This window comes from Buteo buteo, chromosome 10 (assembly GCF_964188355.1).
Source record: "Buteo buteo chromosome 10, bButBut1.hap1.1, whole genome shotgun sequence".
NCBI lineage: Eukaryota > Metazoa > Chordata > Aves > Accipitriformes > Accipitridae > Buteo > Buteo buteo.
Genome location: NC_134180.1, coordinates 36,768,780 through 36,912,958, shown reverse-complemented (window position 1 = coordinate 36,912,958; position 144,179 = coordinate 36,768,780). Strand labels below are relative to the sequence as shown.

The 144,179-nt window shown below is 40.5% G+C and overlaps 1 protein-coding gene and 1 long non-coding RNA gene across 6 annotated transcripts; both read right to left on the bottom strand.

Moving 5' to 3' along the window:
• Positions 1–34,914: 34,914 nt before the first annotated feature.
• On the bottom strand, positions 34,915–98,434 carry ELAVL4 (ELAV like RNA binding protein 4). Of its 5 annotated transcripts, XM_075037611.1 has the most exons (9): positions 98,318–98,434; positions 75,981–76,221; positions 52,487–52,590; positions 41,787–41,940; positions 41,173–41,398; positions 39,741–39,779; positions 37,968–37,975; positions 37,439–37,451; positions 34,915–35,337 (listed from the first exon to the last, which is right to left on the bottom strand). In XM_075037611.1, exons 1-9 carry the CDS (start codon positions 98,432–98,434, stop codon positions 34,989–34,991), a joined length of 1,251 nt encoding a protein of 416 aa, XP_074893712.1. In that variant the 3' UTR covers positions 34,915–34,988. The 5 variants fall into 5 exon arrangements, with proteins under 5 accessions (XP_074893712.1, XP_074893710.1, XP_074893711.1 ...); XM_075037609.1 differs by lacking the exons at positions 37,439–37,451; positions 37,968–37,975; XM_075037610.1 differs by lacking the exons at positions 37,439–37,451; positions 37,968–37,975 and having other exon boundaries at positions 34,915–35,316.
• Positions 98,435–133,610: 35,176 nt separating this feature from the next.
• Positions 133,611–138,219, bottom strand: LOC142035504 (uncharacterized). The gene is made up of 3 exons (XR_012651901.1): positions 137,879–138,219; positions 136,162–136,248; positions 133,611–134,076 (listed from the first exon to the last, which is right to left on the bottom strand). It is a non-coding gene; the product is annotated as an uncharacterized LOC142035504 (long non-coding RNA).
• Between the last annotated feature and the right edge of the window lie 5,960 nt (positions 138,220–144,179).

Below are 144,179 nucleotides of genomic sequence, written 5' to 3'. Positions count from 1 at the left end.
TTTACAAGGACTAAAAATGTGCTCCAGAATTCCCAGAAGATTTATGTTGTAACTAGACATTTTATTCTGAAAAAATATCCTGTGTCCTCTTAGAATAAAACTACTACTGGGATTTTTTGGAAAAAATACACCTTTGGCTTGAAATGTTCCAGGTTATTTGGATAATTTGGTCACTTAAAAAAGTAGGAAAGATGTAAAGTTTTTTACTGTCCATCTAAGGTCTTCCTCTACTCCTTTATGCAGTTCAGACTGCACATACTGCTTTTATTTTGACCTGGGTACCAACATGGTGTCATTGAGAGCTACTTTAATGAATATTTAATAGTTATGGATATTTAATTGTTATGCACCAGTTGATGCAATGTGTTGCTTAACCACATTCAGGTGGTAGAAAATACCTGAGGACTCCTGAAATTCTCTCTGCCTACAATATTAACCAATATTTCAATAAATGTAAACTCAAAAAATGGATGCAAGTCATTATACATCTGACCAAGCAATGCTCATTTACCCCAGATGAAGACTTGACTCCAGTATTTAGACTGAATATATATGATGGTATTTATTTTGGTCCAGAAGGCAATCAGAGGTAGGATTTCCAAACACAAATTGTACTGGCGTAATCCATTTAGCTGGGATTTAAGGATTAAAAAAAGAGTAAGAGAATGACTTGGATGCCCATGATGTAAATAAGATTAGATAATGAATCATTTCCTAATGCGTTGGGAAAATAAGATTAGAATGTTGTTGGTCATGTGAACAGTTTTTTACTGATGGCCAAATCCAAGCCTCTGAAAATAATCCTTTGCTTGTCCTCATCTCTTATATTGTATCAGGAATGTGTCCTTAATGATGATAATTATAGACGTGAAGTGTGAATACTGCAGCTTTGTGTTACTCCAGGATATAAGATGACAGACAACTGGTGGTCCACCGTTTACCGCAATTTATGTTGTTCAATTTTTGTCATTAAAGTTACTTTATGAAGGTTGGAAGCAAGCTGAGACCATAGAAAATAACGGAGCTCAGCCACCAGTTTCAATGCAGCCAGAGTTTACTTGGGAGTTTTTGTGTAGTGTCTGTCCACCACATGAGGAGGTGGACTTGAACAATTTGTTATGTTATAACTAATAGTCCTGGAAAACAGCACTCATGTTAGCCATCAGCTAAACCTGGAGAGCAGAAGCAGCAAATGCTTTATTCATTGAGCCTCCATCTTTTATCCTTTTCAGGTTTCAGCTGTCATTAAACCTTTTTTTTCCAAAGTAGTTTTAAATTACCACATTAATTTCAAAATCAAGCTAAGTTCCTTAGTAAGTGAACCATTTTCATCAGTATCTGAAAGAATTCATTATAAAGTTGATTCACTAAGAGCTCTCAACTTACTTTATCGAAAGAACACCACAATTTTCACAATTCGTTACGTTCTTACAGTAGAGGTTCAAACTATTTATTGAGCTGCTGCTATTGGGCATTCATGTAAAACATTATAAAAGTATTGCTGAATTTCTTTTGTAGTAATTTTTCTTCCCAAATATACATATGGGGCCAGTATGCCATGGGAGATGCATATCCAGCTGTTGTAAATCAGTACAGCTCTATTGACCTCCTCCAAGCTACTCTAATTCATAGAGATCTGACCTATTAAAAATCTTTATTTCTGCTTTTGCATGTTTATATCCTAGTCAATCTTCAGTGATGGGAAAGGTTGAGATGAAGGAGTAGATCAATGTGAGACCAATTGTTAAAATTTTAACTGTGTTCATTGGTAGAAATAATGTGTTACTGCAAGGTTTATATAACACATAACACAGTAGCGTCCATTTATGAGACGGGCTCTTATGTACTGCCACAACACAAATAAAATACTTGCTTTTCTCATCTAGCAGTGGCAGGGAATAAAGGTGAAGGAATAACTGTACGAGGGAGAAGGGAAACGGAAAGAGTTTGGACAATTCTTTACCCAAATCCTGAGGCCTGGAGTGATGTGTTTGCATCAGCCCTCTTTTGTTGATTACTTTGTATTACTCTTATTTGTAAGGGAGTTTTGTTGGAGTTTGAATTAACTGTATTTGGCAAAACCAAAAGTATATTCTACTAGGTAAATAGGGGGAAAATCTTAATATAGTCTTGTTGGGTAAATGAAATGAAGCAATTCCCTTCAAGATGGTTGGTGTTTCCTATTGCATTGAGCCTCTTGTTAAAATAAACAGAGTTAGAAAATCGTGCAGTTTTCAGGGAAATCTGATTTTATGTTTGACATGGCAAAGTGACTTCACCAAAATAACAAAATCACTGGACTGCCTGTCTCACCTGTACTCCAATAGAGCTTTACTATCAGAGAGCAGATGGGAGATACCGGTTCCAGAGATAGCCTAGAGGCTCCAGGCTGTAAAGATATTGGTTTAGACCTCTGAATATCCCTTTTCATAGGGTTTTATAGTGAGGAACTATTGCTTGTTCCAGTCTTTATTGGTAGCATGTTCCATATGAATCATTCCTTTGCTTCTGAAAAGCTTAGGGGAAGTTTGTCAGAGAAGAGTTTTGGAGTTTTTCATTCCTGCAGAAATTCCTCTCCTGGACATTTTCATGGAAGAGAGGTTTGGTTCCAACCACTCCAAAAGCAGATCAATTTCTACAAAAGCAATAAAACACCTCAGCAGAAGAATAGCAAGTGCAATTCAAGAGCGGTTTGCCCCTGCCAGGAAAGCCTACGGCAAAAGAAAACTTGGTGAGGAGCAGTGGGTCACAGTGGCACAATATCACACACCCAATGCTGACAGAGCACAAAGAACCAGAGAATAGACTACAGCGTATGGTAAAAGGCTTGATTTGCAAAGAGAAGCCAGGTGTAGAGCTATAAATACCTTGCCAAAAGAGTTTTTAAGAGTTAATGAATCACATAAACTGTATGTTTTCTGTAGGGTACTCATTGCTCATGTTCTCCAGAGCAGTATTGTATGGTGGCAAAGGGGAGGCTTGGAAATCAAGTGCCCATGGAGACAGTAGATGTTCCTTCACCCACCTGGCCCCTGGATCACTGGCATAACTAAGAATATATTTTACCTTCTAGAAGAAGTAACGGTCCTAACTTTTCTAATTGTCTCCAGCAATGCTATACAACAAAAACTCCTAGATGGTAACCAGTTTTTCCTGAAATCAGTGGTGTACAGGAGTCTGAATGTTGAAATCTTTTTTCAGTAGTGTAGTAATGCACTTTCAGATAGGATATCTATATGCAGGCAATGTATCAATGTGTTAATATTCTCTGGAAGAGAAGACTCTGGGGAATTTGTTTAACTACTTGACGCCTCTGGGTGCACCACATATCATTTGGTGCATTGTGTGTTCTGGCAGCAGGATATAAACTTATAAAAACTTTCAGCTGTGAGAGCAACATTTGCTACTTTGCCTCTGTGAATAACTGAACGGAAACGTGCAAAGGATGCTATGAGCAGGGGTGTCAGAGCCTGCTTTTAGAGAAATTATCAAAGAACTTTTGGGTTGTTCAGGCTATAGAGATGAGTTGTTCTGTAACAGCACTTTCTGTGGGGAAGTCACATTGTGCAGCAGATACGTTGCTATTGTTACAATATACATTTGTGATTATCCAGAGTTAGATTAGTATGGCTGATTTTGGGATTCATCAAAATGAGCTTGTACCTTCCATAAAGGTTAACTTTCACTTGTACAAAATGCATTAAAGATGAACAGTCTTCAGTACTGTGCTCTTCAGAATTTTACAGTGAATGAGCTACATGTCATTGATTATTTACGGAGCACTCCACACCATAGTAATTCCAAAGTAATATCAAGATATATGTATCCTGAAGCTTGTTGGAATGGAAAAAATGTTACCAGTGATATTTTGTAAAATAAGTACAGTATAAAGGTCATTGTGGGGAGGTGTAAAATTACAAGATATCTTGGCCATGAAATTCAGTTGAAATAAGTTCAGGAATTATTAATCTGTCCTTAGAGTGAAATGATGCATTGGCAAATCTGCAGTGAACTGAAATTCACTTAGGTTTTTGTTTTAAGTGGAAAACTGAAGGGAAGAGAAACCCCAGCTGCACAAAGATTTTCGATTTTACCATGTTCCCACAGAAGAACTGCAGTTTTGACAGCGCTTCAGCTTCAACTGGCAGCACGTCCCATAAGAGATTTTTTCCTTTCCTTTCTTATACAAAGACAGTGTTTAGTATTGTATCTCTGTGTGTTTGCCTGGAGCAATCTAAGGTACTATGGCTTTTCTAATAGCAATTCACATTTGATTTTCATATTATGGCTGTTCAAGATTTCCAGTAGTGTTTTAGTTTTAATTTGACAGAAATTAATAAGTATAAGGAGAGATATCATACATCAGCACTGTACAGTGGTATTGTCACACTTCCTAATTCATTAGACAATAAGAATAATCTACCACTTCCAATTTAGACTCAGTAAAATAAACACATGTATATTAATGATTTTAAAATATTTCTGTTCAGTCAAGCATGTCTTCTTTATGCAGAATAGCATCAGATCAATAATTAGTTGCCATGCATTTTAATAACAAGAGTTTTTGGTTAAGATTGTTTTTCATAATTTTGCATTTATGTTTGACAAGTTCAGGAACTTGTCTTATTTGAAAGAAGAAATATTAATACAGAAATTACTTCTCATTGTATTAGTGCTTGCCAAATCTAATATGTAAATACCCAGTAGAACTCATGCTTATGTTAATGGAGAGAGGATCATAGAAATCTTGTAGACAGAGTCTATTTGTCCCACTTTGTTCCACACATTAGTATTCTCTATGGTACTTAATTATTCAGTGTTTTAATTTTAAATTAAAAATAAATACTGTACATGAATGATAATTTGAGTGAAATGATAGGAAAACATTGTCACAATGAAAAACAAGATAAGTTCCCTTACGGTGTTCTTCTGGTCAAAAAAAGTATCATGAAGAACTACTCCTTGTATTTCCTGAAGTTAACTCCCTGCCATCATTATGGATCTAAAGAATACGTATCAGTAACTAGTTACAATGTGGAAAAGAAAGCCGGCTGAAACCATTGTATAGCCAAAGGCATAGTGAACTTATTATTTAATACTGGATTTATTACTTCTGTGCACATTTTGTGGAGTATGAGGATTGTCACTTTTAGTTACAAAATTCATGCCTGGCATAAGAAGAAGTTTTTATATATGGATTTTCTTTTGTCTTAATGGCTTTTCTCAAAATAATTCATTAACAACAAGCTTATAGCTGGCAATTCTGCCAAGATTTGGCTGACCTAGAAGGTTGCTGTGACTGTAGTTTTTGAGCATCATGGTGGACTGTAATACCAGTTTGAAAAAAGAGGGAGCTTTTATCTCCTGCATGGAAATGGCTGCAGAAGTGATCCTCCTCTAGAAAATGGCTTTTCCATTTACGTTACACACAGTGGTTGACAACAGAAATAATTTTCTAGGGAAAGCAAAATGCTATGGATATGTGAAAGACCTAAAAACTGACTGACTCCTTTAATTTGATACCAGGATGGAGATGAAGCTTGATCACAGGAATAAGGAGCCAAAAACATCTGCTTTCTAATGCACTTCTGACTTTTTGGCGTGATCGACAGTGGCAACTGATGCTGATGAGGTTGTTGCACCAATACAGCCCTCCTAATTATCCTGCTATCACAATTACAATGGCTGAAATACAACATGTTCTCAGTGACAAACTTACTCATTTTCCATACCTATGGGAGAGAAGTATTGCCTTTTCCATCTCTGTTTTGAACATATATATTTAGGTAGTTGTAGCCTTCTGTGTCACACCAAAAAGCATATTGATTTGGGTCACCTTTTCACTTAGGAACTGTATTTTTTAAAGTATTAATAAATTATTGTTTAATATAAGAAGTATGCTCTAGGTGGGTAGATGAATGCAACCAGGTGTTAAATTGTATTGAAATATCATTAATTACTTGCTACAAGGTTTGAGAACATTTAAAAAGAATCTTGTCATAGAAATAAGGCTAGAACTAGAAGGGTCTTTATGGGTCACTCTCAGGATTTCAAAATATTCAGCTGTAAATTTAGAAGATAAATATAGGTGCTGATTCCTTTTCAGACTTATCACATACTTCTTCTACAAAGCCACACTTGTGTTCAGGTGACAGTACTGTTACCCAAGACACATAGCGTCACACAGGGCTACAAGTAATGATCTAGATGTTAAACCTCTTGCTTCCATCCTCCCTCAGACTGCAAACCTATACTCTTTGTAGAAGCAAACCTTATTTTGCAATTCCTTTAGCTCACTTTCTCCCTCTCAGGTACCTGACTTCACTAGCGGGCTCCACCTGCAGGTGGGTGTTTCGTGACCATGGACCTCCCTCTTTCTCAGCCCAGTCCTGTGACAGTTACTCTGCAAGGCTCTCTGTCTTCCTTCTTGATTATGTGTGAAGATAGTTTTCTTTGCTCTCTTTAAATTAGGAGCCATCTCAGAATTTTGCTTTGAGTGGTTGACATCCTTTGCTTTCCCAGACAGGCTTGGACCTGCTGTAGCTTGGACCTGGACTGAGCTGTAGTTCGGTCACTTTCCACCTCATTCCTCTTTAACACATTTCGCTTCAACCACATCTTAAAACTCACCAGCTTGTTAGCTGCTTTTGTGCTCGTTGCATTTACTTTGGGGAGTTTGGAAGAGGGCCTCAGCTCTAGCAATACACAACCACGTAAAATTACACATTGTTATTGATAATACAGTTCAAGTAAAAGTCTGATTGTTGCATTGTTAATTCACAATGGAAACAAGCAGGAAGTCCAATCCCCTGTTGTTACTGGTGCTCAAATCATATAATTCTGTACATTTATAGTAAGCTCCATCTTACAGGCAGTTGGATTTTTTTTTCCACACTGCTCTTACTGGAAGCCTGTTCTAGAACATCTTTGCTCTTATGAGTAGAAACCTTCTAATTTCTAGCCTAAATTTATCCTATTTATACTTTTTGCTTCTGTGCTAGGAATCACCTGTAGCACAGAATTATTTTTTCTCTCTCTAAGGTGTTTCCCATGTTAAACTGTTCATTGACTGCAGTAGTTTTCCCTCTTCATCCCTCATCTCTCCTGTCTCAGTTGTCCTTCTTTGCACCTGTTTGAGTGTTTGTTCTTGAATCGGAGGAGCAGAATTATTCAGACAATTTCAAAGGAGTACTATGAGTTCCTTGGGCAGTGGTGTAAGTTCTTTGCATTTGGAAATACCTTCCTGGATACATCCTAAAGTTGCATTTGTCTTTTTGACAAGTACATTACACTGACAGCTCACAGTATCTGCAGTCATGGGGGAGCATGGGCTGGTAAATTCAGCAGCTACTCTGAGTAAGCTGGGCAGATGTTGGCTACATGTGAAGGGTAGGGATGTGAATATTTTTTGTAATAAATCAACACTTAACTCTTCACTTTTGAAAAAGTATCTGTCAGTTCTAATTGGTAAATTTTAATAGTTTGTAGGTTATAATTTAATAATGAAGGGCTGGGAATTCTAAATGAAACAGAAGACAAGAATCAAAGCAAAATTCGTGATAGAAAAAAGTTACTGCTAAAAGTCACATTATCCAAGCATTATTTTGTATTTCAAAAATATCCATTTATTATATGTGGCCTTGTGGTTATCTGAATAAAGATTCTTCTTTCTGTGCCAATGAACAAAATGGAAAGGTTTACTTCAAAAGTCGAAGCATGAGATACTGTATTATTTTTTGCCATCTTGTTAATGGAAACAAGATAATTCTCAGTATAGGAGAGCCACATTTCTTCACCTAGAGGACAATTCAATAAAGAAAGGGATAGAAATAAGTTACTTACCTTAGTAACATATTCCTGTTAACTGGGGCAGCAAATCAATATTACAGGACCAGGGATACAGGACATTAATAACCTTTTCTAGATGTTAAGACAGGAATAGTCTTTTCAGTGATACCAAACCCAGGATATAGCTGTGTACTAAGAGAAAGATACTTAAAATTAAGATTGGAGCTTTTTTTAATAAGTTAGTTAATTCCTATTGCACAGAGAAACTATAATCTGAATTACCAAGCAGGGTGGGACTTCAGTTATTTTTAAAATGAATTACAGAAGTATATCATATTGAAGTGAGCTGATCATGTGCATGAGGCTGAAATGGTGAATTCAGTTTTGACCTGGCAGCTGTATCTTGATCCTGTCATTAGATAAATCATTGATCCTGTATGTTTCAATTCTTATATATGAAACCTGGCTATGATGCTTATTGTCCATAAAGTCCTAACAGTTACAATCAGGCCTCATCTGTGTGTAAGAAATTGAATTGCACAGGTATGCCAGTATACTACATGAATACGAATATGAAGATGCTACACCAAAATAGTGTAGTTATACCCAAATGTGACTTTATTCTGACACCAGTACTCATACAGAATCTTGATAGCTGTTCAGCATAGTCTGTAACACCACCGACCACAACAGCCATGCCAGTTTTGCTGTGTAGGCATGATTTTACCTTTTACATAGCACTTTGGAGGTTTAGACCCTGCTTTGTCACAGCATTTAATTGTGGGCTTAAGATATGATAGAGTTCAGTGGTAGATTTGCATTTAAGCACGGGCTTAAGACAATTGCTCTGCCTTCTAGTACAGATACAATAGGGTGGTTTTTTTCATATATAGTCCTGAAGAATGAGTGGCAAATGATAAATCATCCCAGAGCATATCAATTATATCCAATATTAGGAATAGACTGGATTGATATAATGAACAGATATATTAGAAACACATCTGTTTTTCTATGAAACAAGATCTCTGCTGTGGTTGAGAACACTTGAAATTTTTTAGTCTAGCTTTTGTTTTGATATAAATAAGTTGGGAATTCATGGGATTGCTTTGGAGGCTAAACTGTATGGTGCAAACAACAGGGTGGTTCTTTGTGCATTGCATAGGCATTTCTACTCCAAAAACCTGTAAAGCTCCAGAACTCTGCACCTTTCTAGGGATGACTATATTCAGAGAAAGGGCTATGCAAATGTGGAGCCTCGTGGTTTAACTTGAACCTTTGACAAGTGTGTGTTCTAGAGAGTTGGTTTTTTCCCTCTGTCAACAAAACCCCCATTAGACCCCACAATATACTTATAAGCTCAGAGCCCTACAAAGTCAAAATTACTGTGGGGTAGTGGATGGATTGCCATATCCCTTCTGCAGTTTCAATTAAAAGGCCTGATCATCAAATGAACTCACACTTTGGGCTTTGCAGTGGGTCCTGAATTGTCATTCACTTGCTAATTATGCAGTCTGGTGCTGGTGATTAGGGAGGAGGAAATAAAGGCAGAGTTTGACTGCGGATCTGAAAGTGAGCTTTCAAAGGTGCCGATTAGAGAAACCCTCTTTTGACTTGCAAACTTGATATAGAGTCAGAGAAAGATTAAATCCGGATCCAGGAGCTTTGTTTTGACTGAGGGACATTTCCAGCTGCAGCTACACTTTGCATGGTTACATTTTAGCCCAATCAATATGCATAGCGGGTGGGCCATACAGAGCCCATGATATCAACTGCTTACAGGGTTGGAAGTTTGCTTTCCGATCACACGTGCATGTTAGGCTTCAGTAAATCTGCTGTACTGAATCTGTGAAGCAATGCTTTTCAAATATAAGACACTATTGAAGTCAATAATTATAAAGAAATTGTGTTATACTGTATAAAGGATAATAACAAATTTTGGCAATGCTTTAGAATAAATGTTCTTCTGATAATGTTCCATTGCAGGTATTTTTACTGGGAGGAAATTCTGAAATTTCAAACCAGCAAAGTCTTCCAGGAATGGAAACAGAGTGATCAACAGGAAGCCTAAGATCCAAAACCACAGAGGTAAAATGAGAATTGAAGCCAACTTAGAACTTGCAAAAGAAGTTAAAACAAATAGTAGGGTTTTTCAGCCATCAAAATTAGATGACAGCAAGGAAAATAACAGTGAGGCTGGCTTGAGGGAGGATGGGTTTAGGGTTGGCATGGATACTTTCCAAAAATGAGATGATTTTGTGCCTCAGTGTTGAATTTGAACAATGGCTCTGAGCTTGGATGGGAGAAAACTGGCTTTATGGGAGTGAATTTGAAAGGATAGAAATGATGCCTTTTGAGGTAGAAGTAAAATTTAAGGAGTGCTGTTTCAGGGGATCTGTATCACAGTAGTCTGAAGGAATTAGCATTTGAAACTGCATTTCTACTTGAAAGATATTTAGGACTATGTTAAAGTTGGAGTGGTATGAGAAATTTCAGATATGATGCCTGTATTTAAGATAGGAAAAAATCTGTGATCTAGTTAAATGTAGGCATATTACTGTGACATCAGTAGTATGCAAGGCATTAGCGTGCTTTTGGAAAGAAGAGTAATAGAGAGCATAGCAAATGGAAGAAGTAGGATAACACACAGAATAGGTTTACCGAAAGCAGATTTACTAGATTAACTTGATAATCTTTGTTTAGATTATCCTGATCTTTTTAGAGAAAGGAAATGGCAATAGATGTGATGTACTAAGAGAAGCATCTGACACAGAGCTACATGGAGAATTGTCTGACTGGAAAAGATGAAGATTAGACCCAGAATTGTAAAATAAGTAGAAACTGGCTAAAGGAGATAATAACAGATGATGCTGAAAGAGGAAATACCAGGTTAGAGGGAGCTAAAAGTGGAGTTTCTGAAGGCACAGTCTGGGGACCAATATCACTTAATATTTTCATTAATCAACTAGGCACAGAAAGAATAAGAACCTGCTAGAGAAATGTGCTGATGGCTGAAAGTGGGAGGGATTGTCAATAGCAAGGAGGCTCAGAGCATATAGAAAAACAGAATATCCTCAGGGACTGGGGAGATATAAATGGGATTACATTCAACAGTTCAAGTAGCAAGGTCAGGTAGCTGGGAACTAATGACAATTTCTAATATAACGTAAGGCTTGTCAGTTGGACTGATACAGAAGAATTGGGCATATATTTGGCACTATATCAAAAGAAGCATTTCCAGTTGAGACAGGAAAAAATTAATGCCCTTTAAAAGGCTTTAGTAAGACTTTTTCAGGAATGTGGTGACCAATTGTAGCCACTGTGTTTGAAAGAAAGAAATTCAACCTAGAGCAGGAGCAGAGAAAGGTGAATAGTTTGATGGGAAAGAGGGATTGTGCCTTAGCATGCTAAAGGCTGCAAAGAATCATCCATAAACATGACAGAAATGAAGAGGATCTTTTTAAGCTTTGATAGTATTGTTACATAAACAAATAACTGTAAACTAGTCATCAGCAAGTCACCCTGTATTTTAGAAGAGGGTTTCTAATGAAAGATACGAGTTTCTGGAAAAGCCTTCCACAGCAGCAGTGATTAGAACCCCTGTGACTTATTCTGTGATGGAGACAGGTACACGTCTGAGGGATTTGGCAGCATGTCTGCATGCTGTAGCAGCAGACTGGGCTCCGCGACCAGTGGACCCTGTCCCATCATCCTCTTCTCATTCATTCTGGTCCCACATCCATATAAATCCATTTCAGCTTTTAACCCTGAAGTCCCCTCCAGTGAGCCCCCAGCACCACTGATGGAGAGCAGGGTTATGACAATTCTGCAGCTTTGGCAGACATGGGCGGCAAGGAGCTTCTCCAGCCTTAGGAAATTGTGGGGGGAGAAAGGTTTTGCCTATATCCACCCTTTGCCACTGAGAAATGGGGGGGGGAAGCAGTCAACTTTACTGCATAAAGATCTGAAATAGAGCTGCTCATAAATAAGAGGTGGATTATTCTTTTGCCTAGTCAGACCATCATTATTTTAATCCAAAATGTCCAGCTGAAAATAACAGCTTCTCATTGACAAAATGAATGCTGTCCCCTCCCCCAGCCATTAGGGTTTCTGCATTTCTGCTAATATCTTTTCCATTTTCCATATTTAATTTGTCTAGCAGAATGAAATAAAAACATGCTGACATTTTCAAGGAAATCAGATACTTGCCACGAAAGTTTTGATGGAAAATTTTCAGAGAGCCCTGAGGCTCAGGAGCTGGTTGCATCGGGGTGTGGCCAGCTAAATCTGCTGTCTGAATCAGTGGGGGCAATGCCTGAGCATCTCTTAGACCCTCCGGACTTTCAGGTGATTACTTCTAAGAGGAAAACATCTTTTATAGCAAGCCACGTGCTCTGGGTGGCACTGACTTTGCTCTCGCAGCAGTTCTGGCTGACCTTGATGCGAGTGGTGCAGAATGCTGAGACGCGGCTGCCTCCACCCTCCCCTTCCTCCCCCTCGCACTGCGGAGGCACATGAAAACTGACCACAGCGTAGCTCTAAATGTTTTATTTTTAACTTTTGCCAGACAACACGTGTATCTAAGGCCAAACAAAAAGAGCCAGAGAATGGGGTATAAGTGCTTGTCAATGTCAGACCCAATCATTGTCAAATAGGGGCTGGATTCTGCAGCTATGCTGCATGCAGAGCTCCCGTTTCCTTCAGTGGTGCTCTGGAGCCACAGCGATGAATGCCTAGAGAGATGGATAAAGGCAGACAGACATAGATACAGACTGACAGAACCAGCCCCCAGATGGAGGTTGCTTGAATTTACCAGAAATTAAGATGCTGTACTGCTTAAGAAAGAGTTCCATGATCTCATTAAGTCTCTTTTATGTCTCCCTTTTTATTTTATCCTCCACCCTCTTACAAAAAACTACTTTGTGTTTTTTGCAGATTGAATTAGAGGAAAATTGTCTATGGACTAAATAAAATGTTTGCATTCTTTTGTACTAGCAAAGTCCTTCACTGAAGACTTGTGTTTTTTAAAGCAGAAGAAAATGCAATAGGACATAATAATGTCATATAATCAGGATGTCTTAATATTTTCCTTTTAAATAAAAATGCCATTTATCACTATCAAATGAAGTGTTAATGGAATCAACTCACACACAAACTCATGTATGTGTATATATATATATGAAAATAAATATAATACATACATTAAAAAAATCCTTACTGCAGAGAATGATCAAGCACCTTGTCAGCAATCCATATCATATTCGTTAATTTGATTCCTGCCAAAAAATCACTTAAGTGAGACCTTCTGATTTCCTTCTTTAACGCTTGAGGCTCCTTTCATCTAAGCAGTGTTTATTAACCTATTTCTGAAAATCAGCATAAGCTCAAGCCATATTTAATCTGTTCTTTTCATGTGCTTTGGGTTTTTTTTTAATGTGTTTTGTTTTGTTTTTAATTCCAGTGTAAGAATTAGAAATTGAGCATTGGTCAATATTAAAAAAACCCCACTGGTTCAGATAGTGACAACTGAAATGATAAAAACTAAGGTTTATTATGTTCATTTGTATTCTTTAGGGGAGACTGATTCTGTTTTAAGTCCAGGACTAATGGTAATGACAGCAAGAAAAGTATATTCACCTGAAGAACAATACTGTGTCCTGATGACTGAAGTTTGGGATACATCTTCAAAACTCTGCACTCTACCCTCATTCTTACCAGTGTCCCCTTCTGCTATCTTGAATAGCAAATCTCTTGCCCGCCTGACTCTGGGTCCCCATCAGATAGGTGGGTGCAGACTCATTGAACTCCTTAGTTAATTTGAAATCTGCAGATTAAAAGCGTTCTATGACTAGATATTCTTGTTGATACTTCCACACCAAAAATTCGCTTAAAACCCCAGTAACCAATAAACTCTGTAGCTCCCGGAAACCAGATCCAGTTTGGAGATGAACAATCAGCATAATTTCTACAGAGCTGGCAGATACACCTATAGCTGCATGGAAGAAATCCTAGTCCCATTCATATGAATGGGGTTTTGCCACTGAGGTGAATGTGTTCAAGGATTTCACTCATACTTTTCAATATCCAAGCTAGAATAAGGCAGACTGGAACAAGACAAACTTGCCATTGTGTTCAGTGTAAAAGCAAGGCAGCTCAGGACTGCCTACCTGAACTGATTTGTGCCTTCAGTCGCAGTGTGGAGATACCCTCATTCACCAAATGCTCTACCTTTGACAATATTAGAGCTGGATTTTATCAGCTCCAAGGAGTTTCCCCTAACAGGTTACGTGGTGACAGGTTTTGTCCTTCTCCCAGCTCTGCAGCCAAGGATAAAACAATTGCCAAAACTAAGGTATGTCATAGAATTTAATGTGGCTGTGGCTACAGATTTATAGAGGAAGGAGCCGTCCTGGCTGGACACCCCCAAAATTCCTACCAGGAAGGATGAAACATTTTCCAAGCTGCTGTAAGAAGATGATTGTGGTAGTCAGATAGTCCTTGTAAAAATGATCATAATCTGAGAGCTGAAGCAGAACTATACCAAAGGGGAGCCAGTAAGAAAAAGTTATTTTGCTTTTTTACCCTTTTTATTTAGAGAAGAGGGTGGCCTCCAGTCAGGAGATGACATTGCGTCCATTAGAGGAAGTCTTTCTCCTTCCCCATCAGGCAGGCAGGGAAAGCAATGGGATAACTTGTTGAAATTTAGAGACTGAATCAACCTCAATTTCTCTGAGAACCCCATATAAATAAGGTTTGCTCAAGGCACTCAGTTCAAACACATTCCTGAAAGATGTTATACCTCACAAGTATCACTTGCATTTGTATACATTGGGAAATAGAGTGGGTAATAAATCTTCTTACTATTTATTGCTCTGCCAATATGTATCTTGGCAATATTAAAATATATGCATGCATGCTTATGAATTTTATTTCTTTTCAAAGGAGCCAGCTCCTTCTACTAACAACCACAGCTATAACTTGGTAGACTCCTCTTTACCTGGCATGCCTATAGAAATCTCTAGAGAATTAGAATTCTCATTAAGTGCACTGGAAAGCAGAATTTAATCAAATGTATGCCAAAGCTCGCTGTTAAAAATATGCAACTATAAATTGCATTTTTGTAGAAGTTGTTGCAGTCCTACAGTGACCACTGAAGTCTTTTTTATTTATTGTACCATGAATACAGAAGAGATAAAATTAAATCCTCCATAATCAATGGCTCCAATTTACATGTGTTACTTGTCAAAGTGACTTTCTCTGGTCCCCACAAAATGTTACATAATGTGACATCTCACAAGTCTTCAGGAACATCCTAAGATGAATCTGAAAGATAAATATTGCAGTTGTGAGTCTTTCTGTCATGACTCAAATAATTTTAAAATTGCAGAGATGTATTCCTCTAACAATGTTAAAATTGTTCTAATGCAGGATAAAATGGTAGTTTTAGTCTCTGTAATTTTTATAGCAGCTTGTAATTTCCATGCACTCGTTACAATTCTCAGATCAGGAAAGATTGCAGGAGAAAACGTTTTCACTGGAAAATCTGCTCCGCTGCTCATCTTCGCTGTGAAGAATACACTCAATATTTAGAATCAAGGAAGGCTTTTATGAGTTGTTTGATGCTCTAAGTGTCAAAGATAGACCATTTCATTTGGATTAGCGTCATTTTTGGGATCTGTTAAAGCGGTAAGTATGAGCCTGTTTCTCCCCAAAACATACTTTTATGAACACTGGTGCACTCATTTGTATCTATTCTGTTTGGGGCCACTCACTAGCAGGCTGGGAGATGTTTGAGAAATATGAAATGTCAGAGTGAAAAAATTGTGTCCTTTGGTTCTGCTTTGAATTGGTTTTAAGTCCCCAAATTAGAAGAGCTGTGATTACCACAGAAGGGGTTTTAGAAGAAGGACTTGAACAGTAAAAACCCTCAGACTGCACGTACCTTAAGTGTACTGAGGTCTGATGGAGTGCCATTGACGTGTGTGACTATCATTAAACACACTGCACTGGAACTTTGGGCTCATTTGGTGATACATACCACAGGGATCCTTTCAGGCTGTCTTTGGGTTAGGGTGCTGTTGTGACTGTAGCTGTGATGACATGACAGAGGGGAAGAGCAGCTATTTTTCTAGGTAAACTGATAAAGGAGGAGAAATGAGACCATCCTTTGGGCTCATGCACAGATTGGAATAGGTGGAGGACAAGGCAGTGTACAGAGGGGACCACTGTGACACTGTTGCAACAAATCATGTTGAGTTTGCATCATGAAAAAGTGTCTACAAATGTTAATGCCATGTCAGGCTGCATACCTACAGGCGATATTTCAAACCCATGTTTTTCCTTTGATTGAACTGCTGAGGATATGTTATACAGAGGTACAAGGCAGCCCAGGGGACCCCCTGCATGGGTGTTTTGGCACTTATGAAGGATAGTGCACAACCGTACTGCTCCAGGGAGAATTCAGGGAAGAGTTTGGGCACCTCAGGAAGGAAGAGTCCCCCTGGAGACCTGCAAACATACAGGGAACCATTTTGACTTTATATCCAAGGGGTCAAACAGGGAAATCACCTGCTTGTCATGGATCTGGGCCGGTAGCACTGTGCCTCTCTCTGTACCTTTGGGAATAGCCTGGGTTTCCTAGATGGTGAAGGGGCAGTTATGCTTCACGTCAGTGGTTGGTAGAGAATTGCCTACATCCCTCTCCCATCTCATATGTCCTCATAACAGCCGGGAAATTAGCCCTGCACTTAGAGAGGACAAGGAAGTTGTCCACAAAGCAAAGAGAGCAGACTCCACAGGATAGAATAAGGGACCAGAATGGCACATCCTGTCCTGCATCCTTCTCAAATGGAGGAGAGATGCAGTACCACTGCCTATACCTGCCTGGAGGGAACTGGGACTGGGGAGTCAGGATGTTTTTCACGTTGGTAAGAGGATGAATAATTAACACTAATTACTTACGTTTGACATCACTGAGAAATGTTTGTTTAGTAGTTGCGAAGCAGATTTTGAGAGTTTTTTTGGAGAGGGGTTTTTTTTTCCCCCTCTTATAGTTAGTGAACATCCTGTGTGCTAAACCTTGTTCTGGTGCCTGAGTGAGGCTGGTGGGAGATGGGGTTAAGACCAGACTCTCTGTGCAGTCTTTGGCCCTTTCTTATTTCCTGGCTGCCAGGACTGGCTCTGAGACATGAGACACAGGGCCCTAAATCACAAGCCTAGAGAGGAACAAATCTGGCCTAAAGCTGCCTGTGCCGTTATACCCTTGACCCTGTTTGAAGTAGAGCCCAAATAAACACCTTTATTTTTCAAAGGGAAATTGCTGGAGCACCAGTGCTGTAGTACCCCAGAGGCCAGCTGGACTGAGTGCTCAGTGCTGAACCCAGCCTTTCTGTATGAGATCACGTCTTTTTAACTCATTCTCCCCATTCTTCATGTCTGAAACGCTATAATTAAAAATTAAGACAAGTGGAGAACACAGACTTTTGAGCTAGAAGCTGAAAGATAAGCCTCCCTCCCCTCTTAAAATTGACGTATATATTTTGTTCTCATAAAGAGCTGTTGGATACAGCATCACCTCAATTATAATGAAACAGCAAAGAAATTCCACATGGGGAAAGGTTTTCTGAGGGTATATTCTCAGTTACTGCTGAAGATTAAAAATAACCTTCTCAAGCAATAAATTGGTTGAGACAGTAACAGGACCAAAATCATAGTGAAATCTAGTAATGAAATATTAATGCTACTATGTTAAGCTGGGAAAATCATAAAAATTCATTTTGCAGAGCTGCGTAGATCATATTACTGGTATCCTGAGCTAGCTAGATTTTAATGTGCAGTGCTTTCTACTTGTGTCCTGTTCTATATACAATTCTATTAGCAGAAAAGATGACCAAACTCTTAAGGCATGTAACTGCTTCAGGAAAGTAAAGAAACCCTGTTGGAGTACATGGCAGTAGCTCTCTAGAATTAGAAGGCATGTTGCGAGTGACACAAAGAGAGCTGTCAAGTACCTGGCGCTTTGCTTTACTGCTCCGCTAAATGGCCATTGTAGAGCTGCGGCAGACATATGGGGAAATTTTATTTCTAGGGCAACATTATTTTGCGTGAAACCAAAATTAGATAAAAACTAGGTGTAAAGGTATGTTTGAATTTCAGCTAGTGCTTGATCTTTGTATGCCAAAAGGACCTCCCTTGGATACTCAGTCTAGCTGCAGGCTTCCTGTCAGGTCCTGGAACCTGCAGCTTTCAGAAGTCAGGCCAATTTAAATTGTGTAGATTTTGCTGCTTTACATAACCTATTCGAATTCAGTAGATTTAAAAACCTGCAAGGTAAATAGGTACATTCTGCATATGCCTGTCCTGCTGGCTTAGGCAGTAGCTTTAACGTCACACAATTAAACAAAATGGCAAGAGGAAGCCTAGCAAGGTCTAGCCATGTGGCATTAACCGTGCACAGTGCTTTCCAGAGCAGAAAGGGTGGCTGATTCGCTGTCCAACCAAGGTAACTCCATTTTATCAGTGTCCCTCATCCTCCAGCTTGTGTCACCTACAGTCCCTTTCTGACACACCACAGAACAGCTCATGCATTATTAGCAGCAGCAGCCATAGCTCAGCTGGAGGTGGCTGCATTAAGCTCGTAGATGTAACAAGGACTGTATACGTTATATTTCATACAGCAGGTTGGAAGGAGGGTTATGATCCTTGCAGTCCGACTGGCTTCCTGTGCCCAAGAAAAAATCACTCCCAGAGACACACTCGGGCACACTGAGGCACTGAACAGAAGAGCATAGGTAGCTCCCCTTGGAAAGAGGTGGGCACCTCCAGGAGTGAAAAAGCAGTCACAGGACCGCAGCAAGAGCAGCTGGAGCAGCAGACCTTGCCCCAGAGTCCACCTGCTGTAGCTGTTGGAGAGACAGAGGCACGGCGCCTCCAGAAAGTCAACGTTGGAAGCAAGGTGCTGAGCCTGAGATGGGGTCTTCAAAGGGGCAACAAAACCCACAGGGACTGACCTCGTACCCAGGAGAAACATGAAGGCCTATAAGCAAGCTGTTCTAAGGGGAAGGTATGTAAAAGCCAAAGATTTGTTCCAACAGCCTGCAGAAATCCTGCTCCTTGCCCCAGGCCAGGGTCTTTCCTGATGCCCGGCAGCCCCTGAGTTTCGAGGCTGAATTAACTGCAGGACATCACTACTGTGCATTTCTTTTTCTCTAGAGCCTGAATACTGTGGGGGTTTGCTCCCCTTGAAGTCTCAGAGGAAGGCTCAGTCAAATCAAATACCGAGCTGCTTTGCTGCCTGTGTGCCAAGGATAAGAAAGCTAAAAAAAAAAAATAAAAAAAAATCACAGCAGCTTCCTGGACTAGCCTGCCTATAAGTATCACCTCGCAGCTGGGTCCTTCGGTGCACAGACCTCGCTGGCCTGAATTTTGCCTGGCCCTTTGCTGTGTACGTGAGTCTTGCAGACCTGCTGAGGGGACACTCCAGGGTGACTTTGCAGAGCGCTGGGTGCCTGTGCCCGGGGGCAGCGCCTAGGCAGGCCGATCCCGTAGGATAAATACCGAAACAGAGCAGAGAGCATAATCTGTTTTAATGGATCCTTCTGCTGCTGCTGAATAACTCCCTAGTTCAGATTACTTTTGCTGCAGGCACGATTAGTCAGCAATTGACAGGGCAGGGGGTCTCGGTGGGGAGTCTGTAGCTAGCTAAGAATATGAGCCAAACAAACATTATTTTCAGGCTTATTGGGAGAAAAACCTGCAGAGAGCAGAAAGTTTGTCCCTCGCTGTTTTCCTGGGTAGGGGTGCAGCCTTGAAGGCGATGAGACAAACACTTGAGGATGGCTGATAGCACTGGAGTGCAGAATAAACAAGGAAATGATACTGGATCCCAAGGCATAGAAAAAAAAGAGACCTGCTAAAGAGAGCTCAAGATCAGAGAGAAGAAAAGCTTCCTGACACCATGGGAAGTCACTAAAACAAGTGTTTGAAATGATGCAGAAATGGTTCTCACCTCCTTCCACCTCAAAGAACCAGGCATGTTCACAAAAAGCTTCTTTGGTGTTTGCCTTTGAATAATGAAACAAAATATAATGGTCAGTAAAGTTAAGCCATTAAGAGTAAATCAGTTCTGTTTCCATCAGAAAGCAGCCTGGATTACCCTGTAACACTGAAGCCATCTGTAGTTCCCACATTGATTTTCTTCTCTGCGGCACCGAACATACAAAATCAGCAGGCGCCTTTGAGTGCTCTCTCAGCCACATGGAGAAAATAGATAAAAGCCCTCTGGGCCTCCTGTATGTCTATGTGCAACCTCACCTGTGTGACACCTGCCTGTGCCCAGCACAGAAATAAGCACAAGCAAGCTGGGCAGCCTGCTGAATCGGCATATTTGCTGTGGAGGAGAAAATACTGCCAGGAAGCAGTGACCTGCCGCTTTTCTGCAATGCACCGGTGTGCAGCATCCCAACAGGAGTAGCTTTGTTTTGTGCCAAGCACCTCTGAGACAGAGGAGACTGTGCCCAATTTGGCGGAAATAAAAAGCAACCTCCTCTTTTTATTATTTGCTGGTTTTGTGGAATCGCTGCTTCCCCTGACCCTCCACAAAATGCTGTTTTCGCTTTTCAGGTGGCTACAATTTTGGCCTTTTAAGAGAAAATGCCTGTTTAAGTGCCTCTGAAGGCAGGGCAGCTTCTTCACTGTGCCCGATGTTTCAGTGCACTTGACCCTGCCTTGACCAGGCAATGGCACAGCACTGGTTCCCCCCGAGGCAGTCTGTGGCACTTTTGGCGGCTGGAAAACCTACTGGCTCCATTTTCTCAGTCAAGCCAAGTGGCTGAGCAGCACATGGCAGTTGCTGTGTCCCTCCTTTAATTAGACACTCTAAGAAGTGAGAACAGCATCAAATAAGGTGAGGTCCCACTATTAATAACTAGCAAGTGACTGTATATTTAGATACTTAAAAAAAATCCAAATAAAAACCTGTGAGCTTAAGATCAGAGACAAAAAGAGCCTTTTATCTTTCTGAGCTCATCTGAACTCTCAAGTCAGGGAATGAGCCCACTTCACAAGACCTCAGCGCCACGCCAAAGCTGTCTCTAGCCTTTGCGTTCATCATTGCTGCAACTGGTCACAGCACAAGCAGCGGAGACCTGGACGGTCAGGATCTGCCCGCCCCACAGTGCACTGATGTCCCCTAGAAGAGCCAGCGCTTTTGTCAGGCATGCAGGACGTGGCACTGACTCTGTGTGAACCCACCTCGCCTACAAAGCAGCCTGCGGAAGAGCAGGTGCCCCCTTTTTTCCCAGAGCGTTTGCCATGTTGGTTGGTGTGGGCAGAAAGGCAGCGCTGCCGCCGCCGCTGAGCCCCTGGGACCGCCCGAGAGCTGCAGCCCTGCTGTCCTGCAGAAAGCCACAAATGTCAGCGGAAGATGATGAAGTATGAATTCAAAGGTTAGTCTATTTTTTCCCCTAAGCTCTAAAGGAGGGAATCACTACCTTCTGAGATGGATGGTATCATTAATCAGACACTGGGAGTTCAGTCCCTTGTACGGTGCCAAATCATCTGGACTTTTATCTTCCCAGCCCTGCACAGAAGACAAATCCAGGCCTGCTACTGCTTGGGAAGGGGGGGTTGGGTGGGGAAGAAGTTATTAGGGGGAAATTTTTGAAGCATAAACAAAATTTCAGCGAAAGGTTGTTCTTGCCATGACACGATTATAAATGAGATGATCAGCCACAAAGAACATTATTTTTTGTGGCTTTAGCAAAATGATGCTTCTGTTCTAATGGTAGAAGTAAAAAATTTAAAGGGAGAAGAGAAGGGTTCCTTTAAAAATTCCAGGTATTTTAATTAATGCCAATAGCATTAAAATATTATGGTTTGAGATGTTTATGAAAAGTCTCTTTTATTCATTAAATTTCCCAGACCCAACATAATTAGAATTCTTAACATTCGTGATCTCTCAGCATTGGCTTCCAAAATTAATGGTCTGAGTAATTTCTTACAGCAGATGAACTGAGTTTCAAAATAAATGTATTGCAGTAGTAAACATCAGCTTTCTGTAAAGGCAGGATGCAGCATTCAAAGACAACTTTCGAGAAGGAAAACACCCTCCATTTTCTCTCTTCTGGATTTCCATATTCAAAGGACATAATGAAGGATTGTAAATTCCTGTAGTCAAAATTTAGGGAATCTCTGAACAGAAGCCGCCTGCACCAGTTGTGCATGCAAATCATGCTGCAGTTTGTGTGTCACACGTTCTTTCTGCCACACTGGGTATAGGAGAGGCTGGCGCTCAGGGTGAATTAGGAGGACGGGGTAGCAAAGGATGCTGTTTTCTGCAGGTCCCTGCTTCATTTGCTGTGGGAGTTGAGGGCTGTGACGAATGCAGCAGGGCACGGGATGCTGTCCTGGTTCAGCCGTCTGAATGGTGCCCTGCAGATCCGGGTTCTGCCAAAAGCGTGCTCTGTGGGCCTGGGAAGGTCGTTTAACCCAGACGTTTTGCACGGAGTTGCTAAATGTATGCTGTTCATTTTGGCATCTGATTTCCAGATTGCGGAGCACTTCCAGCTGCAACTCCTGCCGCTGGGCTGTGAACCCAGGAAGAGCCACGCCGAGCTAGGAGCTGTAAAACCTGCGTTTCCGACCGGGCACGGCGGGATCTCACAGCTCGTTCTGGCACAGTCCTGATCGTGAGACTCAGGATCCTGGATCCCATTCCCAGTCCTGGAAAGCCACCAGCTCTGGTGGGTGCAAATCATTCTGCCCGTTCCCCTGCATCTCATCCTTGTTTGAGTTCTGTCTTTTCTTATCCTGTCTTTTTACCCGGCTAGTCCCAGTCCCCCCTATTTGGGTTCATTTTCTGAGGTTCAGTCCCCTTCTCTGTTCAGCACCAGGTCTCCCACACCTGCACTGCTCCTGTCCCACCGCCTTTGCCCAGCCCATCAGACTTGTCTAAATGTCCCTTCCTCTCCTTAAGGCTGCATTTCCTCCACGAACCTGGCCCAAGACTCATTTCTTCTGTGCCAGCATGGTTGAATTTGTTTCCCTCGTGGTCTTGATGCCAGAATACGGTGATCTTTGCACCCACAGTGTAGTGATGAGGAGCTGTGACCATAGGCGGCATCTCACGCCGCTTCTCCAGCCAGGCATTAACACATACCCAGTAACTTGTGGTGGCGAGTGCTCCAAAGGGAATTAGCTGCTCTGTGCTGATGGGTCGGTGGGATGGGGCTACCCTGTTCTGGACAAGCCGAAGGGCAAGAGGACCCCAGCAGGACAAGATCCTCAGAGCTTTTAGGATTCCGACTAAAAAAAGTCTTTGCTGAGGAAGTTGGATTGGATTTTTGTTAAATGCTTTCACTTGGCCACACTTGCATAGATTTTCATGGCAGTAATGAAAAGGCACATCCTTAACACAAAGGTCACAAGTCGACTCCCCTATCCAAACCATGAGGAGCCGTGGTGCATCTTAAAGAAGAGGATGTCAGTTCTTTTTCTCTTTTACCATTACAAAACAGCGCATTGTTTCCTGGCCTTGCCCTTGGGAATAGCTATATTGTTTTGGCTGAAGCTTTCAAAAAAAATTCAGCCTGAGGCAGATGCCCAGGATGGAAAATGACAAGTTACTGGTCAAAATATGACAGTTATAAGCAGCTGAAAGTAGAGTCTTGTAATTGGAAATGTCAGACGGTCTTGACAGTAGGCAGTGCTACCAGCCCACCAACCTCAGGAAGTTTGCTCAGGATTTTTTGTGTAGGTAGAGGCAGCGCGCGCACCTCCTAGTAGCCTCTGTAATTTTATACACGGCACAAAAAGGAGTAGCAAAGTTTTCTGGGTGTTAAAACATGGCATGAACTGCACTTCTGCTTCTGGCAGCTTTATCATCTATTTGGACACAAGCTGGAGAATCGCCATGCCGGCTTAGCACAACCCTGCGGCTGCCTCCCGCCTCTGAGACCAGGGGAAAGGCTCTGGAAACAGAGCAAGGACTGAACGCCCATCCACACGTGAGCTTCCCTCTAGCTATCGCTTTCTGAGTGGAGTTGGATTCCCCAGCACTTGAATTGCTAAACCGAAGACTTCTGGGGCAATTTTGCGGGGAGGGACAGCAGGTCTATGCCCCCCAGCCCCTGTGAGCGCTGCTCAAGCCCTCAGCATCCATCGTGTGGAGGTGTGGTGGGTGCATTGGAAGCGCTTTGTATTTCTGTTCATTTCTTGGTCTGAGATGTGTGCAGCGACTGGGTTTGATTCTTACAGCTGTTTGACTGTAGCCAGCCATTTGACTTTAGCCGAGGAAAACTTCGGAAGGCTCCAGCCACCGCTTGCACTTGAACCAGCCTGTCACTATCTGCCTTTCAGACGCCTTCCTGGGAGAGAAATTCACCTTTCTCTGGTGCAGGGGCAACCATCCAGCCCTGTAGTCAGTCACTGCAGTTTCATTAAGTTTTATATTTAACTTTCCCTCAGCACCTGGGACCAGAAGGAGTGTGTTAGTGTCTCGGCGCTGGAACACTACATTGAATTACCTTGTTGGTTTATCTGGTCATAATAGCAAGAGAGATCCCAGTGCTATAGTTGACTCTGTCAGCATTTCCATTATAAACCTCTTATTCTCAAGAGGTTTTAACTTAGCTGTAAAAATCTGTTCCATTGCACAAACTTAGTTTATAACATGGCATAGAACAATATTTTTATCTTTTCATGTTGAAAATACACACACAGTCAGTTCATACTGAAATATATATGTGTGTAGCCAAAGATGTACTGGTTTTGGGCAGTGAACAACCTGTTCAGCACCTTCTCTTCTTTTTAATTTAGCCAACATGATACTATTACTCTGGCTATTTTAATAGATAAGATACCATGGTTTGACAATCTCTTCCATTACTGGCACATGAACTCCTCTAATATATGTTAATATGATCATTCACAAGTGCAGCAGTCACACTGTGGAGAAAATGTAAGAGGTTTGGCACAAAGGCTGCTTGCCCTCCTTTTTCTTTTATTCTAAACACTTGTTCAAGGACACTTTGCTCACACTCTGAAAAAACAAAGCAAAAGCTTTGACCAGCTGCCTGGCAGGACGGATTTGGCAAATGTGTCATCATGGTTCTCTCTATTGTGATCTGCTGGGCAAGAAGGCACCAGCAACTGAGGAACAGTCTCCTCCAGGGACCCTTCTCCTGCCTGAACTGGCCTTCCCTCCCCACCGCATCATCGGTCTGCTGGGCATTGTGGGCACTGGGGACAAAGGCGGTGGAGAAGGCATGCTCGGGCTCTCCAGCTCTCACCAGGGTTTCATCTGACTTTTTTTTTGTTTCTTTAACCAAATGTTTCTTGATTTCCTAGCAGAAAGCAGCTGGGTTGGTGTCCTTCAGAGGAGCAGTGGCTGTTATTGTCACCTAAAGATCCCACCAAAGGATAACCTCCTTGGATGGGAGGGTTTGAACTCAATGACAAAAAGCACTATTCCCATGGGGCGCACATGGCCAGAGAGCAATGCTGCTGCAGAGGGTCCCTGCAGGGCACAGTGAATTGTTTCTGAGGATTTTCTTTTCTCCAGACACAGGCTGACACAGGAAGGAAGCTCCTTCTCCCAAAGACTCCAGCCCTCCTCAGAAGAGGTGAAGCTTGCAGGACACTGGGTAGGATGAGCCATGCAGAGAGCCTCCACAGTGGGAGTCAAATAAAACATACACCCTAGAAATTTCTCTTTTTTTTTTCCCTGGACAAATTGCTCTTTATGTGTTAAGGAAAAGCATTTTTTTCCCAGCATCTCCGACTTTTGAAAACTCATGGCAAGGTAGTTCATGCCCCAGAGACCCAGAAGTGCTCCCATTTTCCTGGTGTGGCTGCACTGGTGCTACAGTGACTCTGAGAATGCAGTTTTCTTAGATAAGACTGCCTGGATGCTTTTGCTTTCCATCCCCACCCATATCACATGCTCTTTATTTCTTCCTGCTCTTTTCTTGGTGATGTTGCTGAATTTCAGACATGCTTTGCTCAACCTGGGATCCACCTTCAGCTGCTGCTCAGTGTGGCCAGGCATCATGGGGCCTCTGGCTGGGTTTGTTGGAGGTGGCTTCCAAGTGGATTCAGGATTTTCTTACTCACAGCATTCCTACCTCTTCTTCTAAGATCTGCTTCCCTTCTGACACTTACCTTTGGACTCCCTTCTCATACATATACTTCCACCCCTTTGACAAGGCTCATTTTTTGGGATGGAGATTCTGTTTCTTATAAAAATGCTGCCAAAGATAAGGGCCATACAGGTCTGTGGACCAGCTGATAGAAATTCATCTAAATCCCACGCTGACGGTTTCCCGTTGATAGCCAAGGCTACGCAGGCACGACTGCAAGCCCATGATTCAGCAACTTTAACTGATTAATCAAGTCACTTGATTTTTTATGCATGCAAGTGTGCCCAAGGCAGCTGTGTTAAGTCGGCTTCTAGTCAGAGTGTTAGCAGTGCTGAGGATGTCAAAGGGTTTTGTGATATTGATATAAATATATATGCGTAGTTTTCTGATTAGGTTGTGGTTTTAAATAGTCTTTAGCGGCATTCATTCAGTTGATAGACTCCTTGTTGCAAATTTACATGCACGTTGTACCTCTGATGCTGCGTTTCTTAATTACAGATACACTTTATCTGAGTTAAACATGTAACAGGCCCTTAGCATAAATTATACTTGGTGTGTGTGTACTGAGAGTACTTCCCAGGTGTGCGAGGGGATAAATATATGTTAAAAAAACGCATGCATCTTAGAAAAGGTTTAGGAAATCTTTTCATTTTCTAAAAAAACCCCGTTAAAAGCTGTAAGAACACCAAACCAGAGCAATTTTTGGCTGTGGCAGAGGAATGCTGTATCTTGTATTTCCTACATAGCCTTATGGTTTTGTGGATGCGCAGGTAGAATTCCAGATGCTGATGGACTTGGTAGCATCACAAGTGTGTGCTTTCAGACAGCACGTTTATAGCTCTTTTATTGATAAAATGAAGTAGTAACCAGAGAAAATGTCAGCATGTTTTCCTTGCACCCTATTTAAAAAAAAAAAGAGAAGGGCATCTGTGTTTCAGGGACCACTGGTATGGCTTCAGTCATCCTAATACTGCAGAAGACAACTTTTTTGAGGTATACAGCTGGTGAGAGTGTGAGGAGCAGGTCCTGGGCTCATTTACAGCCCGCGGCTGCCAGCGAGCGCTCGGCAGTCTCAGCTGTCCTGGGGGTTAATGCTAAGCACGGAAAAGGCAGGGGCTGCAACTGTACAAAGAGCCTTTCTTTCAGTCTGCTCCAAGCCTTCTCATACGTAACCACACATTTTACTGGCATGTATTAGGGCAAGAGACTTCACTGCCTTTCTTGGCTATAAAGATTCATGGCCATCTTCTCGGTATAGGAGATCAGGAGACATGACTTAGTATCATGTGGTTCTACTAGGTGTAAAATTAAAAGCACATTTCAAATCAGTATGTTAGGAGAAAATGATGCAAAATTAGAAAATGAACACTTGGCTTCAGAGGAGTCAAAGGGGTACAGGTATTTGTCAGTTTTTTTCATGGCAGCAGTAGTTGTTGATGTTTATTTTTCCTCACTTCAGTAGAACAGTGTTTGTTAATAATTCTAATAATAAAACATCCACAACAATTGCCAGATTTGCCAATTTTTTTCAAAATTGTGGCTAAACTGAATGTTAAAAAAAAAAAGGAATTTGTGTTTTTTGGTTTGGTTTTTTTTTTCCCCCCAAACATAGAAGACCCGGTGTAATGTGACAGAGAGCCCGTTAGGAGCACCTCTATGAGTGACTTCGTTCTGGCCTGGAGAAGTGCTCAAATACACTTTACACAGTTTGCATTGTGAGCTGCAACAATTATTGCAAATACACCAATATTAAAAACAAAATGAAAACCCAACCCTGCTAGAATTGACTCACAGATGGACAAATTTGTTATTGTTTTCATGATCTTTTGCAATGTGTTTGCAGGTTTCCACAGCCTTGTTTAAATTCAAGCAAGGACCTTTTTGCACCAACTTTGCAGGATTTCATTTGTGAGTTGTACATTTAATTCTCCACAGCAGATGGTGATGTGTGGGTGTACTGCTGTATATTTGCAACAGATTCCTTATCCTACAAAATTAATTAAGTATCTATCTATTTCATGTGCTGATTTAAAATCAGAATTGTATTGTTCATAAAAAGCTAATTCTTGCATATCATTTTGTTGGGACCTGTGCAATTCCAACAAAATGTAAGGGAAGAAAAGTCTAAGTGCTACTTTAAAGCAAATGGCTCGTGGCAGCTCTAGTCAGTTCTGATGCGCAAACTGAAGAGCTAATGATCTCGTGTGTTTAAAAGTCACCAAATTAAAATTCAGCATTTTGGGCCTCAGCGTCAGGTTCCCCAGATATTGCTATGAAAAAGGTTGCTGGGGCAGTTTAGCTGTGCTGAGTGATACACAGCACAGACAAGGCCTCCGAATTAAGCCCCTTTTCTTTTGGTGGGGTTTTTTCCTTATCAGGGATTTATTTTTAAATGATTGCTCTTTCAGTGGCATTGCTTATGCTCGTTTGCAAAGTTTAGGGGATATTTTTTTTTTGTTTGTTTCCTCCTAGTTTGATAAAGTGTTGTGTCTTTATGAAAGCTGTCACTGGTGGCTTGTACCAGTGCCTCGGCCATGCAGCCATCCCAGGCTGTACATCTAGGTTTTGGAGGAGAAGAAAGAGAAAATGCAAGGCTGAGTGGAGAACTTCAGCGGAGGTCAGGCACTTCCAGACTCACCAGCCCCACATCGCCGACTGCTCCGTCAGGCTCGTGTGGCACAAAACCCGGGGCTTCATCTACAGCGGGGTCCACATTGGTGTCCTTGGGCAGGGGGGAATGACACAGAGCCTTAATGGTTGTGGTGTTAAGCAGGTGGTCAGGATGGATAAAATAAGGCCAAAGGCGGTTATTTGCCTGCTCCTCCTGCCCGAGTGATGGCTACTGGGCCACTGTGAGAGAGGGGTTAATGAGAAACGAGATTTAGGGAACTTGGTTCTTTAAGTAAAGTGCTGATGCAGTGGGGTGCTGTGCACCACGTGGGCCAGCTAAGACAACAGCCAGGACGGAGGGTCCCCGGTGTGCTTCCCCTGTGCCACTGGGTGTATTAACAAAGAACTAAATAAAACCTGCTCCTCTTGCCCTTCGGCTGCTGGAGCAAGGGTGGGCAGGCGGGATCACCCCATGGCACCCCGGGCTGGCCAGGAGCTGTTGGCGTAGCTGCTATGGTGAGGACGTCGCACTACACAAGTGGGGCTGGGGCTGCCACCTGTGGTGGGAGCGCACGGTGGCACAGGGGACCTCGAGGCTGGTGGCTGAAGTGTTTGGGGACAAGACGCTCGTTTTGCTGACAAAGCCCTCACATCCACTCCAAAGCAATCTGCAGTGTTGGGGGCTTCTAGACTTGGTGGCATAGCAACTTACCACATTGGTTTGCTTTGTATCTGCTGGGGGGGAAAATGTGAACCAGCCCTGCGTTGTTTTTGCCTGTGAGTAAGTAGCAGTAGTTAGGTCACGATTGCTGGCAGCTCCAGACCCCGCTGATTTGAGAAAAGACTGGAGGTTTCTTGTGAAATGGATAGGGTAGAGGTTTTAGGATTTTATTTTTTGCTACTGCACAAGAAATAATTTGCAGCCCTGTAATGTTTAAAACCTCCATGAAATTAAGCATGAAATATTTTAAGTCCTTTAAAATATGCTGGACTGGTTTTTAAAAATATCAGTGATACCTTAGGGGTGCGGTAGACAAAATTTCAAGCCTTGACTGAAAAGCAGCTGTTTAATTTTGTGTGTGTGTATCCACGTCCCCATCTTCCCAGTTATTTCTACTGAAAGAGTATTTTGAAAATACTAATGTGATAGAAAAAACAAGAAAGTAATTTCTTGTCTTCAACTGTGGGCAAGTCAAAGTAGTTTGCCTTTGTATGACCCATCCTCTTGGTCACTTTTCTTCCTACAGCCCTTTCTGATGCTCGCCTCTAGGAGATTTACAGGGAACAGGCTTTTTGAAACACTGCTTTTGGGTTTATGGGAATAGAAACAATTTAAGCTCAGTGACTCTTTTCGTAGACGAAGTTCCCATCCTCCTGACCACGTTGGTACCTTACCGTGCTTGATCCCATTTGAATTTCTTGAGCGCACCGCAGTGGCACACAGCGTTTCTGGGGAAGGGCTCAGAAGTACCTGTCGTGCCAGCGTACCCAGTGTACGCGTTCTCCCGGTTGTAGGAGTTACCACCCCGCTACACGTGGGATGAAAGCCATTTCCTTAGCACGCAGCCAGGGGCTGCACTGCAGCGGTGGTGGGGAGCAGCACCCCCAGGGTGTGTGTACGTGTGCCTGTGTGCAGTTGTCGCTTTTTGTTTCCTTCCTGCAGAAGCTCCTGTTTTGTCTCCAAGTGATATGCCCCCTTATGAGTTACTGAAGCTCAGCTGGAGCGGCTCCATCGCATCTTCTGGGTTTAAGAAGTCAGTTATTTTTAGAAGAGAGCTACTGGATTAGTCCGAGATGTCAGAGCTTTCGTAAAGTTGTGCTGGATTTGATCTCCTTTCATTTTGCTCTGTATGCACAATGAATTACTTCTGTGCAGCGAGCTCAGTCTGTAAGATCTCCAGGGCAGGGAGCTAATCTACTCTGTCATCACACCCTGACCTGGCTTTACCTCATCTAGCTGCGGTCATGTAAGTGAGAGGCGTTCAGTTAACAGCCTTGCCCAGCTCCTGCTACTGATGATGGAGAAAGGGGTTCCCCAGGACACCTTCTGGATGTGCCTCTCCCCACCAATTACCCCGAGGCTGATGTAAGTACCCAGGTAGCAGCCTCTGCTAGGTGCTGTGCATCCAGCCCCCCTGCCCAACCACCCCCATGGAAACCATTGATGGCACCAGAATATTTGTCTGCAGTTGGGTTGCTACAAATTCAGTGTCACCAGGTAAGCTGACTTCCCACCATAAAAATGTCACGAGTGGCTCACTGCTATCTTGAATATGCCAGCCATCATTTTCAACACACACTCCCCTCTCCATTCATTCAAAGCCCATTACTGTGCCCAAGGTAGTCTGAAGTGGAATATAAAGTGAATGCACTTGAAACACCCTCCCCCAGGTGATTTTCCATTTATGCAGCAGGCTTGCTAATTGCAGAAAGAGTGATTACCCTTTCAGGAAAGAAATATAAAACTTGATTACTTTGAATGAGTGTTAGTGAAATTTGGTTCTGATCCCAGCTGGGCAGAAATTGTGTTTCAGTAAGACTTGCTAAAAATGCTCACATAGGATCTGTGTAGTGAACCAAGGGCCCGTCTGTGACCATTTTTATCCAGCGTACATTTGTGATACTCTCAAAAGGGGCACTGAACTTCTATTTGGATCCTTAAAATGGGCAGAGTCCTTCCTCTTATGTTACATGTGCACGTGAGCTTTCATACAGCTCAGGTAAGCTCACTAACGCAAACTGTACAGAATGGAGAAATAGGTACCTTACGTGACTGAGATGTAGAAGGATCAGTAGCCAACCTTTAAGTGGATCTTGGGAAATAAGCTGGACCAAAACTGCCCTCTCTGAAGCCAACAGCAAAATGCCAGTATGTACAGTGACCTTTGTCTAGACTGTACAGTGATTTTCAGCTCACTGCTTTTCTGAGAGTGTAAGGTACACAGAAGAAAGGAGAGGAAAAAAAATTAGGCGACGAACCTAACAAATGCTGTAATGTAGATAGTATTATTTTATAACACTTTCTTAAATGGAAAGTGCAGGTTTTTTTTAAAATGGGCTGGTGCATGTTACACGATGTTGTGAAGTGTATGTAATATATACATGTATATATCAAAACCGTGTGTATATACATATATATAGATGGAAGAATGATGGTTTCCAGAGCCAAGTCTTTAAACAGAACAAATTAATAACTTCTGCATTTTACTATGGCATGGTCAGGTTGGTTTAAGGATGAATTGAGCAAGCTGTAAATTTAAGAACAAACTCATTCTGTGGCCTGCAATTAATTATTATAACCAACATGGTAACTTAATCTCACAAAAACACGAGTTTATTAATAGGTGAAGGAGCTGAAGAACCACACAGTCCATCCAGCCCTCTGATATAGTTTTCCTAATCTGTTACGAAATGCAACGCTGCAGTTTTACAAGGTACATATTCTCAATTAGTGAATGTTACAGAACATAAACATGAAGTGAATATTTGTATTAATGGGATTCAAACAAGTCAACTGAAAGAAGTATCAACTCTAGTTATAACACATGGTGAAAAGAATTAAATTTGGAGTGTGATCATATATACTGTTGTACAGATAATATGTACAGTGTTTCATATTGCATGACATTCATAGCATATTCATAGAAAAGTCAAACTAAATGATGGCTTAAAAACTGTATTAATGCTGAAATTTGCTCGCTACTTTTGTTAAGTGTGGATACCGAGTTAATATTTTCATTGTGTAAAAATACTGTATATAGTAGAAATCCTTCAGTATCTTCCACATTCAAATAAATAAAGTTACAGTTACAGTTTGGTATTTGGTGTTCAACATCTTAAATTAAATGGCTGATTTCTTTCTAACCTTCAGAAGGAAAAACAAATCATGAATATGCTCATCTGGTTTGACTAGTACATTTCTCTCTTGAAGACCTTGCTTCTGAAATCAGACTCTAACATCTACCTCATTTGAGGTGCAGCTGGGATTACTAAAACATCTGAACACGGTTAAAAAGGTGGAAAGTCCATAGCCATTCTACACACTTTCATTTATTGTCTGGACAATTAAAGTACAAATAATTCAAACACAACAAGGTTATGAAAAAAACATTTACAATACTTTCCCTCAGAAATGATCTAAACTAGCAAGGTTAACATGAAGTCATTCATTATAACTAAAGTATACAACTGCCTGGTCCTAAGAAAGATTTTTTTAAATTATTATTATTATTCAGATAGTAAAACACATCGTAGAGAAAAGATTCTGACATGCCTTCCCCACTAATGCTTAGCAAATGCATCAAAACTTTCCCAGCAAACTGCGCTCATTCATAGCAGATGATGTATAAAGGTTTCCCTGAACATTGAATGAGTGTTCCTTTAAACTAAAATCTAACATTGTTAAAGTAAAAAACTGATAAAATTATGATGCAGCCTTTGCTTTAGTTATTTGTCTACTACAAAAGTTTGCCTCTTCAGTGTGAAAAAACAATACTTAGTCTACATGCAGTTAGTGGGTATAGCATGGAAAAAATGCACAAAATAAGCACAAGTTATAAATAACCATAACGTTTTATTACCATTAAGACTAAACTTGTATTGAAAAGATTTTATATAACAAGACAAGAAAAGCAATAGCAAATTTAACTATCAACTAGATTATGCATAGCGAGTAACTGTTTCTAGTACTCAGGGAAGAGCATGACCCTTTTTTGTTTTAAATATATAACCATACAAAGCACAAACATACTAAAATGATCAGTGCACTGGACATGGGAGAGCACCCCCTCAGTCATTTTGTTCCCTTAGCTCTGTTTTCCCCAATCTGAATTACATTAAAATAAAGACCCAGTTGTTTTCTTTTCTACTGTGCAGTAAGAAAAAATATTCACAACAAACATGACAATATATCAAACAATATTTCTACACAAGTTACCTTGATACCTCTGTCACTTAAGTATCATAAGAAAACATTTTAAGACATATACAAACAAAACTAGCAAAGTGTTACAACTTATAATAAATTAACCAAAAGAAAAAATAACTTTATATATATATATATTTATATTATATATACACATACACACACAACAAAATGACACAATAATATGCTTCTTCCCATAGTTTAAGTAAACAAATAAGTAGACTAGCCAAACTAGCTATATTTGATTTTGGCCATATGCATCACATCGGCAATTAAATAAATAAGTGTTTCAAGCAACATAAACAGTGTTCCAAATGTGCCAACACAGCCCAATTATATTAGCTTGGGCTATAAAGTGAATTTGAAAATTCTTAACAAATTTAAAGCAAATGTATTTTTTCTAAACACATTACATTTAACTATGATACTAAGATATGTAAATAATTTTGTAGCACCTACTGCTCAAACCAAGGAAGTTTTTGATCAAAAAATTAATTTTTTTTAACTTTTGTTCTGCTGATATCCCATACTGATGACTTAAAGAAAAACCGTCTTGCAACTCATCTCCTTGCTTTTGGGTTTTGACTGTGGGTAACTGCGTGCCTGGGAAGAACACTCTCCCGTACTGTATTTAATATTTTTATTACATGCTATGAAAAGATACGAAGATCATCTGTTTGTAGCCCATCCTTCAAAAAACAATCTACTAATCCAGTTTAAAACACACATCTTGATCTCTAAAAAGTTACCAGTGCAGTATGAACATGACAAAGTTGTCAATTTCCCCTAAATTAGCCAGTCAAAATATTTTTTCTCAAATCCAGATTCTCTTGTAAAAATTCTTTATATTTTATAAAAATAGATTTTTCTTGAAACCCATTTTCAGCAAAGAGACCACCTCTTTGGCAACATTGTTAATGTTATTTAAATTGTTATGTCATCAGGTATCCCCCTTTACCCCATTCCCTAACAGAAGACTGTTTAGTTCACATGATACAAAAGAAAAAAGGAAAAATAAAAAAAGTTGCAAAATTATGTTCTTCTTTTTGCAATTTTTATTGTTCCTCTTTAATTTATGTGGGGGGTTTACCAATCTGATTCAATCAATGTTTTGAAAAAAGAAAAGAAAAACAAAAATTTTTTCTTGCTTTTAATCCCATTAGTTCGTAAAAATTGTTTTTGTTTTATTATTTTTTCAAATGAGTGAATGGTCATCTTAAAAAGACCCACCTTCAAGGAAGGTAGTAAAACTAGCTGGCCGGGTAAAAATCCCTGCACATTGTTATCTATGTATATTATATTCAACAACGACAGCTATGAAAGAACATTCAATGCATCAAAGGTTTTTTTTTTTTTTCTAAGCATTATAAAATCCTTTCCTGTTCCTCACAGGATATCCAATGTTTTAATACTTAGGCAACACTGGCTTATAAAGTCCATGGTTGAATATAAGCCTTGAAGAGTTTTTTTTTTTTTGTTTTGTTCGTATATATATTTATATATATATATTTTAGTAAGTAAGGATATGAAATTCAGGATTTGTGGGTTTTATTGGTTTTAAAGGAAACTTGCAATACTCTGTCTCCTAAACGGTATCCATTAAGGCTGGCAATCGCCATGGCAGCTTCGTCGTAGTTGGTCATGGTGACAAAGCCAAATCCCTTGCACTTGTTGGTGTTGAAATCACGGATCACCTTGACATTATTGACTGCTCCAAAGGGACCAAACAACTGCCACAGCACGCTCTCATCTGAGTCGGGAGACAAGTTGTAGACGAAGATGCACCATCCAGTCCCGGTGTGACCAGGGATATTCATTCCAACAAGGCTCGTCATACCATCAATTGTGATCGGAGAAAACCTACCAAGTAAAAAGAGGGGTCTATTCTAAATATATCTCTTGGCACAAGGTACACGGAACCAAGACTTTAAAATAAATAAGCCAATGTTAATGAAGGTTCTTGATCCTATCCCTGGAAGATGCCTACACAGCCACCCTTGGTCTCTAACTCCTACTTAAGCGGAAGGGAGCTGTTGTAAATCAACAGACCAAATCTGGGCATAAACGCATCTCCCTTCAAGAATAAGCCCTACTTAGATGCATACAAAGATCTAATAAAAGAAATGCTTAAGGACAATCTAAGTCAAGAAGGGCCTGTACATGCTGCTATAAACACAAGTTCATTTAAAAAGGCCTGTAGGAATTTGCCACTTATTCCCATCACTAAAAAATAACATAGTTTCAGGGCAATGGAGATCTAATGCTTTACCTCTTACTCGTTTCAGGGGAGGGGTGGAGAAAAAAAAAAATCAAACTTCAAGACTTATTTTAAAGATTAGTATGAAATGGCACTGTCAGGATTCAGCTGTAACAGTAGCCTCTTTAGCCAGAAATACTATTAGAGACGTCTTCAAGTGGTAGATTTTAATTCTCCTCCTAACATAGTCCTTAATTGACATACACTGGGAAAAAATCCAGTTAATAAAGAAGTCCTAAAGCTGGCCACATATTAAAGACGACTTATGCAGCTATCGTAGGGTAAGTAAGAGAGTGCATAAATGTAATCAATGAGCATGTCAACTAATACCTTCATACTGTGAGACTTCATGTCCATAACAGGATCTTAGGTCTTCGAATAGCCAATGCAGAGAGACAAGCTCCTAGAAATGTAATATAGCACCCTAACTTTCCCCCCGCCCTTGTCTTTTGGGACCTGTTTTCTTTAACTTGAACATCTGAACTGGGAAGCCAAGGCCAGGTAGTACGCTGATGAACACAACCATCACAGAATAACACAGGCTGGGCCGGACCTATGCAGGTCATCTGAACAACCTCCTGCTCAACGCGAGGCTAACTTCTTGCATTGGATCTGCTGCTCATGGCCTCGCAGAGGGAAGTTTTGAAGTCTCCAAGGACGGGAACTCCACTCCTGCAGCTCCTGCTCCAGGGCTCCACCATCCTCACTGCGAATGATTTTCCCTTATACTCAGTTGAATTTCCCCTGCTGCAGCCCGTTACTGTTGACTCTTGTCCTTTTGCAGTTGACCTCTGAGAAGAGCTCGGCTTCATCTTCTTTTTAATGCCCCTTGTAGGTAGCTGAAGACAGCAGTCAGGGGCTAAACTCTGCATTTGCTTTTCCTGAATTTTACCACGTTCCTCCAGCTTGTCAAGGTCTCCCCAGTGGCAGCCGTGGCCGACAGCACAGTGACTGCCCCTGCTCCCTCACCAGTTTAGTGTCACCCGTTAATGCAAGGAGGGTGCATCGCAGCCCATGACTCAGGATATTAATGAAGATGTTAAGCAGTATCAGCCCTCAGGATCAACATAATTTTCCTTTCATGAGTTTGAAAAAAAAAAAATGACATGCTTTCTGAAGCTACACTTTGGGATATGTTTTAAAATAACAACTGCACAGAGGAAACGTCTTAATAAAAATCCAGTTTCACATGTACCTTCAATATGATGAGTATTAATACCAGAACTGAATAATAATTCCTCAAGATTTTCTGAGTGATGACTGAGGGAGTGGAGGGGGGAGGGTTCTGAGTTGCTGAGTAAGCTCTTGTGCTCTCCAAAACTTCTCCTTTTACACTTGTAATATTTCCACACACATTTAGCAATCTGCACATTTTGCAGTGTATATTAAATAACCATAAGAGAAACTACACACTTGGTGGCTGCTCACCATGCTGGGGACTCCTGATGGCACTTTATATGTATATTCGAGACACTTGGAATATTCATCTTAAGCTGAGGAACATCACTGGGGTGTAGCTATGCTATAAATGAGCAGTTCACAAATGCTCACAGCATTAGATGTTCAGACATACATACAGGTTCGCAGACAGTTTATTAAAAATAGATGGCAATTTTCCAACTGAACTTCACTTTTGCAAATCCTACTCTCAACATCTTTTAGTTTCTCTCCCGCATACTGAAACTAGTAACATTATCGTAATAGTTCAGCATGGCTCTAACCCACGGTATTTCCCCAGCTGCTGAAAACAAAGACAGCTGGACAAGGCCAATTTATACTGCTCCTTCCACTGTATGTGGAATTGTAAATAAGAAGGCCAGGACTGAGAGCTTGTATAAGCCAACAGCTTCAACCTCTTTTGAAATTTGGAAGATGGGACTTTAAGCCCATTGCTGACAAGTGTCAACTGTGCAAGTAACATACGTAAGCCAGCAAACGCTCCTTTTCTACAACGTTTAAATTTAACATGAAGTACAACACTAATGGATACACTACTCTAAGTGATGTTATTGTAAAATCTGTACAATGCAAAGCTGTGCATGTCACACAGTAGGTTATAACGTTTTGCATTTTTGAGGAATGCTGCACTGATGTAAAGGGTTAAAGTTCCATACAGTTCACTGGAGAGTGGCTTTTCCCTGGAAACCTTTGGGAGCTATGCAGCTTTCAACTGTTTATGTACCATGAGCAGAGGAGCTGCTGTAAATCCAAGAAAACATGCCCGAAACTAGTGCAAGTGTATTGACACAAATACAAGATAACCTATTGCATAAGTAGCTTTGCTACTAGCTAGTGATCTGAAATTCGCGTCAGTAAAACCTTTGTTCCACATCAGCAGATCTCATTTTCCACCAGTACCACATACTTAAAACAGGGAAAGAAAGAACCGACCCCCAAACCCAGGAATGCTACACTACAGATGTTTCAGAAGCAGCCTCAGAAATTTTTATCAATATGGTATTTTTTTGTGGCCCTATGCTTGTAAATACAGGGTTTGCTAGTGCAAGCACAAGTTTAAGATTCGCTGGGAGGAGTTAAGAACTAAGTTCAGATGCCTACAAAACAACTTAAACACTGCTGTGATTTGAGACTAACGTTGCAGACTCTGAATATTAAGAAAGCAGATGCATAACCTATAAAGGCAGGTAACTCAGTCTCTCTCTCTCTGCAGGTAATATGAAATCAGAATTCAAACCCTCACTAGTTCAGACTAAGCCCTGTTTGTCCTGCACCACATGCCAGTGCAACTCCAGGGAAGAAGCAGCAGCAAAAACCCAGGGAAAACTCCCTGAACAAACCCGTCCTTCTGACACCGACTTGTACCTGACAGATACTCGAGGCTGAGAGTTTTGCCATGTTTTTGGCAATGTATCAAGAAACAAATGAGAGGGGAGAATGCAGGAGAAGCTGTGTGTGATAAAATCAGGTGGTAAGTTCTGACTCATCATATCACCATCACCGCTAAGGATATTGCGGATGTAACAAATGTACTAATGAACACCAGAAGTAGCGCTTCTGGGATGATACACTGCCTCTGTTTCAACTATTGTTTTTGCAAGTAGTCTTACCATTTGTGATTTGTGTGACAGCTACTGTGGCAGTATGTTACTGTCATCTACTAGCCAGTGTAAAGATATACTTACCGTACCATTTTACAGGATGAGCTTTAAAAAAAAGCTCAAATAATTCTCAAGTGTGGCGAGTAGACCATTTCAGAAGATTAAGAAGTATTTTCTCATCTTAATTGTGGGGGATTGCTGGACATCTTACGGTAACATCAGGAATAAGACTACACCTTTGTTTTGCTGTAAGGTTTGCTTGCATTGATGTGTGCCATTAGAAGAAACACTAACAACACGTCAACTCATTTTAGCTATCAGATCAAACATTGAACATCCTCATGAAACAGCATAAATGTTTATAAATCAGCCAAGCTTTATCACACATGCGTGCACATACATACAAACACACAGAGCTATTTTAAACAAACAAAAAAGAAATCTCAAGCACCAAGAAAATTTCAAAGTATTAAACCTGTAACAAAAGAAACTTAGGGCTGATTAAGGTGCACACAGCTATATTTTCAAGTCAAACTTGTGAAGCCAGATGTAGAAGGAATGAGGTCTTAACTGAGATTTAGATAACAGCAGCAGCGTAATTTTTGTTTTGAACTGTTAATTTTCCATTATCAGATCGGATATTAGTTAAAAACTTAAGTTAAGAGTTCTGATTCTGGAAAAAGCACCATTTAGGACAACTGCAGTTTGAATGCTTGTAGCTGTTGCACCTAAACCATTTAAGAAGCCCACCTGTAAATAAAAAAAGGTTGAAAAAAACCCACAGAATTTGTGTGTGTGGCCTTTAAAGTAACAAAACCAACTGAAGTCCAAACTTAAAAAGAATTTGACATGCTGGTGGAAGAAAAGAAGGAATTAAAAAAAAATAAAGTTAGTGAATTAAAAAAAATAAATTGTAGCACCAATCTGTGCCAACACGGACATCTGGCAATCTGTGGAATTCTAATTACCTCTTTACGCCATAGGCCATATTAAGCAAATTGTCCAGCCTGAAAAGAGAAGGAGGGTCTTTGGGTTAATGTCTCACAGATGGCAAGATCGCTCAATGGAACTATTATTAATAGCGTTCCATTTTCAAAGAAGAAACGTTCAACAAGTTTCCCACACATCTAAGGAGCCTAACAACTCCCAGCCTGCTTTGTTAAGTCTGAGGTTGTGCTTAAATTTCCACCACAGCATTTAAAGCCATTTTTAACTTGTCTACAGTCTTAGAGAAAACCTTAATTTCCAGGGTTTGGTTTTAAAAAATCCACTCTGTTTTGTCTTTTTTAGACAATATTACTATGAGATTTTTGCAAATAATTCCACTGTTCACCTTATATTTACAGTTAACTTGGGAAGAAAATGTTACAGTCCAAAATTGCTGGAACTGGAAAAATTCTTGATTCTAACTGCTTTAATATAACACATCCTCCCCTCTATATTACACATATTTAGTATTAATCCTCCATGATATGTCAATCTAAATGACCACCAAATTTTGCAGAATATAATCATCTGCTTTCCATGGGAGCACAACAAAGTCCTTCTATCCATGGAAGGATTCAGTGATAACCTCAATGGACACAGCTGCATGCTAAAGACAAACAAGTGTAAATTTAGTGTAGCCAATGACTGACTTTTTTTATGATCTTTAATTCATTAGCACTTTTCATCACTGAAAAACTAAAATTGCTTTCGAATAATTTTCTAAAGCCAGTAGGCAACTCAGTTACATATGTCCAAGTTTTCTTTTTTGAAGGCAGACTTTTTATTTGAATGCTAGGTTGCCTGAAAATTACTATTAAATAAAAAAGTAATGAGAACATCATGTATTGCTAACTCTGGCTTATGGATCAGATGGAAACAGTATATTCAGAATGCAAAGCATAAAATATCCCTGAAAATAGCTGAAGTATCACACCAAAGACTAATACAAGGTCTCTTTATACTAAGAGCAGATATCTCAGGCTAATAAATTTAATGATACTGCTGCTGACTGGAACAGACTCAGCTTTTTTCCTGCTACCAATCCACTGTCATTAACATCAAAGTCTAAGCTGCATCAGAACTGTAATAATATAGCAGAAAATAAAAGCATTACCAAAAAAATGAGAAAGAACAGGATAGTCACTGCTCATCTGATTATCAGTGTAACTCTATTCTGTCTTCCCTTTTTCTATGAGCCTTCATGAGATCTGATTGTACAGTACTTCAGCTGTTTTAGTAAATACAACATGACTACTGCTGTCAGCAGATTTTCCTCCTCATTCTCCAGGAAAGAATACTTAATTTTACAAAGAAAATCAGGTCAGCCTACGCAACTAAAGCATATTTTCCTGCGCAGCACCTGCCCCACATTGTCATCACTGGTGGAACTTCAGTTCTTTTCCAGGTAATTACCTGAATCTCTGAGCCTGGTGGTGAAGTGGTCCAGGGTAGCGTCTGTTGGGAGACTGATACAGCTGTGAAAGGAGTGCCTGGCTTGTTTTCTGGCTGGGGTTATTGGCAAACTTCACAGTAATTGGTTCTGTAGCACCACTGGGCTTCTGGCCATTTAGTCCCTTTATGGCTTCTTCTGCCTCTATTCTCTTATCAAAACGGATAAATCCCACACCTCGAGAAACCCCTGGGAAGCAAAGACATGTGAACAGATGAATATTTGTAGGAACAGCCTCATCTGCGTAATGAACATAAACTGAATGTTGGTTTTGACTTCACAGAATACATGGCTTGCAAATTAAGGAAATCCTATAAAGAAAAATGCTCTTCCCCATCTGTATTCTCCAAAATCAGCCCCTACTGTATTTAATATAATGATTTTAAGTAAACAACATTCTGCATTTTGAGATCCCTCATTAAAAAGCCAGCAGTTATGCCTCCAAACAGGCACACTTATAAAGAACCAGCATTTTACACTAAAGGTCGTATTGTCTTAAACCCAACTGCCAGCAAGCGTTTACAATTTTGCCATTTCCAGAAAAATATGCATATATCGAGAAAAGTTTTCTTTTAACCTGTGACTTGATCAACCAGAATCCGTGAGGTGATGATGCGCCCATATTGTGAGAATAACTGCTCTAATTCTTTCTGGGTCATTGTTTTCGGAAGGCCGCTGACATACAAGTTCGCATCTCTGATTGATGCTGAACTTGGACGGGCATACGACACCTATGGATTGAAGAAAAGGAAAGGCAGATTAGTAAACTAGAGTCACCCTCTGCATTTTAAATGGACAGATTATCTTCTCTTCTTTCACAAGCAGTAACCCTCAAGTTCAGATGCTACCTGTTCTGCAAAACCAACAAAGCCAGGAAAGGCTGGCAGAACAAAGGAAGAGCTAGAGAGACCTTAAAAACAGACGCAAGGGTTCTTTAAGTGCAGTCATAAAGTAACTATTGTTCAGAGGTAGATTAATGTGCAGCTTCCTACGCATGGCTTTGTAAATTTACCCCTATGGGTTGTGGGTGTAGGGATGATTTACTGTATCTAACATGTAATAACCTTAGCACATACATAGCACTCTGAAGTTCCAGCATGTTTTTCTTCGCCCCCCCCTCCAAGTGTCTGAAACAGATCAGGTTATTTGCAGAGCGATCTTTTGTGCTATCTCTTTGTGTTTTCATCCTGAGCTGGCAAGATCTGTTCTGGATGAACACTAAAGTACTGGTGAAATTAGACTAAATGAACATCTGCTCAGGGAACTGTACACTGACACTCATTGTCATATCTGCAATTTATCACAAGAAGTTCCCTTGCACTGTAAGCCCAGAACCAGACCATAAAATATTATGGCCAAGCAAACAAGAAAATCTAGCTGAGGCTCTGCATGTATGCTGGTGGAAAATTACTAAATCAAGACTCTCTTAACTGCTCTTCTACCTATGAATCAGATTTATAATTATAATATGTGCATAAAAAGCCTTATGCACTTTAAAAATAATATATACATTTAGAATACACACATTTAACATAATAAAAGTACTTCCTGGATAAAGCCTAATGGCAAGTATTCAGCACGGATCATGAAGAATTACTTCGCAGCACATCTGAAATAGCATTGGATCCAAACCTGAATATTTTGCACTTCATCTTGATTTATTTAAATATAAACAGATCAGTACCTTCCTGCATTATGTCTTAAAATGTGTTTTGGAAGGAAATGGGGTGTGTGTGTGTGTGTCCCATCACAAATACAATGCATTCAGCAACTATCTTCCCCTTTTCCTGAGCCTTAGCCCAAACATAAATGATGTCAAATGGATGTCTTGATGTGTTTTATGTGTCAAAGAGTTGTCTTTATGTGCTCCACACCTAAAAATAGATGTTGACTCAACACAGAAAATGATGTTAATGACTAATATTTGCTTCCATAATCTTCTCTGCATAATAGCAGACAAACTCTAAAGATTCTAGATTTTAAGTCTTTTGGCAACTTCTTTATAACTTACATGTTTGTACATAACCTTTTAAATCTAACATTTACAGAGAAGGCTAGAGAGAGGAGGTGGAAAAATTTAGGGAAAGAAATGTGAAAAAGAGGTTAGATAGAACATTTGCATCAAGCTCAGGCACAGCACAAAGGCACAAGCAGACGTAACAAGCAGAGAAACCTTCAGCACTGATCTCGGCACCTGAAAGGGAGAAGGATCTTGGGGTGGAAACTATTTTGTGCCTCAGCGACTCAGGACCTCACAGCCCACGAGCTCCCGATGGGGTGCAGCACTGCAGCCACCGGATCGCTGGTCCCAAACCCCCCTCTGATGCTCCAGGACCAGAACACGCACAGCACCCACTCGGCTTTTATGTAACTAAGATGAAGCCAAGTGCTTGGGGAAACCACGGACAACTACGCTGTGCTGTCACCTACAGATACCGTGCTGAAAATCACTGGTTTTGACCGTGCTTGGTTTGGTGGTCTCGTGTCAGTGGCTTCTCATTTATACCCTGTGCCAGGGCATTCGGAAAAGCAGACACTCTCTCCACGCTCTGCAAATGCCTTACCTTGAGAGGGTACTGTAAGGGTTCAGACACCTACAGTTTAACCTACTTTAGGAATAACAGTTTAAAAAACACCTCAGAGCCTCTCTGGAGTGGGGGTAGGGACCTTACCTATTCCTCAAAACTGAGAGCTGCAAAATTAATAAAGTTCCTGGGAAAACAGCCAGGGGTTTCCTTTGGGTTTTCTCACTCTGGCACATTCATTAACCAAATGCCACATTACAGGAAAGTTGAAAAGTATTGGGATATGCAAAAACCACTACTTCCCAGAGCACTGAGTGCCTGACATTTTTTATATCTATATACTTCAACATACAGAAAATTCTCTGCTAGTGGGCCACGCAGACACACAGTGGAAGGAGAGACTGCACACGCTCACAAATCCACCTACTCACAGCACATGTAAAAACCTATTGCTGCTCAGGTCTAATTTTTATTTCCTCCTGCCATCAAACATTCAGGTTGCAGGGGAGCCTGGGCCAAAGAAAGAAGCTGCCAAAAGCAACTCAGCCGTCTTTAATATCAAGGAGAAAAGGTTGCGAGCTGAATGGACTCAAGGCTAGTAATGTCAATTATTTATCTGCTTTTGAATCTTTTTCATCTTCCCTCTCAGGTCAGCCAATGACAAATTGATCGGTTAGACTGTGCCATCCTGCTTGCAAGCTATTATTCAGTTAGTACTGAGGACGGGATGTCTTCCTGTGTATTAGCTATCAAAGGAAGAAATCGCCCACCCTTACCCTCCAGCTCCTTGTGCTGTGAAAGTTAAAATGGGAGCCAAAACCAGCTCCCATTTTATCACTGAAAACCGCAAAGCACTGGGTGAGGATGCTGCATTAATTCTTTATATTCACACTTAAGAATGATTTTTTTTTTTTTCCCTCACAGCAGTGTTAGCACCCTGTAATGAAACAGGGTGTTGAAAAAGAGAAGAATATTGAAATCCTAGCCACCACAAAAAATTCAAATAAATGAGCTGGAAAATGCCAAACTACTGTTTGACCCAGGCATTTCTCAGCATTAAAAAGTCTGTCCACTTGTATGACAGTTGGAGGTCGAATGAGGGTGTTATATTTCACTGCATAAGATCATTTAGGAGTTCTTTGGTCAAATTTGCAAGGAAGATAAAATATTGTACAATTCATTTTATGGCTTGCTGGCCTCCGATGTTAGTTTCTATAAATATATATATATATACTGTGAAAAACATTTGCTAGGATATTTCTCATCTGACATTAAGCATTAGCCTGTGTAAGGGCTTCTATTCAGTATAAACAGCCACCTCAAGAGTCTGCACTACTGTCTCCAAACACCACTGCAGAGTCATAAGGTCCAGCATTTCATATCTTCCATGGTAATGCACATTTTTGTTCAGGAGCACAGAAAGTATCTCCAAGTTAATTATCTTCCCTATTGATTTCCTACCCATTTTCCCACTTAGAAAACTTTCTGATACATTTCTAACCTCAAGACTCTTCAGAACATAAATTGAATTGGTCTGGTCTTTCCAAGCCAGAGCCCACAGCAAAGGCACCCAGAGGCATGAACGCATCCCATTTGTCTTACAGAGGCGAGGCGCTGGACATCTAACAGCAACCATTTAAACACTGACACTTAACCACTTCATTGCTGCTCATTGTAAGAGATGCCTTCAGCTCATATGCTAATCCTGGACTTCTCAAACAGTAAGTCCATTTCTAGAAGCCTCCTCCCCAAATTCAACTCCTGTCTGCTCTGAAGAATGGCATCATCCTTTCCGGAAACGACGTGCTCTGCCAGCAGAGCCACCCTGCCCCAGCCAAAACACCTGCTGACAAGCAACCTAGCAGCTCACCTCTTTCAAAACCAAAACTTCTCCAAGGACGTGTGTGTCCTACTCTGCATCTAGCATTACTCACCTGGGGAACGTGAGACTAGTCAGGAGCCTTTGATCGGAGAGTGCTGCATGGCAGCACAGGCACCCAGAGGCCACCAAACCACCCACCGATGGTACCGGCCATCCCTGGGACATCTCTCCAGCCACAAGCAGGTAAGGTGCAGTCAGTGTTAAGCCACTCCCCAGGCAGCTTTCAAAAAAGTTTGTGTAACATTCAAAAATACTAAACTTCTTGCTGACCTTAATTCTGAAAGACTTCGCTTTGTCTCTCTGCGTGACACTCTCCAAGATCTAAGATTTCTCGCATGACTTTTGGGGTGAGTCACTTTGGTTTTTTTCTGCCTGAGGCCCAAACGTGTAAAATGGGGACAACCCTTCCTTCACTTGCTGCCTTTTATTCCACTGGTACACACTGGAAGTGCTTTAACACAACCAAAGAGCTTCACACGTGTAAGCAAGTACTATCTTATTTGTTTCACACACATGTAGAAGTAAAATCTGCTTAACACCAGAGGATGGGCTACGGCCAGAAGAGATGTTTCCCCACGGCCACTTCCAGGCCCTCGTCCATGCCCTAATTTTGTGCAAAAACACAGATTTGAGAAACCCTCCTGTGAAAGCTACGTGCTTTGGCAGAACAAGTACACGCAGAAGCCCTCTGGTCCAAAGGCTGAAGACCAAGAATCCGGAATATTTTCACATCTGCCACTTGCACCGCTTTGTCCTTTCTCTTCTCCAAACCGTTGGCTGGGGGATGGAGGGAACTGACAATGCACTTTACTGTTGAGCAATTTAATGCCATTTTACTAGGATTAATTATGATTGCAGGTAAGATACAATGGTCTATCCCATCATTTCAGGAAAGACATCCATATATAATAACCTAGAAGCTCTCAGGCTGTACCAAGAGCAAGGCTAAGAGAAATAATTGCTCCAGCTGCGTGGAATGAAAAGGACTCATTGGCAAAACTGAAGCAGTTAAAAGAGAAATCTCGATTAAGAAGATGCACAAAACTACCAGGTAAAGACTCTCTGGTGGTTGCTGAAAGCAGCAGAGCCGAATCTGAACCTTCAAACGCAGCACTGAAAGGTCCTTTGAGCTGCAGCATCACTACAGGCACAAAGGATAGAGGAGGATTTATTAACAAGCACTACAAAGTCCAGAAGGTTACACAGACAGAGGGTCCTGAAGAGCAAAAACAAAAAGTAAACTTAGTTGAGGCTTTCCAGGTCTGTGGCATCTTTAAAGTTTCCTGTCCAAGGCTTTGTCCCAAGGTGCAGCAGTCACAGCAGATGACCCCTCTTACAACTAACTCTGAGCTACCACAAAACAGAATAAGCAATTACCTTATTTTAAAAGGAACTGTAGAACAACTACATCCCAAACCTGCAGCTTCCAAATGCCTGTAATCTGAATTTTCAGGGAAGGAAAGGAGCGCATGCTTTTACACCTCTACAAAGCTCTGCTGAAGCTTGGGTGGAAACACAGCTGAGCACATCTGAAGGCAGCTGATGAGCAGGCAGAGCACACAGGGTGCAGGGTAACTTAAAAATGCAAACTTCTCTTTGACACAGTCCAACATGCTCGGCTCCTACCAGTATCTTCCACCCCTTCAGTCCCTCCATCTCCTCTCCCTCACAGAACACCTAAGCCCTCTCTGCGCCTTCCCCGCTGTTATTTCATTTTCCCAGCTACCTCACAAATCAGAGTACAGCAAATCTCTCCATACACCCTCCCCTTACCACGTGGCCTCGCAAAACATCCCATTTCTTCACTGGGAGAAGCAGCTGCAGGAGGTGGCTGGCCGGCTCCATGGCAGGTAGCCCCTGCAGAGGCTATGGGAGAATACAGGTGGAAAACAGAAGGGTTTCGGCAGAATGTTGCACCAAGGGCACCCAATGCCAGAGCTCTGATACCATAACTAGCAAGCTAGCACTTTTGGGGGTTAAACCCCACCATGCCCCCCAAGCAGTTTGGGATGGGGTATGGAAGATGCCACGCTCTTCCCCATCGCTTGCTGCCGCAGCCTTCCTCCTCCCCTGCCTTGTGCTTCCCACGCCTCCTTCACCGCCGAGCAGGACTGGAAGGCAATCTTTTTGACAAACGACTTCGTAGGACAGAGAAGTCTGAGGTTGCTATTATTTGGTTCCCCTACAGTGACAGGATGGTTTGTAGTTTTGCAGACAATTACAAGAATTAACATGGACAGATTTAAAGCCTGAGTTTTGTAGAAATATCTGGCATTTTGAAAAATGCCAGAGAAACCAAGATAAATAGCAAGATCTTTGAGCAGTAATGTTACTACTTTATTTCCAGAAAATACAGGACTACTTTCTCCCACAGCCCTATTCACTGTATTTTAAACTAAGACCATCCAGTCCTATTGATCAAAACAAGAGAGTAATGCAGAAATAAACATTTTGAACTAAAACCAGAAGTGTTAAAATGGCAGTAGCTATATTCCATGTTATTTACTCATTTAGCTGAAAATTAAAATAATTAGAGAAACCCTCTGATCACAGAGGAATGATCCTATCTGTTTGGTATTTTATCATCTGATAGATTTGATGGATTTAAAAACTGGAAGGGATCAAGGGCTCAGAGAACCCAGATTCCTTCTCCCCTCACTGGAGACTTCTCCCTTTGCTCCAGCAGCATCACAGCATGCTACCCGCTCCTGCAAGGGAAGAAAGAAACAAACCTATTTCGCAGGCAACAGTGAAAAGGAAGGAGAGGGGGACACAAGACTGTACTTCAGGGGGTCACTAGCTCTTTTTAGATTTCAAACCTCCTTTCAGAAGAGAAACCACTGTTTCTCCCTTGTCCCAGCATCCCCCAACATGAAGCCAGGTCACCTGAATCCCCATGTAAATTGTAAAATGCTTCCCTCGCATCCTTTCAGACATTGTCCTTTTTTCCGGGCAAAGCAGCACAGTTTAAACAATCCCATGCATCACACATCTTACTTTCCTTCTGATACTTGATGCAACTGAATTGCCAGGCAATCTTCAACAGCAGCAGTGACCTTTTATGTGCATTTATGGATGGGCAAATTTAATTTCTAAAAATAGATTCAATTTCTGAAATATATATTTATTTCAACACACGCTCTATCTTCCCTCATTCTAAGCTGTTTTGTAGAATTATGTCAAGCTTTAGCTGTAAAAATAAAGTGAAGCCCTTTTCCCTCACAAGATGCTGCTGCTGCTACGAAATGGCGTAAATAAAATATGCACTATGATCAGCTGAGGAGGAACATAACGTGTATAACCTATTACCACCAAATGCATAACACTTCCTTCAATGCTTTCCCCAAACAGATATTCTGTAAATAGTCACCTCTCGACTTTGACTTGAAAGGGCATCACTGACTTAAATAAAATGCACATAAATATTTTAGCTGCTACAGTGAAAAGGGATTATTTATTGTAACAATGAAATAATAAAAAGAACATTTCTTCAGTTATTTTAGTTCGCACATCTGAGAGCAGACTGTGCCTAGCTGTTTTGCTGATCCTGCTATAAAACCAGTTCCTCCTGTGACTGCATGGCTGTTTTGCAAGGCATCAGGAGAGGGAGAACATTAAGCTGCCACAAAAATGTTACAGAAGTGAAAAGGACATGATCTGGGGACGCGTGCAGAAAATATGTATTTTTTTAGAACAGGAATTAAGCCTTACAGGGTCAAAAAATGAGTACAAATATGACCCCCCAGAGCCAGCTCACGTTCAGTCTCTGTGCAAGGGACAGCAGAGCCCACAACTGTTTGAGCAAGGAGATGGGACACAACCAGCAGGACCAAGGTGACCTTGGCAGGCAGAAGTAATTTGCCCCTGTAAAAGGGCTTTCACAGATTATTCATTTCAACTTTCCATCAAAACAGCTTCCAAACAAAAGGCAGCCACAGAAATGCTACCTGCAGGGCTGCAGCTACCCAGCATACATGGGCAGAGGCCAAGGTTCAGCCTATCCATCAATAGGACACTACAGATTCATTCTGGGGCATAAAACCCAATCACACTCATTAAGAAAAAAGAATAAAGCAATGCTTAGTACTTTTCCTGCTCAATGTTATTCTAGTATTTAATTAAATATTTTTTAGCCTACAGAACTACATGCCACCAAATCCCTTTCTATATGTTCTTTTGAGACAGGCTTTTTTAAGGCACCAAAAGTGCATTTTTAATAATTGTAAAGGGCAACTAGCTAGACTAAAGTAACCAGCTCTGATAATTAAATATAGTAATTCTATGAATCAAAATACTTCAACCTTATAATCAGTCACAGTGAGATGCTGGAGAGGGGCGTGTGGGGGCAACAGGCAAGCCAGGAGACTTCAGCAGCCCTTTGGAAACCAGGGACGTCTCCAGCAACGTGGGCACTGCCAGGAGCAGTAAAAACCACGATTCATCACACCATGCGAACATTGGGAAACCTCCATCCCCATCACACAGTACCAGGGAAGCAGACCTAATTTATTAAGATTTCTAAGAGCAAAACATAATTAAAAATACAAAAAACCAAGGGGGTAAGGTGAGGTAATCACACACGATTCTGCAATTAAAAACTGGGTTGGAAACTCCTGATTAGATATCCATATGTCCAAAGCTTGGCTATTTGAATAGAAGGCTCCTCTGGGTTGGTTTTAGACAACCGCATGAACATCTACTTGAACACAATTTTATTTAAAAAAGCCTACACATCTTCCCAATCACTGAAATGACGCAGCTCCTGTGCATGTAGATTAAGTCAATCTCTTTGCTTATTATTAAATTTTAACAGCTTTCCAGAGGCCAACAAAATGTCATATATTCTATAAAAGTCTACTAGCTATTAATAAGCATGAAAAACCCAAACCTAATAAATGACTTGTATTTGTAAAATCTATACCGAATTGAAAAAAATTAAAGAGAAAACATTCTGCAAAAATGTTTTAGCATTGGAAGCTCCTGGATAACAAAAGTCTTACTATACACGGTGAAAGGGAAGGCATGTTGAAAAACGTAAAATAATAATTGGGGTGGGTTGGAGTTTTTGGAGGCCTTTTTGTAGCTTATATATTTCCTGTAACCTTGGAATATTATGACTGCAATAGCATTGCTCTGGCTCACAGAAGTCAAGAAGAGGCAAAGCAACTTAGGTACTTTGGACAAGAAGTGTAGCACCTCTGCTAATGCTGAATAATGTTCAAAATACAAAAGCATGGCATTAAAAACTGATCTAGATTTCTCAAGTTCAACTGAGTTTTTAATACAGTACTTAGAAGATAAGTTAGTACTTTCAAAATATAATATTTTTTCCTGATAATGTGCCTTTAAAAGCAATTTGGAGAGCAACTGACTGCTCAACTTTTCACTGTAAGCAGAAACTGCTGAGTCCAGGCGTGTATTTCCACCTGCAGCAGTAGATAAGACGGTAGACTTTGCTGCTTTGCCTTACATATTCCTCTAAGTTTGTCTATTTAACTCTACAAAACCATGCTGTGAGCATTTTGATACATAGCCTACATATGTATCTATGGGATGGAACCCGTTTGGTCTAAGGGAGATTTGGAAGTAGCCTTCTGTATGTAATCCATGCAGCCACTCCACCGCTTTCATAACCCTCAGCTCAGGACTTCAGCTCTTCGCTAATCAAACAGACCAGGAAAAACCTTGCTTGAAACAATCCTTAGAGATGCACAGGAACCCAACAAATATTTTTGCATTAGGGAATACCACTTTGTCCAAATCAAAACCTTCAGTGAGAAACAGCAAGTACAACTGAAGTACTGACCATATAGTATCTTTTTTCCAGGATACAAAATCACTGACATTAGTACCAATATTTTCAAAAGTAAAAATTCTGTTTTTCTATTAACATTTTTTACTTTAAAATACAAATTAAGTACAGAAGAAAAATTAAGAAAATGGTACAAATCAAAAGCCAGCCTTCAAATATGATCAAAGCAGTTTCAGATAATTTGAATCAGATCTGCTGTTTGTTCCCCTTCAATTTTTTGATTCACATTCCTTAAGCTCTACTTGTCAGAATTCGGGATGTGGAAATCTTCCATAAGCTGTTTCAAAAAAGCTTCATCAGCCATGCAGCAAAAAACGTGACAGTATAGAAACTTGCTTTTCTTGTGAGACCACTAAAGAAGGTCGTTGAATAACTAATGGTCTATTACAACAATGAAATGAGAGACTTCAGTGGGATCTCTAATCCCTCCTGCTTTTAAAAGAATAAATCAAACTAAGGATGTGGAAATCGAGATAAAATGTGGTTTGGGTTTTTTTGATGTTGTGGGGGTTTTTGTTTGTTTATTTGGTTGGGTTATTTTTTTTGGGGTGGTGGTGGTGGTGTTTGGTGTTTTTTTGTTGTTTTTGTTGTTGTTGTTTTTTCCTTTGTGTTTTTTTTTTTTTTTTTTTAAGAATGACATTCTAACTTGAGAAAACCATACTTTCAACACCTGATAATAACATGAGTGTCACTAAGAGAGCTCCATGTCAAGGTATTTCCCATTAAAATACAAGATAACATGTAACTTATGAATACACTGCTGCATTTTTCTCTTCTGTTTGTGGATAACAGTGTCACTACGGCTGTTTTATTCTACATTTGAGCCTCACAGCAATGCTTTAAGGAGCTTTCCTGTTACTTTCCCTGCTTTAACAACAGCAGCAATTTCAGAGAAGAGAGATTTCATCTTCCACATGTCCTCCCATTGTTCCAAGGAGGAACTTGTTAGCCAAGTGCCCCTAACAACGGAGATTAAAATAGTGATGAAATTGCCAGAAACCGTTTCAACAACTTTCTCCACTTCCTGAATTGAGCAAAAGGTGTTTTATGTGTCTTACCTTTATGGTTTTGGTCTGGAGTCTGAGTCCATTTAAAGTGTTAATGGCTTTCTCTGCATCCTTTGGATCAATATAGTTAACGAATCCGTACCCTAAACTCTGCCCTGTTGAAACACAAGAAACAAAGAAAAAAAAAAGGACTCAGTATTTTTTTTTGAGCACAGGAACAACTTCCAAGAGCAAGAACACAGTTTTCTTACACTGTTCATTTCATCCCTGCTTTCCCCTATGGTCTCTATGCTGTTCTTCACCATTTCATTATCTCCTTAATACAGTGGAAGCCAACATAAAAATTTTCAATTGCTGCTTTGAAGATCCTACTTTAGAAAAAAACATGAAGCAACCCCCCCACCCTGCCTTCCCCAGGTGTTTACTGAAAAGCAATTACGAGGCATGACAGCAGCAGAATTGTGTAATAGTTTTGTGCTGAGTTCCTAATAAATGTAACTGGCTGACCTGCCACTGCAGTATGAGGCCACCTCTTAAAAATGAAAGAAAACACACAGAGATAATTTTGCTACTGTTTATAAACAAGTTTGTAAGTGTTTAAAATGCAAAAATCAGGAAACTTTGTTTGAACACTAACCTTGAAGCAGCTGAGAAATAGACAACCACCTTTACATCTTGTTTTATTGCTCAGTGAGCAGCCAGTAAATAGGAAGAGAAAGGACAGATCAAATTGCAGTAGGATAAGAGACCACATTAAAGCTTTCCTCCATGTATTAGAGATGACAGCAAAACCAAAACAGTACAACTGCTGCTGCGCATGGGATGGCAGGAGCCCACTTTAGCAGCCAAAATAATTTTAACAGCTTCTGTTTTACTATTGCGATCTGTGTTTGCGTTTGCAGTAGGAAGAGGAGACCTGGCTAATAACTGGGATAAGTAACATGGGAGATGGAGAGGCCACGCTGTTCGCACTACAGGTCCCCACGCATGCAGCGCAGGGACGGAGCCGTGGGTCTGCGATGGGCTGCGAGAGCCCGTACCGGAGAGGCACCTTTTCCCGATTCCCAAGTAGCAGTTTTGCAGCATCAATTCTATTAATGCAACGCGACAGACAGCTGCTTCCAGACCCCTTCCTTCTCGAGCCTCCTACTGAAGTTATTTTGCACATTTGGAAAACACATCAATTATGTTGTTCTAAGGCACATGCGCTTGGAAACATACACAGATAATCAAATTTCAAGAATGAGCCAGCCCAAGTGGTCCTGTATTTCAGGTCCTGTATTTCCACGCTCCTTCTGAGACACCCCATCAGTGTATCTGGAGAACAGCACGCCAAAGGATGACCTGCCTCTGGGCACGGACATGCAGGGGATCCAAGTGCTCCCGCTCACGGGCAGCGAGAAAGGAAACATGTGAAAATCCCTCCCGAGGAGAAGGACGGCACTTCTGGAAGAAGACTTCTATCTGCCGGAGCAGCAAACAGCGACCCAGCTCCTGTTCACCAGGAGAAAGCGGAGGTTGGGAAAGCAGCTGCACACCAAGTGCCTTGATGTACCCTGGAGGCACGGATCCTGCCTCCCAAGCACAAAGCTTTGTTTCTTTGTCTCCTGGACTACAAAAAAGCATCTGTGTGTTTCTCAAAGTCAGACGCCACCAAAAATACAGCATTTGCTCTAACACAAATACAGGGAGCGCTTCTGTCTTACAAAATCAGATCAAAGCACTAAAAGCTGCTAACTATGTGATGGAAGACCTTAAAAATCCATGGAAAAACCGCAGTTCACGCCTAAAATGCCCACAAGCAGGCATAAGAATAAGAAATGGCTGTTTTAACCTACAGTAGATCCAGGGAGCAATTCCATCCAATCAATCTAACTTCAGAAAAAAAATAATGTATAAAAACATATCCAGTCTTCCTGGAGAGCTGAATTAGTCTCAACAAAAATACTCTTACCCAAGTTACACAACATTAACCAAGAATGAGCTGAAGTCTGACTGAGCACAAAGCCTGGAGCAGAAATACTGTAAAGATACTTGCCATGCCATGCCTTCCTCTTCTTGTCTAAATGAGACATTTTATACAGTCCCGATCCCTGTGCCTCTAAACATATCATATCCTTAATATATTTAATCCTAAAAAGTTCGAGGCAGAAAAAAGCTATTCTCTAGGAAATGAATCTCTTTTTACAGAGGAAGGGAGACACAAGGATCAGGGCTTGGATAAGCCTTGTTTGTGTCCCTACTTTTCCCGTTAACCATCTATCAACCTTCAGAGGTACACAGATAACAGGAGTAGCTGACGCAAGGCCCTGGGATTTATGTCTTATCTGTCTGTCTGAACATGGGTTTCCATGTCCAGCCACTGGTCTTGTCAAGGCACATGGACTGACCAACCTCTACGATATATACCGTAATTTTTAATAACCTCTCACAGGAACGTTCTCACTTCTGTAAATACTTCTGCAAGGAAGAGACCAAGGAGAACAAACACGCAGACAACAGAAGCTGTAAGTGAAGGGAAATAATGGCAATATAAGAAAAGAATGGTATGAAAATTTCATAGACCATTCACTCCTTTCCTTGGAGTTCTCCAATAACATTATTCAAGTTATTTAGATATCATCATCTCTGACTCCCACTACCAACTGGAAACATAAACAAGTATTTTCTCCAAAGTGAAGGGTAAGGATTACCAACACGAACAAACCTGTCCGCAGGCATGCCTGCAGAACCTGGCTTAAAGAAAACAATTACACTGTCATACAATTTTGCTTAGAATAATACGTACACAGAAACATAATTTCTTTTTAGTATGTACTCCTGAACATCATGAAATATATAAAACTTGTAATAGCATTTAAGGCCTGTTACTCATAAGCTATTAGTTATGATTTCAGATCAAATACATTAATTGCTATATCGGCTGTATTATATTCTCACAAAAAAGGGTGGGTCTACTCAGCATTCCAGGTACTGAATTTCTGCTAATTCAAGAAAAAGCCCCTCTTATCTTAAAAAACCTCAAACGCCACACCCTTTGCACCCACTGAAATCTTGGTACAGTTGTTTCAATCAGTAAATTCACATTGCTGCTTTCTGCCATACACCCCACTTTGTACCAGTGAAGCTGCAGGGAGAAAATCTTTCAGTTAAGAACTTGCCACTTCAGGGGTATATTTGGTTCGGTTTATTTTGTATTTTCAAGCATCTTCCCTAAACACCATCATTTAATGAAGACAGACACCATCCCCCTGGCCCCCTGCCCCAAATATCTCAAAAAACTGAAAGAAAATAAACCCAGAAAAAAATAATTTGTGAAAAGCTTTACAACTGCTGGCAGACATCATAAAGTTTTAGTGTGCTAAACATTTATAGCTAAGAATCCAAAAAAGTTATATATCCAGCTAAAAATATTATTTTCAAATTACTCTCAAGAGCAATAAACCTTATGTCAGACAAAACACAGACTCTAGATATGAAAGAACTAAAAATTGTTACTGGTAGAAAAAGAAGAGAAGGATTTGTAACAGAATATGGTGAAGCAGTATATGAACTCTAGTTTTTTTTTTCCATCATGTACTCTTATTGCATGTACTCGAAAAGGGTAACATTTCTTTGGACGCAATCTGGCAGCACGAAGCAAGCAGCTGGACCTCTCAGCAGGATCCCACACAGACACTGAAGTTCATTCCCATGCTACACTTCCCAGGAACAGCACCGTAAATAGTAAATATTTTCTGTGATTTGGAATCCAATAGTTCATCGCATGCTGCGATTCAGTAGGGCAGGCAAGAGATATTTCTAGATGATCCTAAACAAACACCTTGTTATATTGCTATTACCATTACTCTTTCTGAATGTTTTATCTAGCTTGCAGAAAACGCATAGAGGACCTCCTGTGATCTGGTAAAGAATAGGTCTAAAAGTGAGCAATAACAGGGTTAAAAGTTATCAAGGACTTGACAGTCTTAAAAAAAACCCCAAAACCAGCCAAAACCCACATGCAAAGCCAGCCCAAGCTGGTAATGTACATATTTCATATTTTAGAAGGCTCCATTTCACAGAGCTGAAAATCACCAAGATTAAAACAAACCATGAGAAGGAATATGGAAAAAAATCAGTATACCCTGTTTATAACATTTATCCATACACCCCAAAACCTGCAATTATAAAATAGTGCCAGAGAACTGTACCTGCCTTTACTTCCTTTGTAAGCCAGTCTGCTTTGGCCAATCCCATATTTAAATTAAGAGATAAAGGGAAAACAGATAGAAACCAAAGTAAGTTAGAAAACAAAAATCATAGGAAACAGGAAAAAATCTCTGGCTAATAAAGGTCAGAATAACAAAAGCTTTTTTTTTTTTTAGATTACAGAAAAAAAATCCCCTAACACTCATGCTGACTCATTAGCAGATAGCAATAGTAACAGTACAGAGAGAACAGATGTGTTATGTACACCTGAAGAAGTTATATGAAGTACTAACTAGCAACCCAGGTGGATGTTAAACAGGAGCTCCTAAAATTACACATTTAAATGGAATTATCTGGATTACTTGCACAGAAAAGACTCCAAAAAAGGGGCAAATGGCGCTCTTGTGATTTTCAGCAATTTTTACAGCACTGAACAAATTCCAGGAGCCTGGAGGAAAGACAATTTTGCACTGAAATTCAAAAAAGGAGGACTGGATGACCCAAGCAGTTACGGGTCCATCAGTCTAATGCTGAGCAAGGCAAAATTACAGAATATTCGATACTGGACTCTAATAATAAAGAATTAGAGAGTGGTAATAAAATCAATGTCAATCAAATTAGGTCTATGGAAAATAGATTCTGTCAAACTAAACTGACATCCTTCTTGATGAGCTTACAAGTTTGACTTACAAATTTTAAGAATGTCGATTTAATAGCATTGATATACTTGGTCTTCTATAAAGCACTTGATTTGGTACTGCTTATTAATTGACTAAAACAAAATTAACATGCCACACATTAAATGGATTAAAAAAAATAATCAGCCAACAGATCTCTAACTGGGAATTGTGAATAGGAAATCACCAGAAAGATGTTTTCCTACAGGTCTCTCTCAGGAAACAGATCTTGGCCCTACACTGTTGATTTCCATCGATGAGTGGAAAAAGCCAAACTCCTTGCTCCTGAAGATCAACTGCAGAAAGACAGTATGAGAGGATAAGAACAAAGAGGACAGAGCGAAGGTGCAAAGCAATTTAAGCTCCTCAATAAACTACAAATACGTACATTTAAATAGCACAAACCCAAGACTACATCAGACAAACCAAGTTAACTTTGGCATAGTATCCAAATGGGAAATGAAGGACTCTGATACAGCGTGACAGATAACCAACCACATCTCAGGTCTGCAATACTGCCAACAGGGTTAAAACAATTCTTCTTGGCACAAAAGCCACACACTCAAAACGCGAAAGAAAAAAAAAAAAATCGCTCCTTCTGATCTGGCTGTGTGCTTCGCTGCCGAAGTGCCATGCCCAGTCCTGGTGTACGTGCTCCAAGGAAGATACCAGTGCCTTGGCAATGGTGCTGTGAGAACAGACTATAGCATAGAAAAACTCTTTCAGTTGAAAGATGGGGGTCAATCTGTCTACCTGATCAAAAAATGTTAAGTTGAACCTTAACAGTACTACATTAGTACTCATCTGAAGTACAGATTGATTTTTATTCTTTTTTAATAATGTCTATCCAGCCGATAAAACATGGAGTTATGTATTTCCAGTCCCACTGCTTGACAGTTGAAGTAAGAGAAACCAGACTAGAAACAAAAGCAAAAGCTGTTTTCCTGGGGAAGGCTTGTTCTGTTTTTGACATTGAAGGCAACTGATTATTTTAACTACCTACCAAGCATTTTGTCAGCTCTTCTACCACTGCGAATTCTGAAAGTTCAGATTTTTTCCCTGAAAGCTATGCTCTAGCTCAAGCAGGAATTAAACCAGGGAAGGTTTTGGCAAGATGCGTTAAGTGCTCAATAACCTCTTCTACTCTGAAGCTCTACAAATAGGCTGTTCCTGCTGCTTGTTCTCCATACAGCTCCTACTGCAATCATTCCCACAAGGAAAGTAGAAGGAAACTACTTTCTCTGACAAGTTTGAAGCCTTCCTATTGCTGGAGACTATTCTAAAAGCAATGTAGAGAAGACTACAACTTTGAATTGCTCACTTGTGACCAGATAAGTTAAAAAAGTTTTAAAAACACTCTTCTTTCTTGAAAATAAATTACTCTGGAACGCAAAGCCACGTTAAAGGACTATGGCCCCCACTATAAACAGTCACTCATGAAAACAAGCATGTACTGGGACAGCAACAATGCACACTGCCTTAAATCATGGTTTTGTTGTCCCCTGCCCAAATGTAAAACCTAATTAAAGCTGTCTGCCTGACAGCCATAACACGAACACCGCTGAGCGCGGATGCTTTTCTCTGACACAATCCCTTCCTTCAGAAGTAGGCCACGTCTGACAGCTCATCTTGTATTAGCCAAGCAGAAGCCGTCAGACGGTAACAGCCTTCAGTCACTCCAGGTTTGGGACCAAAAGATGAAATAATGCTCGCCATGAATTCTCCCGGCTCCAGTTTTTTGCCTGTTCTAACCTCAGTGAACATTTAGGGAAGAAACTGGTGCCAGGGTAATCTCTCTGTCGAAGTGGCTGAGGTCAACTTGCTGCCCACCTGCGGCTCTTCCAAGCAGACCTGCACATGCTCTTCAACCTTCCCCGATGATTCTCAAACTGGGGATATTCCTAATAAATGCCACCTATGGATGGCTGGCAAGGAAAGCAGCAAGAGAGAGATGGGCAAGAGAAAGACTCGTCATGCTTTCCATCTTCTAAATAACAGTAACAGAAGAGACTTATTGACGTTCAAGGCAAGCCCTGCTCCAGCTGGTAGTCCCATTTCAGAGCACAATCCTGTGAGCCTCCAAACCATTTCAGAAGTGTTGTAAAGATACTCCTGGAAGGACAAAGAATGACTGCAACTTGTATGAAAAGCTGTATGAAGTAGGGGCTTTCAGAGGTTACATAAATACCCTTGAGAAGATACATTCAAAATGTACAAAGAGGGTCAAGTGAATTGCGTGCTTCATTTTTTTTTTATTTTATGACAGTTACCAACAAATAGAGCTGTTTACCTAAAAAAGGAAGTAAGCTATGGAGAGAAGATTCAGATCAAGGGAAAATGAGATCTGATCATGAGACCAGTTCAAACCCTGCTCCTTGTCTGAAGCTTTTTTGTATCAGTAACATCAGTCTCATTCATCCTCCATCCCTTTACGGAGGAGAAGCATCTACTGTCACCCCAGTGATGCACACTGCAGTCGCAGGAGAAGCAAACCAGGAGAGAATCAGCTTCTGCACACAGCGCTCCTACGACCAAACAATTAAGCTAAGGCTGTCACTGTGACAATTAACTGTAATGCAACTTTGAAGGTAACTTGTTCAGTGCTTAGCGCAGCTCTTTATCACAGCATCCATTTAGTCTATAGCTTATTTAGAATACAGGCTCCTTATATTTGTTCAGACTAGGATTTAATACATGTTGTCCATGAACAGCAAGAAAGCATCATCCTCCTATTACAATATAACTATTACTTTTGCAAGAATTTAGGGGAAAAACATGTAGTCCTCAAAGCAAAAATGAGAGAAGGATGAGTAGTAAATAGCTTGGTTTTTGCCTTTTGCAGGAAGGTGACTGGGTACAAGTTTTGTTTGGGAATCTTCTATCAAATTACTGTATTTCAGGTGCCCTTGTTAGCTCTTTTAAGAAGATCCCCCTTCTAGACTGGGAAAAGTCAGCTGTATTTAAATGCAATCCAGTCTAGAGCCCCAGATAGGCTTTGCTGCTACAGTACACCTACAATTAGGAAGCACAACTTATCCTTGGTTAAAAACAGCCATCAGCAAAATTTGAGTGTCAATAGATCCTTCTTAAGATGCTACTGGAGAGGAAAACCAGGTTCCAGACTTGCACTGCGATATCCTTATAACAGATACCCTCCTAAAAAACATGTTTGTAGCTTCATAACTAATAAATAAGCAAATCTAAACCCAAACCTCAGGGAAAATCCCTGTGTGTTCCACAGGCGGACACCTAGCTCTTGCTGGAGCACCTGTAAAGGCATACATGCTGACACAAACCTGCTCAGATAAGACAAGATTCCTCAAGCAAACTCTTCCCCTAAGGCATCAGAGCCCTAATCCCCAAGTAGCAAAGGCTGGGCCCTCCCCATAGGAAACCTGCAGGGAGAAAATTCCTATCACTGCCTTAATTTCTCGCAATGCCAGAGAGACTCGGATAAAAGCTCATTTGTGCAGGAGGCAGGCCTTTTTGGGGGGCTTGGGGGGAGTCACAAGTTGCACAATGAGCTCCCATGAGAGCTCTACACACATAGGATTTAATAAACTTCAGTCTAAGGGGAAGGGGCTTCTTTGCACCAGGCCTTCTCCAACAGAGACGCTGCTATGTGATTAAAAAAAAATTGCCCAAAGGAAGCCCTGGCAAACAGTGTGCTACATCCCACGTAAAACTCTCCCTCGGGGAGAGGGTAAGAGAGGGAAAATGAACCAGACATACAGACACCACTCACTCAATTTTAATATCTGAATGGGAAATGCCAGATACCATGACAACAAGCCTAGAAAAATAAAAGGGGAATAAAAAAAAAGTGTTGCCCAAAATGTGAAACAAAACGTAAAAATGTAGCTAAAGCAATGAGATTATTAGTGCTAGTGAGGTAACTGGGACCCCTGGACCTCCACATCTCTGACTGGAATAGAACCACCAGGACCTGAACACGGTCACCTCAAAGCAAGACCCCCCAAAACCAACTGCAAGCTCCCCACAATGGAAAGCAACATCATTCAACCAGCACCTTGCTGAGTTAGAAAGCTTGACTTCACCAGGCAGTGTCAGAGGAGATGACACAAGTTTTGCCTTCCTCTGTAGTTTTGACAAATCCCTTAATGCAAGACATTATAATTTAGTGTCTTGATTTTCAGAGATGCTGAAGCACTAGCAGTTCTCATGTAAATTAAATACCAATTGACAGTAGCTGCTATCCCTCAAAATTAGACACAATAGTGATTCTCACTCTGGAATACCCCCATCACATCCACCCAGAAAACAGAACAAGATGGAGCATGCTTTGAGAGAGCCTGCTGCTACCCAGCACTACTAGATCCTTCTGAAAATCCTACTCCCACAGAAATCTGAAGAGGACTTTCAAACACATACAATTACTCCATTTTAAACTCGACCATACCAGCTACATAAAACATGCTTACTCTTGCAAATAGTGCCTTACAGTCTCTTAACAGCTTCTAGCATTTCAGATGTTCTGCATCTCACCTGAAACAAGACTTTGCTCTTACCTGCATACTACACAGAGTTTTAACAAAGTCAGCTGTGTAATTACTGTAGTTCAGGAAGTGGGCTAATCTGCATGCAAAGCTTAAGTGGCAGTTTGAGACAGATGCTGCTGACTTGGCTGGAGTCTTCTGCGCTTCCCGTTACTGTAGCATGGAAGCATTTTATCTCTGTAACGCACCTTTCCTCACAAACACCACTGAGAAAAGCACTTTTATTCCTATTTTGGAGAAAAGAAACTGAAAGGCATCAAGATTTCCAGGGTGAACTTGGACAGAGTAACAGAGTCGCTAGAACAGGGATCTAAATCTTTGTCTCCCCCACCCTAAAACATTAACCTTATCATTCGACCACTGAGTTGTGCTGGGCTGGAGATATCTTGTAAACACCACGCACATTTCATGCTGCAGAATATATTATCCTCCTTTTTTGTTTTCCTGCTTTTATCAAGTTTCTTTAAATGTAAAACTGGATTTCAAGCATTAGTGCGTTCATACTACTGCAAGCAACTGATTAAGTACATTTGCAGAAGCTACTGCTCCTGACATATGTAAGACAATTGAGTTCCATTTCTGAACAAATATTTGGATTCCCCCCAGCCCCCTCCAGTTGACATCTCTTGCTTCCCTTCTTTTCATCTTCTCCTCCCCCTTCCTTCAAGGAGCACACAGCCTCTGAATTAGCAGCTGTTCTGAGAAGAGCAAGGCTGCACTCCTCCCCGCTTTGTCCCAGAACAGAACAGGGACTGTACTATAAAAATCCAGTGTTCTGGGGACAGGCATGAATGGACAAGAAACAGCCATGACTTGTCTATCCTGAACAGTAAATTCAATGCTGAAGAAGAGACGAAATAAACACAAGAATGCAGACATTAGAAACAAACAGGCTGAGTTAAAACAATACTTAGTAAGAAAAAGTGAAAACAAATAAACCCAGAAAAAAATGAAAGACATACCAGCACATAAAAAATGGTAAGTAGCAGCATGGAAAGAAAACTGCAAGAGGAATTAAAGAAGTCACTGCAATACATAAAGCACACAATATGTCGTAGGAAGCCTTTCACATCCCAAATAGGTGATGTCACATCATGGAGAGGGGATACAGCATTGCTGGACCAGCAGTACATAAAGAATGGTAAAGACTGCACTCAGCTATAACAGGAAAGTTATGTACTGGAGCTACGCAAAGCAACAAACTGAAGGGAAATTTTCAGCAACGACCAGGTTTTTAATCAAGAATGACTTAAGGCTTGACAGCGACTTAAGATGCAAGATTAGAAGGGTCCGGTGTTAAAACATTAAAATATGGTAGCCTTTGGTTAAATTGTGACTAAAAGGAGATGCAAAAGCCTACAGATACTTCAAGTGTGTAAAGACTATGACTGGAAATGAAATATTAAGTGTGCTACTTAACACTGTTACCCATAAGAGAAGACGAAATTAAGAAGAGGGTAAAAAAATTACATGGTCTGAAACCAAGGAGAAAAGGCACTCCAACAATGGGAACCAGTAAGTCATGGAAGAGGTACATGCCTCATTATAGCAGACTTATCTTCCCTTTCTGCATCCCATCCCAAACACTGGTATTTCTGAAATTTAGATGAAAGTGGAAGGCAACTAAAAAAATTAATACTGAACAACGGAGCAGAAATTGAAAGCAAACCAAAACAAACGGAGTGATTTTTCACTGGTCAGGCTTCAGAGGGACAGTAAGTTCAGATCACAGAGCACAGCACCAAACCTTTGCACAAAAGCACGATGCCAGGCACCCAGAGTCAAAGCTTATGAGAAAACCCACTATTCTAAGAGATGATGACAGTGAGTGGTGGAGTGATGGGGAAAAGAAAGGTAGAAGGACAGAACCACAATAGAGCCTGTGCACTGACCAAGACTCCCACCTTCGTGATGGGTCAAAGAACTGCACAGGCAGAGTGAAAAGTCAGCTGTGGCTTAATATAAGTAACATGCAACTTGGTTTACAGGACAGATATTTTTGTTAAGAGGCCAAGAACATGCTCTCTCACTCAGAAGAACTATGCAAGCAGAGGAATCAGGAAAGACAAGGCACAGCTAAGATATGAAAACCCAGTACATCATCAAGCCTGGAAGCATTTTATGTAGAAACAGTGGCAGTAACACTTCCAGTCTAAAGGAAACGGCAGAGGCACATAAAACTGGAGAAAAACAAGAGTTTGTTTTGCAAAACAAGAATATTAAGTAGGACATAACAATATACTGCAGCAGCAATATCTGAAACCTGGTTGACTGCAAATTCGAAAAGCCCTGGTAATTTTGTCATTAAATGATTTAATTCAGCAACATTTAAGGTTCTGTACCTCAGCCTCTATCAGACAACAAAAAACAAAAGCCACCACAACACTAAGAAATTTCACAGTAATTCTGAACGATGACTCGGAATACCTATTCTGTCTCAAACAGCCTACTAATTAAACTCCCTTTGAGCTCTACTAACCAGTTTTTCCAGTGCAAAGAGGAAAGTAATTTATTACAGACCGGAATACAAAATTTAATATTAACAACACAACCTGTGTCTGCAGCATTTTTAATCTGATCAGCGAAAACATAAATAAAAGCTGCAACCTGACAGCTAAGAAGGTTAATCTGTAATAGTTAGATTTCCGTAGATTACTTTACACAGCATCTGGAAAGATGCTGAGAAAAGTAGAGCCACTTTATCATATTCCAAAATGTGCTACCTATAAAAATTTTGCTATCCATCAATACTTAGACTGCAGTGAGCCTACTTAAATTTGCTTCAGCTTTAACAGCAAACTTTCAAGAACTTTAAAACAAGAGCAGGAATTTAAGTATGTTTCAAATGTTTATAAAATTCCTTTTAGGTACTTGCAGGTAATAGAGGTAATGAAAAGGAAAACTGCTTAAAGTAGAAAATATTATGACTTTGTTGTTGTGCACGTACTTAGTTCTATCCCTTAAATGTTTTGCTAATTTTGTTGAGAAGAGTATCAGCATGAATATGCTCCTCGAATTTCCTCCAGACTGAAAAGCAAATCTTTTCCTTTTAAAGGTGGTAAATTTCACCTGTATCAGCCAGCACCTTCTCCTATGACACTATCCACATGTATGGCACTGGATGTATGGTGTGGATGTCATGACTAGAAGCCATTCTTGCTGGCTGACCACCACTGAAAACAGGGCAGGTTTTATGATGCACAACTCTTGTAGAAAAGGCTTTTCACAATATTAAACATGTAGGTGGTAAACAGAGAGGGAAAACATACATATTTCTCCTTTTGTTTCCAGTTTGGCAAAGTACCTAAACATACCTAAGCTGGAGCAAGTAAGTACCACAATGCTACCAACAGACAAAATCAAGGCAGCAAAGTAGCTATTACAGTGTAGTGGAAAGCATATGGGGAAAAAAAATGTTATCAGTCAAGCTCCCAAGCTGTTCATGTTTGGGGTTGGGTTTTTTTGGTTTAAGACAAAGTGGCTTCCAGAGCAGGAAAGTATTTTAAAAAAAGTAGAGAAATAGGAGAAAGAGATGCATTGGTAAATAGAAATGACACAGATACAGCACATAGAAGAACAGAGGAGTCTAAAAAAGGAACTGCTGGAGAATACTTCTTCCTTGTTACATGTCCTATCTTCTCATGCCCTACCTACCATCCTCACAACAGGGAAAGTCAAAACACCCTCCACATCTAACCAACAGCATCCTAAGGAAGAGGAAGGCAGTCTCATTTTGTGGGTCCTAGAACGCTGTAGCAAGAGGAAGCCTGTTGATATCTAATTTAAGGTGCTTTAAAATCTGCGTGAGCACAAACAATTGTCTGTGTAGGGCAGCAGGCACATTAGACCTTCTACCACAGAAACAGCAGCCCCTCTAGTACAGCAACAATTAATCATACTGGCAATGCTGCCATTTGTTTGCTTGCAGGTGAGTATGACGCAGCTTTTTGTCCATCTGCTTTTGCAACACCCCTTAAAAACCATCTAACTGAAAAGAAAAAAACCCCAGTCTGGGCTCTTGTGAATAAAAGTAATAAAAACATTCAGTGTCCCCCCCAAGCTGATATATTCCACTGATTAAACAGATGCTGTGAGAGTCATAAGAACAGCAGTACTGGGTCAGAGCAGAGGTCTGCCTAGCCCAATATCCTGTCTCCAGCAGCACCTGCAAGTCAGTAACTTGCACTGAAATTCCTAGCAGGGACAAGTAGGAACATCCGCAAAATCACTGACAGATCATGCTCAGGAAGAATGGAAAACAGCAGTTATGTCCAACAAACCCCAGCAGTGAGTCAGCCAAAGCAGAGACAGTGAGGAAAGTCAAAGAAATGGACTTGGACTTCAGCGACATGATGCTTTCTTCCCCTCTTTCTCTACTCTTTTTAGAATCAAAATCTCACAAGGATGACAGGGACCGTGGCATTGTGGCATCAGAGAAATGGGAAACATGGCATCTGGGCAAAACCTGTCTAAACAGGCATGCAGAGATGCACAAGGGCCTGAACAAGACCCAGGCTGTACCACAAATGGTTTAAGAAGTCAGAGGCTGCAGTACCCTATCAATGACCGCTGCAGGAACCAAGCATAGGACATGAAGTAGGATGCTTTTGAAATCCAAAGATGTATGCTTGTCTGTTGGCAAAGGCTGAGCATCAGAGCAACTGCCAATAGCTGACACATTACTGAGAAGGTTGGTTACCAGTGCTGACTATAAGCACGCAACTGCCAGTGAGCTGCATACAAAGGTTGTTGGGACTCCCAGTTGAGGCAGCAAGGGAAACTATCCATTAAACAGGAGAAAAGAATAGATGGTGCGCAGCATTAAGGATGTGCAGGTGTAGGAAACAGTGGTAAATCCCTCTCTCCATCTCTTCTTGGATGTAACAACATAACATAACCAGAAATTAATGCCTCTTAACCGTAAGTAAAATTAAGATGATACCCTAAGTCTCAAAGTATTGGGATCGAACCTTTGAAGTTTTCTGGAAGCAAAGGAGAAGGAAAGGAATTAAGGCCAGGCAAGACCTCCATGCAGTAGATATCCCCAAAGGAACTTTGCCCTCTACAGATGGCAATCTCACTTGACAAACAGATAGAAAACAGGTTGGCTTGATCATGTAAATGGGTCCTTGCTAAAGTCAGTCAGAATAACCTCAAAAGCAAAGAAGTTATGAAGGATGGGGTCCAAGTGGATGGAGTCTCAAGAGGTACTTTGTTACATCAGTATAGGGACTGCACATAAACTGAGCTAGCAGAAAACAGAGGAAAAAAAATAGGAGTGCCAAGGACATCCACTCCCACAGGCAGCAGATCCCAATACTGATCTGAAGGTCTCAGGTTGACTATTCCCAGAAGTCAAGGTAAAGGTGATCTTGCAGGGCTCTTCTGGCATTACAGAAAAACACCTGCATGCTGGGAAGTCAAGTGATGATGAATCAGCTCTGCAACAGAGAAGAGGCAAGAACATCCTGGCTCACCAAGTCTGAGAAACAGGTACTGCAGGCAGGTCAAATAATCCTCGTCACAAGTTTACTAAACGCCATCTTAAAGCCAAGAAGCAGCTCCTAATACAGCATTGGTAAAAAACAAATCTTGTGAAAAGAGAGATCAGAAGGTTGACCACTTTCAAAACTATTTAGACTGGTTTTACACAAGTCACTTTTGCTCTTGGACAAGTTGTCTAGCAAGAGCCCTGGGGAGACAGGCAGAGTTGACAGCCGCAGCGCAGCCATGCTGCTCGTTGGCATGGCTGAAGGGCAGAAGGTCTTGAGTAGCAGGGAATGGATGAATGCTGGCAAAGTCAGCTTCAGAGCCCTGACAGACATCTTGTTGTGCTGTCTACTGCTGCCCCAAAAGACCCTGCCTCATCTGGAAGGTAGTGCACCATTAGTGGACACTGCTGCCAATCTCCCAGAGCTTTCCTGGAACTCTCTCATTCCTTTCCTCCCTTCCTCCTTGTCCTCCTTGGGCTAAAAGGAAAGAAAAAGGGTTACAGCCAGAAGAAGCTGTGCACGAGTGCTGATGCATGGGGTGTGTGCTTCTAGAGGGAAGAACAGAACGAGGGAAGAAGGACAGACAACTGGAGGCTAAGGGTGGACTGTCATCAAATAGAGGGCTCCACCAACACAGCTGCATCACCTGGCTGTTCCCTGGCAGACAGTTATCTTCAATGCAGATGATAGGAAGGATGGAAAAAAGCCTCAGACTAGAAGGTCAGCAGACACACTGAAAAGCCTCATAAATAACCTTATAACTGGAAGTCATGATTTGGTAGACATGGGTGTGCTTGTGCTGTTGCAGAAAGCCATACCACTTATCCTTCCTCACTAGACTTGATGGGAAGGTGGTGTTATTTACTCAAACCAAGCAGTTAACACTGTGAAGAATAAACTAAATATGCATTAAAGGCATTTAATACACTTCAGAACAAGCTCAGGATTGAAACTGCAGAAGTTAATTAGAAAGCTCTTTCACAGCACAAGGGTCATGCCTACTTGCCCCAACACTCATTTCAATTGCTTTTTTCCAATAATCAAGAAATCAAAATTCTTTTGTTCGCTGGCGCAGAGTATGCACCAGACGACTGCAGAGAGACGATAAAGAAAATGACGGATGCAAATTTGACCGTTTTCCTCAGCATTTAGAACAGACATCAAACCATACCAAACACATTTTAGAAATCCAGCACTAAAAGACACTCACTACTGTTCCTGTGTTCCCTCCCCCACAGTACTAATGAATTTAGTTCAAATACTTAATGCAAATGCTCATTTAGATAATCAATATTTGGGGATTGTCTTAAATCTGCAGCCCTTAGAATAGGATATGCAACACTGAAATTAGGTTTCTCTCTGCTCAAGAACAGAATACACTTCAGGAAATAAGCTAAAAGAATAAAATAACTAGGCTACCAAATTAAGATCAACTTATCAAAGGTCTTTAATGACATTGAGCTATATATTTAGTCTTTTAAAAAAATAATTCTAGATTTTGTTTAGAAACCTCTGAAACATGTTTGTTTTTTCATGTTTTCTAGTATTTTATTCTCTGCATGCAATTGGAGGTACCAGACAAAGTTTATAACCAAAAATTGAAGCATGCTCTGTATTCCATCTGATTCACAAAAAGAATCCTTCCCCCCCCCCCCCCCCCCCAACTCCAAAACCACGTTATTTTAGACTTCTGCTTTTCTGGGCACTTGACTTTCAGCTCTAGTTGTACTACTCTATCTTACCACTCTTTCCTCACTGCATTTTGACCATGCACTCAACACAAAGAAATAACTCCCATCATACAAATGTCCTGTACCTACTAAAATACAGTAAGGCCAATCTACAAGTCACTTCCTAAAAAAACTAATGTTCATTTGGTATTATTTTTCCGACAAAAGCACTCTAGCAGAGTACTCTGCTGCATAAATATTTTTCTTATTTCAGCAAATATTAAGTCTTTTGCTTTCAAGGAAGTCAAATGTAGAAAACCGCACTGCTTCTTACAGAGATTCCCTATATAGCCAATTTGAAGGGCACTACTGAATATGGCCTTCAAATGCAATCAAACCAAATGCCAGAATTATGTTCACTTTGTAAATGGTGAACACTACAGTACATAAGTTTGGTTTTGTTTTTTTTCTGTTCTGAAGGATTGTGTTAATTCTCATCTACTACTGGAGCAAAGCAACTGCTGCTAACGCTCAGTCTAGTCTAACAAGATCTGTACCAAATAAATGATCAGAGATCAGTGACTAGTTACCATTGCTTTACAGAGAATTACTAAAAACCCCTTCCAAGTCAACAAGGGAATAAACTACCTCTACAAGGTATTTTTCTCCTAAACCCTGTTATTAGGTGGGCTTATGCCATGAGGCATGAGTGTTTACATACTTTCTAAAGAGTTTAGAAGTCTTATCTAACATAATCCCTACATTCTATAATCCTATCTGTTTAATGTATTTTAAGTGGGGAAAACCGCTGGAACTAGTAATATCTCAAAATGGAAGGCACTTGCAAAGCACAATCAGTGAATTGGACATCAAATGTAGAACAAGTTTATGCTCAGATTAGACTTTCAGTCATTTAGGATCAGGTAACTTAATGCTGGGTTTCACAGTAAGCTATATTTATCTGCATATGGGTCATTTTTTTCTTCCAATAGGAAACACTTTTGGTATGCCAGTTGATAAAAATTCCTAGAGAAAACATATACAAAACACTGGTAGCCTTTGTTATGTGAAATCTGCAGTGAATACATGTTTTATCTGCAGGTTCTAAACATAAATAGATGTGAACCATTTCCTTTGAATGAAAATAAATATTTTTCTAACATCTAGCACAATTTTACTAACATCTCTGCAATTTCCAGCCTGAGTCTTTCAAACATAGACTTAATCACGCAATGGTTACCTATTGTCATGAACTGTATTACCAAAAGGCCTTTTCCCTCTAAATTTAACCATTAATCCTGTTTTTGCTTTGTGTCTTTCCATTATGATGAGCTTTCAGAGTCCCCCTTCGATCCCAAGATAGACACCATGACCTCTCGCTCATCTACTCTATCAGGTATCAAAACCTCCCGTTAATATATATAAAGCTTAGCTGTTGCCTGCTGCAAACACTGGGCCAATACTAGAAGATGCCTGTTTTCCTTACTAAACTTAAGTAGTGTTTTCCTGCTACTGCGCACTTGCCATCAGATTGAAGAGCTTCCCGCCTGGAGAGCCATACTGTTGGGGAACGTGATCATACCTGGCTTCCTCCCCTCCTGCCTCCTAGGGTCACCATCACAGCGTGCAACTTATGGCTTCTGCTCCTGAGGATACAGACCTTCTCCATCCACTACTTTCAAAACAGTTACCGATTCCAGATGCTGAAATTAAGGCTGCTTAATTAGGCCCCAAATTTCAGGAAAGTCCAAGCATGCAATCTCTGAACAGCACGTTCCAGACAGAAACACCAGTTCAGCACCATCATTCACTGAACACGCTTGGTTAAATAAAATCTGGGTCTTTGCTTTTTACAGCAGCACCTTTTTGGTATGTGCTGGTAAGCTGCTCGTTATAAAGGGAAACAGGAAAAAATAACTTTTATAGAGGGCAGACGACACCAACTTAATGTAGCATGGACATACTTCTGGACCAGAAGGGGTTCATGATGGCTTGCTGAGAGCACAGGTAGAGCATCCTCTCCAGGTTAGGAATTCACTGGTTTCTACAGAGAAATGAGCATTGAATGCCAGTTACGTGGAAGATATTTTCCTGTACTCTCTCATAATGCTGCATTATTTCTGACTGCCGTTTTGTAAGCTTTGGTTCTTGGATCATATGGTTGAACATCCAAAGAGTGAGGAAATGGACAATCTGTAACTTCTAGAGAGGACTATAGGTAAAACAGTATTTCTTTCTCTCCTAACATGTGACAACACACAGATGCTACTGCTTTGAGTCAATAGCTTGCCTGTCCTGGATTTTCACTGGGATCATCAATATTTATATTACACTTACAATGCCACAATTATTTCTGAACTGCAGTTTTAATCTAAGTCTGCACCAGTCCTATAAATACCTGAAATGAAAACAAAAGATGTAAATCTCTGTGCGTAATCTTAAAGGAATTGCAAATTCAAAAGGAACAATTTAAGAACAGAGTTGCATTTTGGGCAGAGGAGCAATGAAGTTCCTGATTATGCATGCAAAGAACATCAAATTGTACCACACAGCAGGAATATGCAAACTCTGTCATAAGTTAAGTGATGCACAGAAATCCTGTATCAATAAACAGCCTGCTTTACAGTGCGCCTGGATCATTGTAAGATACAAAAGATTATTTGAGATCCAAAGATTTTAGATACCGATCATTCAACAACTCACAGATGTAAGTTTCTGTGTAGATTACAAAGAAACAAAAATGTAATTCTTAAGAGCTCAGCTAAGGCCACCAAATCAATTAAAAAAATTAATAACAAACATTCCCTTCTCCAACACACAAACTACGTCAACAAGGACAACTCACTTGGCCAGCAGCAATTACAGTGTCTCTGACGGACACTACGCTGACTGGATCTTTTGTTTTCAAACATGGGACAAAACAAGTTCAGCATTTCTTCTCTCAAAATTTTCTGATCAATTCAAGCCCTCTCCTTCCCCAAGTCAGCAAGATATTTATCACTAGCTTGCTTTGGACAAAATAAGAAATAAAGAGCATCTGCAACACTATATAGCTTAGCATCACTTGTAAGCGCTGAGCCTCATATCCATCTGAAGCCGTAGTCTTCCTCCGTGAAGTCACGTCCCTTCATCTAACGCTGCTCTAAAATGTTTATGCCATTTAGTTTTTTTTTTTAAACTCAAGTTCCTTCTCATTTTTTGAGAGCAGCTGATTAAACCTGAACAACTGGGTTGTTGGACGAAATATGCTGTAGCTATGAAATGGTACAGCAGGGACCAGTTTCACTGTTAATTTAAAATGCTAGAATTAATTAGGTAGTGTAAATGAAGAATTTAATAAGCACACTTTACAACCACAAGTTCTGCTTTTATTAAACACCCCTGCCAAATGAAGGCAACCATCTTCAGTCTGTTTTTCCTTGTCTCATTCCCTTAAAATCTCTGCAGTGAAAAAAAAACCATTTTTCTATTGCAACCCCTCCCCCATAATTAAAATGTATGCCTGACTTCCATCTCCTCTTTCAAGTCATTAGCATCTTTTAAAAATGCTACTGTATATCCTGCCTGTTCTGAGAAGCTACCAAACAAAACCGAAGTTTACAATTTTGGTTTTGAATACCAAATTAAAGGCTGTCTTAGAAGCTGTCATTCCTATTCAACTCAGTACGGTGTACTACCAAATTAGCATATTTTTTTAGTAAAGGAATATGCTTGTTTAAACATGTGTCTTTCCAAAGCGAGGGGTAACATCACGAATCAATTTTCTTAAAAAACGCTACTACTGTTCTAAGACTGCAAAAAGACTTGGAGCAGATGATTATTCCTGACATATATTGTTTAATCCATTTTAAAATTAATAAAAGAGTTCAGTCCATAAATTCTCTCAAAGGGATCCTGTATGTATAACAGACTTTGTTTAGCTTTGAACTCATTGAAAAAAGTATTTTGGGATCCTAAACATTACTGCACAAAATCTGTGCAATTTCTTAATAGGACAGGGGAAATCAAATCTTTTACAGGAACCAATTCAATCCTATCTAGCTTCAGAAATACATTCGAGATTTTCTAATATGGTTTTGCTGGAGTAACTATTTAATGATGATTTGGTTTATGACCTTTTCTGTTTTTCTTGAGGCAACCTCCCTCTGCAGCTAACTTTTTATTCTGGCTTTCCTTGATTTACCCGGTATTTTACCTTAGCCAGAAGGAGACAAACTTCTTATCTATGAAGACAACCTATATTTTTAATGGAAAGAGCTCCAACATTTGTTTAGAGGCATACCACAACAGCACACGCTTAGCTGAGATTTATTAAAACCACAAAACTTTGAACAGAAACAATGAAAAAATCCAAAAGCAGACAAAACCTAAATTATTTCACGCCTTCACCAGTTCAGCAAGAGTAGCTTAAGAACTTACTATTTCTTCTGCAATATGGCTTTCACTGTCAAAAAATCTACACTGATTTTTAGTAAGAAAAAAGCAGAGAACCCCTGAAAAGCCAATCATTCCTGTAACAGCCTACTGGCATACTTCCACCCCTGCTCTCCCAAAACCCATAAAAACCCAGAAGCCTAATGAAGAACACACTTACATGACGATCCGGAAAGATGAGCTGTGTATGACCTCAGTGCATTTCCATTTTGTTACTCTCAATGTTCTAAGAACCTTTAAAAACATGGACTGCTTCTGGCAGAGGGCTGCATTCAATTTACTAACTCTGAATTCAACGTGAGGAATGAACACACATCCTAAAATTTAGTAATATCGCACAATGCCTGAAAACCTTGACAAATTAAGTTGTTTTCAAAAAATGGCACAGAGACTTTGGGGGACAATTTTTTTTTTGCAAATTTTGTTCTTTTGTACTTTTATCACTTCTTAAAACAACATTTAGGCTCCTCATTTAGGGGTGATGTTCTCAAAGGATCTGTGTAAGTTTCTTGTTTTGGTTTTTTTTGGGTTTTTTTGTTTTTTTTAAATGGTTCCTTTAAATTATTTTACTGATCAAAGATTTATGCACTTTGTACGGAAAGAAAAAGCATAGGCAAAAAACGACCCAAGAATGTGTCAGAAGATCATATAGCAAATTTCTCACATCTTCAAATACAGAGACAAAAGCTTGGAGATGGAATGAAACAAAACGAATACTGTTCCTAGCTGATGAAGTAATGGCTCCCCATCCAAAGATGGCCAATTCTCTATGAAAACAACACTGAATATCTGAAGTCTTGAAATTACATTGCAAGGAAATCGCCATGAATTTGAACGATATGGGAAGCAAAAAACTCGTGAAATACAGGACCTGCCATGATCAAAATTCAAGCTAGGCATACTAGACTCCTGCAGATGGGGCTTAGGTATTCACATCTGTCTGAAATAACTGAAATAACCTGCAATTTAGTTTCTCAGATTTTTTTCAGACTAAAAGAAAAACAACAGTCTGGAGCTAAACTGGTCTGGTGGCAGATAAAGGGTGGTGTGTCACACTGGGATACTGTGCCAGCTATGCTTATAAAAGAGGAGGACTTCAGTTATTTGCATTGAATTTGGGGGGAGGGAGGTTATAAGCGATTTGTTTTTCTTTAAGTAGAAAAAAAGTAAAGAATAAATAAAAGTCAATTCCACTTTTCAATCTTCTTCCTTTTAATACCCCTGAAGCTGTGGCCCAATCAGAAGATATATTAAAATAGATACATCATGGTCAACGTGCTAAAGAAAGCTCTGCTGGACTACACTTCTGAGGACTTGAGCTGCCCTGCAGCTACTGCTATTTGTTATGTGCCTTGTGTTCAACCAGAACATTGCTAGATGTCAGGAAGTAAATAAAAAAGAAGCATTGCATGTTTAAAGCACTAAGCAGATCATCCTAATGCTGCCAATACAACAGCTGCCAGGCTGTTATGGAAGTAGGTATGAAAATTTGTGTCTTAATTGCTCATCTTTACATGGTGCCTCTTTCCACAGAGCACGCACCCAAGTTGTCAGGAGTGCATGTGAGAGGAGACGGCTCCTCTTCTGGAACCCTTTCCTTCCCAAGGCGGCTGCTCTCCGTGCTAAACATAACAGCGCTGGTGATGCACTGAACAGCAGTGAAATTTCAGCTGTTCCCCACCTACGGTGCGAGTAGACACACAACCTATAAAAGTAACCTATAAAGCAAGCTATAAAAGCTGATTGTTCATCCCATCATCATCTTGTGCATCAGTGAATTCCTGGCTGCGGCAGCAAGGATATGGAGTAGGCTAAGTGCATCTGCACCCGTCCACACCTCCTCTAGCGATAGCGCAGACATCTCTCTTCTTTGAGGTACTATCTCTAATGGGAGGCTTTTCGTATTCTGAAGGCACCTACCAACGGGTGTCGCTTCATGCGGAAAAGAATCATGGCAGATTAAAATGTTTTCAGGGAAGAGTTTGTTAACCAATATCCACAAATGTCCGAATAAAATCCGGAGCAGTGACTCCCAGCTACAGACCACTGCTGTTCCAGAACACTGTGGCAAATAATGCTGTGATGGGCATGCAGAACCACCTTGACTTTACAGTGCTGTTAATAAGCAAAAACCTTACGAAGGTATGGTGAGGTTCAAAAAAATAGTCAGAATTGGCAACAGTCAGTTGGCTACAAGCCATTTAGACTACCCTCCTACTACTTAAGTCAATGACAAATAAAACTCAGAATGATCAGGAAAGTAATGACATCATCTGAGCTCTGCTGCAAGAAGCTGCACAGTGTGTAACACATATGCAGACCAGCAATGTTCATACTTCCCCTCTGATCTCTAATGGAGACTGAAAGACGAAGGGCTTCGTGCAGTTGTTCTAGATGCAGTGTGCATCACTGAAAACTTACAAGGTTTACCATCTGAAGAAGTTTACCAGGATATCTGCAGTATTCCCTGTGCCAAGTACTTGCAATATAAGCACAGAGGTTTTGCTGACCCCAAATGTAAACTGACCCTGATGCACATAAAGTCAACAATATGAAGCGCTTACCTGTAATTTTGTCTCTCACGAGCTTGCAGGATTCGATTTCACCAATGCTCCCAAAGAGACTCCTGAACTCCTCCTGGGTCATGTTCTGGGGTAAATAGTTGACTATGAGGTTGGTTTTGCTGTCATCTGTAGCAGCCCCTGTCTGCATGGGGGAAGGGCAGTTTCTACTGTTGCTGGAGGGTCCATTGGTTGTATTGGAAGTAGGGCCATTCGACACCTGAGGCTCCATGGTGCTAATTATCTATCAAAATAAGAAGAGAAGGAAAAAAGACACCCTTAAGTTTCATACATACAATAGCTATTTTTAAAGATACTTACAAACGAATAAGTAGGTAGCATTCATGGCCAATTTAGATACTTCAACAAAAAACCCCGGCTTGATTCCTCTGTTATTGTTGCAAAGTAGGTCACGCTACTCTTCGGCTCTGAGCATATACTAAGATGCAGTTAAAAAACCTTTTTTTGTTAATGCGAAGCTGATTTCTGCTTTCATCACGCAGCCATTTTCACAAATGTAAATTTAAACCACATAAATTTAATTATAATTTAAGGTAATAATCATAATTAAAATTATAGTTCCATTAAATCAGATGCAGTAAGTGTATGGCTCTATATGAAAAGGTAAAATATTTTACCTATTTAATAACTGTATCACAGAGTGCAATGACAACAACATTAACCAGGCACAGTCGATCTGCAACGTGTTGTCATTTGGATTGCCTTCAATTAATAAACTCAGTGTCCCAAGACATACCATTTACTGGTTCCAGTGATGACCTATATTCTCCAGTTGTATTTTTCACTAACAAACTGACACCTCTTTAAATAATAAAGCCCTGGATTTGCAATCTTCAGAGATACAAAGGTCTTCAGATATTTACTGGAGTCAAAAAGGTTTAATCAGAGAAAGGCTTATCAGGCACAGGTGCAGGCTGGAATTTTAACAAGCACATCTATCTTGAAACATGAAACTCCAATTTTCACAGCAGAGACTCACATAGACCTTTCCAAAAAATGACAAATAAGAATCCAGCTTAGCAAAGTGCACGCAGGACAGTAGCCCCATTGTCGCCAGTGCCACCGGTCATGTGAGTAAAGCTGCCTGCATGTTTATCTGCAGGCTGAGGACTGAAGAATGCACGTTTTCATCTGAAAACTGCACAGGCAGACAAAGGAAGCAGAAAAACCTGGGCACTTCAAGCTTTTTTTTATATAGGTATTTGCCTCTGATATGGCTTCCAGCCTGTCTTCACTGTCACCAGTGCTGACAAGGGAAGGACATCATCTTAGTCTCAAATCCGGGTAAGATATAGCAATGCAAATGGTGGCTTCTGCTGTCTACTGTGACATTTGCGATGTGCAGCTTCACTGGTATCTCCTCTCAAAGAGCATCATCCCTCCGACGGGCTCAGCCTCCCTCCATCAAAGACTGAGAGTCAACGATGCAAACTGCTGCCCCAGGCACCGGACTGCGCTGCCCAGGGACAGGGACAAACGCGGGGAGAACTGAGGGCTAAGACACCACGCGCTCTGAACCTTGTGTTCATCCGATCCTGTAATTACTGTAATTACTCAAGACTTAATTTGCTTTCTTTTTTAAATCCAGGGAGGTATGCGTTGTGACAAATTAGGCCTGTAATTCAGGAGGATGGGGGAGACACACCAAAAAAGGGGGGGGTCTATTCTAAAATTAACTGCATGAGGGCGGTTCAGACTCTAAATAGGTTATATTCCGGTCAATGCTATTTTTATTTATTTTTTAATTGAACTGCTTCAGCGTTAGGTTAATGCCTCATTTAGGAAATAACCCTCTTTTTTATCAATGGAAATAAGTTTTGAATTACCATTATTTTTTATTATCAAGCCCAGGAATAGCTACTCGGTTTAACAATTTTTAAATAAAAAGCAGCCTTGCCACATTGTGCTTAACAGAAAGGCCTTAACCCACACAGCAGAATCATTTTGAAAATAAACTCCACAAAAATAGTAACTTCTTGAAAGAAATCGGCACATCCAAACCAGAATCCCCCTGCCAATTTTACCAGCCACGTGGCACCAAGCGCTGCTGACATCCTCTGCCAAGCTGTGCCAGCCCCATACACTCCTCCTTCAAGACTTTCCCTTTTACCCGGTATCAGCCATGCTTCTGTTTTTCGATCTGATTTCATACATGTATTTACTCGCACATACTCCTAAATGCTTCAGATGCTGCTAAATCTGTTCAGCTCGGGATTCCAGCTGGAAGATCATCCTTTGGTCTCTGCACCTCCATGACCCCCACAGCAGACACAGACACCAACTCTAAGCTTTGCTAACAGCCCGCTGCGGGGTCAGGGTTTTGCACCCCAAGGCTAACACGCTTCAGCTGAGCACAGTGTGCTCCTATATGCTCTTATCTGCATCAACTTGATTAAAATTGGGGGGGGAAAATTCCAGTTCTGACAATAAGATATAGTCAGAAGACGAGTGAAGCAGCTGACATGGTTAACTGCAGCTTTCCGCGTGCATTTAAATCATCTGACCACATCCTTTCCAACATAAAAAAATCCACAAGGTAAACTGCAATTTTAGGGACTGATCCTGCCCTTCTGAAGCAGACAGGAATCCCACACCACTGGTTTCAGTTACAGCAGAAGCAGGACTTCAGCACAATGCTCTGAGGAAGGTGCATCATCTATTATTACCAACGGACACAAAAGCTATCTATAGTTCCCCATGATGAACAATAACCCTGGATCTTTTAAAATCTGTGAAAGAAAACAAAATTCAAAACTGGCTCGTGTCCTACTTACGCATTTTGCAAACTCTTTTTAGTTACATTTTCAGCATGCTTACCTTCCACACCAAGCAAACAAACAGAATTAAACTCAGATATTTAACACATTCAGAACATTAAGATTAAGCTGCTCTGTAAAAATCTGGTTTTGAACAAGTAGTTTTCCTCATTAATACTTCATCAAAATCTCTTGGCATAAACTAATGTTGCACCAGGTGCCAGGTTTTCTTCCTAGTTGCTCTCACTCAACACCAACGAGGTTTTCCTGATTTTTCAATAGTAGAAAGGAAAATCAAGGCACGCACTTGCCCTTCAAATTATTGCAAAGTTGTAGGTTACTGAAAATCTATTTGCTATATATATATAAAAGAAGTGAGATAATGGATAGAGAGAAATGCTGAAGTATTATTAAAACCAATTCTGATAAAATAGTTCAGATAAAATTATGCAGTTAAAAAATTACAAGTCTCCATTGACAGAGTGATTTCTGTGCAAAAGGAGTTATGTACCAGAGCTTGCATTCAAAGTTCTCATGGGCACAAAGGAATAATACTTATTTTAGATGTACTGACTCACATCCCTAGTAAAGACTTAAATTATTAATGGTAACGAAAAGGTAAGTCCTAGCTCTCCTTTCCAAACATTCTGCGCTCTCCCATACACGTCTAAAGCTCAAATCCACTGTTAAGAGTTCAGTGTGCATGCACTGGGACATTAACTGTCGATGACTGTTTTTAACATTAAAGTAGTTGTTGATCCCACATCAGTCAGCACATTACATAAGAGTAACATTATTTATTCAAAGAATACATTTCAACATGCTATTTGCTGTTTTTTTCTATCCACAACACTAAGATTTAGATTTTTTTAATTCAATACCGGTATCACAACATGAACATTTTTGAAATAGATACTCTAGTGTCCTGGGCACACAGTTAACTTTCATTATGTTTTAATTACTGGTAATAACTTCTTTTCTTAACACAAGAAAGTGTTGGGCTGTAACCGAATTCTACAAAAATACTAAATAACTGAATTCTACAAAAATACTAAAGGAGGCTCTAAGTCTAAGTCGTCAAGGGCTTATTTGGATAAGGGCAAAAAAAATGTGGAAAATCCAGCAGTGACTTAACCCCAACATTATTTTTTTTAAAACAAGATATACTCTTATCCCTTGAAGACTAGTATTAAACCCCTGTACATGTCACTTAAAATTAGCAACATCTCTATCTTTTTGTAGACCTTCTCTGAACTAATTTAGGCAGCTACTACTAGTCTTGAAATATGACAGTGCAAACGTCATGTGTGATGACATTCACACGCTACTGGTATAAAAAGGCACTTTCTTTTGGGTGGTTGTTTTTGGCAACAACTTGCCAGACTCCCAATACTGCAACACCATGTTCTATATACAGGATAACAGTATCTTTGAAGAAGAATGAGCTGCAGTAACTGTTGATAGACATTGATAATTTAGCTACCAATAATTTGAATATTCTATCTTTAGAACATTGAAAAAATACTATCTGTGACAGAATTTAAAGACTGCAATTTTGTAAGTTGAAGGCAACCCATATATCAAATTCTGGATGTATTTCATCAGACTGCTACTTTTAAAAATGTCTTCTCGGTGTACTACTTTTCTCAGTATGGTAATGTATCAGCAAAGTACGAGGTATTTTAGTTTGACAGCTTTCACAAAGAAATGCTTTGCTGCTTGGGAAGACAGCATAAGCTTTGCCAGTGTTTTGCAAAACACTGCTTACCAAAAGGCTTGGTATAACCCCTCCTACAAAGTATCAGCGACAAATAACCATTATAGCAATTCCTACATTACAAATAATGTTTCAGAAATACTTCACTCCTATCTTCATGGTTTGTTTTTTGTTTGTAGTTTGTTTTTTTTTTTTACAATTAAATTAATTTCAATTTATTCCTGCTGAAATATTAGCTGCAACAATAATGCAAAGAATACCTGTATGTATAAACACAACTATTACAATGCTTAAACAAGCTAGAGTAACTGACATTAATCTTCAGTTATTACAGTAAATGTGACATCCATCTACCATTACAAAGCACAGTTAATGAATCATTTAGAAAACTACCCACAGAGTGATTAAGACAGCGTTATCTCCCTATTGCATACATAAGCAATAGCCAATGGCTCGATAAATGTAAATATACATGCTTCATATTTACCAAATTTGTTCTCAGCAGTCTAAAAGAAGGTCTGCATGTTGAACTGAAAGACTGTCACATACGTATGCTGAAAGGAGCTCATATTCAGCAAATAATTAGCACCCATTCTTGCTATCTGAATTATGTATACTCTACTGCCCATATTTCACAATAAACAGAAATTAATTTATGTATGAAAAACAGTAACAATTAAGAATCTTAAGAATAAGTGTTATTTATAGGCTCTAAAGAGAAGTGTTTTTAAACATAACACAAGCAATCATTTCCTAAAATCAAAATCTGAAAAAAAATCGCAGAATTCATGCAGACATATCCACTTTGAGGACTCAGAAGTCAAAAAAGTTATCTATGAATAATGAACTGTTCACAGCACCTAAACACCAGGAAAAGTGATCATGGTAAATTACACCTCATGAAGAATTCATGAGGTCTAATTTTATATTATTTCTAAGTGTTCATTAATGAACAAACTCAGAACATTCTCCCATAAAAAAGAATTTAGATAGATAAAGTAAGAGCTTTGCATTATTTAAAAAAAGCTCTTTAATTAGCATTGCAACTTGTTTGCTTTTACAAGTGGAAACAAATGGTGCCATGGCAGAGGTCCCATAGCCATCTCCTGAACAACGATGACAAAAGGAGAAACAAACAAAACCTCTCAAAGAAAATAAATGTAGATTCACAAAGGTTTTCCTTCTATAATGAGAAACAGGCTTTAACTCCCAGCATATCTGCTCTTTTGAATGGAAGCCAGCACAGCACAAGCCTCCGTCCCACAAGAACTTTTTCCCTGCAGGTGACAAAAACCCAATTTACAGGAGCTGCCTGCCTGACTCATCCACTGCCCTCCCATCTCTTGATCTGCATGGGAATAGCCACGCCAAAGCCAGAAGGTCGGTCCATAGGTATGGAGTGGAACATACAAATACATCCGAGGCCAGGTCCCTCGGCCCCGGACCGGCGGCTGCATGCCCCCACCCCGCTTCTACCTGCGGCCACTGCTACTCGCTTCAGGGGGATGAAGTGCATCCCTACGTTGTTGCAGAATGAGGCACTGGATCATGAAGCCTTCAGGACGGATCATGTCTTCTTCCCATAGGAGTGTTAAAAAAAAAATACTGATTTTAAGTATTCATTGGTTCAAAACCACAACTCCAGCCAGAGCTAGAAGCAGGTGCACCCGAACCTCACATACACATTACGTGGGCTTCTTTCTAATGTGACCTTAGGAGAGGCAAACGATGCTCTGTGCGCAGCTCCAGTACAGATTTTCTTCTCTAACACAACTGTCAAATTTCACTGTCAATTACATTTTATTAAAGCTTATGTACTGCACAACTAGACTTTGCTATTATTTACCTAATAAATACATCATGAACATGAAATAAAGGAGGAAAATGAAGCTTTTGAGTAAGTCTGCCTGGAGGCAAATCCAATATCCCAGAAACAAATCATTATCTAACCCTCCATATTTTGACATGCTCCCCACTCATATGCACTTTTACATGCTCCACCTTTGCTTTCCTTCAAGTAGAAGTCATATTTAATATTTTAAATATAGATAGAGCTGAAAGTCCCAGCTCAGAAAACTAGCTGTCTCTGGCTTTCATGGCAGGGATACAGCCTTTCTTACAAAATCTTGGTTTCAGAGTGCACTGCACTCAGGTTGAAATGGTGTTCAAACATTTTCAGTAAGTTTGCATAACTGTACAAAGCACACAAGTGATCCAAATGGAGAGGACAACAAATGCATTCATTTTAAGAGGCAAGCTTCAGTTCAAATAGAGAAAATAAATTTCTTTAACAGCTAAATTTATCCTGATCTAGTCCATTACATACTTCTGTGTGAACAGGCTAAAACAAAATATTCTGTCCCCAATCTGCAGTGAAATGAATGCAAAGTTCATTGGCAATATTACTTGTTATCACAGCAGTGCCTGAAGGATATAACTGACACCAGCACAAAGTTGTGCTAGATGCTGTGCAAATGGGTGGTTAAGGGCAGGGATTGCCGCTGCACCAACACAGTGACAAAAAAATAGAAAGGCAAAACCTGTTATTTTTATTCCAAGTTTTGCAGAAGGGAAAAAAAATCAAACCAGAGGAAAGCATCTAGGCAAACTGCTGAAGTTACCCAGGAAGCTGTGACAGCTCCATAACACACCACCATATCCTCAAACCTGGCCCAGTGGTAAGGTCACCACTCCTAACAATTTTTTCAAAAAGCCAAACAGCATAATGATGCACCAAACAGTGGAGTGTTTTTTTTTCTTTTGAGATTTTCAGATAAGTATATCTTCTGTTTCCATGAAATGTAGACTCTACAGTTTTGCATTTGATTTCAAGGACAAAAGGGAATGAGTGAGGAAAATAAAGGAGACACCTAAATAAGTCACAATCATTTCAACATCAATAACTACTAAGGTATCAGTAGAGGAAACCACTCAGAACTACATATCCAATAACCACACACAAGATAGGAACAAATGCATCATATCACACACTTCATATGGTCTCTTACTCTTCCTGGAGGTACTCTGGGGATAAGAAATTGAAGGAGGAGAACTACAATTAGCATACATAGAGCTCAGCACTCCCCAAAGCCCAGAGGAAACACACAGGACTGGGAAGGAGATACATGGACAAACACTCCATGCACAGCAATTTCTGGAAAGCACGATAGAAGTGCTGCACTGCACATTTGTAAGGACAAAACATTCTTCCAGAAGCAGAATATAGTTATAGCTCTGTCACATGTATTGCCTCAACTCACAGTATTTGAGGTTCTTCATGAACTTCTACTGGGCTTAATTTTCAATTGCTGTTTCCAGCTTCTTCACCTCTTGCGAAGACTACAGAGAAACTATGCAAGTTTGAAACCTCAGAGGTGTTTGGCTCTATTCTTCTGTGTTCTCCAAACATCTTATGAAAGTCTACAGCAAACGTGCTCAACAGCACTAATGAAACATTAAGTGAGGAAAAGTAGTATAACAGGTGATGGTCACAGAAGTTTCCTACTATCCCTGTATCAGGGTCATCCTTTTTACTAAGACAAACTGACTTCTAGAAAGCCAGCCAGCTATCCCCTTCTTTATTTAGACTGGTTTCACCAGAATTTGCTTGTAATAATTTCTGCCATTAAACATAATTTACATATGAAGATACGGGAGAACACAGCCTTGATTTCACAGCATTCAAACACCGCCCTGGAACACAGCTTTGGAGAAAGCCACCTTCGAAAACACCCAGAGAGGAAAATGGATGCATCCCCACTCTATTACATGGGTTACACAATTAGCTCAGGTTAGAACCCCTTACAACCCCTTGCGTCCCACATGCCACGGTGGTGGGGAGGTGTCCCACTTCTGGGCCAGGACACGGCCAAATGGCTCCTGCCCACCCGCATCCCCAGGGGTCACCGGCTGCCTCTGCTCAAAGGTCTGTACTGTTTTTAAACCAGAACAAAGGCTACGCGGTCGGGCTCTGCTGTCTGAACCAACATCTATTTCCTCTTCAATCGCCCTTCTACTTCTCCCAAATTCGTACCAGGCAGTTCTGTACCTAAAGTTTTACAAGGGCTTTATTTTATTTCATCATTCTGGGTTGCTCCTTATTCCCTCCTGGCTTTTCATCTGGATCTACTACTTGTTCTTTCAAGCTGCATATGAAGGCTAAAGGAGTCTGAAAAAAACAAACAAACAATCTCATCAATAAGATGAGTTCTTTCTTTGATTGATGCTCCAAGCCAAAATGTGATGAAAACATCCTCTTCCTCCATGGATTGGATTTTATTAGGCAGATACCACAAAGGCAAGAGGTCTCCCAGTGACTGCCTTGTCCCTCTTGAAAAAGGGACAGTGACTAACAAAAACCGTATCTAAAATCTGTGCTACCAGGGTGATAAAAAGAAACATCACTGAAAACATTTAAGTATATGAGGCCAACCTTGAAAGATTGGAGAGGGTTTCTGAAAAGCCTGGATACTAGGTAATAATAATAATAATAATGATACTACAAGAGCATGGTAGAGATCAACATCCAAGACAGATCTTCAGGCTAAAGGACGTACAGCCTAAAAATACACTGAAATGAAAGCAAAGGAAATTGTGAAAGTCTTCTTATATTTTTGGTTACTTTCTGAATTTTATTTTTAGCTCAGAGTTTTGTTTCCTAATCACTACCTACTTGTTTAGTTTACTGACTGTATTACTGAGTTATATATTACTAATCGGTAACTGGATTATATTACTGACTTGGGAGTATGTATGTTGCACTGTGTACTGACACACAGATTCCCACAGGTATGTATATGTTCATGTAAGAAGCAGACAGCTGCAACTCTTCAGCTGCTGTAGACTTGTCACAATTCCACTTTATGTTTTTCCCTTCAAGAAAATAATCTAGAATCATTTGCAACCTGAAAGTTGAGACAGTGAAAGCTGTATCACAAGCCATACTGAAACCTAAAAACGTCTACTTACCAGAAGGCAAAGCAAAGCAAGGACAGAGGAAGCTCTCTGTGAAGCCTAGGAACATCCAGCCCCCCACCACTGTTATTTCTACTGAAGTTCTAGAAACAAAAGCTACAATTTTCAGAAGCCCTTAAGCAATTTAAGATTCATTAACGTTCACTGCAATAGGATTTCAGCTCCTAAGCTATAAATTCTTCTTCTGAAAATGCCGCCCATATATTTTTCATGCAGACAGGCTTATATTAGGCAGGAATAGATAGCTTAGCAAAACGCACACCACAACCAAGATGTTTTAAGGCTCTGTCCTCAACAGGACCTTAATGAAGACACACTGGTAAACGCAATTAGGAAACACTAATCAACATGTGTACATCTCGACTGCTGGCAACATCATCTCTATGGATACTGCTGCTTGCAGGTCTAAGAGATAGACCCCAAAATAGGACTTAGCAGAACACCACAGTTTCCATCTCCATCAGCAGAAATGTTACCTTACTGCAAAGCAACAGCATATTTCTCTTAAAACTGAACTGGATTGGTAATAAAAAAGAAATTTACATCTTTTCTACAATTCACCTGTAAGTCTACAGCCCTGTACCACATTAATATTACTTATGGAAATAATCTTTTCATGAAATATAGACATTCCTGCTTCTGTACCATACCCATGGTAGACACAGGTACAATGAATTACTCCAAATTAACGTGGCCATCACCATCTTAAAGGTCATGAACAGATAATAAAGTTGAAGACTTGAGAAATTTCTGGTGGAAAAATGATCAGAAATGACCTAGTACGCAGAGGCAGCTGTTTACTCCAATGGTCTCACAAAAGAAGTATCTACACAATGGCTTAAATGAGAGTAAGTTTTAACGTACTCTATGGGATAAGGATCTCAGTAATACTTCACTTAAATTCAAACAATCTCATACATAAAAGCATCTATGCTAAGCTCAAAGACCCACTACCATAGAATAATAATATATTATTCATCAATAAAGGACAAAATATCAAGCACATATGCATGTATCTGTCATAGATCAGGCTAACAAATCCTAATGGTTTATCCTGGACATAAACTCTATTAATCTCTGTGCTAAGGAAGGGAAAGATGCCACAGGCCAAATCAAACACCCTCCTTATTCCAATTACTAAGATGCCTCCTAAAATTTTCAAATGAAATAATACTCTAATTCACCAAATTCTTATTCAAATAAACATACCCTTGAACACCAAGAAATAATAATAAAAAAATCTTTCAAATCACCTCTTAAAAAAAACCCCAACAAACTACAAACCAATGAGCAGACCTCATGGATAACATACTCCTGATTAAAACACAATTCTGCTAACGCACCCCACAGGAGCCCTGCCAGCACCAGCCCCTGCTCAGATACAGGCACCTGCGGACAGGGTGGGACCCCGGCCACCCCAGCTGTCCTGACTCAAAACCCATACAGTACATCTTGCTTAGATGTCAATAGGCAACTGGAAAAGTGACAGCATTATTAGAGATTACTAGGCAGAAATCTCCTAACAGTCTAAACACATAAGAACAGCTCCCTTGAATATTAAAGAAGTCAAAATAACCAAGTTACTGTCCTTTCTACTGGCTACCTTTCCCTTACAATACTCAACAGTCATAGGCAGACGCTTTCAACTCAGAGCTGGATCCACTCCATCTGTGTGTTTCACCTCAAAGAAGGGTAACTTGGTGACAGAAGTGACATTGTGTCACTACTAAAACTAATATATCACCTAAGCACCCCTGACCACGGAGGCATTCAGCCTAGGTGTCCTGGTCCAGCCTGGTGTTGAAGCGCTGGAGGAGAACATGGCTCCTGCAGCAGCCGCAATGCCTATGTATGGCTGCAAAGCTTCTCGATAATCACAAAGAACATCACACAAATAACGTTCATTTTTGCATATAGCAAAGACTAACGATGGAAATTAAACTCAACAATTTCTACCCCAGTGAGCATCTACATTTGTGAACATTCCTTTCAGTAGTTGGGTAATGACAAGCACAGACAATAAAAAAGGGATTCTAAAAATATACTACTCTTTCCCTGGATTAGTGTGTCTACAGTTAAATATAAACTGTGCTCTATAAATTATCAAACACAATGTCAAATTCTGCAGTGCACTCCGGAATGTCTCACAGAGCACACGAAATACAGAATGATAATTTTGTCCTGGCCCAGTTAGTCTAAAGAACAATATGCTACTGTGCTAGATCATGGAGTTAGTTCCCATCAACGGTCACTCTAAAAATGGCCACAGCTACCACCGTGGTTGCGCATTGAATTTTTCAGGACCCTCTGCATCAAGCAAAGAGATTAATTCCCTGAACAGCTGCTCTCACAGGAAGGGAATCAAAAGCAACATTGCCACAGTATAGCTGGCACACGCATATTAGGAAGAATTTCCAGCATTCACGCTTTCTGCTAAAAATCAACTTCCCCCTACTCATCTACTGCCAGTAACTTCATTTGGAACAAAGATATACAGGGAACAGTATTAGAACTATTTTTATTTAAGGAGCATTTGTTTACATGCATTATTACTTCTACAGTGTCATGACTGTGCCTTATGCTCTACAGAAATAACAGGATGAGTCTTTGCCCATAAGTTCTTTTGCACATAGTAAAGCAAGAAGTCACTGACTACCGTTCAAAGATCAAGGATGACCAGTGGAAGAAAACAAAGTAGAGCAATTAAGTCACATTTACAAACTCTTCAAACAAGTAAAAAAGCCAAATACCCCCAAATATCTCTGATCCCAAATGCAGAACGTGTTAACACTTCACCACAGTGTAGTGACTTAAACCACGGGTTATTTCATGCTGTTGAGTCATGAATTTTATATTATCTAACATCAAACTGCTTATGGCTATGGGAGTCTACATGTCAGCTTAGGACTGAGAAAAGGCACAGCCTCCTCCACAGATTAGCATTCAAATCAGCAAAAAGGTTCGGTAGTATTTTGCCTGTGCGGTTTTCTACGACCCTCTCAAACCAGAACTACATGAAACAGGTTGACTTCCACACACCTTAAGCACATCATAGACATCAAGAGTTTAAATTAATCCACATATTAAACAAAAAAAATCTCCAATGCGAAACCTTCTGAGGAAGTTTAGTCTAGCAATAATAATTCTCAAAGTCACAAATATCAGTTTTGCTTTTCAGAGCAGTAGAGAAACATGGCCTTCTGGCAGCTGTCCTGATCTGCAGCAGGAGAGACAAGGGGACAGAATCAGTTCCTGGAATTCCACATCCTCGCTGGGCAATGGGACATAACGCTACAAGAGGAGTCAGATCTACCTTAAATTGTAAATTATGAGTATTGCTGTCTTTGCTAGTTTTCCAGTACGCAATAATGAGAGATTCATAAGGGGAGGAAAAGTAAGAAGGACAAGCTTCCTTCATCCCTCATGTCCCTACAAAAGCTTTTCAAGAACACTTAACCTGGGAGTAAACACTTCACAGTGCTCAGAAAAAAACAATCGGCTACTCCAAACGAGCACACATGCAATTACAGGCCAACACGGAGGGCCCAGGCGCAGTGCAGTTACCTGCTCCAGCAGCAATCTTTTGGTCTCGACATGGAGGGTCAGATAGGACGTTCTCGCCAAACGTCCCTCAGGAAGGAAAAACCAGAGGGAGCTGTTTGGTTTTCCTTCCACAGCTCGGTGAACGCACCCGGGTACGCAGGGAGGCGGCTGGATCTGAAGGACTTACACCACTGGAAAGGCTCCAGTGGCATTGCTGCCCTCTGCCAACACCGAAAATCACTTACGTGGACAGAGATGCATTACACATGGAACCTTCCTGAAGCACTGCGAATGACAGAACCACCTCCCATAGCCATTTGCGTCTGTTTTGAAACAAACATACATTATCTGATCACCTTTACCTCCAAGAGCTCCGAATGCTCAAAAGCCAAATACGCAACCACCCCATCCTGAAAAACACTGGCGCACAGCTCCAGACTAGGAAAAATACCAACCATTATGTTTAAGAGCTTTTATAGCAACAAAAAAGTTTAATATTAAATGAATAAAATCATTTTTTTTTTAAGAATTCAAGGACATATAATTTCCCATCACAACAGCATCGCTGACGCAATTGCGTGTGCCTTAGCAACAAAGGCGTACTACAGTATTTTATATACATCGTGACTCTAAATATTGTCAAAGCCAGGCTTGTGTTTTACTGTGCAACTAAACTATTTCCAGAGAGGATGCACAAAGGTTTAGCTATCTTGGTTTTTTTAATTATTTTTTTCCTCAATATTCTGTCTTTTTGTCCCATTTAATTAACGATTCCTAACTGGTTTGCAGCATTTCCTGGCTTTTACGTATTTTCTTCATGGAGGTGAAAGTCCTCACATAAGACACAGTCAAGGGCAGAACAATAGGTAAGGCAAACTCTCAGCTTCCTCCCTACTTTTTGGGGCCCTAAAGAAGCAATAACGCATTAGGAGCTCCAAAACAGTTAGGGAAAACAGATTATAGTGACAGAAGATACAGATCAACCTAACACCGGTTCTATTCAGCCAATTCTTAATTAATTTATGCAAGCAATGTAAATGCTACAAATAAGACAATGTTAGGTGGTTGCAAAAATTAATTGCATTCTTATAATCTCATCTGAAAGTATTTCATTTCTAACACTGATGTTCCAATGCTATTGCAAACTCTGTCTGAATACTTAAATAAGTAAACAACAAACAAAAGGTCTCTTCTTCAGTGCCACAAGCTATCATCCAAAACTGGTTATAATTAAAGGTGTGAACAACAGAGTAACAAACCTGCAAAGTCAAGGTTCTGAGAAATTAATGGGCATCACACCACTGCACCAGTTCAAATTTATCACTCATTATCTCCCCGACTAGCACAGTGCTGTTTCACATATTAGTGCCTCCTTCTCTTCCCTCCAAGCCTTTCCTGCCTTTTCTAGATGGCTAATTTTAGACAATTACTGCCTCTGACACATTGAGACCTTTTCTCCCTCCTTTCTTCTTCTTGCTGTAAAGCTAGTGACCTACAAAAGCCCCCTGCGCCTAAAATATTCCAGTATTTTAGAAAGTAAAGATTGATCATTTGAAGGGAAAAAGCAAGGAAGCAAACAGTCTTTGAATATCCATTTCTCCAACATCTTCACTTTACATTATCTCAAATGGTTAAACGTACTCAAATGCAAAGGCTAAGGCAAGGTACAACTCCCCACTAAAGAGTATTTTTATTAGGATTAAATCTATTGTACTTGTTGAATTGAAACACTACCTTTCTCTTTCCAAAATTCTTTAGAAAATGAAAAAATGTGCCTTGCTTTTAAAGTTACTTGCAAGTCCTACGCTGCTGGTAACTGGACATTTACACAAACAATTGGAAAGCATTACATTACGCAAATGCCCTTTCCCTTCTCATATAAATCCCAGCGTTTTCCTTAATGTCCATTCAAATTAGAAGGGAAGATACACATGCATGCACACACACATAAAAACACATCCATACCCATCTCTTCCTCCACCCTACTCCGAAAGAAAAAGAGAAAGAGGAAGAGAGGGAGAGGAGTGCACTGGGGGAGGGGTGACTTTCCATCACAGATTGGCAAATTTTGCAAAATCTGGCCTATCCTTTACAGAGGTACCATGCTTTTTAACATCGCCTCGCTTGCAAAAAGACTGTTTGCGCCCACTTCTCCCCAAAAACCCCAATGACATTGAAAAAAATACTGCATTGCAGTATTTGCCAGTGCATCGGAGTGTATCCAGTTAGCTGTCCCACAGACAAACAAATGTACATTTTAATGTGTCCAGGCATGTAAATGAGTTGTCTAGTGGACACAGATTGCCAAAACAGACAAGTGGATTTGTCAAGTTATCTGCATCTCTCTCCCTCTCGCTATAATATTCTCTGCCACTGCCCATTTCTTGCCTGGGGTGTTTGCTGAAATTATTTTGAAAGTGCAAGTTCCCAAAGAAGAAAACCAATTCCCCTGCCAGAATGTGGGACGCAATACTTTATTTCTTTTGAAAAACCTTGGGGTGTGGAGTGGCTCTAGGTTATGTACCAACAGTATGACAATTACACACAGAAAATAACCTGCATTTAATTAGTACACTCTCAGCATACCAAGTAGGAAGGTTGAGAAAAAAAATTCACTGTAACCTAGAAGATATTATTTCAAAAAAATTAATACATTAAATATATGTAAGATTAATGCAACTGGATTTTCTTTCAACAGAGTCACAATATTTAACAGGACCAAATAAAGATGATGAAGACTATTCCAAACCCATTCAAATGGGATTTTTAAGTATACCCCTTCTAGCTCACTGTAACCATCCTTTGTCACAACAGCTCCGGCTCACTTTGAGAGCGCTCAAAAACGCAAAATTAATAAAGAGGAAGAACGCAAAGGAGGCAACCAAGCCAGTCAACAGTGGAGAGGCATGCCTGTATCTAACACGGGAACTTGATTAGTAGAGTACATGGGGATAAGATTTTAAACTGATGGCTGGTATTCACACTGTATCAATATCCAACCATAAAATTTCCTCCATTCTGACTAGTAGTTCACCAAGACAACAATTTTTTTTTTTTTTAAAATGTCACGTCTAAAGACGAATACATTTTCTCTACCTTTTTGTCTTAACAGAAAGAGGTTTTATGTTTTAATCTTTCGTTAGTATTTGTAGCAATCTTAATTCAATCTCACTAACTTAATAGCTATTTTTCTATAGGAGGATTTACAATGCTATCTTTTACATGCAAAAAGAAAATGTCACTATGTACATGCAGGCTGTATTCATTAATATAATCTTAAAACAAAGAAATGAGGAAGATCTGGGCAGGAACACGTGCGCCTTAAAACAAGGATTACATTATTTTTAAATCTTTGTAGAAACACCAAATTGAACAGAAAATGAAAATGTAGCTACTAGCTGATGACTCTTAAAACAAACAATGCAGCTGTGTATAATAAAAGGCACCCTTATTTATTGTCATGACTAAGTTAACAGATTTAGAACACAGTATCTCTGTTTTGGACAGAAGAAAAATTATTTTACTCTCACGTACAACTACAATGCATGTCAGAATACATCTCTGTGCACATGCACAGACTGTAAAATACAGAATTTTACACACGCACACACACCCTCAAGATTCCCCCTCCACCCCCCACATTGTAAAGCAGTGCAGTTTTCAGAGGGCCATTCAATTACTTCTTCATAGAAAGGATTGCAGCAGAAGCAATACTTAAAACAAAGCAAATTAAAAGGGGGGATTTAATTTCTTTTTATTCATATTAAAACTAAGCACCACCGTTCCTGCTTGGATTTGCATTCAAAGTAACCCTGCACCAGAGAAAGGAAGAAAGTAAAAATATCTGAATATCTGAAGAGAGAAAGGCAGGCATGTTCTATATTCCTGCTTTGCTTCTCTTGTGCCTCCTGATGTGTGATAGATGAGCATTTTCTGGGCAACCACATTTTTATATCTTTTACGCTACCGTCTATCACTTACTAGTCTACTATGCTTTTTTAACACTTCTAGCACCAATAGCTGTTTTCCATTATTGTTCGCCACTACAGTAAGATACCCTCACAATTAGCTAAATATTCAGCCACTGTTTAAAAAGTAAAGTTGCCACAAGAAGCCTGACATTGCAAGTGGATATTGCTCCAGCAGACACAGAATAGACTGTGGCTAAAGGTGGGGCCGGAGACGAAGAGAAGAATAATCTCATTATTTTTGTAAATTCCACTCAGCGCATAAACCCTAGGATATGATGAACTCCCCTGAACTGATTATTCTGCCATATAACCATCTGATTTTGTAAAAATACCAATATCACTTAACACAAAATCACTGCTTAGGGTAAATTCATTCTACCTACTGTTCTCATAGGGACATTTGCTGGAAAATTCTAAGAAATGATTTGCAGAAGCTATCAGCTGTGGGAGTTCACTATTATACCTCTGTCAACTTCATTCAATATAATTTACATTTTTTTTTTAAATACTGCCTCACAGGATTCCTTGCAATTTTTTGCACGTACAATTTCACAGCAGGGAGGGGGAAAGAAAAAAAAAAAGAAGGAAAGATAACCCTCTTTTGCAGAGGAGAAAGAACAGATGCTTAAAACCAGATTTCTAGAAATCACTGTAAGCCTGAGCCAGAAATGTAATTAACACCTATTTATAAAGAATAATTAAAGTTGTGACTGCCACAAAGAACAGCAGAGATAATCGAGGTAGCCCCTGCTTTTTTTTTTTTAGGTTTTTTTTTTTTTTTTTACACTGTTTGCAGTATTCCCACATGATTGCCACCTGCTCCCCCACTCAGCTTCCCCTATGCTCGTTTCCCCGGCAACCTTTCATTGGCTTTTCCTCCCAGCTATCGCTTTCAGTTCGGCTGCTCAGTCTAATCTTATTTGTTTTACACCCATCAAAACAAGCAGCTAGACAAAGACAATCCTGTAAGAATGGGAAAAGACCGTCGCTTTGTTTCCCCGGTTATAATAAATATCCGCGGCAAAAGTCTGCAAAACGTTAAATGAAGGGAGAAGGGGAGGGGGGCACCCCCACCCCCGCACCCCCCAGCATCCCGTGGGGCTGGCAGGAGGGACGGGTATTGTGCGGGTTCGGTCCCAGCCCCCACCCCGGGTCGCCCCGCTCGGCGCAGCCCAAAGTCCCCGGCAGTTGTATTTGATCATGCCATTTTGCACAATCTGTAAGGAAAGCACAAAAGAGGGGACGAGACGAGCGCGTCCGGGCTCCTCTGCCAGGAGAACATCCTCTAAAAATAGAAATACTATTTTTCACATAAATGGCTTTGACTTCTCCCGGCATTTAAAAAAGCACAAAACAACACGGCTCCCCCCCAGCCCCCACCCCGACACAAAAAAACACACCCTTCCTTCCTTCTTCCTTCCATCCACCCATCCATCCATCCATCCTCTACAGCACCGGCTCCATAGGAAACGCAATACCTGAATTTTAGAGGCGATTATTAGGTTTGTATTTAAGGCTGGTGGAACACAAGCGGAGATTAAAAGGCATCATCGGCTGCCTGATCCGCCAGGCACATGCGGTACAATGACACCGTGACTGTCAGCAGAGACCATCCTCGCTCGACTGAAATGCAACGTTCAATGGAAACGCCGTGAAGTGCCATCACAGTTAGATACGTTAAATAGATATAGAGAGAGAGATATATATACACACACGCGCGCACAGGCAGACATATCCTGCAAAAAAATAAACAAGGCTCTCTAATTTTATTTTATGACTCACGATCCACCACCCCGAACAAAAGAAATTCGCGAGGCACACGAGAAGCGAGACAAAACCCCACAAGCAGGCTCTCCCCGTTCACTTACCATTTTCAAGCCATTCCACTCCATCTGTGATCACAAAGATGGACCCTTACAGCCCCTCACAGAGTCAAAAGCAAAAAGAGCGTTATGTAAAAGCTGACATTCCTTCTTACAGCGCTGCTGCCCAACGATGCAACAAAATCGACATATACTAGGCGCTGCAACACATACAAGCCTCCTCCTCTTTTTATGAGGTCATGACAGGAAACTCTTTGAAATACAATATGCAGCATTTACTGAAGCTCATATAAATCACCCTCTTTTAAAATTACCATACCTATTGCGCAGTCCACCAAAAGAAAATTACCAATCTCGAGGCTTTTTTTTTTTCCCCCCTCCAACCCCCCCATCCCTCCCCCCCCCCCCCCCCCCAGGATTTTGCTCTGCATTTGTATCTCCAAAATGTCAATGTGGAAATTAACTCCCCCACCACCACTTAAAAAAAAAAAAAAGCCTCTTCTTCCTTTTGCATTTCAGTTAGCCACATACCAGCCTCGCATTAGAAATGAGCTTTTTCCTTTATTCTGAGAGAAATCGCAATTACCTTAAAATGACAAAGTACATCCTTTATTAAAGGATACGCACACATTAAATATGAAAGAGAGAGAGCGAGAGAGAGGGGGAGAGAGAAGGGGGGGAAGGGAGAGATCATGTACAAACAAATCAGTAGCAGAAAACTAAATTCATGTGAAAACACAGACTGAGAACGATGCAGATTCGGGGAAAATCTGTATGTTAGCTTCTAGATCTACCTCTACATAAACCCGCTACGATCCGATTTTAAATCTACTAATACCTACCATAACCATTCTTAATGGCAAATATTGGGTCTTGAGAGGCTTCAACTCTTCTACAGATTTGCTACGGTTTCAGGGAATTGTTTTTTATTATTATTTTGCAAGAGATCCACCAAGCACAGTGCTAGACGTTTGTGCAGCGAGAATCAGAGCTTAAGAGTCGCGATCGCGGGGCGGCTCTGCCTTCCCTCTCTCTGCCTCTGTTTTAAGGCTCAGGTACCGCGGTCCCCGTGCGGCAGCCCCCGGCGGCGGCGGCGGGCGGAGCGGCGCGGAGCCCTGCTGGAACTGCCTGCCGGCGGCTCGCCTCTACAGCCATTTATGGGACCATCTGTCAGCGGCGGGCGGGCGCTGATTGGCCGCCGCCGCGCGGGGAGGCGTTGCGACATCAGGTGCTATTGAAATTAGCCGCTGCCAGATTGACAATGTTAATGATTCGGTGACCTCTACAACAACAGAGACCAGATTTCTGAACTGCTGCTTGTGTCTAGTAATTAAGGCCCGGTTGAAGAAACAACACGCATCCCCGTATTTTTTAGCTTTTTTTTTTTCTTTTTTTTTTTTACCTCTTCCCACCCCACCGGCGCAGGAGCCCTCGGCCACGGCGATGTCATACCTCGGCCATGCTTCAGTGCCTACATCTTCTTACCTCCTGCACGCCCGGCTCCCAGGTCCGGCGTATTTTAACCACCTTATCTTTTTCGACAGTTGCTTTCCGGAGAAATGCATATTTAATGATCTGCCTCTAGGCTTAAAGGCACAACAAAAGCACTTTGGCATGCATTTAAAGCTGCGTTTATTTTCAGGTACTATTGATTTTAATCATCAACCCATCTCTCCTTCCTTCAGCCCTGTCGGGTTTTCTAAAATACATATTTTCAGAAGGGGATTTGATATTGCTGCCACTTGACGCTGTTTAAGGCACAGCAGACACCGATTTATCAGAGCACTCCCCCTGAACGACAGTAGTATTTCAGAATTATTTCACCACCTCGCTTCATTATTCCTCAGCTCCGCAGGAAATAAAACGGTGGCGAACTTTGGGCATTTAAAAGACATTCCCCTCCTCTCTCCCCCCCCAGCCTTAGAGAGGAACATGCTTAACTTAACAATGCACATTCATTAATCCTCCGCTTGCTGCCACTGACAAACTAACAAAACTTCACTTCCAAACAGCAACATTTTACCCTCTCCTGACCACAGCGAGTTTACTAAAAAAATTCTCACAAGTTAGGAAGCATTCGTTTCTTTCTCTTACTCGGGCTTGTTTTCCTAAAGCACGTTTTGGCCAAAGTAACAAGGCATGGCATCCTGTAATTGCCACTAACCTTGAATTTACATTCACCTCAAGCAAAGCAACCGAGGACTACTCTATTAACATACAGAGGAATCATTTAATTTTACCATTCACACATTCATTTCAACGGCCAAGTATGTTTTAAAAATTCAGTATCGTTGCAAGCGTTTTTAAACATAAGAGCTAAAAACGAAGAAGGCTAGGATGGGCCATGTTATAAGCTCACCTAGCTCTTTCCTGGAGAAAGAAAACCTGGCTACAAACCACCAAAACCATTTTTAAAAATACCTAATCAGATAATCGTTGTTCTAGAAGTTTTATTTTTTTTTTAAAGTATAAATATGTCCTCTGAACTGCTAAGCTCTGAACCGACGTTCTGTACGTTTTTAATTTCTTTAAGCCTTAGACAGACTCACACACAGACTAAAACACACCAACAAAACATATGAAATATAGTAAGCTTATAAAATCTAGCTACAAACAGACCAAGCAAGGAGAGAGGAGAAAAAAAAAAATCACCTTTAAAAGACATCATACAATGTATTTGTGGAATGAGCACCGAATTCAATTAAAATATGAACAATGTAGAAGGCTGCAGAGGGTTTCTCTCACCATGCATCTCTTTGAGCACATTTGTAGCTTGGTAAAAACTAGTAAAGATTAAACTAGCTTGTAAGACAGATTTCCTAACTCAAATATTTAAGTGACCTATTAGACTGAACACACAGGCATCAAAATGCTACAGAGCTAGTATATTACCATACATTCTTGTGCAAATATACATCGAATATTAAAGTTAGATTTGTAATGCAAATTTTTACTTAAGGTCTCTTCAGGGGTTAATAACACCGAAGAAGGCATCCAGAAATTATTTTTAAGTCTTTTCAACTTCAGTCTACTTGGTTACTACAAATTCGTTATGCATATCAAAAGATTCAGCCATTTTTTCTGAAACAATAATTGCACACTGCTCCTCTGAAAAATTAGCTATCTTATCCGCCTATAAATCCAGGTACTCTGCACACTGACCACTTTCTCAAAAAGCACCCCACACACGCAGTCTTTCCGAGGAACACTAAAACAAATGCTTAAATGTCCTCAGAGGCCTCTCTGTAAAGACAAAGGCAGAATCCTATTGTTGGAAAAGTCAACCTTATTCTCATGTTTCCAATAGTACCATTTATCTTTCAGGGTAAGGGACTGACCACCGCATCACAGTTGTGACATTTGTAAAGCATCAGATTCTCAATACAGTCTCTCCAGCATCAGCCAGCAAGCCCCTGAGCAAAGCATATTTTTAATGCAATCTTCCCCCACAAAAAGAAACTTGTCTTAAACAGCTAATCCAATATCAAAATGAAATCACAGGGTTGTTTCCCAGCCCCCCCCTCCCTCTCCTTACCATAAATGAGCAGTTTCTTGACTCATTAATGACAGTTTCCCTTAAAAGAAGTGATCTCATATCACTGAGCCCCTCTCCACCACGCATACATCCCAAAGGTTGCGGGTATCTTAGCATCAGTAGCCGCTAGCAAGCTCTCTCATACAGAGCCCAGATGGACTATACCAGAAGCCAATTCAGCGTTAATAACTACCTACTCTGTGCAGTTTAGAAGCCTTACGTGGCATAATGTCCTAGGCAACAGCAGCCGATTGAAACCGCAAATAAAAGACAACCCAATTCTCCAAAAGCATCAAAAGGAAAAAATAATAAATTGAAGAATGATTTTTTAAAAAAATCTTACTTTCATAAGATTAAACTGAATCATTCACAAACATATGAAAAAGGAGAAAAAACAGATGCTGCCCAGAAAAAGTGACAAAATATTACCTCATTATTTAACAAAGCAGCATTAAGCGTCCTGCTGATTTCAAACATCTTGCCACAGATTTTGGTTAAGAGAAACAGAAAGAATCCTTTGCAAGCCCTCTGTCTGCAAAGGGTTCTTCAATTTTCTTGCGCACAACAGAATAGTCAATATGTTATTTCCCTAGAGTTCGCACATTAAAACATCTAGTCAGTGAGCTGAATTTTCCCCTTATCACACTGTAGACTCCTGTTATATGTACTGCTCTCTTTGCAAGATTAGCCTGCCCCAAACATGGCTGTTGTTTAAACTATTCTTTAAAGTAACAGTTCACTCCATAACCACCAGGTGGGCAGTGTACACAGATTCAAGTAACCATCTTAAAAGATTTTTCTTGGAATAGCTGCTGGTTGTGATATACAGCATAAATCCCCCCTACACTTATCAACCAGAAGGAAAAAAAAATTTTTTTTTGCACTGTTTTACGCCCTTTCCTCCCCAGAAGCACACCCAAGCACAAAACCCCTAAAATCACTTAACTTTTACCATTGATTTTTTTTTTAAAGGGACCTTAAAATTGATGCAGGAGCACTTCATTCAGCAAAAATGAACTAAATGATAAAATCCAGTCAGTTCTGAAAACAAAGTGTAATTAAAAGGGAAAGCACACCCATAGAAATGGTCTGTACTGCAGAAGAAACAAAATTAGCTTTAAGTTCAGCACAACAGCGTTCTTTCATGGAAACACAAAATTCAGCATGTAAATAATTCACACGTGGGTAGAATCTGTTGGACCTATACCTTCAAGCAAATTTGAAAACAACTTGATAAGATACTGCTATGACGTATTTTGGCTTAAATTCATTTATGAAACCACTGTTGCACACATCAGAGCACACGGCTGAAATACATAGAAAGGATCCAGTTTTCAACATCACCCAAGTCTCCCAAGTTAAAGTGTCCCATTCCTACACATCTGCAAGCTATTTAAGTTTTGGGTTTTTTTGTGCTTTATTTAAGGTCAAATACCTCAAGGAGTTACATCCATTACTATAAAAAAATACGAATTCTCTCAACACTCTACAGCAACACCCAGATGCCTGAATGAGATTGGGATCCTTGTGTCAGGTGCTGTACAAACACATTTGAAAAGTAATTTCATACCAAAGTATTTACAAACAACATTTACAAGACCGAGGCACAAAACAGAGATGTGAGAAAGAACAATAAACAAAGAGCATCACAAAATGTCTTTACCAGCTGGGATGAATTGCTGGAGAATTAAGGCATCTCTGGCAACAACCTGTGCTAAGGCAGAACTCAAGAGGTTATTTACTGAGGTTAAAGAATAAATGCATTATATGGACAAAGGCTTCTTCAGGTTTATCACCTACAAAGTACCATCACCTAATTCTTTCGCCTATAGCAATCCTTGCTGAGTAAGTATATGCAGAGTAGTGATTTTCTTTGTTGGCCTTTAACTAATATTAAAGTGATGCAGTAATGACTTAACCTTCTTGAATATGTATTGAGTTTCAAGTCACCCCTTTTTACATGAGGAGAAAGGTTATTTGCATCGATTTCTGTTTGCATGAAATAAGCTTATTTTCTCATTCACCATATGCCTTGAACACTAATTAAAAGTGTCACTTTCTTCTAATGTAGAAACGTAATCATTTAGTAAATAAGCATTCTTGGCTTTTTGGTCTTTGTGATAATCTATTTAAGGACTTTTTATTTCCAGGTAACTTTAGTACTTTGATTACCATACACTCCCCTGATTTAAAGAGAAGTGTTTTATAAATATACTTCCCCCCCCCCCCCGCCCTCAATAAAAAGAAAAAAAAAATAAAACTAGAAGTGCATCTTTAAGGACCCACACTCCTCTTACCCTGAGGCAAATCCATCCAATCAATATGAAACCATTCACATGCCACCATCTGCCAAGCTGTAGAGCAATGTGGCTGGAACAGACCTCTTATAAAGCAGCAGTGGTCTCATTTTCAGTCTATTAGGGAAGCACCAGAGCTCTCATGTGCAAGGACACAAAACTCCAACTCAGATCCTCTCACACTAGTTTCTCTGTGCACTGCTGCAGAATTCCTGTGATTTTTGCTGCTCGAGTTTTCACCACAATCATCAAAACAAGAGGGATGAGAAAGGGATCAGTAACAGCCCTATTTCATGCAGTACAAAATAAAGAACTCTAATTCTATCCTAATATGATTATAGCAAACCATTTAAATGCTGCTGCCTGCAAACTACAACCAGGCACTTTCTATCACCTCATTTTCCACTCTTCCAGAGGACTAAACATTTACACCTAGAACCGAGTAATTCTTTTTCAAGACATTCCTATCATAAAGTTAATATTTAATTCTGATCAAAGAGTATTTTGTTGTTTGACAGATGGGAGGGTGCAGGTGGATGTGGAACAATAGAGATGCATGTGAGAGTAAGAGATGGATTTGAACTACAAAATGATTTAAGAGAAGACAATGGGCTGGGAAAGGACATTACACAATGCAAGCACTAGGGTTTGCCCTATGCAGTAATTCAACAACCTCTGCGGAAACAGTCTCCAGTTCAAGATATCACATCAACACTATCTTTAACAACACTGAGCTCACACATAGCCTTTTCATCAGCAGATCTCCTAGTAATTTAAAATATCCTCCACCACCTATACCACTGGTAAATTCACTGCATGACTAACTAAAAAAGAGCAACAGAAGAAAAAGGGAACACGAAGCAGTGCAAATCCCTTACGAATGTACACAGAGAAGAAATGAACTATTTCAAAACCATCCATGAAATGACAAGAAAATGCGAAAAGCTAAACATGCAATTCAGTGATGCCGGAAGTCACAAACCCAGGTGGAAAAGCTAGGGCCAAATTGTTCATGGCACCTAACCCAAAGTCAGACTTCAGGAAAGAGAACAGAAACAACAAAAAAACCCCATCAGTCCAATTAAGCAGACTGCCCTTCTCTGTACATGTGTGCAGGAGATGGGATGGACGGGGGGTAGAGGGAAAAAAACATGGCTAAACAGGTTATTTACCTATACAGTAAGGTTTTTTTTTTCCCACTGTTATCTGAACAGCTCACAATCAAATGCATACATAAACAACAACATAGTTTGTTTAGCCACTGAATAGTTTAAAAAACAACCAGCAAAACAAAACTACAAACTGCCCTGTGGAAATCAAGCAGCATTGCATGACACTGAGAATGTTCTTCAGGCAATTAAGGTTAGTGAATTCATGTATGTGAGGAAGAGTCAAATTCTTAAGGTTTCACTACAAAATATGTAACAGTCATAATAATCAAACACTACCCACAAAAAAGAAAAGGCTGAAATACCATAAAATTCGAGGAAATAGTAGGTGAAAAAGATGACTGATGTGGTTTGGAGCTTTTATTAGTTTCTTTTATTTGATGATCCTCTCAGGAACACAGGAACCTGTCCCTGCCTCCTCTTCTGCCCCTGCTGTGGACTACACCGACAAGCTGTATAAGCTCTGCTGCTGATGCAATGTACTATCTGGTGCACTGAGATTCCTCCTGATACTGGGGAGATTAAATATGCCACGGATCTACCTGGAAAAATTACCATCTTTTTGATCTGTGCCCTGAAGGGGGGAGGGGGGGAAATAATAATAATAAAAAATAATCAAACAATAGTTAGAGATGTAGCTCCTTAGAGAGGCCTGGAATGAAGAGACACTAGATGCAAAACCAGACAAAACCCCCTCCTATATACTTACAACCCTAAATGAGGAATTTAGATACATGAAGCTCAGGCAAGTAGTCACAGTTCCCACAGAAATCACACTTCAGCTGCTTTTGCACAAATATGCTATTTAATGTTGCTTGCCCACTTTCTTTTTCATGCCTTATGAGATGTGTAATTTGGATGCTGCATAGCTGCTCTAAGTATCACACACCAATTTTCTGAAGACGTGTATTTGCAAATCCCACTGTGGATACTTATGTTTGAACGCTGGGAGACTGGAACAAAACTCTCCAGGGCACACCAGAGCACAGAGGTAACGAACAGATGTAAATAGCTCTGATGGCGAGAGAAGTCTTAGTGATAGGAACCACATCCTCATTTTCAAAACTGAAAGCTGGGCATCCACAAAGACTTAGTCATGGTTTCCTGTCAATGTCAGGGTACAGGCCAACCGGGGAGGTGGGCCAGCATCTCTGGTACAATGCAAGAAGGGTTTGGAGAAGATGATTCAGCACCTTCCCAGCACATTCGAAGGCCAGTGATGTCCTTGGCACCTTGGCTCCACGCTCCTCACTAACACTTTGCAAAATACAGCATCCACTGGGTCACACACTACATCTTGCCTGCCCAATTTTCAATACATTTTAAAGAACCCACAGTCAGTGCTGCAAGACTGAAAAGCAAAAGGCAGCATATATGCTCAGTGAACATGTTAATACAGCAATAAGGGATACCAGCAATTCTTTTCCCTCTTCCCAGTTCTTTTACTTTTGGCTCAGGAATATACATTTCAGTGCTTTCAGTCCCCTGATTTTGTTTTCTTCTTTTTAAATTTAGAGATTAAAACTTGTATTCAACATCAGACATCCTAAATTCTACAGCTTGCTTTCCTATCACTACAAGCAGGATTCAACCCTACCTACAGAGAGTTAAAACATTTCTACATTGCTGTCAATTTTGTATAATACAGTTAGCAAAGTTTCAACTGAGCACAAATGAAGACATTTTCAAAGATTTATGACTGCATTTTTAAAATGTATTTACTTGTAAATAATGAAAGGACCTAGACACTGAAGAAGTCTAGACTTACCAGGGAGATTTACATGAGTTCAGCCATTTTTAATGTGCCTATGTATGAGCACAAAAAAACCTCATAAAAAAAATGTGAACAGGGTCTTTCAACCAGCATTGCCTAATTTTAGAAGAGTTGATGGATTTGCTTTAAACCAATCTGTAATAGTGTGCTATACGCCTTGCACTCAGGCCAAATAATATCAATAATGAGAACAAAGATAAAAACCTGAAAGGGGGATTAATGTGCTGATGTTTCCAAGCTTTGAGACAGCCATCAGAAAAAGATCTGGGGAAGAGTGTGAGGTGGCTGGATCAGAAAAGAGGTACAGCAGGAATCAAAGGAGACCGACAAGCAGCATGCAGAAGGGTTATGTCTCCTGCAACTTGCAATTACACAGGAAGGATGCAGAACCAGGGAAGATACAAAAGAGAATAAAGACAATAAAAAGTGTCAAGAGCTATTAATTGTCCCAACTACTTCTTGTTAGAACAGCTGGCACTTACATAGAGTATTTTAGTAACAGTAGGCAGAATGTAAATAAGTATTACAATTTCATACATAAAAAAAAAATCTCACAATTACATCTGGGTCAGCCCCATCATGCAACCTATCCCCAAACCCAGGGTGCTTAAAAGGAGAAAAGAAAGTTTAAAATAGCTTAACTAAATAAAGCTTGTCTCGTGCTCCAAGGCTTACGTTTGTATTTACAAGTCTCAGGACTTGTGAGAAGCTTCCTGTGTACATCTATTCTATTCTACTCCTTGAGAAATAAGGGTTAAATAAGCTGCCCTAGTAAGGTACTCCAAAACTCCAGGATAAACAGCTCCCTCATGCACATGGCTCATACAACTCTTTAGTGTGTAATTTAGATTACAGAAATGACAATTTTATAACAATAAGAAGAACAAAGAAGGTAAAATACAGAGAGGGTAAAAGGTAGAAAAAACAAGAGCAGACACAGTATTTAAGAAAGGACCAACGCTAACTCTGAACCCTCCATACTGACACATAAGCAGGAAGGAACTAAAGAAAGGTAGCAAAAAAAAATCATCTGTGGCTCCTCTTCTTGCTCTCTACAGTTCATGGAGCTAGTGTTTTGGGATCTGAATGACACTGGTCAGGACACCCTAAGGTTTTTCTACCCAATTCTCACAGATATCCATGTGCATTCATGGTTTTCTTTAAACTCCTCTTTGCAAAATGTCAGACATATCCTACCAGACGATTTTTAGCTTCCTTTAAAGTAGGGCAGATGAAGAACAATGGGTATTTTTAGCACTTTTTAAAAAAAGAAACCCATTCAAAATATGTTAGTAGCTATAAATTGTTTGAAGGCTAAACTTCCTAATACATAACTTTGGTTACCATTACTAAGCAATACATATTTGGTGCTTGGGTTTCAAGAGAACTGTACAGCTGAGGGGGAGAAGCTGGCAGGTTAGCCCCCAAGAGCAAGTTTACTTCTGCTCTGAACTGCCTCTTCCACAGCTACAGGCAATATGTTTTCTTCACTACTTCAGACTGGCTTTTAACTCAATAGGCAGGAGTTGCCTAACTGCCTAACTCAGTAGGCAAGAGAGGTGAAGCAGTAGCCAGGCTGCTTTTGTTTTTTTCCAGTCTGTGGACAAGAACTCTACATGACAGGATGAGCTCTACCAGTCCTTGGGTGGCATGGATGACTCCACCTAATGTTACGTATCTGCAGGGGAGCTAGTCTCTCCAAATCCCCTTGTAGAGGCAGTTATGGGAAATGGTCACTTCCAAGGCACAATTCATCTGTCCTGCTCTAGAATCTCTTTCAGAGCAAGATAAATCACACCCTTGACTTTGCTGGCTATGCGTTAAGCAGATCTCCAGTGACCACCAAGGGAGCCTAGCTCAGGTAGAAAGTCCATCTTTGGTCAGACCAATCCCACCATGGGTTGACCAGGTGACCAAGGTAGATGGTCTCCAGTTGATGCTCACCTAGATGCAAATTTACCTGAACTTCAGCCACACAGGGGGCTCTTACCACCACAGTGCAATCTTTGGCGTAACTCAACATAGCCGTTCTTAAGTACAAGTACTAATTCAAGGAAGGCAAGCTTCAATCCAGGGAAACAGGTCACAGACCAAGACACAATGTCAACACTAAATGCACCTGTAACTGCTACACAAAGCAAATCTTGCAAGACTACATTGGTTTGTACATGGGAAAAGCCTAAGACCTCTGGAAGCACGTAAGCCATGTATGCATCTTACCAAAAGAAAAAACCCACCAAGGTTTATTTCATGAACCCTAGGCTAGATGCTCCTTTTAATAACAGAAGCTTTGATTCTGGACCGTAACTCCAAACAGCAGAAGCCTCAAGAAAAAAAAGGGTTCCAGTACATCCAGTTTATGACTGTTGGGAAAAGCAACAATCACATCAAAACAGCTACTCTGAAAACCTATCCAGCTACAGGCCATCACCCTGCAGTTTAAGAGTATTTCACTCCATTGCTTGAACACATTTATATTCTTCCAGGCAGTTTTCCTGATGTTTTATAAGGATTCCCCAATGCAACAACAAACGATCTTTCTTTTAATAGTATCACTGGATGTGTTGTAACCTGCATCTAGGGACACCCTGCTCTGCTCAGATAAAACTTAATTGTTCTTCTGACATGGAACAATGAAGGAACTTTAAACTCACCTAATAAATGAAACAGGCCTTTATTTTTAACATTTTCCATAGCCCCAATGCCTACAGGAGCATATATCAAGTAAAAAAAATTCACTTCAAGAAGTGTTTCAAGAGAGCAAGGATAACCAACATACCCCTAGTGAGCAAAGAACATATTTACTTTTTAAAATGGTGTCAAATAAGAGATTAAATTTTATTCTGCTGTGGTAGAGGTCCTACTTCTGTGGGTAAAGGAAAACCACAGATTGTGGAACATTTTACAAAGAAAACTTCAACTGCTGGCAACAATTGGCAAAATCCCTACAGCATGTCTGCACTGTCTCTTTCCCCAGATTATTTCCTTCAGTCTCTATTGCCTGGATAATATTCTACTTTCCATCAAAATATTAGATAGTATAGGTGCACACCACAAAATGATGTTGTTTGGTAGTAGAAATTTCAGCTCATGACCTTTTAAGGTTAACAGCACTATTTAAATTTAAGAGACAATGAAACTATTAACCAATTACTCCCACTGACCTTACTAGTAACTGGAAGATGGTCAACACTGAGAATGAGGCCAATTATTTAGGTGCTATCATCTGTTCAGGAAGCCACCCTCTTCAGCTGGTTCAGAAACTATCCCAGGCTGGTGGATGATGACACAGCTTTATCTATTCCTGCCTTTGTCACTTCTCAGCTGCCATATGCTAGAGCACGAAGACTTCGATGCTTAGGAACTCCTACTAGCACATAACACTCCTCAGCAACCCAGATTACTTTACACACACCAAACATTTTCTTTTGCTCTTTCCACTGGCATCAGTCAGGACTTAGTAAGTTCAAGACTCCAGCCTTCATCATCAAGAGCCTCCATACACATGGCCTGTGCCCACACCACCACAGACAATGAAAACTTCCATGATAAAGACTGCAGCTCTGCACATGTTGCCAACAGATGCAAAATTTCCTCAAGTAATGAATTCCCTGAATATCATCAGTTGCTGTTCCATGTGGAAAGCAGGGCCAACCTTTCCTTCTGTATCATAAGATCATAACAGTAATTTATTAAAAAAATCTGTCAAAACTAGACACTATTGCACATGTTTCATAAGCTTTTAAGTAATGAATGAAGGAAAAAAAACATCTCACAGATACAGTCACATCAACTACGCAAACCAAAATAAGACCAGATACTAAAAATGAATGTTGGGAAAAACAACCTGTAAGTGTACACAGTAATATCTTGCGCCAAATGCTTCCACAAGACCCTGATAGAAATAATTTTAAAAACACTGCAATCAAGCTTAATGAAGGCTTTACTTCATTCAGCTATTTAGGAAACCAGAAAAATCTTCACTATTTCTACAGAAGAGACTGCTTGTAAGGTTCAGATTAAGACAGACAGGCCAGATGCTCTGGTGTACCCAATCTGCTCATCAGCACTTCCCTATCCTGTCCACAAGCTCAGGCTAACCATTCTGTTAAAGCATGACCGCCGAGCATCAGAGCTGACGGGTTAACAGAAAGGAGAAAAAAAAGCACGTCAGCCGATGACAGTCCCATACTACAAGAGGATCCCAAATGCATTGTTCAACACTACATAAGCAACATAACCTGGCAACATTTCAAACAGGTTTCCAGTAGAATGATCTGCAGAGAGCAGCGTGAGATTCCGGGAGGCAAGCGAGGAGGAAGACCTGGGGCCACGCCACTGCCAGGTGTGCTCCTGGGTCTTCAGTGCCCTGACCAGTCCCACCTGCAGCCTCCACCACCAGTCCTGGTCCAGGTGCTCCATTTAAGCTCAGGGCTGGGGCACAGAGGGGAAAGAACCCAGCCTTTCACTTCATAAGGAGACCACATTACCCTTGAGAAAGTGAATGGAAAAACAGACAATAGACTGCATACCTCCAGCTGTAATCTCCAATAATACATCTCTTGAGTATAGGGTTGGGATTTCTGACAGTCATAAACATTTGTAGGGTAAGACTGGTTAGATGCACTGACATGCACAAAAAGTGCGTGTCTGTACTACATGCAGCATTCTAGTACTACAGAGGATTTCTTTTAACTATGTGGTTCCATAAAGGGTAGTTAGTTCTGGGTGTTAATAACCCTGATTCAGAACTCTGTTCAGCAATGTACTCTCATTAGCTAGACCATCTGTGTAAAGGGAACAACCTACGCTGTCACAGCACATGAAGCCTGGGGCTGACCTTAATATCTTCCCCCACATAACAGCAGAGGACAAGACAGAAGAGAAGTCTGGCATCAGTTTCTTTCCTCTCTGCTGCCAGAGGAAGATATCTGGGCTGGAAAGCAAGTTTCTCACTCCTCCAGTCACATTGCCAGCTGCGGGAAATGTGGAGTGGCAACTTCTCTTCCTCCCAAGGTCCCACTGGTGAAGTGGGAAATTTGGCTGTCCTGTTAGTGTTAAGATACCACAGAACTCTGATTTACTGAGAAGAGAGGCTTCACAAATCATGTGAAAGAATAAAACCTCCTGACATTATTCACAGCCAGTGTAAATTACTTGATGGACTAGAAAGTACCCAGCATGACATGGAACTACATTGCAAGTATACAGTATTTGTTGCTTTTGATCTTCTTGCTCCCTCCTCTGTATCACACATCTACTAAGACACACTACTACACACTGCCTGGTGGACACTTCTGCAGGTTCGTCCTACCTACACATAGGTCCGACTCAGGACTCTGAGATCCCTTAGCTGACTACCGCAGGAGCAACCTACACAGCAGATTTATGCAGGTCAGAGGGACTACAAGACAGTAAGGATACATCCCAGCACGGAGTGAAACACGCAGTCATGTCCAAGACATCCTTCTGGAAGTTCAAGTTTAGTCCTCTCTATTTCTAGGCACACCATTCTTCCAGAATCTGCTTTTCTGGCCAACAAATACCATGCTCCCTCCTGAGAATGGAAAAAAAGCAAAACAAACCACCCAAACCAATCTGCTCAATGTGCTACTAACTTCAGTAAATGCCATTTTTCCTTCTCTACCAATCTCTTCTCATCTTTGATCCCCTGATCACTTCCATCTACTGTATTTATTAATTTCATCTGGCTGCCGCCATGTCAAAGTACAGATGCAGAGAACAGTCCTGGTGCTGCCACAAGCTCTTTGCTTACATGAGAGCCTGAGAAGAGCTCCAGTGAGCCAAGTATAAACCACAGCATGGAGCACTGAGCAAGAGGAAACTCACAAGGAGCAGGATTTGAATGACTCTTCCAAGACATAAAGCTGAAGTTTTCCTTAAAGCAGTTAAATTCAGCACTGAGTACATTAACAGAAAGGCTAGTATTGCAAACACCAACAGACAACAGGCATCTCAATTCAACCAAAAAGTAAATTGCCTGGATTATGCGATGCTACCTAGGATGTCAGTAAGTGTATATAAAGTGCTTTATCTCTTCTCATCATAGCATGAGAGAAATAATCTCCCACATATGAAGGCTGCTAGCAGGAACCTTGTCCCACAGAAACAATGCTTCTCTAAGGCTTCAGTGTTCAGTTTTGCTGCTGTGCAATTCCCTTCTATGGGATCAGCTCAAATTAAGGCTTTTCTTGAATGTTTGATTTTGCAAAGCTTGTAGTAGTTTAGCATCTTTGAAACTTCCACCTTTCCATCATCCATTCAAGACTTGCCAGTGGGTTAGAAAGCTATTAAGCAGGGAATACATGACCAACAGACAAGTAGGATAGGATAAGGACTTTTCTTAGAAAACTAGGAACAAAACCAAACAAAAGCTATTCAAAAACACAGCTACTTGAATGAGGAGCAACGATTAAAAACTGTTGGCAAGTGACAGGCCTGGAAACAGGAGTCTGAGCATCAGACCAACTTTATATCAAAACTTCTGTAAATGAAGCTTGCTAATCTAAGGTCTAGAAACAGTAATAACCTCTCTAGCGAAGCCATGGGTGCTTAACACAGCTCTACAGCACAACCTGAACTGGAGCAACCAAACCCTGTTTGCACATCCCCCGTAAGCAGCGTAGCAGCCACTCTTCTGCAAACCCACAGGCAACTGCACACAGCCAGCCACCGGGTAACTCATCATATCCCTTGGCAAGCTGAAGCAGGTTAGCTGGGTATTACTACTTCCATAAATTGGCATGCGTGAGAAGGTGAAGTAAATCTTCTGTAACCTACAGTTAGGTCTACAGCAGAGGGTGGGCTTTCAGATCTTGTATCTGGTAGGAGAACTCCTCCAGAAAGATGAGGTTTTGAAATTTTAGTGGGCAATGCACACAGGAGATGGGCAAGTCTTCTTTGTCCCAAGGGTGCCAGGCCTTCTCTTTTGACCTAGAAAGCTCCTCCAATAAAGCATTTCTATTAAACAATAACCATATTTATATACCTTAGAGAATTTGGGGTTCTGCATAAGCAATGAGCAACAGCTTAGTCAAAGGTGGCCTCACACAGGTTACTGCAACTAAAGAAATTGGCAAAGATGTCAAGATTCATGAATTGGGGTGTAAAAACACTTGCTAAAAGAAATTTGGAATTATGCATTCATAAGAGAAAGTAAACATATACAGTGAACATGCTTGTTGGGGAGGTCAGGAAATCCACTGTTTATGTATTACCCATAAGAAAGCATTCAGATATTGATTTTATAGCAAGCCCGTGTGCCTAACTGAAAAAGACCTAAAAAACAAGGGCAGACAAACTTAACAACAAGAAGATGCAAAGACTCTACCTATACATTGCATGGAAGTATGGAGGACAATGGTTCAAATAAAGTCAACTGTGTTGGAAATAGTGCATGAAATCCCAGAAGTGACAAAACTACTAGTCAGTGAAGAAAATGAAAGGAGCCAAGTGGAAGAAATCAATCAAGAAGAAAAAGTAAGCTTTTTTTTTTATAAAGGCAGGCAAGGGGCCAGATAACATAGATGGACACACATGCAAAAAAACCCACAGAAAAGCATAGCTTTATCTAGAAGCACAGCAAGTGATAAATTTGATAATAAACTAGGAAGCAGGGACAGATTTACTCCAAACCAAGCAATGACAGCAAGCAGTGAGGGGTGCAAATAATTTTTCTTGCACAGGGAAAAAAACCTTCTAATGCAAATGGATGAGCTGATTAACAAAGCTTGCAGAGACTGTTGTGAAAGACGGGTGAATGGAGAGAACCCGAGGGAGACACTAAGAGCATGTAAACCAAATCAGGGAGCAGCTGACTGCATTCAGAAGGAAGAGGCTATAGGAGCACTTAGAAACATGAAGACAAGAATATGACCTAGGCTGTATGAAGCACCAGTAAACATACTGAAGTGGATGGCAATAGGAGGCATCTGTTCAATGTATTCTTAAACTGGAGAAGTATCAGCAGTTTTACAAATAATACCATTTATTATTATTACTTTTTCTAATTGGGGGGAAGCACTAGAACACTTATTTTTACTGAAGTCATCCAAAACCCACACAGAAACTACACTTGTTTTTCAGTACTAAAACCCAACTGTTGAAAGGTGGGAAAACCCCTTAGTTTATGGAAATCCCAAACCTAAACTCCCATGCATTAACTTTAAATCATTACGGAACAAAGGCTGCATATTTTCTCTATTGTGAGGATACAGAAGTATGTTACTTTTTTAAAAATAGTTTACTATGTCAATGAAATTGCAGATGCTTCTGTGCACTTCAGGGACTTCAAACACTGCATCAATTATCTGAATAAGTAATGAAAAGACATTGTGAATAAAATGGTTCACCAAGCCTGGTTTACAAGTCAATTGCTTTTTGAATACAGTAATATGCTGTAATATTTGACATATTTCTTTTCATGAGAGGTTAAGAGTTTTCTGTGCCTCTATGCTGTACTTGCTGCAAACAGTTTGGGGATAAAAACAAACTGATAAAATATAAAAGGGTGCAAGAAGTATAACACACATTTAGGTCCTCCACTATAACCCTCTTTCCACACCAAAAAAAACCCCACTGACACCAGAACTCTCAAGTCCAACCAAAAGGGAAACATGAAAATTGCACCAACAGCTCAGGCTAGTGATAAGCAATTTAATGCTTTAAAATTCAATCTTTGACAAACTGGACTAGGTCACGGTAGAACATGAAATGTCTGTTTGTTGAGCCATCATTTCCAAAGAGTCTCTCTTACTGGCACCTGGAAACAGAGCAAGCATAAGGCTGATTATCATTTCCATAACCCCCAAGGAAAACTATCATGCAAGATGTTTGAGTAAGAGCAATGCAGTTCGAAGGCAGCATTCATAAACAGAACAAAGACTAAACAAAAGGCTAAACAAGTACATCATAATTAACAACTACAACCAAACTTTTAATTAAGATATGTAAGAAAAATCAAGGAGAGCTAATTAAAAAACACCAGCTTATATACTTTCGTAGAAAATCTGAATTGGTACTGTGAAGTAAACAGACTAATTGGAAGTGACCACAATTATTTTGTCACTGTTACTGAGTTTAGTCATGATTTTTCAGCTTGCTCTTTAATCCTACATCTTGTTTGCACTCCTTTGTTGTTTGAATGCAGGATTCTTCCAGCCAAATTCTTCAAAAACTGAGCAAAAGTGAAGAAAATACCACAGAGATTTAACTTGTACAACAGGCATATTTTGTCATTAGTTTTGAGACACACTTTTCTGCCTAGGACAGTATTATTCTCACAGGGCCAGAATTATAATTATTATACACTCCCCCCATTCCTCCTGAACAAATACACAGTTACTACAAATGGATCCTGATACACTGCTACATCAATAATGCCGTACTCCGCATGTTTTTCTTTTATCCAGCCAGCTAGACCAGTATAAAAATATGATATGATTTTACAGATTTTACTGTTAGGTATGAACTTCCCTTAAGGCCAAAAAGCAGTTACAGATAATGGGACTCTAACTGGCAATATTAAGGTTTTACTTCTTTCCTCTTATATACTACCCTTCCATGAAAATACATCCCTTCTCATTACTTTTGCCATTCTTCAAAACTGTTACCAGGCTGATTTGAACAGTAACAGTTAGTTAATACTGATAAGAAACAAGCAAAGAAAAATGCTGACACTACCTATAATTATTTAGGAACCTATTTGCCACACATCTATTTCTAGAAAATTAATAAAAAGTTGCTGACCCCCAGCTGTAATAATCCCAGGTATACCTGAGCAAAATAAAAATAGGTAAAAAAGGAATTCCCACCCACAACCCCAGAATGCAAACTGCAAAATGATTTGCAGTTAACAACTTTTGCCTCTCCCCAACACAGTGTTGGCATGAAACCCAATGCCCTATTGAGATACACATTCACTATTTCTGCTTAACAAAAATCTTCGCAGGAACCATCTTTCAGAATGTTATTTCTGTAGCTATGTGGAACCAAAATTCTCATTTTTAAAATACACTCTTACATTTAATAGAAATTGACAGGCTTTTAAAAAAATTCTGTTCTGGTATATCACTACACATTAGCCCAATGTAACCCTTAAACTACCCAGGAAGAGTTCACTGCCTGCAGCAATGTTTTTCCCATGCTCATTTTTAAAGTTAGAGGCTGCAGGGCCACCACTGGATTGCTGTCCTGCCTGTAGCTTTCAGACTATTATGGCTGTAGGGTGTCACCTTTTTTCCTCCGCAAAACTAGGGTATCCTGAAACTGTAAAGCAGTCTTAACTAAACTAATGCCATAGCACACATTCAGACTAATTCGTTTTAAACTGCTAAATTTGACACATTTCTTTCTTTGTACCAAGACAAAAATATTTAATAAGTCCTTCCTGTATAGGGCTAAAAAAGTTAACTGTGTTTCAAAACCCCTTTAAAATGTAAATAAAACATACATGCCTGTGCCATGTATCTCACTGGCAATGCTGAACTGGAATGGTGCAGGAATCTCCATTTCTGCAGACCATTCCCAGGCTTCTTTACTGCCAAAGCTAGACAAGCACTTTCTCCCTAGTCTACATTCTTCTGTTCAATAGGTGGAGTAAAGTAAAAGGCTTATTTCTGTGCAAAGGCTTTTTCCTCTGCATAGCAATAAGTCTCACATTGTAATTGATTTTTTTTTTAAATGTCATTAAATTATTTTGGTATGATTTATCTTTCCTTACTTTTTCCTAAAACATCTCAGAATATTAACAACGAAATAAATGTAGTAATACTCTAACATCTTCAAACATTACCTAATTTAAAAATCTAATTTACTTTTCATCATTTAGTCTTCCTTACTATTTTGTATGTCACTCAGTGTGGATAGTAAAATTAGACTATCAATTTCATTTCTGCTTTGAATATGTTGCAGGTTCTGCTTCTCAACCACTAGAACAGGGTTCTTGTTTAAGGTTTCCAGTATCGTTCCGGAGCTTTTAAATTAAAAAAACGGGAACCGCTTTAATTTTATTAAAAAAATTCTCAACTGCTCTCCCTGGCCCTTTTTACAAGAAAAGGCCAAGTGTTGGCACAAAAGTAAGCCTCCAATGTACCTGTTAAATAGTATTATGTGGCCTTCTACTAATACAAAGAGACAATAGAAGCCTTAAATGGTGCTGAGGGTGCCATTGTGTACAATGACCTTCCAACGAAGTCAGTGGGAGACCTGCTTAAGAACCGATAAACAAATTGAACAAGTAATGTAATATGAATTATCCTACTCCTGCTTTGGTGAAATTTAAAAGATGCTTTATCACCATAGGCAGTCCTACTTCCAAGTCTCCACAGCCGGTATGAGTCTACGCCTCTTATTCAAGATGCACCGTCACACTTAAAAAGCACTCAGAGAAAATATTTAGAGAAATATATTAACGCACGTCTTCACTGATAACACTTACTTTAGCAATGCCATTTTTTTATATTATATGGAGTAGCAAGCAAACAAAAGTTTCAACTATATCAAAGTTACCCTTTTAATATCTTGGAATGTTTACTATACGGGAAAAAAATGCTACCGGCACAAACCCAGTGCTAACTTCCATAGTAAGTATTACGCAATTAAAACTACACTGTCATGGGTAAAAATTTTAATTAAAAACACCTAATTGTGCTAATCACAGTAAACTAGATTAAGCCTGAAACTCACTCTTAAATTCACCACCACGTACACACGTACCGAAATAAAGAGAAACCACTTGCACAGAGCCATTACACCGCTGAATTTAACCTTTTCTTTCTGGTTCTTACACATGTGATGCAATCAACCCTCTAAACCGACTCAGTCATTAAAGGTCGTTAGCTGCAAAGGCAGCGTCACGCCGCACAGCTGCAACCCCCCCCCGGCTGCTGCCCGCACCCCCCGGCTGCGAAGCCCCCAGCACCCCCTTGCAAAACCGAAGCAGCCAAGGGAAGCCACCGACCTCGGGGCGCAAGAGAAGCCCCGCGAATAGCTTTTCCTTCCAAAACCCGCTAGTTTAGGCAACGCCGTGCAAAACTACCGCTTTTTTTTAAAGGAACATTTCTTCAGAAGCGGATGAAAGGCGCCCGGGGCGGTGCGGGGCAGGGGGCCCGGCCGCCCCCAAGCCCAGCCGGGCAGCACCACCCGGGGACCCCCCCCCCCCGGCGGGGGGCGGCCCGAAGCGTGTCCTCGGTCCCGGCAGACACGACCCGCCGCCCCCCCCCCCCCCCAGAACGGCCCCGCTCGACGCCCCGACGGAGGATTTACCCTCCGCGGCGGGTCCGCCGTCCGAACGGGGGATGAGCAGGGGGGCTCCGCCACCCCGCGGCCGCCCTTCGCTCCGCGCCCCGGGAGCCCATACAGAAGGGGGGGGGGGGGGGGCAAAAGGCACCTGCGCCCCCTCCCCGCCGCCATCCCGGAAAATCACGTTTCCCCCCTCGTTTCCGCAGCTGCCGGTGCAGCGGGGACCTCGCTCCCGTGTGCCCCCCGGTAACACTTTGCGGGCCGGGGGGGGTATGTGTGTGGAGGGGGTGGGGGTGGGGGTGGGTGTTTCCTCACCGCGCCTTGAACGCGCATCTTCTGCCGCGGGTTCGAAGCGCGAGACGCGCGCCGCCGGGCACCGCGCGCGACGGCAGCACGTGGCGGCGGCGGGCACGGGGTCTCCCGCGCAGCCAAGGCGGGGCGCAAACGCTACGGAGCGGCGTGAGGCGGCGCCGCCGCCGCCATCTTGGTAGAGGCAGCGCCCGGTTAGAGGGGAAGGGGGGGGGGGTAGGGTGATCGGGGAAGGGCTTTTTAAGTCACACGGGCGCGTTGTGAAATCGGCGGCAGCTGTGGGAGTTCGTGGGGCAGCTGGAGTGGGGGAGAGGGTACTCGTGTGGGGGTCGGTGAGCCCCACGGTACGGTGACACCCCCCCCCCCCCTCACCCGTGGGTGGGTGCGTGAAGGTAAAGCGCCGGAGCCAGGGTAACGTACCCAGCGGGTCTGCACAGCTCTGCTCCTTCCCAGGGCCGCGACGCATCCAGGTGCCTCACGATTTGGATACGAAAATAAATAAAGTGCAGCAGGCAGATGGGATTTGTTCCGATCTCTTGCTTGGAGGTGCTTCCCCTGTTTTTGACCAGGTCCGTGACCCTCACCGATCAAAATGTACGAAGAGGAATTTTGAGTAGGTTAAAAAGCCTCTTTTTCAATCAATGCTCAAGGAAAGGATAAGATGATGTGACACAAATGTATGATCGTGTGCCACAAATAGAACATTGTGGGAAGCTTTCCCTTAAACATAAGCTTTGTCCTATATTTTTTCAAACAGTTTATTTCCTTGCTGTGTAGGTCATTCTTAACATTAGGCTAAATTTAGCTGAAGATAGACCAGCAGCAAAGGCAGACTGTCTCAGAAAGCTGAATTAGACCCACAGTCTCAACTGCATGGCCTGGTCAGGAGGCTGGATGCAAAACTATTTACATTTTTATTGACTTCTTTTTTTTTTCCAGGGAGCTTGGTTAAAGGTAACAAAATCTCAGCCACTTAAATAAAATACCTTGTGTCTAGAAAATTAAAAGTTCATAGGGTCGTTTGCCTGGTATACTCTCCTGCTGCAAGCTATGTATACAACTTGTATTAATTTCAAGGGTATTTCTACCACAAAGTGAGGAAAGACTATAGCCCTAACATCTCAGGCCTTTTGAAGATCTGTACCTGAAACTTCAAAACAGTGGTCTAATCTCCGCTTCCAGTAGGGATGGCAGAATTTGTACTTGTTTATGCACTTTGATTTTCAGTTCTTTGTGTATAAATTTAGATGTGTGTGGAGTATCCTCAGCCAGATTTCTCCCTATATGCTATACATACAAAATGACAGAAAGACAGACATGATTCTGTGTTAGCTTGACAATGAATTACATTTGCTAGCAAATACTGGATCAGAGCCATCTGTTCAAGAAATTAGCATAGCAGCAATTTGTTTGTTTGGCTTCATCTGTCTATTAGTTTGGTCAAAATCCTCTTATTTTAGAGACGCACTATCACATAAAGAAAGGACCTGTGATATACTCTGTGCAGGCATCCCCCAAAATACATAAATTATTCTAAAAAATAGAGATATGAAATGCGATTGTCAGAAATCCAGACAAAGCTAAGATTTTTTTTTTTCCTGGAAACAAGTTTGACTTTCTCAGTGCACTGTATCTTATACTAAAAATCATCTACCCCTAGACAGTCTACTGATATCAACACACCTCTCTGAACCAAAGTAGTGTTGCTGTACTTGTAGGTGCGCTGTATCTTTTCTTTCTGTGTATTTTGACAGAATTATGGAAATCCTTCCTGACTTACAGCCTCTACAGCTTTCTTTTGAACAGGTGTTGGTATTCTTAAAAATTGAAAAGTCTAGTTCCAAACAACAGCCAAGAAAAGGGCATCAATCCATTAAATGATAAGGTATCACCCCATTAGACAACAGCTTTTCTAAAAGTGGTTCACTCTGAAGCTCTGTATACCTAAAGAAAATGACATTTCTTGCACAGCTTTTTTATTTGCTGTATGCTGAGTCTGCACTATTCAGTATTTCAGTTATTTGCCTAGATTTTTTAGGTCTCTGGAAAAAAAAATTTAAAAGTTCTACTTAATACTTCAGAAACTTGTATCTATTTTATAGTTCCTACTGGATCTGGTTACAGTGCAAATATTTCTCCACAGGCGTAGCAAAAGGTCTACATTGTTGTACAGCTAATGATCATTATGTGGCATTTTCTTGATGATTGAAGTTTAGATTCAGATGACATTCCTAACTGCTGTTTAAAAATATAACAGAAAATAGTTATAGGAATGTCTTCTGTACTGTTGAGAAGCATAACACCTGATACTGTTATTCTGAAAAGAGAATTCTAGGTAGATCTGCTCAAATATGAATAAATGTGAATGTTTCTTACAACTGAATACTGCTAATGCATGATTTAGATATGTACTATAAAAAGTAAAAGATTTAGTTCATTTTCCTGTTATTTCATATCTTAGTTACATGACAAAACCAACAACAAAAACGCCTTCTGAAATAAGAACTTACGTTTCTCCTTCAGAAAAATGAGTCGTATGTTGTAGGTAATGGAAATGGTGTGAAGTCTCAGCTCAAAGGACGTGAGTGCTCATTCTACATGTGAATTAGAAAAGCACCTGTGTTGCTTTGTCTACGTGCATCTGTCTCTACCTGAGCACCTAACTCACGATACTCCTCCCACAATCCGCCCCGTTTCTTTGTCTAATCTGAGCAACCAACAAAAGGATCTCCAGAAGTTTAGAAACCTGGCGGCGTGATTTGCTGATGAGAAGTGGCTTACCTAGTTCACTGTTAAAATCATAACACCTAATGCAGAATTTTGCTTGTATTGCTTTATGATGGAACAGCAGGACTAGCTAAAGTCAGATGGTGACAAAATCTGATAGCTTCGCTGTGCTATTAGAGCACAATGATGAAATTGCCTATTCAGAATATAGCATTCTGAATCAATATGTTGTTAATGGATACCACTGTGTTTAGAATAAATAGAAAATGTTGTCAGAAGTAAATGTTTATGTATTTTAAGCAATGGAAGGAGAGTATTAAGTGTAGAAAGCCATTACAAAACTTATCTTTGCAACTGACCTATAAAAGCTATAAACACATCAAAGGCTTTGAGGACATCGGATACGAACTTTCATTCTTCACACAGTCAAAACTCCCATGAAGCCAGTGTCCCAGGATCACAACTCTGAGTACGCTCAGTAATACTAATGGAACTCAGACTTACATGGGCAGCTTAATTCAGAATTTTAATTTAATTCATGTTACAATTTATTAAGTAGAGATTTCTTATGTTTGTTTTTTTTTTTTAAATTCTGAATGTAAGGCAACACAGTTTTTTAGAATAGGATTTCTTGGAGGTTTTATTATTTCAGAGTAATAAACTTTTAAAAATGTAGCTCAAATCCTTCTGCTTCGAGGCAGCAGCTTTTTGTTTACAGCTGTCAGGTTAAGAGGTTATAGTTGTGCCACAAGTAAAGACGGACAAAATTTCTTCAAGGTAAAGATTCTAGACTTTCGTAGCAATCTCAGATTTTAGCAGCAGTTTTTCTTGCATTTTTGCCCAGCTCCAACCATCATGCATTTAGTCAATCATAGCACTATTAATTTTAGTTAATACGGCTTTTTGATTTTTTAAAATACTATGCAAATATGTGCTTTACTATAAATACTTAACAAGTCATCCAGATATCATAAGGTACCAAATACAGAGGGGATGAAAATGCCAGTGGATCCCACTGAATGATTTAGCCTTAAGGCTCCTGCAGGTTTTATTCAGATTCAGAATAGTAGGAGTGGGGAGGAGGAGATAAATAAAACATTTGTTTCAGAAAGTAGGTGATTTTGACAGAGCACTGATTTAAACCATGAAGACTTGCAGATCAGAAGAACACTGTTAAGAAGTGAGGCGGGTGAAGAACACTCAACACCAGCCCCCCAAGTGGCGCTTATCAGTAAATTTCAGCTTTTAACTATTATTGCACCTTCTCTGAAGTTCTGTACATAACTTAGTCAGTGACTCCCACTGATGTATCACAGTCACTCAAACATGTTTTTACACCACTCATTGGATATTTTGGTAAAGGTCTAATCTCATTTGGATTTATTACGATTTATCTTGGATTAAGCATTTATCTGCTAAGGATTATGACCTATACTATGAGGTACTGATGAACCATCAGAGTTCAGGAATGTCTAAGCACATTAGAATGAATCAGCAATATTCTTTTTTGACACAGACTTCACACATTATCTTTTTTCAATCAACTTTGTAAGATTCATCCAGATAAGTATCTAATTTTCATTTAATACGGGCAGTAACCTGGAAGGCTCTTAGCATCCAGTAGGAGCAAAGCTGCATTTAATTAGGAGCAGCTTAAAAGATCAGGCTTCAGAGCCACATGACTTCGTATTCACTCTGCCTTCAACAGTCAGTATAACATTATTGATCTTTTTATAGCAATTTAAATATCTTCTTTTTGAAACGTAGTTTGGTGAGTCTTCCACTGCTACCCTGACTTTCTACTTTTTCTGATTTGCACAGCCAGGAGTGGAAAAAGAACAAGGAGAAAGAACAAAGATACATTGTTTATTATCTGTCTGGACTTCTAAGATATTTTTCTTGTTTGAATAGGTTTAAACTGCTTCCTCTATTGATACACATGGTACTGCACCTCAGGAAGGGTATTGTATTTCACATGTGATTAAAAGAAGTTGGTCTTTGGCTTTAGTCTGTGGCAAAGCCACCAATGTATGGTACAGTTGCCCCCAAACAAGCTCCTAGCTATTTTCATGCTTAATAATTTTGTATATTTATCATATCGTAGAAATCCCATTTTATGCCACTTTAATTGCACAAAAGTTAGAGATTTCCAGTGGCCGCTTTAGTTTTCTAGGTTTTTAAGTTTTCCTTACAGCTTGTTTTTTTCCTTCATGATGATATAACACAAAGAAGGTTTAAATACTTTAAGGCAGTCTTTCATAATATTGGAAATAAGACCTCGGATATGAAACTGCACAATTTAATGTGTTTACACACTCTTACTAAAGGAATTAGGAAGAAAATATATGGTTCATTTCCAGTATACATTTCTACAATTTGCTAAATACTGTCACATTTAGAATGTGCAATCATGTAACAAATTACTATACTGTAGTATTATTGTTCATTTTGAGGATTGCCTGCAATGTCTGTCTTACTTGCTAACCAGGGAGTTTACAGTATGAATGTAACTGTAAAGCGATGAAACCTAAGGTTGTAAGAGGATGCTAGTTCCAGTACGACTTCATTAAATGGAGTAATGTAATTAAATTTTGGTGTTCATGAGAACAGTTAAAAATTCACATTTCTTTACAGTGTTGGGATATAGCATGCTTTGTTACCAATTTCCATCACAGTTTCTTATCCAATTAATGTTCAGGAGCTGCAGACTTACGGACACAGCAATGCGTGTGAAACCATAGCTCATATTTCAGTTATGCAAGGAAAAGATTCAGCTGATGAAAAATTAGATGAAACAGAAGACTGAGAAATGGATGAGCATAGAAAAGAATTGATCTACCATAACTAAAACCATTGATGAACAAGCTGTAAGGAGACATAATCAAAGATAAAATTATTTTTCAATACCTTTTCTGTAAAATACCAAGTAGAAAACCATCTGGATTCAGAAGAGAAAGGTTCTACGATACAATGAAATTCTTTACGCACTTTCACATGGGTACATGTGCAAGGAAGGAAAAATAGTGAGTAAAAGGTATTTTCTGGTAATGGGATACATTAACATTGCAGTGGAATTTAGGATCAGCATGCACAGGATATTGATCTGAAACCTGCTGAGATACAAGGATGAGGAGGACATGTTCATTTACTTTTCTTTTGACATCAGCCCAGAACTACACATGTAAAGTGACAACCCTGAGGACACGATGGATGGCAAAGTATAACTTTGAAAAGACTCTTACATGTTCTCACAATCACAGAATCATTCAGTTGGAAGGAACCTTAGGAGGCTTTCTGGTGCAAACTCCTGCTCAGATCAGGGTCAACACTGAAATCACATCGGTTTGTTTAGGACTTGGTGCAATGAGGTTTTGAAAACCTGCAAGGATGGAGATTCCTCAGTCTCTCCGGGCAACCTGTTCCAGTGCTTAAATATCCTTGTATTTAGTTATTTTTTTCTTCATATCCAGTTGCACCTCAGTAATGAGCCTAGCTCCATCTTTTTGGTAGCCTCTTCTTATGCATGGGCAGGTTGTTTTGAGGTGTTTTGGAAGCTGTCTCTTCTCCAGACTAAACAAGGCCCATCTCTCAGGCTTTCCTCAAAGGGCAAGTGCTCCAGCCCTCTAAACACCTCGGTACTTGTCTGCTCTACTTTCTCAAATTTATCAGCATCTTTCTTGAACAGGGGGCCCCAAAACTGCACATAATGTTCCAGATACTAAAATAGCCTAAAGAATACAGAGTGAAAGGGAATAATTACATCTCTCAATCTACTGTCTGTGCACGTGTTGATATAGCACAATATGCTGTTAGCCTTCATTGCTGCCAGAGTGCACTGCTGGCTTGTGCTTAGTCTACATCACCAGGACCCTGATGTCCTTTTCAGCAGAGCTTCTCAGCCAGGATCAGTCTGGTCCTGTACCATTGTAGGGTGTTAGTCTGTCCCAGGTGCAAGACTTTTCACGTGTCCTTGTTGAGTTTCATGAGGTTTCTCTCACTCCATTCCTCCAGCCTGTGTACGTCCCTCTAAATGAGAATTCTGATCTTGAGAGTGCTGATGGCATCCCTTAGTTCAGTGCCTTCTGCAAGCCTGACGAAGTTGTGCTCTGTGTTCTCCTCCAGGCCACTGATAAAGATACTCAATGGCGTAGGTCTAAGGGTAGACTCCCAAGGAGCACCACTGGTAACCAGCTGTCAGGTGGAGTATGAATTGGTAGCCCATTGTGCCTGTCAAGCTAGATTTTCACCCATCTAGCAGTCTAAACATCCACACTATAATGTTCCAACTTGGATACAAGTGTGCTGTGGAGAGTGTGCTGAAAGCCTTGCTGAAGGCAAGGTAGACAACATCTACTGCTCCTCCTTTGTCTGCACATCTTGCCATTTCATCACAGAAGGTAATTAGGCTTGATCAAGCATGGCGAACCTTGGTAAATCCGTGCTGGCTATTGTTTCTAATCACCTTTCTTTCTTCTCTAGAAATGGCTCCCGCAGACTTGCACCATTATTGTCCCAGAGAACAAGCAGACGCTGACTGGCCTGTACTTCCCTGGATCATTCTTCTTGCCTTTCTTTAGCATTACGGCCTTTTGGGTAGTTTTAAGTGTGAAATCAGTCTTTTACTTCACAGTTAAGAGATTTGACACAGTCCATAGTTATACACTCCTTATAAACTGGGACTAAAAAGTCTATAAACAGTTATTGATCTCCACATGCTACTGGGGAAATTTTCCAAGATCAGCGACAGCTTGGAAATCACTGGCATTTTAAAATTACAGATCACTGCTTCACTTTTTTGGCATTTACAATATTGCATTATGGCAATGAACATACTAGATGTGTGTATAAAAAAACAAAATGCTTTTAGCATTTTCGTATTTTTTGTTTGAGCAATATTAAAGATGGAAATTTCTTGATACAATTCAAAATAATGGTTTTGTTTATTAAAGATACATACCCATTAAGATGAAGTTAGGATGAGAAAACGCTTGTTTGTGTGAAAATAATATCTGCTTTCTCAACAACAGCATCTCCTGAGGTTTCTTTGATTCATATCCGATTACTTTAATGACTAAACCAAGTTTTAACTCCTGTTAACACTGCAGAATGCAGACAGTTGTAGAAGAGTAAAAAGTATTTTGCCCCTCCAAGTCATTGTCAACAGAACTCTGTTAATTTTTTATTCTGGAATTACTTACAATGGAGAGGGTGCGTTTCAAGTCATTGTCCTGTGTAAAGATTGTCAAAGCCTCTGCGGTCAGCCACTGAACTTCCATTATAATTCAGGAGGAGCTGGGCGCTTGTCTACAAAAGGGCTCAGATACGTGAAAGGAAAAGGTATGTTGGTAATGTGTTAGTTAACACATACCAAAATCATCTCTTTGCTGGAGAGGACAAAATGTTTGGAAATCCCAAGCTTGTTTTATGCTGCCTGGGGCAGGAAGGACCTCATGTTGTTATCACAATCGTTCCTCCAGCTGATGAAGGATCTGCTCTGATGCATTCTGAAGGATGTTGCATATGCCTTGTGTCATGGTTTAACCCCAGCCAGCAACTAAGCACCATGCAGCTGCTCTATCACTCCCCCCCTTAGCTAGACGGGGGAGAGAAAATACAACAAAAGGCTCATGGGTCAAGATAAGGACAGGGAGAGATCACTCAACCAATTACCATCACGGGCAAAACAGACTTGACTTGGAGAAAATTAATTTATTGCCAATCAAACCAGAGTAGGGTAACGAGAAATAAATCTTAAACCATCTCCCCCCCACCCCTCCCTTTTTCCCAGGCACAGCTTCACTCCCAAATTCTCTACCTACCCCTGCCAGCAGCGCAGGGGGACGGGGAATGGGGGTTACAGTCAGTTCATCACACGTTGCCTCTGCCGCTCCTTCCTCCTCAGGGGCAGGACTCATCACACTCTTCCCCTGCTCCAGCGTGGGTCCGTTCCACGGGCTGCAGTCCTTCAGGCACAGACTGCTCCAGCGTGGGTCCCTCACGGGGTCACAAGTCTTGCCAGAAAACCTGCTCCATGGGCTCCTCTCTCTATGGGTCCACAGATCCTGCCAGGAGCCTGCTCCAGCGTGGGCTTCCCACAGGGTCACAGCCTCCATCAGGCATCCACCTGCTTCGGCATGGGGTCCTCCCCGGGCTGCAGGTGGAGATCTGCTCCACCGTGGACCTCCCTGGGCTGCAGGGGGACAGCCTGCCTCACCAGGGTCTTCCCCACGGGCTGCAGGGGAATCTCTGCTCCAGCTCCTGGAGCATCTCCTCCCTCCTTCTCCACTGACCTGGGGATCTGCAGGGCTGTTTCACATATTCTTACTCCTCTCTTCAGCTGCAGTTGCGGTTGTGCAGGTTTTTTCCCTTTTTAAATCTGTTCTCCCAGAGGCGCTACCACTGTCGCTGATGGGCTCAGCCTTGGCCGGGGGTGGGTCCGTCTTGGAGCCGGCTGGCATTGGCTCTGTCGGACATGGGGGAAGCTTCTAGCAGCTTCTCACAGAAGCCACCCCTGTAACCCCCCTGCTACCAAAACCTTGCCACGCAAACCCAATACATCTTACCTGGAAAAATGATGTTTTCTATGTATTGGTCGAGGATAGAAAAGAAGGGGAAATGGTGGGCGTGGTGACCTGGGTGGTCTTCAGAGAAAAAAATAGTGCAAGTATGGATTGAAGATGAGCTCCATATACTTCCAGGTGTAAAACTAATTAGCAGTCACAGTGTTCATATTCTACTGTATCAGATTTTTGCACTGCAAAAATATACATTTTAAGAAAGATTAAAAAATTGACTAATAAGATTAGCTGGCTAATAATGTTTTAATGCAAAAAGTATGTCATAGAAAATACTGTTAAATCTGAATCTGGAAGGAAAAAGCAAATATAGCAAACAATAGGCTGGTTTGAGCTAAGAACTTTGAATACAGACTTACATTGTTCAAGATACAACAGATTTTATTCCTATGACAGCATCATTTCATCCACAGTCTCCCATGACGTGAGTTACATAAATGTATGTATTTTGCCTTCTCAGGTTCTTTTAGGGAATGATTTGTGATTACTTATCTAGGATTAGGAGTACAGAGACTATTTCAAATGTCTCTTAAAATATGTGGTATTGCAAACAACGGATATAAAATGAGATTCACACACATAGCTTCGCTGGTGGCCAAGAACTGCGTTGCAATATGCCGGAAATCCAAACATCCTCCTACTCCCAGAGCCTTGCTGACAGATCTACAACAACTTCTTTCTCTTGAAAAAGCTACATACAGAATCAGAATAAGAAACAGAGAAGCCTGCTTATTCTGAGAAACTAATGTAATCTAGAAAATGGAAGGTTAAAGATTCCTCATCAACATGAAAAACACATTTCTTTTTGAAAATTTTGTAGTTTAAAGTAACACCTAGATTACCTAAAATCACCCCCCAAACAGAGAAAATTGTGTCATCCTTGAAAAAGCAATAACAGCAGACCCTTAGGATTAGTGTCATTGTTTTCTTGTGTAGCCTTTTAGACCTACAAATCATTGGGCTTCTGCATAAGTACAGGGGTGTGTGTTAATGGAACTTGATACAGAAATAGAACCTTAGTTCAGCAGATCCTCCTTTGTTGAAAAACCAATTAAAAAAGCAAACACAAGGGAGTAGAAAAACAAGTAACTTTTACAGGGGTGTATTTTTTAAACAGAGCATACTTTTGCAAGAAGTGCTGCATTAGATGCTACATATTTTAATTAGCTGTTTAGAAAATCAGCTTGACTGTGTCCTTTAATTAGTAGACATTGACTTATTCCACGTGTATTAAGGCATAGTGAATCTTACTAAGATAAATGTTTCTCTCTGAAGATAGGAAAAAAAATCCACTATCATTTGTTTGCTTACCAGATTGCTCACCATCAATACGGCTGCTATTTAAAATGATGAATTTTAGTCACATATTTAATTAGCTAATAGCTGATCTCACTGTAGGGTCTTGATCCTCCTTATATGTGTTCTTTCATCCTGAAAAAGTCTTTGGTTGTATCTTGTTTTTGAAGTTTTCGTTTGAAATTGTCCTTGCTACTTCTGAATCTAAAATGCAGTAAATTAAATTACTAAAACTAAAAATTATTGTGAAAACATTTAAGGTTTTGAGTATAGTATTATACCTACTGTTCATTATAATATATTGCCAGAGGCTATGAATTTAAAATACATTAAAAGTTTTTAAAGTTAGTTTTTCCACTTGGATTGCTGCAGATATTTGGTTTGTGAGAAAATTATGTGCACTTTAAAAGCCTATTAACTAGCTTAAGATTTCAGTGCATTTGTGTACCACTGCTCGGTATGCAGCCTTCTCACAGAATTCATGTTGTTTGATGGCCATAGTTGGAAAGTGCAGCAAATGCACTTTAGCCTATACTGTGTCAAGATAACTATTTGGAAAAAAACCCCCTAGATGTCTTAATAGTGTTCACGTGAAAGACAGTAAAGCTCTTGCGGACATCATTGGTTTGGAAGAGGACTTCTTGGGAGATTCTTTAGTATTGGCTGTTTATATTGTATGGCAAATGGTGCTTCTCTATCCCCATGGATTATGAGAGTGCATAGGGTGACAGTCAAGGGGAAATACTGCTCTTTCTTCACAGAAAAGGTAGTATATGCCTGGCCTCTAAACCTCTTATTTTCCATACAATTTGCAGAGGTATGCCATTCCACCAATACAAAGAAGATAAGAAGAAAGTTAATAAAGCAGAATTTTCTTTGTTGTGGAGACTGCATTTGAAGGGATTGTAATGGCAGTTTTGGTGCTGCCAAGAAGAAACAATGCCGGAGATGCTGCAGAAGTTTGAGGCTTTCCTGTGAATAACCTGGAGGCAATCTGGGGGGGCGGGTGGGTGGGTTAGGTAAACCCAGGCTGCCATCCGTTGCAAAACATCTGAAGAAGCTCTACAAGATGTATTTATCACTGAATTTGTAGTTACATGGATGTGTGTGTACCTGCCATTTAATTTCCATTAGGTTAACAAAATAGATATATATAAATATCCCTATTACTTGTAAATGAACTTTCTTTAAAAGGGCACTTTGAAATAATATATCGTCAATGATACGAGTTCCTTGGAAACTGCTATAGGCCAGATGGCTCAAAATCAGAGAATTCGTTCTGTGAAAGCAAAGGGCGTGAGGGTGCCTAGAGCTTCAGAGTGATGGGCTAATAACGTACCGCCCAAGAGGGTGGAATATCCGTCAGGCTGGTTCTGCTGCTTTCAGTTTCCTAAACGCTGAACAGTAAGCAAGCTTCAATCTCTATAGAAAACCGGCTATCTTACTTAAAGAAAAAGTATTCTCTGACCTCTGGAGTACGTTATTACTAAAAGAAGGGCATAATTGACTTTTCGGATACACAGTTATTTGTTCTTGCTGTTGTCGTCCCATAACAGCATGGATTATAAACCTTATATCCTAGTCATGCAGGCAAAACTCTCTGTTACCTTAGCCCTGCTGTTTAATTAGCTTTTACAATTGGACATTGTTTATATCCCAATAAATGTTGCCTGAGTAAAGACTTCCCCTTAACCAATTATACCAGATGTTTTTTCTGTGAAGGTCCTAATTAAATAGCATCTATTCTTGTGTTTGTTTTAAATCCTACCTATTGTGTAAATCTCTGTAAGAGTGCAGTGGTGTACTGGGACACTTTACCAACATTTCTGTTGCTTTCTGGTTCACTGGCTGGTTGCAGTTGCTCCCTTTGAAAGTTCTTGCTTACTGTAGGGGAGGAAGGTCCTGATGGGTAAGCTTGAGACTTGGGAAACCAAATCAGTTCTTTGCTCTACAGTGGGCTTCTCAAGTGATGCTAAGTCATGTAAGACACCACCAGGATGGTATAACTTAAGATGGCTGATGGGGTTACCGCTCTAGTGTCCAGTCCTGCAGTTTCCAGTACAGAATTTTAAGCAAAGGTAGAATTTACTTGGAAGCCCTCCTCTATAGCCATTGTCGTGTTGCAAATACTGTGTCTGGTTTGTGAGGAGCTCTGCCACCCATTCTAATTTTGGCACAGTTTCAGGAATGGTCAAGGTTAGCTATCCTGAACAGTGTTGTGCCCGCTCCTTAATCAGACCTTCAGTATACTTGAACTTCAGTTCTCCTGTGTAATGGAACATTACTTTCTGGCAGGTAAGATTTTCAGAGCCTTTATATTCCAGGTGCTATTTCTAAGAGCTGGTTCCTAAGTTGCCACCACTTTTGTGTGTGCTCAGAATATGAAAAGGAAATCAACTTCCTTTCTCTGGTATAGCAGCCGTCATCCTAAGTGAGTCAATGAGTTCCCAAATGTAATATTTCAATGCCGTGTAAAAAAGTAGAAGGAGTAAGAGATGTATTAATGGGAACACTGTCTCACTGCCAATCCTTATGGGTCAGAGGATTAAGAAATACCGTAGCCCATCTGTGCTTCACCAAATATCTTCATTTAGAAGATAAACATGGTATGTAACTACATTTTTTACTGTGTACTTCCTTCATCCAAACTTGAAGTCATTCGAATTTCATATTGATGTCTTGATTTTGAAATTGTCCTTGATTTCAAGATGGATGAGGTAGTAATTACATTAAATAATTTCTGCGGTTTCTGATCAAATACATGTATACCTGTTCATTTCCTTAAGTTCTTAATTTAAAGGATTTTTTTTCTTCTGTAGGACCACTAACTCTTGCAGGGAGGGGTAGAAAGTTTGCGTGCTGTGAAGGTCCCTGAAGCTCTAGAATGTAGAAGATGTTATAGATGCAAACTTTAAAAAGGTCATGTAATTTTTTCTACAGACTCTATATTCAAGGTTGGGAACAGATAATTGGGTGTGATTATGTCTTACCGAATATCCACTTCTCAGCATTGCTAGTTATAACAAGGGAAACAACTTTGGTAATCACAGTGTACAGAAATACCTAGAATTTGATATTGCTTGGCCAAAATACAGAGAAATTAAAGAAAAGATGGTGTCTGTTTTATGTCTTCAAAGTAATAAAATAGTGATTTTTAAATGTTATTATGAATGTAGCCTTGGTATAACAATTCTCTAATGACGTTAAACCCAGATCTCTGCTTATCTCAAGATGGTCAGGCTGGAGTTTACATGGCTGGCACTAATCCCTGATCATCTTGCTAACCACCATCAGTTACAACGGTGTCCTCAGAGGCATAACAACCTTTTTCACTTGAGTTCACATTATTTTCCCACAGCAGATAGTATTTAGGACTAGATTCACCAAACAACGCAATTTCCTCTACTCTTGAAGGAAGGTGGTTGGCCTTGGTAGGCCCCATATTTTGCTTTATTCTATACCCTGGATCTCACAGAGAGTGGCTCTGACTCAGTATTATCCCTTTACTAAGCTGTTTGGAGTGCTGCTGTGGGCTTGACTTTTCCTTATTGTGCTATTATTAAAGGCCAGTGTTGATAATATTTTGCACCCCAAGGACTTCTTTTAGTGGCACTGCGTGGTTTATGGAATAACTGGCAAGCCAACAGTGTTCCTGCACAAGTACAGTGCAAAACCAAAAGGCATAAGGTGAACTAGGACCTTGATGGCTGAACATCTCAAGCCATTTAGTGCATTGAACTCAAGCCTACACGTGAACCTAACGACCAAAGGCAATCTACCTGCAGCCTTGAATTCATTCCTTGGATTCTTTTAAAAGGAAAGAAAAGATCATTGTTAGTCCACGTGGCTTACATGCGTAGATCTACGTCATTCCTATCTGAGCACTTGTAGGCCTTGTATGTGATAGGAGAAAAAAATGGTGCCTTGACACTTAGCATGTGAAAAAAATCCTAGGGAAGACAAGTGCATATTAGGGTGAGCCAACTGTTTACCATGATCTGCTAACAAATGTGAAACTAAAAATGGCCTTTCTGCACTGGGATTTTATTGTGTATTAGTTGCCATGTGTTAGCTAACATAAGCTTACTGCAGTCTAAAGTAAATTCCTGCAATTTCAGTTTACCTCCTCTCTCCCAGCTGCTACATGTAGTGATTGTCTCTCAGTGATTTGCTGCTCCTTTTTTTGTGCCACTGGTACCTTGAGAAATTGTAACTAAAGCCAGTTCATGAATTTACTTAAAAAATATGGAACTTAACATGGTTCCTAAATCCATTATGAACTATCCCTTCCTCCAAAGAATTTGATTTCGGTTGAGGGCCGAATAATCAGCTTCAAGACAGTAAACAATTGTTCAGTTCATCCCAAATTAAGTTCTGATTCCACCTCTCTCATCTTTCCAGATGTTCACTAGCTGCATTAAAAGAATTCTAACAGAGCAGATGCTAAAAAGGCTTAAAAGATAGAGGAGAACTGTAGAGTTTGTAGGTTATTAAAATGCAACGCATAAAATGTGTCTGTATATATAAATACAGGACACAGTCTGGAAAATGTCCATAATACAGAAATATTAATGAAAAACTAATATAATTTTCAATAAATTGTTCAATAAATTCAATAAACATCACACAAGCATGTATTTTAATTTCTAAGCATAGGTGAGGTAATCACTGGTGCCAGGACTCTATCAGGATCATGTAGACCCCTTGGAAACATCCGCAAAGTAACAGAGTGTATTTGGCAGCTACACGGTTAGAAACTACTTGAAAGTCCTTTCACCATGGAGGGCTCCCAGGGAATTGCAGGGTTCCGGGGCAAAAGAGTTCTTTGGGCCCCTTCTACCTGCCTCTGAATGGCACAGAATTCTAGCTTAGCATTTGTTCTGGTTTTGACTGGGATAGAGTTAATTTTCTTTCTGGTAGCTGGTATAGTGTTATGTTTTGGGTTCAGTATGAGAAGAATGTTGCTAACACACTGATGTCTTCAGTTGCTAAGTCGTGTTTAGACTAAGTCAAGGATTTTTCAGCTTCTCATGCCCAGCCAGCAAGAAGGCTGGAGGGGCACAAGACGTTGGGAGGGGACACAGCCAGGACAGCTGACCCAAACTGGCCAAAGGGGTATTCCATACCATGTGATGTCATGTCCAGTATAGAAACTGGGGGGAGTTGGCGGCAGGGGGGTGTGGTGGATCACTGCTCGGGAACTAACTGGGCATTGGTCAGTGAGTGGTGAGCAACTGCATTGTGCATCACTTGTTTTCTATATTCCATTTTTTTTTAATTATTATTGTCATATTATTATTTTCTTCCTTTCTGTCCTATTAAACTGTCTTTATCTCAACCCACGAGTTTTACTTTTTTCCAATTCTCTCCCCCATCCCACTGGGTGGGGGGAAAGTGAGTGAGCAGCTGCGTGGTGCTTAGTTGCTGGCTGGGGTTAAACCACGACAGCATTATACTTCAGGTTTTAAATTCCTAAACTGCCTTGATCCACATGTTCAAATCCCAGGAGAATTGACTTAGCCCTTCATCTTTCCCAGATAAAGTGCACTTTTATCATGTACGTGTGTATACCTTTCTGATGGGAACTTAAAAGTGCAGGTTCTTTATTTCCTGAAAATAATTTAAAAATACCAGTTTTGTAATAGCAAGGGTTTACTCCTGTCCTTGGGTAACATTTCTTTTTCCATTCTGCGCCCAGGTGGCTGGCACTGACCTTTCTTTCCTTTCCTAGTCAAATGCAGGGCATAAGTGCACACTGGCAACCAACCCCTCATCAAAGCCCTGCCCTGCTTAGAGGAATAGTGAAAGAGGAAGGAAGCGTGTCTGAGAAAGCACTACATGTTGGCGGTCCCCTGCTTTTACAAGCTCAAAAGTGCTTGTGGAAGAGTGGAAAAGCAAGGTAGTGTTCAAAATCCTGGAGTCACAAATTGCTCACCTTCTGTACTTGGTATGGTTGTAACTTACAGATTGGGTTACTTCAGGCTGACAGTTTCTCTGTGTAATTACACAATATTGATGCACATCCGTGAGGACAATCATTAGGAACAAACAGTTCAAAATAGCCATAAAATGCAAAATTAAAAAACATATTTTCAGGAGTGAAATGAGATGATGCTTCGCCTGCATGGGCAAATTGATCCAAGTTTTGTGATCACGGTGTCTCAGGTTTCATATCAGTTATCTCAGCAGAACTTTTTGATTATTTCTGAAGTCATGCACAGAATGAGGGGAGACACAGTTTGACCTTTCCAGACTTGCTGCATTTTAATTTTTCCTATGCTTAGAAATAACACAGAAAAACCCAAGAGGTAATATTATTTTTGTACAGAACGTCTAAAGTTATACTAAGCATGTTCAGAATACATTAAAGGTACTGTCCTGACACAAGAAATTTACAATCTGCTTTTAGATATTACATAACTAATGAGAGCAATAAATGCTGGAAGAAGAGAAGACTGGATCAAGGTTACAATAATAAGATCATAACATTCCTCCACTATGTATGCGTGTTTTAAAATTCACTTCAATTTTGCTACCTCAGTCTAGGCTTTGGTTTTTCATTTTGGCTCTCTTTATTTATCAGATTTAATTTTCTGTCTGAATCCACCAGACCATAACATCCTGGCTAAAAACTCTGACCAGATTTTTTTTTTTTTTTTTTTTTTTACTTTTTAATTTGGATTGTACCTACTCTGCTCGCACAGCCAACATTGATGGCCTGTTTGTAGCAGAAATGCTGTCATGGTCTTTGACAGTAGTCAAAGCTGAAGTACTGATAGAACATATACTTGAATGCATGTACTACTTCATTCTACACAGGGAAAGTGATACCAAAAAAGCAATTATATGATTTCTACCCAACGACACCTGGATTTTTAAGCGCCCACTTTGAAGAACTGTACCATACACCACACCATATATGTGGTTTGTGAAACACATGCAAAACTCATGTTAATACTCCATCTTCTCATTCTCATCCAGCCTTAACAGTCACTGAAAAATGATGTGAGAAAAATCAATAATGCACCTTATTGGCTTTTTTGTAATGTATAAAAATGGGTGGGTTTTGCCAATTTTTTAAACACTCTGAAAATATCAGGATTGTAAAAATGGATTTTTATTGATTTTCTTGGAAGATCTTTGGGGTTTTGACAGATATGTATTGACAGCAGCCACCTCTAGTTGAATCGAAAGTATTGCATGTGTAATGCAAATCATTCGATCTTCAACATATTTAAATTATACTCATGTTAAAAAAAAAAAAGTGATCAGAAATCTTTTTTCCTTCCAGTCTTTGCTCTTGTGGCTTTACGCTTCCTCATGTTCTTCAGTCACCACACAGTCTTCTGGGCTGCAGACAACAGATAAACAAAAAATGGAATGTCTAATGTTTCAAACACAAGCACAAATAAAAAAGTAAAACATACTCCGCAAGTCCTTATAGATTATAAGCAAAGAGAAAAATGGCACAAATCCATATTTAGAAAAATAATTTTTCTCAATATTTGTAATGGAGTTGTCAGTCACATTAATTTTTATGTAAATTTACCTAAACTGATGAATCATAACTGAATTATTGCCTAATCTTCCTGGTTTTGGCCAGCATTTCCATTGCCTCTATTTTCATTTGTTTATATAATGGATTTTAAGAGGCCACTACAGAACCCACCCGTAACTAACACAGCGAAAAGAGGGGGCCTGCTTCAAGTCACTTTCAGTCCAACACAAGAAGTGGATGCAAGAGACAGATCAGAATAAGACAACTCCAGTCACTATGACAGACAGTAATCTTGGCACACAGCTGACTGTTCATTATCATTCCTTCAGTAGACATCACAGCATAGAAGATTTTTAGGGAGGGATTTGAAGGAGGAAAATTAGGTGAGTGGGAGTGAGAAACAGCAGCGAGGGAAAGCAAGAAGGTGCTGGTTTGAAAATGTAACAAGTAGAGAGTTATTACTGAATGAAATGTGTGGGGGGAGGACGTTGATTTCTCTATAGGATATTAAAAGATGATAGGGTGGGAATAAGCTGTAAAGAGCCACAAAAGTGAAGTAGCTTTTGCTTGCTAAGATGCTGAAGCAGGGAGGGATACATTGAAATAAGGAATATGGCTGAAACAATGATTATGAAGATAACCAGGGCAACAGTGTTTTGCAATGGTGTTCTGTTATTTTTTGTTGTTTTGTGATGTCCAAAATTAGATTATTAGCTTTGGAAGGGCACGGACCAGACATCTTTGTCCCAACAAGCACCCTAACATATTTTCAGGTGCTCTAAAGATGCATAAATAAAAATGAGGAACTGCTGCTCCTGAATACTATTTCCCTCATTCTTCAGCCCTTATTCTTCAAGTTACACCATTCAGTTATCTTTCTGTTTTCAAAAGAACTTTCTATATGAACTTTCCAGTACTCTCTTGTCAAATTGTCTTACTGTTTTTGGAAAGACTGCATATCATCTATATTTAACACCACTTCAGCTTGGTGAGGTGACTATAACATAGCATTAAACTCAGACTAAAAAAATGAGTGTGGCATTTCTAGGTTTTTCAAGTGTGTTAACTCAGAAGAGCTAATTTGACTGGATAAAGTGCTTTCCCCCAGATGCCTTGGATTTCAATAGACTTTCTTGCAGGTAGCTGAGCTGAGCTAATAGAATGGCAGTTAGATGCAAAAGGCCTTTGGATTAGTATTTGTGGTCACCATAGAAGTGAGTCTCTCAGAGAAATGTGAATAAAGAGGTCATCTGAAGAACTGATATGGAAGGTTTCTCCACAGGCACTTAATTCTTAGAAATTTACAGATGAAAAATGCTATATGAGTATTAATAGATAGGAATGAAATATGGATGAGGGGACACTAAAGCTGGAATAGCAAGTAGAACAAAGGGAATAAGGGGACGTGGGGACATGATAAGAAACCAGACTAGGGCTACAGACTTGGACAGAACTGTCTTAACACCTCAAAAAAAAAAAAAAAAAAAAAAAAGAAAGAAAAAGGGAAGTTTAGATAAAGGAATGAAGAGGTAAGTAAGATGAGAAATTATTTGATGGAGGGCCAGGATGGGACATGGCTATCAGGGAACCTAAAAGAAGGGGGCTGTAGCAGGATAAAGGATGACCAGAAGCAAAAAAGTATCCTACCTACTGATACAGATATGGTCACCTTCTCATAGAGGAAGAGAAAGTGAAAGCCAGACTTGATAACAGACTAGACAAGGAAAGAGGAAAAGAAACAATCAGGTTAGTTTTTTTTGTGGCAGACAGACAGGTAGGAGGTACTGTAATACACATACATGGAGAGATTCCAGGAGAGAATGTTTCTATGTTAAGCCTGAATTGGTGCTGATAATGTTTCTCAATGGATGTGCAAGAACATTTAATATAAACAATCAGCCATGAGATCTGAATGGAAGAAGAAAAAGATGACAGTACCTGTGGCATATTCTGAAGAGGGCTGTCCCAGGATCATTTGCCCAGCAACAAGCAAAGAAGAGCACAGGGCCTGGGTGATCTGCTAGCCTGGAGAAAGAGTATAAGGGAGAGGATGGGGGGGGGGTTGTATGTACTTACTGTAGTTCACTGTCAGCAGCAAGACTAATCAGCCTCTGTAGTATGCTAGTGACCACCTATAGTTTATGAATACTGCAGAGGGAAAAGTCTAGAAAATATTTTCCAGAGCTTGGATCTAGATGGCCCTTGCTGAGCAAAGTATCCACACTCCAATATTCTTTTGTGCAAGGGTGTATCTTCTAAACCCATCACAAAGCCCCCTTGGTACACCACTTTAGACAGGTATTTCATCAAGTCACTGGCACAGGAATGTGGCTAAAGTAATATTAAATTAGCTTATGTAATACTAAAGTAAGATACTGAGAGTGAAGAGAATTAGATGAAGGAAAGAGGCCTAAGTGCCACTGAAGAAGAAAGGAAACAGCGAAGGAAGAAAACCCACAAAAATAGATGCTGCAAAAATAATCAGAGAACTATGAACTGAAAGAAGAATGAACAAGGCCACAAAAGCCAGGGAGAAAGGAAGCAACTGACCCTACAGAAAAATCTAAGCGTGTAGAACCTCGAGGTATTATCCACGTGAGTCTTGTTAAGAGGAGTTGAACTGGAGCAGAAAAGGCACATACCAGATAGGAAAACAAAGAGGTAAAGTGATGTTTAAAGAACAGAACTTTAGATGGAGAAAGATACAATTTTACCTGCCTTGATTTTTAAGCTTGGAGTGTTTCACTGACTAGTCATTGGTCGCTAGGAAGTGGTTACATTAATTTACTAGCTAGAAGGAAGCAAACACATAAGCGTGTACATAGCCATAAACACAGTCCTGCCCATTTCCATTGCTTAGCATTGCATGCATACTCCGTTTCACAGTTTTAACAGCCACCCAGTTTGGGGTGCATTCACCCTCATGTCTGCAAATATACACGATCCTAGGCCTTGATGCTTGCTCTTGTAACAATATGCTTGTCCCATGGCTAGCCTCACTTCTGAGAGCTTGGAGTTCATCTGTGTTGAGGATGTACAATGATGCTTCCATCTCAGCCTTGCATTAGTGAGACACGCATGATCAGACCCAACCTGCTGGGTCTCTTGGGAAACACACACATAATTAGCCCCTTTGCACCAAAGACTTCATTGCTGTATTTGCCACATGGTGAGTGTCACCCAGTGGGCCTGCGAACACACGCACACAGAAACCCTCCCGTCCTCAGGAAGCATCAATATATTTGCCATATGGTCAGGCTCACCTGCTAGGTCTGGGAGGAGGAGACAGACGGGCAACACTCACACACATAATGAAGCTACCCACTGGGCTGCCTTAAGAAATTAAAAAAAAACCCACAAAAGTTGACATAACTGCCACATGATCAGACTCACCTGCTGAGTTTTGGGGCAGGGCAGGGTAGTCACACACACACATGAATTTGCCATCTCTGCCCGAAGGTTGCCTCCTCGTAATGCCTGTGCTCCACCTCAGTGCATTAGGCTGGCAACCAGAGCAGGAGGGATGCACTCCCTTCCCCGCTGGGGCGGCAGAGACCCCTCACCCGACCAGGCCATCGACCCCCTCTGCCCCCCACTCCCCTCCGGGTTGCGAGGCCGTAATTGCTCCCCGATGTGGGTGGAGGGGGACACGCACCTCCATACCGACCCCTTCTCCCCCTCGGAGCCCCGTGACTACCACCACAGGGCCAGACCCGACTCCCGGCGGGCGGGGGCTCCTCCGGGACGCTGTTACTGTAATTGCCGAGGTAGAGACAGTCACCAGGGAGAAGATAACAAGCCCTTCCCTCCCTGGGCAAGCAGCGCTTGTAAACACCAGCACCGACAGGCACTGAGGGGCAGGCGGCCGGCGGGACTCTCCTCACGCACGGCCGTTCCCGCCCCTCACGCAGCGCCGGCTCCCCTCACGCACAGCCGCCCCACCCGCGAGCAGCGGGGCGGCCGCCGGCCTGGCCGCCGAGGGGAGCAGGCGCTCCGCACCCCCCCCCAACTCGCATCCCGGACCCGGCCAAGCTCCCCGGGACACCGGGAAGGCTTTCCCCGGGCGCCGTCCGTCAGCCCGGCTCTCCTTCCCCGCGCCGCCATGGCGGCCTGCGGGCGGGAAGGAAGAGAGGGGCGGGGGGGGGGGGGGGCACGCGGGACTCCCCTGGCGGTGACGTGTGTTGCCATGGCGACGCCCAGGCAGCGTCTCGCTCCGTGTGGGGGGGGTGTGGGGGGGATGACAACAAATATGGCGGAGAGGAGCAGGACGGCAGAGACGGGTCAGTGCCAGCCGCAGTCGCCTGGGCGGGGGGAGGAGGGGGAAGAGCCCCCCCTTCTCCAGGGGCTTCTGGCAGTAGGGGGGGGCCTGCCTCGCAGCGGAGTGCAGGAGACGGAGCTTTTCTCTCAGGGGAAAGGGAGGGAAGGGCCGAGGGCACTGAGGTGGGGAAGGGGCCAGGGCAGAGGCCCCTGCCCAGGGAGCCGTGCAGGAGGGCAAGGCTCCTTCCCTTGGGGGATGAGGAGCATCTTCCCGGGGGAGAGGTGGTCGTGGGGAGCGCCCCTTCAGGTGGGGAGAGGGGGAAGAGCCCCCAGGCCTTCCAGCCCTGTCTGAGGGGGGATTGCCCCGTTGAGGGAAGGAAGGTGAGAGGGTGAGAGCCCTGCTGGCCCAGCGAACAAAATGCGGGGGAGAGCCCCGGTTGTGCAGAGGACGAAGCTGATGGCGGGGTAGCAGCCTGCACTGTGCACCGTCCTCCCCGCGCGGGGGGCAAAGGTGGCGGTGGTGAAGAGCAGAGCGAAACGGTGGTGCACAGGAGTTCCCCTCGCGTGAGAAATCATGACCTGCTCTATGTAGAAAGGAAAAAAAACCGGTATGTGTAGACATGGGGTTGGAATTGAAACTGCACCACAAGGCTGGTAGCTTGGCGGTTGACCTGCAGGTGCTGCTTGACCTGTCCCAGGAGGTGCAAAGTACCTGGAGGCTGCAGAGGGTCAGCATGCTGTACGCCTCCGTCTCACATACGTTATTCTGTGAGGGTCTCTTTAAAGAAGGTGCCAAATGTTATTCTTCCTATTCAGGATGTATTAACAATGGCTCTAACTGTGTATGTGAAGATAAGTTTGTCGGTGAAACTAAGTTTTGTGTTTCCTCATGAGTGATAAGGATCCTCTAGGTACAGGGGTCTTTCCTATTGTAACAAAACACAGTTAAGGTCTTTTCCAGCCCATGTGAAAACAAAAGCCCCCAAAATAAGTTATGAAAATTAGAGATATTAACATTTGGAGGATGAAACAAAGATAATGACAGTTTTTCTGAGTATTTAATATCCCACAGCATCATACATAAATTATCTGGGTTCCTGGACCAAAAGTTCATTTTCCTAGCCTGCTGTGTTAGCTGCTGTGCCTGTGCTTTTCAGCCTCAGAAGTGGCTCCGAATGAAGATGCATTATCCATAGAACTGATTTTGGATTTTGGGGCCACTTAAGGTGAAAAAAAGTGATAAACGTGCAAAATACTGTTGTGCTCTGGGAAACAATACTGCAAAGGCTACATCTAAATGGATTGGCCATAAGGTTCTTGAATTCCCTGTGTTCAGCCATGCTGTTTATGAACCCCTGAAACCACACTGTAAAGTTTATTATACATTAAAGTTGTCCATGAGTCAGGTGATTATTTTCATCCACTGCGTTGTGCAACACTACTAAACACAACTGATCAGCTCTGGCTGGCTGTGAAACAGGAAACAAATCTTCAGTGGCCTTTTGACTTTGTCAGCTTTCCTACCTACTTTACCTATGCCTGGGCTGTTGTCAGTAACTTTCCTTAACATACAATGTAACTTTCCTGCTATTTCCAAATTAGCGCATAAACTTAGCTCTTACATTGTGTTCTCTGCTATATTATTAAAATCTGAAGCCTTACAGTATTTGCTTTTTATTTTTAACCTTGTCCAGAACTTTTTCCTCAGTGCTTTTCTCCTAAATGTTGTGTTTCAGCTTCTGCTGAAATCATGTTTTGTTGCATTTTCCCGATACATGTCCGCTTAAGTTTTGCAATGCCTGTCTGGCCATTTTGCAAGTCTTAATTTGTAGGTCCTTCTTTTTTTTGAGAAATCAGATGAGGAATTAAAAATGCAAAGAACCACAAAGACAGGAAAAAGACCCCAAACTTCCAGATCCCCAAAAGAACCTGTTTTTCCCCTTAGTGCCAGGTGACACTGACACTGTTGACGTGCACATAACATAATTGAGGAACATTCTTGTTCTTGGTGCATTCTGACTGCTTAGTATGTTTTAATGATATGTCAGATCTGGACCAGACATTAGGTGATACAGGAATCTAGCTCTGGAACCTGCATTTTGCACAAATTTAAATTTTTGTGTATGGATGCAAGGAGAATAAAGCCATTACAGCAGGACTGAACATTGTTCAAACCATATAAATTGATTTAGCCAGTATGGCTATACTATACTTGCTGTTTTGTTTTTACAGCAGCATCATGTTTTTATTCCTGGCTTTGAAAACACAAATAATAACTAAGTCTTATCTTCCCATCTTGAAATATTGATTGTTATTTGTAATTTTCAAATGAGAAAACTGAGTTACAGAGAAATTAGAGGTAACTTATCCATGCTTTATAGCAACACAGATTACTGTTATGGACCATTCTTTACCGGTTTAATTCAGTAACCTGTGTCTGACAAGAGTCAGTTTCAGGGAAAGCTGTCAGAAAAAATATAATGTGCGCTTCCAGAAAGGTGATTCTAAAAATTAAGTTTCTTCCTAAATACTATCTGATACTGAATTATATATGTCTAAGATGCTTACACCCCCCTTAAACTCTTAGCTTTGAGAATATACCATGTCAAGAGGTTTTGTATATTAATTATACTTTATGGAAAACATAACTTTTTATAATGTAAGAATTTTTCATTTCAGTTTTATTAGTATCTCCTTATTCTTCTGTTTAGGAAAGTAAATATGTTAATCTTTCTTACACTGGTAATTATACTTACTGTTTCAATATATACAAATCTTTTCATATTTCCATTCCTTTTTCATGTAGAAGATTTTTGTTTCTGTAGTAGTTTTTGCAAATTTTTAAACTTTTTTTTTTATTGGGGAGGGAGATTAGGACACACAGAATTGCACAAAGTACTTCAGAAGGGGGACTACCATCAGCTTTTACTATACTGTTACGTTCAGCATTATTTTCTATATCATGGTTTAAGCCAATCTGTGTGTTTGAAATGAGATTGAGAGTTAATATGGAATGTAGATTATCTCACATCTGTCTCCTATGGAGTTCATATTCTGGTGCTATCCTCTCTGGACCAGGCAGACATCTGGTCTAATCCATTAAAATAGTTTCTGTGTTCTGATGTTTAGTTAGAGTGCTGCAAATCAACTTGCTTTACCCTGGATTAATGAATCATTTCTCCCATTGCAATTGGCTCCTTAGTTCTAGCTTGTTTTTTTGGAACTGCTCAAATCAGCTTTATGCAATAAACAGTAAGTTTGTGTGCTTCCCTGTCTAGGTTTCCAGGCTGAAGCCTTCATGTCTCAAGCTGGGAATCCAAATTAAAAGCAACCTAAATCTTCACAAATGAAGTCTGCAGGAGAATGAAAGTGGTTAGGACTAGTTAGTTTCTTTCAGGAGCTTCTTGGTTTGACTTCCAGTTGTTCTGCTCAGCTGACCTTGATGTCTCAAACCTTTGGAAGATACAGGATGTAGCAGGGTGGCCAGTTTAGTGAAGTTTCTTCAAAAACAGATTAATGTTATTTTTCCAATTCTGTAGCAAAGAGAACATTATTAGCTTCTCTAAGGAAGGTTTAGGAGTAGGTCAAAGTGAGTGCAGAATGCCTGTATTTGCTAATTTTTTGACCCATGAACCAGAGGAAACTATTTAACTTTTCAGACATGGATCCAGCTAAAATTCCACTAGTTATCTCATTCTCCCCAGGTTACTCTTATTCTTCTAGGCATCTATATTACCTTCAGAAGACTTGCTTCCAGAGGCCTGAATGATCAAAGGGTGCAGGTTATCTCTGAGTTCTGTAATAGTTTTCTATCTGAGGCAGCTGCGTATTAGCCTGGATTGACAGTTCTAATATGTGTTATTCCACAGTTGCTAGTCATTTTGTGGATATTAGTATTTCTGATATTTCATTGAGTCATTGTCACTGAAATCATAGTGAAAGCAAAAAAAGGCATTTACTCACAGTACTGGACAGGATATAAATATATGTCTTTAGACCGAAGATCCTTGTTATCGGAACAAACAGATTTCCCAGCTGAATGTGTAGTTTTTCATGTTTATTTACATGTCATGATAGATACCTTGCAGAGCGATGTTAAGTCACATTTCATATTAAGAATGGTTAGAATTTTCAAAAGCATTCACAGCTGGGCTGACCTAGCTTCAAGGAGGAGGGCTTCAAACCGCTGTTAAATGCTGAACCCCCACTCAAAGTTTGGGTAATAATTAGCATTTCTAAAATACTTACTGTTGAGATCATTATTTCAGAGATCTGCATCTGGAGGGCCTGATAGAATAGCTGTGTAAATTCTGCAGTGTTTTCTAATTGATTTTAATATGATAGTGCTGAGCTGGACTATTTTGAAGGATACCTTTTGATTATTCTTTCAAAAAAGAATAGTTATTCTTTTAAAAATATTTAATCACATATTGTATGAACACAATCTAGTATCAGGAATGCACTGCTTTCTTTTAGGTGGCCTTAGTTATTAAATAAAAAGCTGGGCTAAATAAGACAACCTAATTTATTTGTCTTTAAATATAGGCCTTTTTGATAACTGGAACTTCTCATTCACTGGCTTTATCATGAGGATATTTAAAATAGGAGAAATCAGCTAATTACTTTAACAATACTATTTAATCTTGGTCTTTAAAATAACAGGGTACATCAGTGGTACTTCTGGTCTTCCAGGCAAATTTAATTTCTTCAATTGAATTGTCCTTTCTTAAATTATTTCTGAATTTTCAAGCATACATAAACAATATAGCTTATTTCCTAATACACACTACTAGCCTGTAAACATAGCTGAATTCCAGTGTTTGGGAAAAGACATTGCAGTCTTTATGCTGAAAGGAATCTGCCCACTATATCCTCCTATCAACATGAAGAGATTTCAAAAGTCACTGGAAGACTGTAAGGGTACTGGGCCCAGACTTGCAGACGTTCACACATCATGAAGAGCTATTTACAGTTGTTTATAAAATGCTGCAGGATATATTTGTAAACAAATCTAAAATGTGTTTTGTTTAACAGACACATTTGCCAGAACTTTCTGATAGCATCAGTACATTTTAGCTTAAGCAGTTGGAAGTCCAGGGCATATTAGAGAAAGGTTTGGTAGTAAATTTGAGGCACTCTGTAAGACCATTAACTGCTTCAGTTTTTACTGCTTAAGTTGAAATAGTCATTGAAGTGATATACAGAAATTAACTATAGTTGCTGCAGAAAAGTATTATAATAATCATTATACTCTGTTGCCGGTAGGCTGATACTCAACTAATTTCCAACTTTTTCAGTTATCTAGTGGAAACAATCCCCACTAGAAGAATTCGTTGAAGAGCTGCTAAAATTTTTTTGGTACTTACAGCTTTGATCATATTTCTATTACATAATTTGCCATATCAGGAGACCTGAGAAATACTAATGAAGGCTTTATACAGCCAGAAGATATAATTTCAGAAAAAGAAAGAAACAGGAATGTGTTGGGTGTTCCAGTTGCCATTTCTTAATGGTTTACCATTTCCTAGCCATATTTCAAACAGTTTTTTCTTTGACAAATAATCAAAGCTTTGGAAAGTTACTTACCTCAAGCCTCCCAACGTTTTTTTCCTTTCAGGGAAGTTCAAAGCACCCTATTAATTATTAGTGCTTGTGAGAGGAGGTTTTTGAATTTGTAAAAAGTGAAATGAGACATATTG

Coding starts and splice junctions, on each gene's coding strand:
- ELAVL4 (XM_075037611.1), bottom strand. CDS start 98,434: ATGCTAAGATACCCGCAACCTTTGGGATGTATGCGTGGTGGAGAGGGG. Junction 52,591..75,980: donor CGTGAGAGACAAAATTACAG/GTAAGCGCTTCA, acceptor GTGTTTCAACAG/GGCAGAGTTTAGGGTACGGA. Junction 41,399..41,786: donor TCTGGTTGATCAAGTCACAG/GTTAAAAGAAAA, acceptor TTTGCTTCCCAG/GGGTTTCTCGAGGTGTGGGA.